General features: G+C 35.9%; 1 long non-coding RNA gene and 3 other non-coding genes across 4 annotated transcripts; all 4 read right to left on the reverse strand.

Annotated features, from left to right (window-relative positions):
- Positions 1-34,915: 34,915 nt before the first annotated feature.
- Positions 34,916-35,022, reverse strand: LOC121210717 (small nucleolar RNA R71). Its single transcript, XR_005905830.1, has one exon. It is a non-coding gene; the product is annotated as a small nucleolar RNA R71 (small nucleolar RNA).
- A 28,696-nt stretch (positions 35,023-63,718) lies between these two features.
- On the reverse strand, positions 63,719-65,773 carry LOC107905959 (uncharacterized). Its single transcript, XR_001686639.2, has 2 exons — positions 65,714-65,773; positions 63,719-63,865 (listed from the first exon to the last, which is right to left on the reverse strand). It is a non-coding gene; the product is annotated as an uncharacterized lncRNA (long non-coding RNA).
- Positions 65,774-92,950: 27,177 nt separating this feature from the next.
- LOC121210607 (small nucleolar RNA R71) lies at positions 92,951-93,057 on the reverse strand. Its single transcript, XR_005905721.1, has one exon. It is a non-coding gene; the product is annotated as a small nucleolar RNA R71 (small nucleolar RNA).
- Positions 93,058-136,203: 43,146 nt separating this feature from the next.
- LOC121210616 (small nucleolar RNA R71) lies at positions 136,204-136,310 on the reverse strand. Its single transcript, XR_005905730.1, has one exon. It is a non-coding gene; the product is annotated as a small nucleolar RNA R71 (small nucleolar RNA).
- Between the last annotated feature and the right edge of the window lie 7,869 nt (positions 136,311-144,179).

The raw sequence follows: 144,179 nt of genomic DNA on the forward strand, positions 1-144,179 counted from the left end.
TTGTTTTCTTTCCTTCAATCGATTAGAAAATATGAACTAATGGCCACATAACTTTTGCATTTTTTGCAATTAGGTCTTTTTTTATCAAATTGAGCGCACAAATGATAAAATTAAATCACGAAATTTTCACCGATATCAATTGACATATTGTAAGCACAGAAAATAATATAAAAATATTTTTTTGACTCAAATTTGTGGTCTCAAAACCACTATTCTGACTAAGGTCTAAATTGGGCCGTTACAACTCTCCCCTCATAGGGATTTTCGTCCCCGAAAATCTTACCATTGAACAGATTCTGATATTACTATCTCATTGTATCTTCGGGCTCCTACATAGCCTCTTCAACACCGTGTCGATGCCACATTACCTTTACAAACAGAATTTCCTTTTTCGCAGTTCTTTAACTTCGCGAGCTAAGATACTGATCAGTTCTTCTTCATAGGTCATATCAGACTGAATTTCTATCTTGGACGGAGAAATCACATGCGAGGGATCTGGTCTGTATTGTCAAAGCATCGATACATGAAACACATTTTGAATCTTTTCTAACTCAGGTGGTAATAACAAGCTATAAGCAACTGGCCTGATACGCTCTATAATTTCATACGGTCTGATGAATCTCAGACTTAACTTGCATTTTCTGTCGAATCAGAGTATTTTCTTCCACGGAGATACTTTAAGAAACCTTTTGTCACCGATCTCAAATTCATTATCTTTTCATTTCAAATCTGCATATGATTTCTGACGATCGAAAGCTACTGTCAGCCTATCTCGGACTGTTTTCACTTTTTGTTCAGTCTTATTTATCAAATCAACCCCATGAATCTTATTCTAGCTGAGCTCAGTCAAATAGAAAGGTGTTTGACATTTCTAACCATACAATTCTTTGAAAGGTTCCATTTTAATACTGGATTGAAAACTATTATTATACGCAAATTCAATCAATGGCAGGTATCGTTCCCACGTACCTTCAAACTCAATAATGCAATATCTCAACATATCCTCGAGTATCTGAATAATTCGCTCAGATTAACCGTCTGTTTACGGGTGAAAAGCAGTACTGAAATACAATTTCATACCTAAAGCCTCTTACAGTTTCTTTCAAAACCGCGAAGTGAATCTTGGATCTCTATCTGACACAATAGTTAATGGCAGCCCGTGCAATCTCACAATATCGAAAATGTATAACTCAGCTAATTTATCAAGCGGTTAGTCAGATCGTACCGGAATAAAATGAGTTGATTTCGTCAATTGATCAGCCACAACCCAAATCACATCTTTCTTTCTCGGAGATAGGGGAAACCCGAAACAAAATCCATCGTTATTCTATCCCATGTCCACTCCAGAATCATAATCGGTTGTAACAAACCAGATGGTACTTGATGTTCAACTTTAACTTTCTAACATATCAAAAATTTGAAAACAAAGTCGGAGATATCTCTTTTCATTCCAGACCACCAGTAATTCTATTTCAAATCATTATACACTTCCGTACTACCCGGATGTACTGATAGATAAATGTGATGCGCTTCTTTCAGAATCATATGTATCAACTCTAGATTTCTAGGAACACAAATCCGGTCTTGGAATCTTAGACAATCATCATTATCAATTCAATATTCAGAATCAGAATCTAAATCACACTAAGCTCGTTTTGCTATAATCTCATTATCAACCTTCTGAGCTTCGAAAATCTGCTGAATAAATAACGGTCTTGCTTTCAATTCAGCTAATATCGAACCATCATCGGACAGAAATAAATGAGTATTCATCGCACGCAATGTAAACAATGATTTCTGGCTCAAAGCATTAGCAATAACATTTGCTTTTCCTGGATGATAATCAATAATAAGCTCGTAGTTTTTTAGCAATTCTATCCATCTTCTCTGTTGCAGATTCAAATCTTTCTGACTCATCAGATATTTTAAACTATTATGATCAGAATATACGTGACATTTCTCACCAAACAGATTAGTGTCACTAGATTTTTAAAGCAAATACAATAACAACTAATTCAAGATCGTGTGTCGAATAATTCTTTTCATGCTGCTTTAACTATCTTGAAGCATAGACTATAACTTTGCCTTCTTGCATCAAAACACAACCTAAACCATTCAACGATGAATCACTATAAATCACAAATTCTTTACTCGATTCTGGTTGTACTAACACTGGAGCTTCAGTCAATAGGGCTTTTAACTGATCAAAGCTTTTCTGACACTTTTCAGACCATTCAAATTTTATATCTTTCTGAAGCAATTTCATCAATGGAGTCGCGATCATAGAAAAGCCTTTTATGAACAATCGATAATATCCAGCAAGTCCCAGAAAACTGCAGACTTTAGAAACATTTCTCAGAGGCTTCCAATCCAAAATAGTTGAAATCTTGTTCAGATCAACTCGGATACCAGATCCTGATACAACATGTCCTAGAAAACCAACTTCTCGTCACCAGAATTCACATTTGCTAAACTTTGCATACAACTACTTATCACGCAAAGTCTGTAGCAGTATTCTCAGATGTTTGGCATGCTTGGATTTATTACTAGAATATATCAAGATGTCATCTATAAACACAACTACAAATCGATCAAAATACTGTCTAAAGATCCAATCCATTAGGTCCATAAAAACAACAGGTGCATTTGTTAGTCCGAAAGGCATAACTAGAAACTCATAATGGCTATACCTTGTTCGAAAAGCAGTTTTCGGAATGTCTGAATCTTTTACTCTCAACTGATAATAGCTCGATCTTATATCTATCTTTGAAAACATGGTAGCTCCTTTCAACTGATCAAAAAAATCGTCAATTCGAGGTAGAGGATATTTGTTCTTAATAGTCACTTTATTTAATCGACGATAATCAATGCACATTCTCATCGTGCCATCTTTCTTTTTCAAAAACAGAACGAGAGCACCCCAAGGTGAGAACCTTAGTCTTGCGAATCCTCTATCAGTCAACTCTTACAATTGAGACCTTAATTCTTTTAACTACGTCGGAGCCATTCTCTATGGAGCTATTGATATTGGAGTAGTTCTTGACACTAATTCAATGCCAAACTCAACCTCTCGGATCAGTGGTAAACCCAGTAACTCATCAAGAAATACATCAGGGAATTCATAGACAACAGACACTGATTCAATTTTCTTTTCTGTCACTTTCGAATCATTCACATTGGAAATGTAACACCCCTAACCCGTTTCCATCGCTGGAATGGGTTACGAGATATTACTGAACCAAATACTTATTCGTAAAATTTTCATGCATCTCTTCTCTCATCTTCATTTCGCTAAGTTCATCTTTAATAATACATAATTCATTATACTACCATACACGATCCTTATTCATACATAGCCGAAACACATAATTAATCATTATCAAGTTCAATCAAAACCATAACATAAGTTTACATCATATAACAACCATATCATACGATTTTATGTTATGTTCAGACATAACCAGACGACCCATTACGCTATCTCAATTTAAATACTAAGATCATATACAATAGCCAAATTGCAATTAATCACTTATATAAATGTGTCATAATCGAACCACCCCAAAAACACATAGTCAAAATTTCTTGGCATTTTCAACCCTCAAACATATGTATATTTATATATATATCATTCATTAATAGCATTAAACATTATAACCAAGACAAATCAAAGTTCAAACAAAATACATATTAGCCTATACATGCCGTAATGTTCACTTAAACCAACTAAGAAGAGGGTACCAAAACATTGCAGGTTGGTGTGATGACTTCGACGATGGTCCCGAACACACAAAATGGATCAAAGAAATCTAAATAGGAGACAAGTAAACACACCAAATGAGTATTCAACTCAGTAAGTCGAAAGCAATATAATACAGACCATTAACATGAGATCATAATAAAAATATTGTAAGATCAACCATTTAACCATACCGAATTATGCCACAATTACTTAAATTATCGATTCAACCACAAACCAAGTCTTGCTATCCAATTAAATATCAAAACAACTAGATAGTTTAGATCCTTTCCTCGAAGTATAAAACAATGATAAACTAGATGGTTCCATCCCTATACATTTTATGTCTCAAATTCGATTTTTCCGTTAATAGCCCTAACACTTTATTCTTTTCTGGCACACATTATATCCTCAACCGATTTCGCACACATAGTGCTAATCAAATTCGCACACATAGTGCCATTCTAAACCGCACACATAGTGCTTTGGAAATTCACTCATTTATTGACATTCAAACCAGCATACATAGTGCCAATCGATTTCGCACACATAGTGCCATTCAAATCCGCACACTTAGTGCCATTGTTGGCTCATTATAATAAGGCAATTTACTTAAATCAAATAGCGCATACAACCACATTTATAAATACGTATATCACTCTAAATAAATACCTACCCCAAGAAATTCTTTTATGATACGTTAGTATTAATTATGTATAAATTAATCAACCTACAAATGCTTATAGACTTACCTTATGTCGGATGATATGATTCCCAATCATCTACTCAATATTCTTTGCTTTGCCCTTGCTTGTTTCCCCTCCTTTGGGTTCTTGAGCTAGAATAAATAAATTTAGTAGTTTAATTACCTTGCAAGATATTCATATATATGAATTTAATGATTCCACTTCTTCTTACAGCCATCCTTGTTCAAGACATCAAACCTCAACTAATGCTTATATTATGTCTCTAAGCCGAATGCATTAACACTTCCAAAATAATATTATGTCAAATATGTTTACATTCAAATATACATAATTATGAATCAAACTCAACTTTGTAAGCCAACCTCCCTCATTGGGTCGATTATATAGAATCAAAAATTATTTCACAAATGTGCATACTATTTAGCCGAATATGCAAAACCAAATTTAACTTTACCTATGTACTTAATTATAAGGCCGAATATACAATTTCAAATGTAATATCATTTTTATTTCATTAAAACACTTAGTTCCTCCACATAATAATTTGACCAAATGTTTCTAACTAAAAAATAAATAAAAACTCCACATTTATTCATAAGTTGATACCAATGTTCATATATCTATTAACTAGTTCATTCTTCATCTTTCTAATATTCCATCCAAAGCATCAAACACTATCCTCATAACATCTAAACATCACAACCGAATGCACATTTTGTCACCAAATAGAAAAATCAACCCATGGGTTATAATATAGATTTGTCTACTAACTAAATTTCATAAAATTTAATGAAAAAAGAACATGAAATCTTACCTTGATTAACCCTTAAATTGACCGAATGCTTTTAACAATTTTTCTTTCTTTCTTCACTTAGGTTCGGCTTCGCAAGAAGAAGATGAACACTTCTCTCTCCTTCCATTTCTTCTTTTATTCATCTTTTTCTTATTAATCTTTTTTTCTATTTAGATTATTTTGTCATTTACCATTATAATATATATTTAATTAGACTTAGTGGAGGAACATCATCACATGGCCGGCCACTTCATGCATTAAGGGCATTTTGACATGCAAATCCATGCTTTCTCACCTTGTTGTTATTTGATCCTTACAATTTACCTATCATCTTTTCTAAGTTTCTCAACTAAGTCCTTTCAAGAAAATTCACATTCCTAAGACTAATTTTAAACATTTAATTTTTTTTTCACATACACCATCAAATATAAATATATGCAATAAAATAAAAAAATAAATTTTTGTGACTCGATTTTGTTGTCCCAAAACCACATTCTGACTAGGGTCTAATTAGGGCTGTCACAACTCTCCCACACATAAGGAATTTTCGTCCCCGAAAATCTTACCAGCAAATAAGTTAGGATATCGATCCTTCATAGTGTCTTCAAGTTCCCAAGTAGCTTCTTCGACCCCATGTTTAAGCCACAGTACCTTCACTAATGAGATTTTCTTATTTCATAGTTCTTTTACTTCACGAGCCAAAATACAAACCGGTTCTTCTTCGTAACTCAAATTAGATTGAATCTCAGCCTCTGATGGATTAATTACGTGCGATGGATCGGATCTATAACGTCGAAGCATCGAAACATGAAAAATGTTGTGAATCTTTTCAAGTTCAGGGGGTAAAATCAATCCAATTCATTCGGATATTTCATACGGCCCGATGAATCTCGGACTCAATTTGCCCTTACGGCCAAATCTGAGCACCTTTTTCCAAGGTGAGACTTTAAGAAACACTTTGTCTCCAACCTGATATTCAATGTCTTTTCTTTTTAAATCTGCATACGACTTCTGACGATCCAGAGCTGCTTTCAGCCTTTCACGGATCACTTTTACTTTCTGTTCAGCATTTTTAATCAAATCAACCCCGAAGATTTTACTTTCACTAAGTTCGGTCCAAAACAACGGTGTACTGCATTTACGACCGTACAAAGCCTCGTAAGGTGCCATCTTAATGTTTGATTGAAAACTATTGTTGTAAGCGAATTCAATCAAAGGCAAATACCTTTCCTATGAACCACAAAACTCTAGGATACAACATCTCAACATATCCTCGAGTATCTGAATTATCCGCTCAGATTGACCATCAGTCTGGGGATGAAAAGCGGTGCTAAAATACAACTTGGTACCCAATGCTTCTTGCAATTTCTTCCAAAATTACGATGTAAATCTCGGATCTCTATCCGACACAATAGAAATAGGTACTCCATGTAATCGAACAATTTGGGAGACATATAATTCTGCCAATTTATCGAGCAAGAAATCCATACGGGCAGGGATAAAATGAGCAGACTTTGTCAATCTATCAACAATAACCCAAATTGAGTCTTTCTTACTCTGTGTCAAAGGTAAACCAGATACACAGTCCATCGTTACTCGATCCCATTTCTATTCGGATATCATGATCCGCTGAAGTAATCCCGAAGGCACTTGATATTCTGCTTTCACTTGTTGACATATCAAACACCTTGAAACAAAGTCAGAAATGTCTCGTTTCATACCAGGCCACCAAAATTGACGTTTCAGATCGTTGTACATTTTTGTACTACCCGGGTGGACTGACATTCGACTACTATGAGCCTCGCTTAAAATCATCAAAATAAGTTCCAAATTTTTTGGAACACATAATCGACTCTTGAACGTCAAACAATCATTGTCGTCAATCTGAAACTCTGATTCCACATTTGAAACACATTCAACTCGTTTAGCAACCAATTCATCGTCGACTTTCTGGGATTCAAGTATTTGATGAATCAATAATGGTTTGGCCTTTAATTCTGCTACTAACACATTATCGGATGAAACGGACAGGTGAACATTCATCGCTCTCAAAGCAAACAGCGATTTACGACTTAAAGCATCGGCAACCACGTTAGCCTTTCCCGGGTGATAATCAATGACGAGTTCATAATCTTTCAACAACTCAAGCCAACGTCTTTCTCGCAGATTCAAATCTCTTTGGGTCATCAAATATTTGAGGCTTTTGTGGTTCGAATAAATATGACACCTCTCTCCAAACAAGTAGTGTTGCCATATTTTCAAGGTGAATACAATGGCCGCTAATTCAAGATCATGGGTCGGATAGTTTTTCTCATGTGGCTTTAATTACCTCGACGCGTAAGCCACAACTCAACCTTCTTGCATCAACACACAACACAGCCCAAGTAAGGATGCATCACTTTAAATAACAAACTCTTTACCGGATTCTGGCTGTACTAGCACTGGAGCTTCAGTTAAACAGGTTTTCAATCGGTCAAAACTTTTCTGACATTCTTCTGACCATTCAAACTCAACATCTTTTTGAAGTAGTTTTGTCATCAGTGTGGCTATCATCGAAAAACCCTTTACAAATCGTCTGTAGTAACTGGCAAGTCCCAAAAAGCTCCTAACTTCAGTAACATTCCTTGGAGGTTTCCAGTCAAGTATGGCCAAAATTTTGCTTGGATCAACTCGAATACCTGATGCGGATACCACATGTCCCAAAAAGCTAACTTCTCTCAACCAGAACTCACATTTACTGAACTTAGCATATAATTGTTTATCCCGTAAAGTCTGCAACACTAATCTCAAGTGCTCGGCATGTTCAGTTTCGTCTCGCGAATAGACCAAAATGTTGTCAATAAACACAACTACAAATCGGTCCAAACACTGTCTAAAGATTCGATTCATCAAGTCCATAAATACCACAGGAGCATTAGTGAGTCCAAACGGCATCACTAAGAACTCGTAGTGACCGTATCTCGTTCTGAAAGCAGTTTTAGGTATATCTGAGTCTCGAACTCGCAACTGATAATAACCCAATCTCAAATCTATCTTTGAGAACACTGAGGCTCCCTTCAACTGAACAAACAAGTCATCAATACGCGGTAACAGATATTTATTCTTTATTGTCACTTTCTTCTATTGATGATAATCGATACACTACCTCATGGTTCCATCTTTATTTTTCACGAATAATACTGGTGCACCCCAAGGTGAGAAACTCGGTCGAGTAAAACCTCTATCCGTCAGCTCTTGCAACTGAGTTTTCAATTCCTGCAATTCCGTTGGTGCCATACGATACGGAGCTATCGGAATTGGTGTGGTACTAGGTGCAAGTTCGATGCCAAATTCTACCTCTCGAACGGGTGGTAATCCCGATAACTCATCAGGAAAAACATTTGAATACTCACAAACCACTGGTACTGATTCAAGTTTCTTTTCTGACTCTTTGCTATCAAGTACGTATGCAGGATATGCTTCACACCCCTTTCTCACATATTTCTGAGCGATCATCGAGGATATTATTGCTGGTAATCCGTTCAAGTCAGTAGACTCAACTCGGATTATCTCATTATTTGCACACCTCAAATCAATGGTCTTTCTTTTGCAATTCACAACTGCATCATGTACGGTCATCCAATCCATACTGAGAATAACATCAAATTCATCAAACGGTAAAAGCATCAAATCGGCCAAAAAACAGGAATCTCGGATTATCAGGGGGCATTTCTTACACACTTTGTCAACAAGTACATATCCACCCAAGGGATTTGACACTCGAATTATGAACTCAGTAGACTCAACAGGTAGAGTCTTACTGGATGCTAAAGTCTCACATACATATGAATGAGTAGAACCAGGGTCAATCAATGCAATCACGTTATTATCAAAGAGAGTGAAAGTACCAGTGATAACATCAGGGGAAGATGCCTCCTCTCGTGCACGGATGGCATAAGTTCTGGCAGGAGCACGAGTCTTAGATCGAATAGCCGCATCGGGAGTCCCTCTCTGACTACCACCCCTGCCTACTGTATTTCTCGGTGTTCTGCCTTTAGTCATTGTACCACTCGATCTCGTACCTTGTATCTTATTCTTTTCATTAGATTCCGTGCAATCTCGAATAAAATGATCCCGTGATCCACATCTATAACAGGCCCAGTTAATAGACTTACCCCAACATTCACCTACATGTCATCTTCCACATTGTGGACATTCAGGTTTTTCTTGTTGGTTGTTACCAACACTAGCAACTGAAGTAGCTCGAGAGTCCGTTGATGGTCGCTCCCTATTAGAAATTCCTGCAGTCGTCTTTGATCTATTAGTATCGTCTCTGAACTTCTTTGCAGCCGAGAAAGAAGTTTTACTAGTCGATCTTTTACCAAAGTCTCTAGCTTCAAATTCAGCTTTCTTTTTCTCCTTTCCAAGTTCTTCAGCCTTGCAAGCTCGTTCAACTAGGGTGACAAATTCTTTTAGTTCTAAAATACCCACTAGTAGCTTTAAATCTTCATTCAATCCCTCCTCAAATCTTTTACACATGGAAACTTCATCAGCTACAAACTCCCGAGCATAACGGCTGAGTCTTACAAACTCACGCCCGTATTCAGATACCGTTAACGGCCTTGTTTAAGCTCCAAAAATTCCTTGCGCTTTTAATCAATAAATCGTTGACTGATATACATTTTTTCGAAACTCCTTCTGAAAGAAATTCCAAGTAACTCGTTCATTTGGAACAATAGAAATTAAGATTCTCCACCAATAGTAGGCCGAGTCTCGTAATAAAGATATGGCACACTTTAAACACTCATCAGGTGTGCAAGACAGCTCATCAAAAACTCAGATGGTGTTACCAAGCCAAAACTCGGCCCTTTCAGCATCATCAGTAGCTGCGGCTTGAAATTCCTCGGCCCTGCACTTCCTAATCAAATCCACAGGAGGTTTACTCGGCCTCAAAGGATCAGTAGTTAGTGGTATTATAGGCACCTGAGGCGGATTATTTAAATTCGAGAATGGTTGAGTAGCCGGGTTAGTTCAGGCATATTGTGCGACCCACTCGTTCATCATGGTAAAGAAGGCTTGTTTTGTCCAATCATCTTGATTATTCGCAGATGATTGAGTTCAACAGGCGGTGTCCCTTGCGCAGGAGCAGCCGCTACACTCTCAACGTCATCCGCTAAGGCTCTCTCTAAATTGGGTTCCATTTACTAATCAAAACAATAATAACAACCGTCAGAAGTCATCACACTATCATATACTAACATTAAGGCATGCATAGCTAGACTCATACGCGCTACGGTAGTCCTAGAACCGACTAAACCGTAGCTCTGATACCAATAAAATGTAACACCCCTAACCCGTTTCCATCGCTGGAATGGGTTACGAGATATTACCGAACCAAATACTTATTCTTACAATTTTCATGCATCTTCTTCTATCATCTTCATTTCGCTAAGTTCATCTTTAATAATGCATAATTTATTATACTACCATATACCATCCTCATTCATACATAGCCGGAACACATAATTAATCATTATCAAGTTCAATCAAAACCATTACATAAGTTTACATCATATAACAACCATAACATACGATTTTATGTTATGTTCAGACATAACCAGACGACCCATTACGCTATCTCAATTTAAATACTAAGATCATATACAATAGCCAAATTGCAATTAATCAGTTATATAAATATGCCATAATCGAACCACCCCAAAAACACATAGTCAAAATTTCTTAGCATTTTCAACCCTCAAACATATGTATATTTATATATATATCATTCATTAATAGCATTAAACATTATAACCAAGACAAATTATACCATGATTAAACATAACCAAGTTCAAACTTAGTATTTAGGCCATATTCGCATGGCTGGAAGTATACATATCAAAGTTTAAACAAAATACATATTAGCCTATACATGTCATAAAGTTCACTTAGACCAACTAAGAAGAGGGTACCAAACGTTGCAGGCTGGTGTGATGACTTCGACGATGGTCCCGAACACACAAAATGGATCAAAGAAATCTAACTAGGAGACAAGTAAACACACCAAATGAGTATTCAACTCAGTAAGTCGTAAGCAATATAATACAGGCCATTAACATGAGATCATAATAAAAATATTGTAAGATCAACCATTTAACCATACCGAATTATGCCACAATTACTTAAATTATCGATTCAACCACAAACCAAGTCTTGCTATCCAATTAAATATCAAAACAACTAGATAGTTTAGATCCTTTCCTCAAAGTATAAAACAATGATAAACTAGATGGTTCCATGCCTATACGTTTTATGTCTCAACTTCGATTTTTCCGTTAATAGCCCTAGCACTTTATTTTTTTTCTGGCACACATTATATCCTCAACCGATTTCGCACACATAGTGCTAATCAAATTCGCACACATAGTGCCATGCTAAACCGCACACATAGTGCTTTGGAAATTCACTCATTTATTGACATTAAAACCAGCATACATAGTGCAATTTGATTTCGCACACATAGTGTAACACCCCGTACCCGAGTCCGTCGCTGGAGTCGGACACGAGAGGTTTGCAGACTTAAATCACTTCTTTGCACAATCCATTTTAAAATTTTTTCCAGGCAGTTGGCTAACTGCGTTACTGTCACCTTAAAAATTATATCTTGAGTTTCACAACTCGAAAATCAGTTTCGTAATTTTTCCCTGAAACTAGACACAAATGCCCATCTACATATTTTTTCTAGAATTTTTGGTCGGGCCAATTACTACAGTTTATTAGTCAAAGTCTCCCATGTTACAGGGATCGACTACACTGACCTTTGCGCATTACGACTTGGATATCTCCCTACACAGAGCTTCAATACTGATACCGTTTGTTTATATAGAAAATAGACTCAGAGAGGAATCTATACATATATGGCATGACTCTTAATTGTCTCTGGTTAATTTATAATGAATTTCCAAAGTCGGAACAGGAAATCTAGAAACCGTTCTGGCCCTGTCTCACGAGAACCTGAATATCTCTTAACATACTGTCCATATGACCGTTTCGTTACTTTCCTATGAAAATAGATTCATCAAGGTTCGTTTACATAATTTATTCACTATTTAATTCCATTCCTACTATTTTTAGTGATTTTCCAAATCTACATCACTGCTGCTGTCAGCATCTGCCTTTAAGGTAGACTTTACCTATTTCATAGTTTCCATGATTCAACTAGCCCTTTTAGCATAAATAGCACAAATTATGATAGTGATTAACCATTCCCATGGCCAATCCTTATTAAGCATATCCAAACCTCTCAATAACCATATCCATACCAAATGATGATAACATTATGCTCAAACATATATAAGCCATTTTCGCATGGCTATCCAAAATTATACAAATCCAAAGGGTCCATGACCCACAACAAAAAGGGTAGTCCTATACATGCCATTTCGAAGTTCAACCAAAATTGTACCAAAAGGGGGCTTTGATACTGTGGGCGACTTCGACTTCAAAATCCCGAGTCCAATAGCTGAAGAACCAAAATCTATAAAACAGAGAATCAAAGAAACGGAGTAAGCAATTTATGCTTAGTAAGTTTTGAGCAAGGGATTCTAGCACAACAAAAGTATAGCATTCATGTAGCTAAACGGATAATTTCATATGCACAAATTTTCAATATCATACTTAGTTCACATTACCAACCCTTTTATTCATACACAAAGATCAACTTAGCCAAAGGCCGGTAGCTCATTTATCAACTGAGCGGATACTTATTTGTAAGGGCTCAACTAATTCAAAGCACATACGAAACATACCTCAATGTTGGGATGTTTCAAGCGTATTAACTGAAATTTTTATAGCAAGATCATTCATTCCCAAATCACATACCTTCGGAATTTAACCGGATATAGCTACTCGTTCAAATGCCTTCGGGACATAGCCCGGTTATAGTAACTTGCACAAATGCCTTCGGGACTTAACCCAGATTTAGTAACTCGCACAAATGCCTTCGGGACTTAACCCGGATTGAGTAACTCGCACCAATGCCTTCGAATCTTAGTCCGGATATGGTCACTTAGCACAAAGCCTTCGGGACTTAGCCCGGACATCATTCAAATAACCATGCACATTTAACAATAAATCATGGCACATTCGTATTTCGTTTTCGTTAGCAAAACTCAAACACAAGACACTTATCATTCTTGTAATTTCGGCTCAATAGCCACACACAAAGAGCATGATTTTGATTTGCTTAAAACATGATCTAATCAAATCATAATTTAAGCTCTTTTACTCAAGAACTTACCTCGGATGTTGTCGAACGATTCCGATAGCTATTCGACCACTTTTTCCTTCCCTTTATCGGATTTAGTTCCCCTTTGCTCTTGAGCTTAATTAAACAAATAAATTGATTTAATCATTTGAGCATCGAAAAGAGGAACACAAGGCACTTAGCCCATATTTATACATTAGACATTAAAGTCACATATGTACGGAATCATGAATCAAACTCAACTTTTTAGCTAATTTTCCCCCTTGGCCGAATTTTCTAAGCCAAGACAGAAGCATCAATATGCTTGCCTCTAACCGAATACATGCAACACCAATCTTCTTCCTATGGCCGAATATGCATGTCTATGTTGAGGCCGATTATATACTTAATACCACACATAAATGGCATACATTTTACTAACTAATGCATTACATATTATAACTCAATACGCATCCATCATTTACTCCATAACTAAACCACCACCATATATAAACATATACCTTGGGATGATATATATATATGTACCATACCAATACATCATGTGCAAATATATATATATGCAAGAGCCGAATCACAAGGCTGATTATAGCCATCTCATATATTTTCATCCCATACCCGAATGCACAAGTACATTATAATAGCTTCCAACTTAATTCATCGTAAATTTCCCTTTATTTTTTTTCATGGCCGAATGCTCCTTCTACACCATTTACCTTCACAAAGCATGAATTTCATCATCCAACTTACAAGCTTACAATCTCATGAAGTTTAACCTCATAGTACCTATCAAACTCTCACTCATTAGCTTCTATCATAAACCTCCAACAACACCAAATAAACATATACTTCATGGGTCTATGGTAGAACCAAGAAAGGAACTCATAGATATCAAGATGTAAGCAACTACCATTATTCATCTAAGTTTAGCATGAAACACAATCATCACCCTTATTAATCTTTTATAGCCGAAAACCATACTCACCCCCAAAATCAAAATTTCAACATGGTTTACAAAAATCACTTGATAACTCACTCAATATCAACTAAAATTTCAAAAGCTAGTACAAACTTCCTTACCTTAATAGTGACCTAAGATGACCGATTGCTTCACTCCCTTCTTCTTCCTTTCAATTCGGCCAAGAAGAACCAAAGAACACAACTTGTTTTTCTTTCTTCCTTAGAACATTCGGCCAAGGGAAATGAAGAAAGATGGACACTTTTTTTTGTTTTTTCTTTCTAGTTTCGGGAAAATGGGGGGGAACAACCACACACTTTTTTTTTTGTTTTCATCATATTCCTTTTCATTATTTTATGCCCATGCTCCTTATTTTATCATACTTCCCATGAAACACTAACTCAACATATTTATGACATGTTCTTGCCCATCACACTTGGTCTACCATGCTTGTCATGGCCGGCCACTACTAATTAGGGGGGGAAAATTGACACGCAAGTCCCCCCTTTTTATTTCATGCACTAATAGATTCTTATGCTTTGACCTATCACATTTCAAAATTTTCTCACATAAGTCCTATTTACTAAAATTCACCTACAATTAAACAAAATTCAAACACGAAATTTTCACACATGCACATGTACATATAATGAGCATCAATTATGACGGTTAATTATTTTTATGACTCGGTTTAGCGGTCCCAAAACCACTTCCCGACTAGGGTCAATTTTGGGCTGTCACAACTCTCCCCCACTTAAGAAATTTTCGTCCCCGAAAATCTTACCGGTAAATAAGTTTGGGTATCGTTCTTTCATCGAGCTCTCGGTTTCCCAAGTAGCTTCCTCGATCCTGTGTTTGAGCCATAACACCTTTACTAGCGGAACCCTTTTGTTTCGCAACTCCTTCACTTCACGAGCTAGGATACGCATCGGTTCTTGTTCATAACTCATATCGGCTTGAATTTCAACCTCTGATGGGCTAATTATGTGCGATGGATCAGATCTATAGCGTCGAAGCATCGAAACATGAAAGACGTCGTGGATCTTTTCAAGTTCAGGGGGCAAAAGCAATCGATACGCAACTGGACCAACTCATTCGGAGATTTCGTACGGCCCAATGAATCTCGGACTCAACTTGCCCTTACGGCCAAATCTGAGTACCTTTTTCCAAGGCGAAACTTTAAGAAACACTTTATCTCCCACCTGATATTCAATGTCTTTTCGTTTCAAATCCGCATACGATTTTTGACGATCTGTGGCTGCTTTCAGACTTTCACGGATTACCTTTACTTTCTGTTCGGCATCTTTAATCAAATCAACTCCGAAAATTTTACTTTCACCGAGCTCGGTCCAAAACAATGGTGTACGGCATTTACGACCGTACAAAGCCTCGTAAGGTGCCATCTTAATACTTGATTGAAAACTATTGTTGTAAGCGAATTCAATCAAAGGTAAATACCGTTCCCATGAACCACTAAACTCGAGGATGCAACATCTCAACATATCCTCAAGTATCTGAATTATCCGCTCAGATTGACCATCGGTTTGTGGATGAAAAGCGGTGCTAAAATGCAGCTTGGTACCCAAAGCTTCTTGCAATTTCTTCCAAAATTGCGAGGTGAATCTCGGATCTCTATCCAACACGATAGAAATAGGTACCCTGTGTAATCTTATAATCTGAGAAACATACAATTCGGCTAGTTTATCCAATGAAAATCCGTATGCACGGGGATAAAGTGAGCCGACTTAGTCAGTCTATCAACAACAACCCAAATCGCATCTTTCTTACTTGCTGACAATGGCAGTCCGGACACAAAGTCCATTGTGACTCGATCCCATTTCCACTCGGGTATCATGATTGGCTGAAGTAATCCTGAAGGCACTTGATGTTCCGCTTTCACTTGTTGACATATTAAACATCTCGAAACTAAGTCGGAGATGTCTCGTTTCATACCATGCCACCAAAATCGACGTTTCAAATCATTGTACATTTTCGTACTCCCCGGGTGAATTGACATTCGGCTACAATGGGCTTCGTTCAGAATCATCGAAATGAGTTCTGAATTTCTTGGAACACACAACCGACTTCTGAACCTCAAACAATCGTCATCATCAATTTGAAATTCGGATTCCATATTCGGAACACATTCAGCCCGTTTTGCAACCAATTCATCGTCGACTTTCTGAGCTTCACGAATTTGACGAATCAATAATGGTTTGGCCTTTAATTCAACTACTAACACATTGTCGGGTAGAACAGACAAGTGCACATTCATCGCTCGTAAAGCAAACAGTGATTTCTGGCTTAAGGCGTCCGCAACCACATTAGCCTTTCCCGGGTGGTAATCAATGACAAGCTCGTAATCTTTCAACAACTCAAGCCAACGTCTTTGTCGCAGATTTAAGTCTCTTTGAGTCATCAAATATTTGAGACTTTTGTGATCCGAAAATACATGGCATTTTTCACCAAATAAGTAATGTCGCCATATTTTTAAAGCAAATACGATGGCAGCTAGTTCGAGATCATGGGTCAGATAATTTTTCTCGTGTGGCTTTAATTGTCTCGACGCATAGGCCACCACTCAACCTTCTTGCATCAATACGCAACCCAACCCAAGTAGGGATGCGTCACTATAAATGACAAACTATTTGCCTGATTCGGGTTGCACTAAAATTAGAGCTTCAGTCAAATAAGTTTTCAGTTGATCGAAACTATTCTGACATTTCTCCGTCCATTCAAACTTAACATCCTTTTGAAGTAGCTTCGTCATTGGTGTGGCTATCATCGAGAAACCTTTTACAAATCGTCAGTAATAACCGGCGAGCTCCAGGAAGCTCCGAACTTCGGTAATATTTCTTGGAGGCTTCCAGTTAAGTATGGCTGAAATTTTGCTCAGGTCAACTCGAATACCCGATGCGGATACCACATGACCCAAGAAGCTAACCTCTCTTAACCAGAACTCACACTTACTGAACTTAGCATATAACTGCTTATCCCGCAAAATTTGCAACACTAATCTCAGGTGCTCAGCATGTTCGGTCTCATCTCTTGAATAGACCAAGATGTCACCAATGAACACAACTACGAACCGGTCCAAATACTGTCTGAAGATCCGATTCATCAAATCCATAAATACCGCAGGGGCATTAATGAGCCCAAACGGCATCACTAAGAACTCGTAGTGACCATATCTTGTTCTGAAGGCAGTTTTGGGTATGTCCGAATCTCGAATTCGCAACTGATAATAGCCCGATCTCAAATCTATTTTTGAGAACACTGAGGCTCCCTTCAGTTGGTCGAACAAATCATCGATACGCGGTAACGGATATTTGTTCTTTATTGTCACTTTATTCAGCTGACGATAGTCAATGCACAACCTCATGGTTCCGTCCTTCTTTTTCACGAACAATACTGGTGCACCCCAAGGTGAGAAACTTGGTCGGGCGAAACCTCTATCCATCAATTCTTGCAACTGAGCTTTCAACTCTTTTAACTCGGTTGGTGCCATACGATACGGAGCTATCGAAATCGGCGTAGTCCCAGGTACAAGCTCAATACCAAACTCTATCTCCCGAACAGGTGGTAAACCCGGTAATTCTTCAGGAAAAACATCCGGGTATTCACAAACCACCGGCACAGATTCGGGTTTCTTTTCTAATTCTTTGTCATCAAGTACATACGCAAGGTATGCTTCGCACCCTTTTCTTACATATTTCTGGGCCAACATTAAGGATATTACAGTTGGCAACCCCTTTAAGTCCGTAGACTCAACTCGGATTATCTCGTTATTTGCGCACCTCAAATCAATAGTCTTGCTTTTGCAATTCACAACTGCATCATGCGCGGTCAGCCAATCCAAACCAAGAATAACATCAAATTCATCAAACGGCAAAAGCATCAAGCCCGCCGGAAAACAGGAACCTCGAATTACTAGGGGACATTTCTTACACACTTTGTCGACAAGCACGTAATGACCCAAGGGATTTGACACCCGAATTACGAACTCAGTAGACTCAATAGGTAAAGTCTTACTGGATGCTAAGGTTTCACATATGTAAGAATGAGTAGAACCGGGGTCAATCAAAGCAATTACATTAGTATCAAAGAGAGTAAAAGTACCGGTAATAACATCAGGCGAAGAAGCATCCTCGCGGGCACGTATAGCATAAGCTCTAGCAGGCGCGCGAGCCTCGGATCTGGTCGTAGCATCTCTAGATCCTCTCTGACCACCGCTAGCATTGCCCGTATTTCTAGATGGTCTACCTCGAGCAGTGGTAGCACCCGGTTTCCCACTCTGATTTACATTCTGTTCAGACAACCTCGGGCAATCTTTAATGAAGTGGTCAATTAATCCGCACTTGTAACAGGAGCGGTCAGGGAATCTACAACTCCCCGAATGCCATTTACCGCAATATCGACATTTCGTTCTGTCTCGACGTTCATTCCCAACACTGTCGACCGAAGTGCCTCGTGTACCCGCAGGGGGTCGATCACGATCTCGTCTAAAAAGGCCCGAAGTGCCTCTAGACCGGCCCACATCATCTCGAAATTTCTTCGATGCCTGTTGAAGAGACTTTCCCGAAGATCTTTTACGAAACTCTCCAATTCCCACATCAACTTTTTGTTTTTCTTTTCTAAGCTCTTCGACTTTACAAGCTCGCTCGACAAGTACTACGAACTCTCGTATTTCAAGAACGCCCACAAACATTTTTATATCTTCATTCAGCCCATCCTCGAAGCGTTTACACATGATAGCCTCGGACGAAACATATTCCCAAGCGTACCTACTAAGTCTAACAAATTTTCGCTCGTAATCAGTAACTGACATAGAACCTTGCTTAAGCTCAAGAAATTCCTTCCGTTTTTGATCAACAAATCTCTGACTGATATACCTTTTCCGAAACTCAGTTTGGAAAAACTCCCAAGTTACTTGCTCTCGGGGCACAACAGAAGTCAGAGTACTCCACCAATAGTAGGCAGAATCGCGTAGCAAGGAGATAGTACACTTTAGGCATTCAATACGCATCCATCATGTACTCCATAACCGAAACACCATCATATGTAAATATATACCTTGAGATATTGTATATGTCATACCAATACGTCATGTGCAAACATATATATATGTGCAAGAGCCGAATCTCAAAGTTGATTATAACTAAACATGAACATAAATCCAAAACACAAATCTTACCTACCATGCAATAAGCATAAATCATACTTATGGATATTGTAACACCCCGAACCCGAGACCGTCACCGGAGTCGAACACGAGGTGTTAACAGACTTTAAACCACTTATAAAAAAATTTCCCAGACACTGCCAATCTGCGTACTAGTCGCTTAAAAAAATCATATCTTGAGTTCAGAAACTCGGAATCCAGTTCCGTAAATTTTCACTGAAACTAGACTCATATGCCCATCTACATATTTTTCCTAGAATTTTTGGTTGGGCCAATTAGTACAGTTTATTAGTCAAAGTCTCCCATGTTACAGGGATCGACTACACTGACCTTTGTGCATTACGACTTGGATATCTCCCTGTACAGGGCTTCAATACTGATGTCGTTTGTTTCTATAGAAACTAGACTCAAAGAGGAATCTATACAAATATGGCATGACTCCTAATTATCTCCGGTTAATTTATAATGAATTTCCAAAGTCGAAACAGGGAATCCAGAAACCGTTCTAGCCCTGTCTTACGAGAACCTGAATATCTCTTAACATACTGTCCATATGATCGTTTCGTTACTTTCCTATGAAAATAGATTCATCAAGGTTCGTTTACATAATTTATTCACTATTTAATTCCCTTCTACTATTTTTAGTGATTTTCCAAATCTACATCACTGCTGCTGTCAGCATCTGCCTTTAAGGTAGACTTTACCTATTTCATAGTTTCCATGATTCAACTAGCCCTTTTAGCATAAATAGCACAAATTATGATAGTGATTAACCATTCCCATGGCCAATCCTTGTTAAGCATATCCACACCTCTCAATAACCATATCCATACCAAATGATTATAACATTATACTCAAACATATATAAGCCATTTTCGCATGGCTATCCAAAATTATACAAGTCCAAAGGGTCCATGACCCCCAACAAAAAGGGTAGTCCTATACATGCCATTTCGAAGTTCAACCAAAATTGTACCAAAAGGGGGGGGGCTTTGATAGTGTGGGCGACTTCGACTTCAAAATCCCGAGTCCGATAGCTGAAGAACCAAAATCTATAAAACAGAGAATCAAAGAAACGGAGTAAGCAATTTATGCTTAGTAAGTTTTGAGCAAGGGATTCCAGCACAACAAAAGTATAGCATTCATGTAGCTAAACGGATAATTTCATATGCACAAATTTTCAATATCATACTTACTTCACATTACCAACCCTTTTATTCATACACAAAGATCAACTTAGCCAAAGGCCAGTAGCTCATTTATCAACTGAGCGAATACTTATTTGTAAGGGCTCAACTAATTCAAAGCACATACGAAACATACCTCAATGTTGGGATGTTTCAAGCGTATTAACTGAAATTTTTACAGCAAGATCATTCATTCCCAAATCACATACCTTCGGAATTTAACCGGATATAGCTACTCGTTCAAATGCCTTCGGGACATAGCCCGGTTATAGTAACTTGCACAAATTCTTTCGGGACTTGACCCGGATTTAGTAACTCGCACAAATGCCTTCGGGACTTAACCCAGATTTAGTAACTCGCACCAATGCCTTCGGATCTTAGTCCGGATATGGTCACTTAGCACAAAGCCTTCGGGACTTAGCCCGGACATCATTCAAATAACCATGCACATTTAACAATAAATCATGGCACATTCGTATTTCGTTTTCGTTAGCAAAACTCAAACACAAGACACTTATCATTCTTGCAATTTCGGCTCAATAGCCACACACAAAGAGCATGATTTTGATTTGCTTAAAACATGATCTAATCAAATCATAATTTAAGCTCTTTTACTCAAGAACTTACCTCGGATGTTGTCGAACGATTCCGATAGCTATTCGACCACTTTTTCCTTCCCTTTATTGGATTTAGTTCCCCTTTGCTCTTGAGCTTAATTAAACAAATAAATTGATTTAATCATTTGAGCATCGAAAAGAGGAACACAAGGCACTTAGCCTATATTTATACATTAGACATTAAAGTCACATATGTACGGAATCATGAATCAAACTCAACATTTTAGCTAATTTTCCCCCTTGGTCGAATTTTCTAAGCCAAGACAAAAGCATCAATATGCTTGCCTCTAACCGAATACATGCAACACCAATCTTCTTCCTATGGCCAAATATGCATGTCTATGTTGAGGCCGATTATATACTTAATACCACACATAAATGGCATACATTTTACTAACTAATGCATTACATATTATAACTCAATACGCATCCATCATTTACTCCATAACTAAACCACCACCATATATAAACATATACCTTGGGATGATATATATATGTACCATACCAATACATCATGTGCAAATATATATATATGCAAGAGCCGAATCACAAGGCTGATTATAGCCATCTCATATATTTTCATCCCATACCCGAATGCACAAGTACATTATAATAGCTTCCAACTTAATTCATCGTAAATTTCCCTTTATTTTTTTTCATGGTCGAATGCTCCTTCTACACCATTTACCTTCACAAAGCATGAATTTCATCATCCAACTTACAAGCTTACAATCTCATGAAGTTTAACCTCATAGTACCTATCAAACTCTCACTCATTAGCTTCTATCATAAACCTCCAACAACACCAAATAAACATATACTTCGTGGGTCTATGGTAGAACCAAGAAAGGAACTCATAGATATCAAGATGTAAGCAACTACCATTATTCATCTAAGTTTAGCATGAAACACAATCATCACCCTTATTAATCTTTTATAGCCGAAAACCATACTCACCCCCAAAATCAAAATTTCAACATGGTTTACAAAAATCACTTGATAACTCACTCAATATCAACTAAAATTTCAAAAGCTAGTACAAACTTCCTTACCTTAATAGTGACCTAAGATGACCGATTGCTTCACTCCCTTCTTCTTCCTTTCAATTCGGCCAAGAAGAACCAAAGAACACAACTTGTTTTTCTTTCTTCCTTAGAACATTCGGCCAAGGGAAATGAAGAAAGATGGACACTTTTTTTTTGTTTTTCTTTCTAGTTTCGGCAAAATGGGGGGAACAACCACACACTTTTTTTTTGTTTTCATCATATTCCCTTTCATTATTTTATGCCCATGCTCCTTATTTTATCATACTTCCCATTAAACACTAACTCAACATGTTTATGACATGTTCTTGCCCATCACACTTGGTCTACCATGCTTGTCATGGCCGGCCACTACTAATTAGGGGGGAAAATTGACATGCAAGTCCCCCCTTTTTAATTCATGCACTAATAGATCCTTATGCTTTGACCTATCACATTTCAAAATTTTCTCACATAAGTCCTATTTACTAAAATTCACCTACAATTAAACAAAATTCAAACACGAAATTTTCACACATGCACATGTACATATAATGAGCATCAATTATGATGGTTAATTATTTTTATGACTCGGTTTAGCGGTCCCGAAACCACTTCCCGACTAGGGTCAATTTTGGGCTGTCACACATAGTGCCATTCAAATCTGCACACTTAGTGGCAATGTTGGCTCATTATAATAAGGCAATTTACTTAAATCAAATAGCACATACAACCAAATTTATAAATACGTATATCACTCCAATAAATACCTACCCCAAGAAATTATTTTATGATACGTTAGTATTAATTATGTATAAATTAATCAACCTACAAATGCTTATAGACTTACCTTATGTCGGATGATATGATTCCCAATCGTCTACTCAATATTCTTTGCTTTGCCTTTGCTTGTTTCCCTTCCTTTGGGTTCTTGAGCTAGAATAAATAAATTTAGTAGTTTAATTACCTTGCAACATATTCATATATATGAATTTAATGATTCCACTTCGTCTTACAACCATCCTTGTTCAAGACGTCAAACCTCAACTAATGCTTATATTATGTCTCTAAGCCGAATGCATTAACACTTCCAAAATAATATTATGTCAAATATGTTTACATTCAAATATACATAATTATGAATCAAACTCAACTTTGTAAGCCAACCTCCCTCATTGGGTCGATTATATAGAATCAAAAATTATTTCACAAATGTGCATACTATTTAGCCGAATATGCAAGACCAAATTTAACTTTACCTATGTACTTAATTATAAGGCCGAATATACAATTTCAAATGTAATATCATTTTTATTTCATTAAAACACTTAGTTCCTCCACATAACAATTTGACCGAATGTTTCTAACTAAAATAAAAAATAAAAACTCCACATCTATTCATAAGTTGATACCAATATTCATATATCTATTAACTAGTTCATTCTTCATCTTTCTAATATTCCATCCAAAGCGTCAAACACTATCCTCATAACATCTAAACATCACAACCGAAAGCACATTTTGTCACCAAATAGAAAAATCAACCTATGGGTTATAATATAGATTTGTCTACTAACTAAATTTCATAAAATTTAATTAAAAAAGAACATGAAATCTTACCTTGATTAACCCTTAAATTGACCGAATGCTTTTAAAAATTTTTCTTTCTTTCTTCACTTAGGTTCGACTTTGCAAGAAGAAGATGAACATTTCTCTCTCCTTCCATTTCTTCTTTTATTCATCTTTTTCTTATTAATCTATTTTTCTATTTAGATTATTTTGTCATTTACCATTATAATATATATTTAATTAGACTTAGTGGAGGAACATCATCACATGGCCGGCCACTTCATGTATTAAGGGCATTTTGACATGCAAATCCATGCTTTCTCACCTTGTTGTTATTTGATCCTTACAATTTACCTATCATCTTTTCTAAGTTTCTCAACTAAGTCCTTTCAAGAAAATTCACACTCCTAAGACTAATTTTAAACATTTAATTTTTTTTCACATACACTATCACACGTAAATATATGCAATTAAAATAAAAAAATAAATTTTTGTGACTCGGTTTTGTGGTCCCGAAACCACATTCCAACTAGGGTCTAATTAGGGCTGTCACAGGCAAAGTAGGCTTCACAACCCTTTTTCACATATTTCAGAGCTTTTGTTGTAGATATCACAGTTGGTAACTTATTCAAATCACTGGACTCAATTCAGATTATTTCATCATTCTTACATCTCAGATCAATCGTCTTTCGTTTGCAATTCAAAATAGCATCATGCAAAGTTAGCCAATCCATATCCAAAATCATCTCAAACTTGTCAAATGGTAACAACATCAAATCAGCTGGAAAGCAATTATCTTGAATCATCAATGGATAGTTCTTGCATACTTCATCAACTAGAACACATCTGCTTAAGGGGTTCGATACTCTAATCACAAATTTAGTACACTCTACAGGCAAAGTCTTGCTATATACTAAAGTCTCACATATATAAAAATGAGTAGATCCAAGATCAATCAATGCAATCACAGAAGTATCATAAAGAATGAAAGTACCAGTTATAAATCTAGAGACAAAGCTTCCTCGCGAGTGCAAATAGCATAAACTCTAGCAAGTGCTCGAGCCTCAGATCTAATAGCGGTGTCTTTAGTCATTCTCTGAGTTTCACTCTCATTACCTGTGTTTCTGGGTGGTCTACCTCAAGCTGTCGTTTTACTCGGTCTCAGATTTTCTACAATCTCTTACTCTACAAACTCAGGACATTAACGGATAAAGTGATCTAAGGATCCACATCTAGAGCCAGCTCAGTCATTCAATCTACAATTTCCTAGATGTTTATTACCACAATGTCTACACTCAGGTCAATTGGATTAGACATTTTTGACACTTGCAACAGAAGTAGTTGAAGCTCTGAAGCTCGAATGTGATCTTGTACGATCTCTACTTGAATGTCCCACATTAGCCTTTGAACGACTATAATCATCTCAGAATTTCTTTGATTCTTACTAAAATGACTTGTTCGATGATCTTTTTCGCACCTGTTTAGATTTTGAAATGGCTTTTCTTTTCTCTTTCCTGAGTTCTTCAGCTTTACTTGCTCGTTCAATAAGCACAACAAACTCTTTTATTTCCAAAATCTCAACTAACAATTTGATGTCTTCATTCAAGCCATCCTCGAATCTCTTGCACATAATTGCTGTAGTCGAGACACATTCTAGTGCATACTAGCTCAATCTCACAAATTCTCGCTCATATTTCATAACAGACATATGGCCTATTTCAACTCAAGAAACTCTTTGCATTTTTGATCGATAAATCTTTGACTGATGTACTTCTTTCTAAACTCAGTCTAAAAGAACTCCCAATTGACTCACTCTTTCGAAACCACTGATATTAATGATTTCTACCAATTGTACGCTGTATCTCTTAGAAGTGACACAACACATTTAAGACATTCATCTTGAGTACATGACAATTCGTCAAACACTCGTATTGTATTATCAAGCCAAAACTCAGCTCTCTCGGCATCATCATCTATAGTTGTAAGAAACTCTTCGGTCCCATATTTTATAATTTTTTTAACCGGAGGCTTATTCAACTGAATCAAATTAGTTTGTGGCATGACAGGGACTTGAGAAGGATTAGGCAGGGGTGAAGGTTTTGGCATAGCCGAATTGGTTCTAATATACTGAGTGAACTAATCATTCATCATTTGGTAAAAGGCTTGCTTAGCCTCTCCCTTGTGACTACTTGAAACAAGTCTAGAGTCAGATTGCACTACCCCTAAAGCGCGAGTGTAACACCCCTCACTCGTATCCAACATCGAGATAGGGTTCAAGGCATTAACGAACTTAAACATTCACAACAACACATAACATATTACCAACCGTGCATAGCAAACAAGCATATGCACATCATCAATATCAAACATAACATAAATAGCTAGATTTATAAGTCAGATTCATTAGCTCACTAAAGACCAATATATTTGGCCAAATTATAATAACACATGTTATAAAACTAGGTCCCTATACATGCCACTCACTTGATAATTCTAGCATATGTGTTTATACTGTCAAGGTGTTGGCTTGATAGTGTGATGTTGCCACAAATGATCTCCAACCCTAAGCTAACCTGACAACACTAAAAGAAATTGAAAGGAGTGGGTAAGCTTTACGCTTAGTAAGCTCACATGAAATAATAATAAGCAATTTACTAACATGCTTTCCATAGTAAAACTAACCCCATTGTACATTTACACATGTTCTGGTTAAGCTGCTTTCTTGAGTCACAATCACTAAATCATTTATATCTGGAGTTACGGAACTCCAAATTAGGATCCATAAATTTTCCCAGAAACCAGACTCATATATATTTCCACTATAAAATTTTCAAAATATTTTGGTCCAGCCAATAACTACAGTTTATTATTCAAAGTCTCCCCTGTTTTGCTATTTGACAGCTTTGACCTTTCTTCACTAAAATTTATTTATCTCATAGTACGAGACTCAGATAATGTTTATGTTTGTTTTTTATTAAAATTATACTCATCAAGTAATCTAATAATATAAATTATAACCCATAATTATTTTTCTACAATTTTTAACAATTTTTCCAAGTCAGAACAGGGGATCTCGAATTCATTCTGACTCTCTCTCACAAAAATTAGAATATCACATAATATACAACTCTTTTACTCCCCCTGTTTCTTTTATGAAAATAGACTCATTAGGCTTTAATTCTATTATTTAATTGAAATTAATTCAACTTACACAATTATTAGTGAATTTTCAAAGTCACACAACTGCTCCTGTCCAACATTGTTTTACTACTAAAATTCATTCTTACATAATTTCACTTAATTCATTTTGTCTTATCGAAGTTCACTCAAATATCGAGCATATTGCTCAAAATTTTCTTAACCATATACCTAAACTTATTCATCATATAATCATGTTCACATGTATTTTTACCTAATCGATTTCCCCGTTGAACTCTTCAGAATAATAACTGATACTCAGTTGCCTGCACATATTTTCAGACTTGTAGCCAAAGCTATTTGGTACGCATAGTAGCTTGCACTTAGTACTACACATGCGACCAATTATCCAGTACATGTAGTAGCTTGCACTTAGTACTACACACGTGACCTAACCATCTGGTACACGTAGTAGCCTGCACATAGTACTACACACGTGATCGAGTTATCGGGTACGCATAGTAGCCTGCACTTAGTACTACACACGTGATCGAGTTATCGGGTACGCATAGTAGCCTGCACTTAGTACTACACATGCGACCAATTATCCGGTACACGTAGTAGCCTGCACTTAGTACTACACACGTGACATCACAACAGATCATTCGTATCGTTTCTATTCCAAAGGCTCAACCGGGAAATTCCTCACTTTCCAAAATGTTACAATTTATTCATAGTCCGTTTTCAATTTGCAATTTACAACAAATAATCATTCTATAGGCAGCCATGTTTCATATGATAACAAAATACAATAAAATAAAAAGAATCGATAAATTATTTATGTACAGACTTACCTCGTATCCAGAAATGGCAATTTACCATTCTAGTCTGTAACGTTGTATTTTCCCGATTTAAGCCTAAATCTCGATTTCCTTAATCTATAATATCACATTTAGCCCACTAATTAGTCACACTATACATATGGGTCTAAAAATCATATTTTTTACAAATTTTCATATTGACCCTAAACTTTTGCATATTTGCACTTTTGTCCCATGGTTCGAAAATTAAACTTCTTCCTATTTTCTTATATTTTATGACATGCTGATCATTTTTCCCTTCTATGGCAACATCAAATTCTCACTCTAACATGTACTTATGAACATTAGGTATTTTTATCGATTACACCATTTTACTCGTTTTCACGTAAAATCGCCTAGCAAAAGTTGTTGATCACAATTTCAAGCTTCATATTCTACCATTAAACATAAAAATACATGCATATCATTCACGGGTAAATTTTTAAACATAAATCCTAGCTCAAAATAATGGTAGAAATGAGCAGATCATGTTACCGAGATTTTAAAAATACATAGAACATTAAAAACGGAGCTCAGAATCACTTACTATTAAGCTTGGAAGCTTGGCCAAACCCTAACCATGGCTGCTCTTGGTACATTCTACTGTAGCAAGAAGAAAGGGACACGTTTGGGGTTTAAAATTTATCTTTTAATTCATTTTACCCTTAAATGACCAAAACACCCTTTTTACAATTCTTTCAAAATTTACCCAACCAAGGCCATTTTTGTCCAACAAGTTATACAATGGTTTAATTATCATTTAAGGACCTCCCATTTATAATTTCATGACAATTAGACACCTCTAACATATAAAACTCAACATTTTTACTTTTTACAATTTAGTCCTTTTTACTAAATTGAGTGCCCAAACGTCTTCGAATGAAATATTCATGAAATCATTCTGTGAAATCGTAGACCATAAAAATATAATAAAAATGAAAATTTTCTCATCAGATTTATGGTCCCGAAACCACTGTTCCGACTAAGCCCAAAATCAGGATGTTATAGGGAGCGGGTGCATTACTTTCAACGTCATCAGCTACGACTCGATCGGGATCCATTTACTATATAAAAACACATTTTAATTGCCAGGAATCATCACACTATTGTAGTTTATAAATATGGCATGTATAGCTAGATTTACATACGCTAAGTTAGTCCTAGAATCGACTAAACCGTAGCTTTGGTACCAACCAAATGTAACACCCCTAACCTGTATCCGTCGCTGGGCTAGGGTTAAGAGGTATTACCGGATGTATCAGAATAGTTTATGATTACTTCACATGCATTATCAACACATCATAGCATCATAGTCAAACATCATCACAAAGTCCCTTTCTTAGGTCAACGAGTCCTTAAACATGCTTTATGAAGGGGTTGGGACTAAACCAAGCACATACAAAATTTCTCAGAAACTTAACAAATTTTCAAAGTTACAGAGGTCACACGCCCGTGTAATCAGCCCCTGTACCTCACAAGGCATTAGCACGCCCCTGTGTTTAAGCCGTGGCAAAACAGGGCATACATACTGACCTGAATCACATGGCCGGAGACATGCCCATGTGCTTTGTTCGTGGTCGAAACTGACTTGAGTCATACGGCTAACCACACACCCGTGTGTCTAGGGCATGCTCGAGACTGACTTTAAATCGTAGGACTACCCTAGGGGACGCACGGCCGTGTAACATAACTGTGTGTCGCATACGGCTGAGACACACCCGTGTGGACAAAAATACACTATTTGTAAAGCCAATTTGCCACCCTTAATAGTCATTGATGTGTGATATTCGTTACAGGTGTAACACCCTAAATTTGGGCCTAGAAGTTTTGGGCCTTAAGCATAGGAGCAGTTGAAGGCAGCTTATAATATTTTGTTGTGCATATAAATTTCATTAATGAAGGCTTGTTTTAGTGGTTAAGTATGCTGAGAAGGGTTGGAGAAGTCCTGGGTTCAAACTTGGACTCTAGGAAAAATTTTGGTTTAAGGTGAATCAAACCCTGGGTGTAGTAGGTAGGCCTTAAGAATATTGTTGGAGAAATTGTGCCACAAAAAACCTTGTGGTTTAGTGGCAAAGTAGCACCACATAAGTGACAGGAAGGTGGCGTCATAGAGTTGGCAAGGAGGTCTAGGGTTCGAAACTCATGGCAATCAAAGAGCATTTATTTTGCTAACAGGGGGCGGCAAGAGTTGGTGTTGAATTTAAACTCTGATGATGGAAGGATCCCACATCGGGAAGCTAACATAAGAGTGGATGGGAAGCTGGCTTTAAATAGAGAGAACCATGAGGAGAGGAAAGGTACCTTTCTTTGTTGATCCCTTTCGCTTTATGGCGTGCTCGTTTGGGTTGGGCGTCGGCTAGGAGTGCTCGGAGCGTGGATTAACTCCAGTCTCCTATCAGGTGTGTATTTCTCATTACTCTAGCTGTAGGATGGTTACTTCGGGCTGCGATGGGCCGAAAGGGGCCATGTGGGACCAATGGGCCTACGGGCCCAATTAGATAAGTTGTTTGATTGTGTAGTAAAAATTGGACTAGGCTAGGTGAATCTCATATCTGTGGCTAGATTTAGGCTAAAAGGGCTACACGAGCGTGTGGGCCCATTTGGGCCGAGAATGGGCTTTAGGCCCATTTCATATTGTTATCCCTGTTTAGAATACTTTAGTTTACCAAATTACTAAAATACCCTCGACTTGTAAAATTACCAAAGTACCCCTGATTTACAGAATTACTATTTTACCCTCGATTTACAGAATTACCATTTTACCCTCGATTTACAAAATTACTGAAATACCCCTGTAGGGTAGAATTACTGAAATATCCCTGTACGGTAAAATTACCGAAATACCCCTGTAAGGTAGAATTACTGAAATACCCCTGTAGGGTAGAATTACTAAAATACCCTTATAGGGTAGAATTACTAAAATACCCCTGTGGGGTAGAATTACCGAAATACCCTTGTAAGGTAGAAATACCGAAATACCCCTGTAGGGTAGAATTACCGAGATACCCTTGTGGGGTAAAATTACCATTTTTCCCCTAGGGTGTTAAATGACTGTTTTGCCTTTGTGGGCAAGTGACTGACTTGGACTGTGTGGTTGACAGATTTGATTGTGAATATATATGTTGGTGATATGAATGACTTGACTGTGATTGTTTGATTCAAATATGGGCATGACATTCTGCATACATGACATGTTGCACGGGTTATATTGATGGAGGAAGCGTTCTGGTGGCTATGCCACAAATATCTGTTTCTGGTGGCTATGCCACAAATATCTGTTCTGGTGGCTCTGCCACAATATCTGTATATGGTGACTCTATCACAATATCTGTTCTGGTAGCCATGCTGCAAATTTTGTGGTGTGTAGCGGATGGGTGGGTTGAGTTGTCTCCCCACATGGTGTAAGGTTGGTACGGGGGTGTATACGGATGGATATGGGTTGGGTTTTTTGCATACATGATATATCTGTTCTGTATCTGTTATGGGCCTATGGGCTTCCTTCTGATTCTGATTCTGATTCTGATTCTGATTCTAATTTTGTCAGCTGATTCTAATTCTGATTCTCATTTTGATTCTAGTTCTGATAATGTTTCTTATTCTGTAATGGGCTAAGGCCCATCTGGTACTGTCTGTTATAATGGGCTAAGGCCCAATTGATACTGAAACTGTAAGTAGGGCTGGGGCCAGACTTTTAATTCCTTTATATGACTAACTGTTCCTTTTATATAGTAAGGGATTTCACACTGAGTTTTCATAAACTCACCCCGTTTATTAACCTTTCAGGTAATTTCCAGCCTTAGACGGATCGGAGCTGCGAGGGGCTCCGAGGAAGCCACACACACTGTTTATGTTACAGTTTTGATTATTACTTTTAAATGTTTTTATGTGGGTTGTAGTAAAGCCGTTGTAATTTTCTGGATTTCAAATTTGGAATTTTATTTATTGTTCTTATAATTGCTAGTATTAGAACATGATTTTCCAAAGCAACTACTGTTGTTAAAAACATCACGTATCCGCAATTGTTTTTAAATTAAGCTTCCGCAACTGCCAAGATTTTTACAAAGTTGTTAAGAATGTTATTCAGCTAAGGTTTTCTAACAAGCTTTAAAAAGGGTATAAGTTTTTAATGGAAACATGGTTTTCAAAAAACACTTCAATGTGACACGCCAGATTCGAGCCAAACTTCCAGGCTGGGTTTGAGTTGGTACCACAGGTTTTAAAAATTTATAAATGAATCGTTCTTGAGTCTAACTTATTATCACAATTAAGGCAAGTGTACCTATCGAACAGTAGTATAGTTCAGCAAGACCGGATTGCCGAACCCAAAGGAACTACGAGTACTAGTATTTACTTCCTTTTTATTATCTAGCCTAAAAATTAAGAGGTTTAGTTGTCAAAACTAATTACTATCTAAGAATGCATAGAAAGAAAACTTGGGAAAATACTTTTGGGAAAATTCAATTGATTGAGACAATACCTAAGGAAAAATCCACCTAGACTTCACTTGTTATTTGACTCTGAATCAGACGATTTATTCATTTGACTTGATCCGTAGAAATGTCTAAGTTATATTATTATCTCTCTCGAGACTAATAACATCTAACCTTAGGTTGAATAATTGAAATCTCTTTCTAATTAACACCCTAGAATTGCATTAACTCGATATATGGATTCCCCTATTAGGTTTCACCCTAAACTGGCAAAATCTTGTCACCCTATCTCTAGGCGTGCAATCAACTCCGCTTAATTATGACAAATTTACTCTTAGATAAGGTCTATTCCTCCTCTGAATAAGAGCGTTAACTTGAATCAATATCCTGAAATATTAAAACAAGAATGAAGAACACATAATTAAGAACAAATCGAATATTTATCATAAAATTAATAAACCGTAATTCATACATATTTTTATCCCATGCTTAGCACATTTTATGGATGAATTTTTCTTAAAATTGGGGAATTCGATGGTCCTAATGCCTTAATTTCATGTTTTATTCTTAGGTGAGCATAAGAGAGTGAAAGGAACGAGAAATAGGCCAAAAATGGAAAAAATGGGCCAGCGTACAAAATCAACACGGCCTGGACCACACGCCTGTACCCATTTAACAGGCTTGACCACGACCTTAAGCAATCGCACATGGCCGTGTCCTGCTGATCCCAAGTTTAGTCCAATTTGGAAATGGAAAATTTTGAGGGTTCTTAGGCATTCCAAAGCCTATAAATACACCCTAGAGGAGGAGGAAAAAAGGGGGAGAGAAGGAGGCAGGGAACTGCTCAAGGAAAACCTATTGATCCATCTCAAAAGCCGGATTCATCATCAAGATTGAAGATCTCCCCTCAATTTCCCTTCAGGAGTTTTGGGTTTTTCTTTATGTTTTGTATTCATTATTCTTCTGAGATTTTTACCTTTTTAGTTATGAACTAAAACCCCTAAATACCTAAGGGGAATAAAACCTAAGATAGATGATGTTATTATTATCCGAATTGTATGATAAATATTTGACTTGTTCTTAATTATGTGTTCTTAATTCTTGTTTTGATATTCCAGGATATTGATTCAAGTTAAGCTCTTATTCAGAGGAGGAATAGACCTTGTCTATTAGTACATTTGTAATAATTAAGCGGAGTTGATTGCGCGCCTAGAGATAGGGTGACAAGATTTTACTGGATTAGGGTGAAACCGAATAAGGGGATCCATAGATCGAGTTAATGCAACCCTAGGGAGTTAATTAGAAAGAGATTTCAATTATTCAACCTAGGGTTAGACGCTGTTAGTCTCGAGAGGGATAATAATATAACTTAGGCATTTCTACGGATCAAGTCAAATGAATAAATTGTCCGATTCAGAGTCAAATAACAAGTGAAGTCTAGGTGGATTTTTCCTTATGTATTGTTTTAATTCAATCATTTTTCCAAAAGTAATTCCCCAATTTCTATTTTCTGTGAATTCTTAGTTTAGTTAATTAGTTAGTTAAAACAAACCCATTATTCTTAGGCTAGATAATAAAAAGACAGTTATTACTAGTACTTTTAGTTCCTTTGGGTTCAAAAATCCGGTCTTGCTAAAGCTATACTACTGTTCGATAGGTACACTTGCCTTCATCGTGATAATAGTTAGTTTTAAGAACGATTCATTATAAATTTATAAAACTTATCATATACAAAATCGCGATCAAGTTTTTGGCGCTGTTGCAGGGTAACTAAGATATTAGGAACACTCAATTTTTATTACTTTAGCCATTTATTTTTCTTGCAAGTTAATTCAATTTTATTTTTATTATTATTTATTAATTTACTTTTTCTTTCTCTTGGCAGGTTTTTATAGTTTATGACTAGAAGAAACCCGTCAGGACCACTACTTTTTGACGAAGAAATCAATCGCACAATTCGCAGAAACCAAAGAGAAATAAAGCGAAGCTTAAGATACACAAAGAACAAGCAAGAGGATGATATTCAAACCCCAACCGAGGAGATGGCTAAAAACCAAGAAAATTCGCTACCTCCTGCAATTGCTGTTAATCAAAATCCTGCTCTGCGCACTATGTATGATTATGCTAAACCTAATTTAACAGAAACTGAGTCAAGTATAGTTAGACCTACTATTGCTACAAATAATTTTGAACTGAAACCTAACACAATTCAAATGATACAACAGTTTGTTCAGTTTGATGGTTTGCAGGACGAGGATCCAAACGCTCACTTGGCAAATTTCCTAGAATTTTATGATGCCTTTAAAATTAATGGCAAATCTGATGACGCCATCTGTCTTCGGTTGTTTCTCTTTTAATTAAGGAATAAGGCTAAATAGTGGTTAAAGTCGTTACCACGAGGGTCAATCACTACTTGGGAACAAATGACCAAAAAATTTTTATTAAAATATTTTCCACCGGCTAAAACAGCCAAATTACGTAATGATATCTCTTCTTTTGAATAGATGGATTTAGAAACACTCTAGGATGCATGGAAGAGATACAAGGACCTTTTGAGAAGGTGTCCTCACCATGGGTTACCGCTTTGGCTATAGGTTCAAACGTTCCATAATGGCCTAAATCCTTTGACTCGGCAGATGATTGATGCAGCCGCTAGAGGAACTATCAATAATAAAACACTTGAGGTGGCTTACGAACTTATTGAGGAGATGTCACTGAATAACTATCAGTGGCAAGTTATCAGAACAAAGCCGACGAAAGAAGCCGGTGTTTTCAACATCGACGCGGTTACTATGCTATCTAACCAAGTAGAACTCTTAAATAAAAAGATTGACGGTTTGTGTGGTTTTACTCAGGTACTTCTAGTGATGAGGTGTGATTCGAATGGAGGAGGAGCATGCACAGAATATCAACCCTCCAACCCTAGCATCGAGGAGGAACAAGTCCAATATATGGGTAACAATAACTCTAGATCCAAAAATAACCCATATAGTAACACTTATAATGCAAGTTGGAGGAACCATCCCAATTTCTCATGGGGCAGTCAAGGAAATCAAAGGCCACAACATCCTCTGGGTTTCCAACAACCACCCTACCAACAGGAAAAGAAGCCAAACCTTGAAGAGATGCTCTCAAAGTTTATCTCGGTGTCAGAAACCCATTTTTAAAATACTGAGACAGCACTTAAGAATCAACAAGCATCGATCCAAGGGCTCGAAACTCAGATTGGACAGCTTGCCAAGTTGATTTCTGAACGACCACAACGTAGCTTGCCAAGCAACACAAAATCTAACCCAAGGGAGCAACTCAATGCGATTACTAGTCAAGATGAGGAAGGGTTAGTCACACCTGAACCCGAACCAAGGTAAGAAACGGAGATAAGAAAAGGAAAGGTGAGGTAGACCATAATGAGCAGAAACCGGTAAGTACAGAAAACAAACCTCGTTTTCCATACCCTAATGCGACAAGGAAAGACCGTTCAGATGAACAATTTGGTAAATTCTTTAAACCCTTAAAAAATTACATATTAACTTACCGTTTATTGAAGCTTTATCGCAGATGCCAAACGGAATGAAATTTTTAAAGGAGCATTTAGCAAATAAGCGGAAGTTGGACGAGTCTTCGCATGTGAAGTTAAACACAGTTTGCTCAGTTATTCTACAAAATAAACTACCCAACAAACTAAAAGATCCAAGGAGTTTTACAATTCCTTGCTTAATTGGTAGTTTAGATGTTAATAATGCATTAGCTGATTTAGGGGTTTAAACAATTAGGTCTTGGGAAACCCAAATAGACTAGGATGAGAATTCAATTAGTAGATAAAACTATATGATTTCCTAGGGGTATTATTGAAGATGTGCTAGTTAAAATCGATAAATTTATATTTCCCATTGACTTCGTTGTTCTAGACATAGAGGAGGATAGCAACACTCCTTTGATTTTAGGAAGGCCCTTTTTAGCAACTTCTAGAATGATTATTGATGTTGGCAGAGGTGAGCTCACAGTTCGTGTGGGAGATGAAACAATCACCCTTCAAGCTCGCAATTCTGGCAACATATCAAAAATTCAAGGTGATTGTCTCAATCACTCTACTAAAACTGACAATATGGTACAACCTACTTTGCAGGAAATGAGTTTGAAGGAAGTACATGAGCCATTTTCAAGCAATAGTAGAGGACCTATTCATGAAGAACGAAGGCTACAAATTGAAGAGCTAGATGAATGGCGGACACATAAACTCAGAACACATGATAAACCAAAACTATGCCAAGATGAGCTCAATACCTTTCTAAATCACCTAAAGGTTGGAGATAAAGTTTTATTAGATGCCGTAGTTCCTCACATTATCACTACGAAATCGAATGAAGAAATCCCTCTTACGGTACTTAGCATTTTCCCATTCAGTACAGTCAAGGTAAATCATCCTAAGTTCGACACTTTTAAGGTAAACAATACCCGTCTAAAACCTTATTTTGATGAGATTCACAGCAGGAATGAGGAGTATAAACTCCTCGAACCACCATGACCATTCAATGGAGAAGTAAGTCAAGCTTAGACTATAAATAAGCACTTCTCGGGAGGTAACTCGAGCACTAACAATATTACTTTCTTTAAATTTTAGTTTTTAAAATCTAACATACTAACCAAATCATTAAACACAGGCTTTTCAGAACCATACGGGTAGGCACACGAGTGTGTCGTAGGCCGTGCACATACCACGGGATGCACCACGGTCATGAGATACGGTCGTGTGAAAACAGGGCAGAAATTTCTTCCACAAACACAGGATAAAATAAATCGCCACGGCCATGCAACGTGGCTGTGGGTGAACCTGCCAAATTAACACGGGCGTTCGACACGCCCGTGCCCAGCAACTGTGGGTAAACCTGCCAAAACAAAATGGGCGTGGACCTTAATACACAGGTGTGGGAGAAGCGAACAAAGATAGACACGGCCGTGCAAAACAGCCGTGCACACTAACACGCCCAAGGTACACGGGTGTGCGTCTGTAGACACGGGCGTAGGAGAAGCGAACGGAGATCGAATCGGCCTTGCAACATGGCCGTGTACACCAATGCCCCTAATTTCAATAATTACAAAATGCACGGGCTGAGCTTAGAGCACCCGGGCGTGCCCCACGGCCGTGTGCCCTAATTTCTCTATAAACACCTATTATTTATTTTATTTTATTTTTATCTCTATATTTTGAAATTATTATTTTTTGTTTCCTTTTAATACTATTTTATCTTAAGTTTTTACAATTTTTATTCTTCGGCTATTTCATTACGAGTAATTGTGTTCCAGGATACCTCTTAAAGAGTTCCTAATTTTATCACAGTTATAAGGAGCTCCTCAGCTCATAATCATATAGGAACTAAAAACTCCAGCGGGAAAGGTTCCCCACAAATGCCATGTCCTGCTCGACCACGACCATAGCCAACTTCAGATATAATATTCTTTTGACGCAGGACTTATGGACTAATGAACGTCTACCGCCGCCGGAGTATCCTCCTCCACCCTCATGCCAATTATTATCCAAAACTCCAGTTCAAGGAAATTCATTCATCACTCAGGAAGTTTCACTTCTCTCCCTATCTTATTTTTATATTCTTTTCTATATATTTATCTTTGTACATTGAGGGCAATGTACATCTTAAGTGTGGGGGGGTATTCATTTCACTATCAGAAAAATCCTTAAATGATTGCCTTGTTCTCTTGAAAAGCTCTCATATCATGTTAGGATAATTTTTGATTGATTTATGACTTTTATTGATATATCTTGAATTAGAAAATAGACATTTATGCATTGATTGTTTAAACTTTAAGACATCAGGGAATTAAGCATGATAAGTTGATTTTTAAGAATTTAAAATTTTAAGTTGTTTCCCCAAGTTATGTATTATCTTGAATTGAAATCCACAAGTTTAAACATAAAAAAGCCATAATTTTTGTGAGATCTTGTGTCTTTGGAGCATCTATTATTTCTTTCATGCTCACTTTCATTATGAGTGCGTCAGTATTGAATTGTTATTCTAGAACTTGCTTGATTATGCATGTTAAGACCACATCATTTGATTTGATATGTCAAAATGATAAAGGCACTTAGGTTTAACCTACTCACTCCATAATTGCCTCCCTTCACAATTAACCCTTAGTGAACCCCCTTGAGCCTAACAACCCATTCATTAATTTACCCTTAATATTAACCCATAACTCATTATTATTGAAATCCCCTAAATTAATTTGATCCCAATTTTTTTCGAGATTTGAGTTGGAATAATTGCTTAGCTATGTTTTATTCTATTTTGTAATTTGACTTGTTCTTCAAAAAAAATGTATACATATTATTAGTAGTGATCTTCTGAGCTAAAGAAGTTAAATTCCATATTCTGAGAAAAAGCTCTATTGTACGCGTTAGGCAATTTTTCAATTCAATCTCGATTCTAACCCTTTCTTTCAGCTTGTGACCACACCCTTTAACCAAAGCCACGTTACAACCCTTTAAAGACCTTTTGATTGATGTTTCATCTCGATTTATAGTGGTGGAGATTTGATTTTCATGCAAGCCTTTGGTAATGACTCTTTATTATTGACTATTGAATGCTTCATTTATTGTCCTTAAACACCTCGAGTGATTTGAGTGAATCTTTAGTGAGGATGTGAAACTATGTGACATTTTGAATCAAAGGTAATTACTTAGACGAGGGGAGACACCTATATTTTCATGATAAAATGCTCAACTTGGAATGTTTGAAACTTTGATGTTGTTTTAGTTGAAATTTCAATGTATGATTACCTATGGATTATTTTGTGATATTATCGATAGAAATTATAAGTTGAGAAGAATTTATTTTGATTATAAGTTGAGGATTTTGCTTGAGGACAAGCAAATGCTTAAGTGTGGGGGTATTTGATAAATCGTAATTCGTACATATTTTTATCCTCTGCTTAGCACATTTTATGGATGAATTTTTCTTAAAATTGGTGAATTCGATGCTCCTAATGCCTTAATTTCATGTTTTATACTTAGGTGACATAGGAGAGTGAAAGGAACGAGAAATGGACCAAAAACAGAGAAAATTGGCCAACATACGAAATCAACACGGTTTGGACCTCCTCACACAGACAGACCACACGGCCGTATCAATTTGGAAAAATCAAAGCACGACTCACACGGGTGGACCACATGCCCGTGCCTATTTAACAGGCATAACCACGGCCTTAAGCAATCGCACACGGGCGTGTCCCTGCCAAGCCCAAGTTTAGTCCAATTTTAAAAAGGCCAATTTTGAGGGTTTTTAGGCATTCCAAAGCCTATAACTACACCCTAGAGGAGGAGGAAAAAAGGGGGAGAGAAGGAGGCAGGGAATTGCTCAAGGAAAGCCGATTGATCCATCTCAAAAGCCAGATTTATCATCAAGACTGAAGATCTCCCCTCAACTTCCCTTCAGGAGTTTTGGGTTTTTCTTTATGTTTTGTATTCATTATTCTTCTGAGATGTTTGCCATTTTAGTTATGAACTAAAACCCCTAAATACCTAAGGGGAATGAAACTTAAGACAGATCTTGTTATTATTATTTGAATTGTATGATAAATATTTGACTTGTTTTTAATTATGTGTTCTTAATTCTTGTTTTGATATTTCAGGATATTGATCCAAGTTAAGCACTTATTCAGAGCAGGAATAGACCCTGTCTAAGAGTACATTTGTCATAATTAAGCGAAGTTGATTGCGCGCCTAGAGATAGGGTGACAAGATTTTGCCGGATTAGGGTGATACCTAATAAGGGGATCCATAGATCGAGTTAATGCAACCTTAGGGAGTTAATTAGAAAGAGATATTAATTATTCAACCTAGGGTTAGACGTTATTAGTCTCAAAAGGGATAATAATATAACTTAGGGATTCCTACGGATCAAGTCAAATGAATAAATCGTCCGATTCAGAGTCAAATAACAAGTGTAGTCTAGGTAGATGTTTCCTTAGTTATTGTCTTAATTCAATCGTTTTTCCAAAATTAATTCCCCACTTTCTATTTTCTGTGAATACTTAGTTTAGTTAATTGGTTAGTTAAAACAAACCCCATTATTATTAGGCTAGATAATAAAAAGATAGTCATTACTAGTACTTTTAGTTCCTTTGGGTTCGACAATCTGGTCTTGCTAAAGCTATACTACTGTTCAATAGGTACACTTGCCTTCATCGTGATAATAGTTAGTTTCAAGAACGATTCATTATAAATTTATAAAACTTATCATACACAAAATCACAATCAACAATTTAGATAATAATAACAAGATTCATCTTAGGTTTCATTCCCCTTAGGTGTTTAGGGGGTTTAGTTCATACTTATGAAAGAAAACATCTCAAAAACATAAAGATAACAAAACATAAGAAAATCCACAAACTCTTGAAGGAACTTGAAGGGAGATCTTTAGTCTTGATGATGAATACAGCTCCTGAGATGGATCAATCAGCTTTCCATGAGTAATTCCTTGCTTCCTACTCTATGTCCCCTTTCCAAGTGCCTTCTAAAGTGTTTAAATAGGCTTTAGAATGCCTAAGAGCCCCTAAAATTGGCTTTTTCTCGAATAGGGTTATACTTGGGCTTAGCACGGGCACGCTCGTGTGACACGCCCGTGTGCGACTACTCCAGCCCCTGGTCAAGGCTGTTGAATAGGCACGGACATGTAGTCTACCCGTGTAAGTCATGCTTCCATCCTGCCAAAGGGACACGGCCATGTGACACGCCCGTGTGAGAAAGTCTAGGTCGTGTTGATTTTCCACGTGGGTCCATTTTCTCCGTTTTTGACCTGTTTCTCGCCCTTTTTACTCTCTTATACTCACTAAGTATAAAAACATAAAATTAAAGGATTAGGAGAATCGAATTCACCAAATCTAAGGAGAAATCATCCATAAATGTGCTAAGCATGTGATAAAAATATGTATAATTTACGGTTTATCAAATACCCCTACACTTAAGAATTTGCTTGTCCTCAAGCAAAATCTTCAACTCAGAATCAAAATAATTTTTTTTGGATTTATAGTCCGTATCAATAATATCTCAAAATAATCCATAAGTATTCATACATTGAAAATTCAACTAAAAGTACATCAGAGTTTCAAACATTCCAAGTTGAACATTTTATCACGAAAACATAGGTGTCTTCCCTTATCTAAGTGATTACCTTTGATCAAAATATCGTAGAGCTTAAAATCCTCACTAAATATTCACTCAAATCACTCAAGGTGTTTAAGGACATCAATAAAGGAACTCAATAGTCAAAATGAAAAGTTATTACCATAGGCTTGCTTGAAAATCAAATCTCTACCACTATACATTGAGTTGATACATCAATCAAAAAGGTCTTTTTAGAGGGTTGTAACGTGGCTTTGGTTAGGGGGTGTGGTCATATGCTGAAAGAAAAGGTATGAATCAAGATTGAATTGAAAAATTACCTAGATAGAAAAATGACTAGTCATCAGTTGAATACAAGTGAGCTTCTTCTGAGAAAATGGAATTGACACTTAAGCTCAAAAATGATGAATTACAACTAATATGTATTGAAGTACACTTTTTTTTTAAAGAACAAATCAGAAACATAGAATAGAAAAACATAGCTAAGCAATTAGTTCAAATCAAATCTCGACAAAAATAGGGATCAAATTAGGGGATTTCAGCCATAATGGGTTATGGGTTAATATGGAGGGTAATTTAATTAATGGCTCGTTAGACTCAAAGGGGTTCACTAAGGGTTAGTTATGCAGGTAGGCTTTTGTGGAGTGAGTAGGTTAAACCTAAGTGCCTTTATCATCTTAACATATCAAATCAAATGGTGTGGTCTTGACATGCATAATCAAGCAAGTTCTAGAATAACAAATAAATACTGACGCACTCATAATAAAAGTGAGCATGAAAGGAGTAAAATATGCTCTAAAGGCTCAAGTTCTCATAAAAATTATGACTTTTTGATGTTCAAACTTGTGAATTTCAACTCAAGATAATACTTAAACTTAGGGAAACAACCTAAAAGTTTTTATTTCTTCAAAAATCGACTTATCATGCTTGATTCCCTAATATCTTAAAGTTTAAAAATCAATGCATAAATGTCTATGTTTTAATTCAAGACATATCAATAAAAATCATAAATTAATCAAAATTCATTCTAATAATGATATGAAAAGATCACATCAGAATAAGACAGAAATCAAGGATTTTTCTGATAAAGAAATAAATAAGCCCCCCACACTTAGGATGTACATTGCCCTCAATGTAAAAAGATAGATATACTAAAAAATGTAAATATAAGATCATAAGATAGGGAGAGAAATGAAACTTCCTTAGTTATGAATGGATTCCTAGAATTGGAGTTATGGAGAATAATCGGCCAAAGTAATAATGACAGTAGAGGAGGATACTCTGGCGGTGGTAGAGGTTCATTAATCCATAGGTCCTTTGCCCTTGGAGTTTTTAGTTCTTTTTTGATGATGAGCTTTGGAGTTCTTTATGACTGTGATAAAATCAAGAAATCTTTATGTAACGCCCTGAATTTTGGGCCTAGGTGAATTAGGCTTTGGGCTAGGGGTTTGATAAAATTTTTAAGTGAGTAAGAAAATGACAAATGACATGTTGGCTTTAAGGGTTTAAGGAATTTGAAGTGTCTAGGTATCTTGGAGAAGTTTTGGGTTTGAGTTTTATGGTGGAGGAATTTTAATTTAATTATTAAAATAATTAGGGTTGGCAAGTAGGTGGGCTTTTAAATAAAAATGGGGGAAAATAGCATAAAAAAAGCCTTGTGGAGGAATGGCTAAGTGATGCCACTTAGGAAGTAGAGAGGTGGCTTTATCAACTAGCAAGGAGATCCAAGGTTCGAATCCTAGCTTAGTATTTTTAGAAGTTTAATTTTGGCCTTCTAGAAGGATGGAAGTGGCGTGAAGATGGACTCCAAGGGGAGTGTTCAGAAGAGAAAATTAAGGAAAAGATCAAGGGGTTATCAGGGAGAAAAATGAGGAGATGTGAAGGGAGAAGTGATGGAGCCAAATTGGGAATTAGGCATGGAAAATTCAGCTATAAGGGCTATAAATAGGGGCCGAATACAGGGTTGTCAGGCTACTGTCGAAATTCTTCTTCACCTTGTTCCCAGAAACCCCTTTCTCCAAAAGCCGAAAACTCTTTCCTTTTCAAGATCCAAAAAGCCGAAAATCATTTTGTTTTTCTTTCTTTTCTTCCTGCCGATTTATGTTCTTCTCTACACAATTTTCTTTGTTTCAGTTAACCAATTTCGTCTTCTGCTCTTCTTCTTTAATCTGTAACAAATAAACCTTATTCACGATACTATGTTTGAAAAGCTGAAAAGCTGAATCTCCCAAGGGCTGAATACTCTTTGACCGAATCTAGTGTAAGTGTTGCTCTTCCAGTTGGTTTTCTTTGCTAGGTATCGATTATTGTCCCTCACTCTTTCTAATCAATTTTGGTAGGGAATTAGTATCGAATCTCGGATTTTAGCTCTCTGTCGAATTATTCTTTAGGTGTTTGTGGTTTTGGTAAGTATTCCACTCCCATTGGCTAAGGTGGTCGAATGTTCATAGTTAAGGTAAGGGAAGTTGTGTTGGATACGAGTCACCTATTATTCTAGTTTTAATAGTTAAGATTGGTGCAGATTTAGGAGTTGATCGTAGTTAGTGATTTAAGAAAGGGCTGATCGCTTTAGGTAAGGTTAATGTGAGGTTTCGATTTTAGTAAGGATATGTATTAAGCATGCGATTAATGGAAGGGTGATATCGTTTGTAGGTTGGTGAATAAAGGAATCGTAGCACACTTGCTTACCAGGTGTGTACATACACTGCACACACATTATGTATCGGAAAAAGCCAAAATGCCGAAATACCGAAAAGCCGAAATACCGAAAAGCTGAAAGTTTGGCTACGGTAGTCATGTGAGTGCGCGAACACTCGTAAGTGGGAGATTGATAGGTTGCCTGAGGCCCACGGGCGATTTTGTGGACTTGGGTTGTGATTTGGCCATATGTATCGGAATGGGCTAAATGGGCCCGATGGGCTGTTGGGCCCATAATAGGCAAAAACTGAATGTTAATGCTATGTGATAGGAACTTGTATGTGAGCATGAATATGAATTTGACTAGGCCTAACGGGCCATATAAATGTGAGTTGGGCCTAATGGGCCATATACAGGTGATTTGGGTCTAATGGGCCATATGAATATGATTGGGCTTAATGGGCCAGATACAGGTATGTAAAATTGTTTGGGCTTTGTAAGGGGTTTTGGGCCTAATATATGATATCCACATAAGACTTAATTAATATATTACGACCGTGGACAAGTCAAAGGGTTAAGGTGTGGCAACGGGTATATGCATGTCTAGGATTGGATCAAGGGAGAGCTTGGTACTTAAGCGGTCTTAATGACTTACCTCCTCTTCTCTAGAATCCTACCTGGTGCATAGTATTCATTCATCTTAGCTCGCGGGACTTGTTAACTGACCAAGGTAGGTGAAAACCGTAATTAAAGGAAAATTACCGAAATGCCCCTAAGGGCAAAAATGACCAAAATACCCCTAGATGTTGAATGTAAGTTTTATGGATGTGACATGCATACATATGATATTTTGCTTAGGTTACATATGGGTTTGGAATTATGGAATGGAGGAAGTATATGAGGATCGCATGGTTGCTTGACAATCGTGGATCCACTGATGGCTTTTAAAGCCCAATATGTAAATGAAGGTAGTTCCGCAACCAGGCTACCATGGTATGTGGGTTGGGTGGGTCGATATTTATATCCCCACATGGTGTGACAGGTGACAGAGCTTGTGTGTAGTAGATGGATAATTTGGATGGGATTGCATTGCATGATTGAAGAATGATGTTTTTTTTGAATGCTTGCTTTTGTCGAGGGTTGTAGACACTGAGTTTACGAAAACTCACCCCCTCTTTTATTTTATTTTCAGGTGATGCTCAGTAGAAGGTTCGATGTTTGGAGGGACTTTGGGTGGCCAGCTAGCAAGATGATTTGGACTTGGGTTTTTTTTAAAGCATTTAAGTTTTTATTTCTTTCTAATTATGTTTCAGACCATATTGTAATAAGGTTTTCATTGTGTCATTATTACTTGAATTATTATTATTTTCTTTGTAATCACGGGAAGTTAAACATGGTCTTCTTAAATTATAGTATATTTTCTATGTTTCTGCAACTAAATTTTTAAATGATGAGTTTTCTTAAATAAAATGTTTTAAACAAGGCTTTCGTAACTGAAAGGTGTTTTTTTAGTTATTTAGGGTTTCTTTTATTTTAAGAAGGTTTTCAACGAAAACACGGTTTTCGCTACAACACTTCAATGTGACACGCCAGATTCAGGCATAGCATCAGGGTCAGGTTTAGGGTGTTACACTTTAGGAGATATACTGAAGCATAATTACTCGTAATAAAATACCCGAAAAATAAAAATTGTAAAAACTCAGGATAAAATAGTATTAAAAGGAAATAAAAAATAATTTCAAAATATAGAGATAAAAATAAAATAAAATAAATAATAGGTGCTTATAGAGAAATTGGGGCACACGGCTGTAGGGCACGCCCATATGCTCTCATATCAGACCGTGCATTTTGTGGTTTTCGAAATTGGGCGCATTGGTTTACACGACCATGTTGCACAGCCGTGTCGATCTCTGTTCGCTTCTCCCACGCTCGTGTATGCAGGCGCATGCCTGTGTTATTTTGACAGGCTCAACCACGGTCGATGGGTACAGTCGTGTCGATCGTCCGTGTTACATTGACAGGATTGCCCACGGCCACGTCGCATGGCCGTGGAAACTTTATCAGATCCCATGTTGGGGAAACAATTTTGCTCTGTTTTCACACGGCCATATTGCACAGCCGTGTTGCATCTTGTGGTATGTGCACGGCCTATGGCACGCCCTTATTCCTGGCCGTGTGGTTCTGGAAATCCTGTGTTCAGTGACTTAGTTAGTGATTTAAATGTTAGAGACTAAAATTTAAAGAAGCTAACACCGTTAGTGCTCGGGGTGCCTCCCGAGAAGTGCTTATTTATAGCCTAAGCTCGACTTACCACTCTTCTGCAAGGTCAAGGTGGTGCAAGGAGTTTACACTCCTCATCCCTGCTATCAACTTTATCAACATAAGGTCCTTTACCGTTGGAGTTTTTAGTTCCTTTTTGATGATGAGCTTTGGAGCTCTTTATGACTGTGATAAAATCAGGAACTCTTTAGAAGGTATACTGAAGCATAATTACTCGTAATGAAATAGTTGAAAAATAAAAATTGTAAAAACTCAGGATAAAATAGTATTAAAAGAAAATAAAAATGTTAAATTCAAAATATAGAGATAAAAATAAAATAAAATAAATAATAGGTGCTTATAGAGAAATTGGGGTACACGACCGTGGGGCACGCCCGTGTGCTCTCATCTCAGCCCATGCATTTCGTTGTTTTCGAAATTGGGCATATTGGTGTACACGGCCATGTTGCACGGCCGTTTCGATCTCTGTTCGCTTCTCCCACGCCCATGTATGTAGGTGCACGCCTGTGTTACTTTGACAGGTTTAACCACAGTCGGTGGGCACGATCGTGTTGATCGCCCATGTTACTTTGGCAAGATTGCCCACTGCCTCGTCGCACGGCCATGGAAACTTTATCGGATCCCGTGTTAGGGAAACATTTCTGCTCTGTTTTCACACGGCCATATCATACGGCCGTGTTGCATCCCGTGGTATGTGCACCGCCTATGGCATGCTCGTGTTCCTGGCCGTGTAGTTCTAGAAATCTTGTGCTCAGTGACTCAGTTAGTGATTTAAATGTTAGAGACTAAAATTTAAAGAAGCTAACACCGTTAGTGCTCGGGGTGCCTCCAGAGAAGTGCTTATTTATAGTCTAACCTCGACTTTCCTCTCTTCTGCATGGTCAAGGTGGTGCAAGAAGTATACTCTCCTCATCCCTGCTGTCAACTTTATCAACATAAGGTTTAAGATGAGTATTGTTTACCTTAAATGTGCCGAATTTGGGATGAATTACCTCGATTATACCATATGGGAAAATACTGAGTACTGTAAGAGGAAGTTCTTCATTAGGTTCAGAAGTGGCAATGCGAGGATTTGCTGCATCTAGTAGTACTTTGTCTCCAATTTTATGTTGATTTGGTGAGGTATTGAGCTCGTCCTGGCTCAGTTTTGGTTTATTGGGTATTCTCAGCTTCTGTGTCCGCCATTCATCTAGCACCTCGATTTGTAGCCTTTGTTCTTCATAGATAGGTCATTTGTTGTTGTTTGAACACGGCTCATATGTGTTCTTCGTAACTGTTTCCTGCACAAAGGGTTTCCCCACATGATCAGTACTAGTAGAATGATTTATACAACCACTTTCAATTTTCGATGTGTTATTCGAATTATGAGCTTGAAGGGTGATTGTTTCATCTCCCACACGAACTGTGAGTTCACCTATACCAACATCAATAATCATTCTAGCAGTCGCTAAAAAGGGTCGTCCTAAAATTAAAGGTGCGTTACTATCCTCTTCCATGTCTAGAACAACAAAGTCTACTAGGTATATAAATTTATCGATCTTAACAAGAACATCTTTAATGATTTCCCTAGGAAATCTAATGGTTTTATCAGCCAATTGAATTCTTATCCTAGTTTTTTTGGGTTTCCCAAGACCTAGCTATTTAAACATTTTATAAGGCATAACATTAATGCTTGCCCTATGTCAGCCAATGCATTATGAACATCTAAACTACCAATTAAACAAGGAATCGTAAAACTCCCTGGATCTTTCAATTTGTTGGGTAGCTTATTCTGTAGAATGGCTGAGCAAATTGCATTCAACTCCACATGCAACACCTCATCCAACTTTCATTTATTTGTTAACAGCTCCTTTTAGAATTTGACTATGTTTGGCATCTGCGAAAGAGCTTCAATAAACGGTAAGTTAATATGTAATTTTTAATAATTTAAGGAATTTACCGAATTGTTCTTCTGTGCGATCTTTCTTTGTCACGTTTGGGTATGGCACACAAGGTTCGTATTCTTTACTTACTGATTTCTGGTCATTGTGGTCCACCTCACCCTTACCTTTGCTTACCACAGTTTCTTGCTTCAGTTCTGGTTCAGGTGCAACTAACCCTTCCGTATCTTGAATGGTAATTACATTGATTTCTCCCTTAGGTTAGATTCAGTGTTACTCGGCAAACTACCTTATGGTATTTCAAAAATCAGTTTGGTGAGTTGGCCTATCCGATTTTCGTGCCCTTGATTAATGCTTGTTGATTCTTAAGGGCTGTCTCGGTATTCTAGAAGTGAGTTTTTGACACCAAGATGAATTTTGTTAACATCTCCTCAAGGTTCGGCTTCTTTTCTTACTGGTAAGGTGGCTGTTCAAAACCCAGAGGATGTTGTGGCCTTTGATTTCCTTGACTTGTTCCTCCTCGATGCTAGGGTTGAAGAGTTGATATTTTGTGCATGCTCCTCCTCCATTCGAATGGCACCTCATCACTGGATGTACCTGAGTAGAACCACACAAACCGTCAATCTTTTTATTTAAGAGTTCTACTTGGTTAGATAGCATAGTAACCGTGTTGTGGTTGAAAACACCGGCTGCTTTCGTCGGCTTTGTCCTCATAACTTGCCACTGATAGTTATTCAGTGACATCTCCTCAATAAATTCGTAAGCCACCTCAGGTGTCTTATTATTGATAGTTCCAGCAGTGGCTGCATCAATCATCTGCCGAGTCGAAGGGTTGAGGCCCTTGTGAAACGTTTGGACCTGTAGCCAGAATGGTAACCCATGATGAGGGCTTGCAAAAGGTCCTTGTATCTCTCCCATGCATCGTAGAGTGTTTCTAAATCCATCTACTCAAAAGAGGAGATATCATTACGTAATTTCATTATTTTAGTCGACGAAAAATATTTTAATAAAAACTTTTCGGTCATTTGTCCCCAAGTAGTGATTGATCCTCGTGGCAACGAGTTCAACCACTGTTTAGCCTTATTTCTCGACGAAAAGGGAAACAACCGAAGGTGAATGGCGCCATCAGAAACGCCATTAATTTTAAAAGTGTTACAAAATTCTAAGAAATTCGCCAAGTGAACGTTGGGATCCTCGTCCTGCAAACCATCAAACTGAACAAACTTTTGGATCACTTGAATGGTGTTAGGTTTCAGTTCAAAATTATTTGCAGCAACAGCAGGCCTAACTATGCTTGATTCAGCTCCTATTAAAGAGGGTTTAGCATAATCATACATAGTACGTGGAGCAGGATTCTGATTAGCAGCAATCGTAGGAGGTAGCAGATTTTCTTGGTTTTCAGCCATATCCTTGGTTGTGTTTGAAGTATCGTCCTCTTGCTCTTCCTTTGTGTATCATAAGCTTCGCCTTATTTCTCTTTGATTTTTGCGAACTATGCAGTCGATCTCACCGTCAAAAAGTAGTGGTCCTGACATGTTTCTTCTAGTCGTTGTAGTATAGTGGTGAGTATTCCCGCTTTTCACGCGGGCGACCCGGGTTTTATCCCCAGCAACGGTGCCAAAAACTTGATGCGTGATATTCGTGACAGGTTTTAAATATTTATAAATGAATCATTCCTAAGTCTAACTTATTATCAAGATTAAGGCAAGTGTACCTATCAAACAGTAGTATAGTTCAGCAAGACCGGATTGTCAAACCCAAAGGAACTACGAGTACTAGTATTTAATTCATTTTTATTATCTAGCCTAAAAATTAAGAGGTTTGGTTATCTAAACTAATTACAAACTAAGAATGCATAGAAAAAAACTTGGGAAAATACTTTTGGGAAAATTCGATTGATTGAGACAATACCTAAGGAAAAATCCACCTAGACTTCACTTGTTATTTGACTTTGAATCAGACGATTTATTCATTTGACTTGATCCGTAGAAATCCCTATGTTATATTATTATCTCTCTCAAGACTATTAACGTCTAACCCTAGGTTGAATAATTGAAATCTATTTTTAATTAACACCCTAGAATTGCATTAACTCGATCTGTGGATTCCCCTATTAGGTTTCACCCTAATCTTGCAAAATCTTGTCACCTTATCTCTAGGCATGCAATCAACTCCACTTAATTATGACAAATTTACTTTTAGACAGGGTCTATTCCTCCTCTGAATAAGAGCGTTAACTTGAATCAATATCCTAGAAAATTAAAACAAGAATTAAGAACACATAATTAAGAACAAATCAAATATTGATCATACAATTCATATAATAATAACAAGATCCATCTTAGGTTTCATTCCCCTTAGGTATTTAGGGGGTTTAGTTCATACTTATGAAAGAAAACATCTCAAAAGCATAAAGATAACAAAACATAAAACAGCCCAAAAACTCCTGAAGGAACTTGAAGGGAGATCTTCAGTCTTGATGATGAATTCGGCTTCTAAGATGGATCAATCGGCTTTCCTTGAGTAATTCCTTGCTTCCTACTCTACGTCCCTTTCTAAGTGCCTCATCAAGTGCTTAAATAGGCTTTAGAATGCCTAAGAGCCCCCAAAATTAGCCTTTTTCAAATAGGGTTATACTTGGTCTCGGTAGGAACATGCCCGTGTGATAGGCCCATGTGCGATTACTCCAGCCCGTGGTTAAGGCTGTTGAATAGGCACGGGCGTGTAGTCTACCAGTGTAAGTCGTGCTTCGATCCTGCCAAAGGGACACGGCCGCGTGACACACCCGTGTGGGAAATTCCAGGCCGCGTTGATTTCTCACGTGGATCCATTTTCTCTGTTTTCGGCCTGTTTCTCTCTCTTTTTACTCTCCTATACTCACATAAGCATAAAACATGAAATTAAAGGACTAAGAGCGTTGAAGTCACCAAATCTAAGGAGAAATCATTGATAAATGTGCTAAGCATGCGATAAAAATATGTATAATTTATGGTTTATCAGTCATCCCTACAAATCCATAATCAAAGTACAATTCATGACCAAACAGCAACCAAAACCATACTCAAACATGTATAATTCAATCCACAATATCACCAATTAATTTCATCCTTATTATCCAAACCAAAACATACCAAAATCACATACCAAACTCATTCATTCATACATGTCATTATCCCAATTTTTCACATCCATTCTCATATCAAAATAATACATTTCCATAACTAATTCACATAACTAACTTACAAAATTGAGCATTTCTCTCTAGGCCATTTATGCACATCAACACATGCCATTTCTTAACACAACTTATATACTCAAAAACCACACCAAATAGCAACTTTAATCAAGCCATATCACATGGCATGATATACTCTTCACAAATCATATTCAAATACTTCTAGCTTATACATGCCATACTTCAATATTCACATTTTCAAAAGGTACCAAAATAGAGTTCGATAGTGTGGTGATGATCCTCGACAATCCCCGAGCTCCCAGTAGCTTTGATATCTACAAAACAATTATAAACACAGAAAAAGTAAGCTTTCAAAAGCTTAGTAAACCATATACAAATAAACTTATCACATAACATAATTCTAAACAAATTCATTCTCATAGCTCATGGAAAAATATAATCACTTATCCATATGTCTCATATAGCTCATTTGATCACAATTCACTAACATATAACAAAGTTCATTCTCATAATAATTCATATATATAACATATGTCCAAAAATACATATATACTTACCTTTCATTCCCAAACATGATATACGTTTCAAACGAACCTGAATTGGATACACATTTACATAATCATTTGTTTCTCGAAATGCCCGTTGAACCATATGGAATCAAATAGGATACGCGAATAGCTCTGAAAGCTCGTACAACGGCAACGTCCCAGACGTTGTCTTACATGTAATCAAATATCAATGCCACTGTCACAGACAGGGTCTTACACAAAATCAAATAAGATGTCAATGTCCAGACATGGCCTTACACGTAAATCTCAAATGGATGCCAACGTCTCAGATATGGTCTTACACAAAATCACATATTGGAATCCTATGTCATGACATATGTATCCTAACTATTCCTATGGTTCTTATGGGGCTTTCAGACGTCATCACATTATCAAAACTTTCTCAATTTTAGATATTTAGCTTCTATAACCATTCATTACAATTCGATATCATATAAGCATGAATAAATCAATTCAAACACATTTATTTGTATATAGACTTACCTCGTACAAGAATGAACGGAAACGAATGGCTATTCAACTACTTTTGACTTTCCTCGATCTAATTTCGTTTTCTTTGTTTCTTAATCTATACACATTTAAATTTAACTCTTTTATTCAAAAATCATTCATTTCAATCCATATGAACATTTTAGGGCATTTTACAAATTAGCCCTTTCATTTTCATATTTTAACGTTTTAGCCCTTAATCACAAAAATCACAAAATATACAAAATTTCTATATACACATGCTTAGCCAAATTTTCTCTTAGCTCATATAAGCCCATATATTTCATTTATTTCATATTTTAACCCCTCAATTTCTTATTTTCACAATTTAGCCCAAAATACTCAAATTCATCAAAAATTCCAATACAAAACATAGTAATCAAACACATATCTTTCATTTTCTATCATCAAACTTCATAAAACTCACATTATCAACAATGGCACATCTTAAAATCATAATCAAATTAAGAAATTGAGACATGGGTTTGATAGATTACTAAGCAACCATCTCAAAAATGTAAAAATCATCAAAAATCAATCAAAAGTTATACCTCAATTAACCAAAATGAAAGTCGAATATAAAGAAGATTAAAAACCTTGTTTTATTTCTTTCAATCGATTAGAAAATATGAGCTAATGGCCACATTTTGTTTTGTTTTAATTAATACATTAACTTAATAATCAAATACCATTTTTAACCTTACTAATGTCATTTAAAATCCACTAACTCATGACCAAATATGTCCATGCATTAATTCAATGGTATAATTGCATCATAAGGACCCCACATATATAAAGATATAGCAATTTGGCACTTATTCATGTAGCACATAGCTTTTGCATTTTCTTCGATTAGGTCTTCTATCAAATCGAGCACACAAACGATAAAATTAAATCAAAAAATTTTCACAGATATCAATTCAAATATTATAAGCACGGAATATAATATAAAAATATTTTTTAACTCGAATTTGTGGTCCCGAAACCACTATTTTGACTAGGGTCTAAACTGGACTATTACATGCGATTCCTGCATAAGCACGTATTTACACGGTTTGGGACTCCCAGAGCCATAATTAGCAATGAAGGATCTCACTTTGTAACTAGGTGGCTTAAGTAGTTGCTTGGCAAGTATGATGTGAAGAATAATATTGCTACTGGCTATCACCCATAGTCAAATAGGCTAGTTAAAAGGGTGAATCATGAAATCAAAGGTATTCTTGAAAAAGTAGTGCGCTCTAATAGAATATATTGGTCTCTAAGGCTCAATGATGCACTATGGGCCTATCGAACTGATTTTAAGATGCTGTTAGGAAAGACTCCCTATTGGTTAATTTTTGGAAAGGTATGTCATTTGCCGCTTAAATTGGAGAATAAAGCTCACTGCATCTTGAAACAATTGAATTTTGATCTTAAGCAAGATGGTGAGAGAAGGATGTTACAACTTAATAATTTGAAAAAGCTGAGGTTATTTTCATACAAGAATGCCAAGATGTGTAAAGAAAAATATAAAATGTGGCATGATAATCATATACAACCTTGTGAATTCAAAGATGGTCAGAAAGTGTTGTTGTTTAATTCGAGGCTAAGGTTATTTCCTGGAAAACTCAAATCTCAATGGAAATGACCTTATACCATCTACAAAGTTTATCCCTATGGTGCTGTAGAATTGTATGACAACCATAGAGGTACTATTAAATTTAATGGTCTACGTCTCAACCACTATTGGGATGGTGAAGTTGAGCGAATTAAAACCTCGTTCAAATTATTAAACCCTTAAATTTTCATGATTTTACCTTTTAATAAAAAGTTGGATTTTTTTTAAATTAATACATTTAATTAATTTTGTCTAAGGAGACTGGGACTTAAGTGGGAACGTTGTGACCCTTCCAACCATTCCTGGGAATTAGTTTAATGTAATTTTTTGAGCAGAAAAATTCTAATTAATTTTCAAAATTTTTATTTTTAGTTTTATTTTTAGTTTTCATTTTTTTTGGCCCAAGTACTAATCAGTTTATTTATTTTTAAGTAGTCTAGTTTGTAAATACAGTTTAAGCTTAAGGTCTCAACAACAAAGAGGAGAAATTTACCCATTCTTGCTGTCCATAAGGGCTCCTTAAAACCCTAATTTTTCCATCACTTTTCCCCTCCATCCATACTTGCCACCCAAGCCACTTAGAGTAGCTAAAATTTTGATACAAAATTTCCCTAATTCACCACTATATAAATCCCCTCTCTACCACTATGATTTTCACAACCTTTCAAGCAACTAGCTTAAACCCTAGCCACTCATTCTTTTTTCTCTTAGCCGTCGGCTTAAATCCCAAAAATTTTCCCTAAAATCCTTTCTTTGTTGCAAAACACTAGCTTATTTCTTCCATAAGTCTTTTGCCAGAACAACCATATCGCCATCACATTCCTATTGAAACTGCACACTTATCGTCGTTACACACTTATCACCATTGCAAACACATTGCTGATCGCCACCACAAATCCCTTGCTTCATCCATTATTGAAATTTTACCTGTTTTTCAGGAAAAATCACCATGTTTTGCAAAAGAACTAGATCTTCCAAGACCTCTGTCGAAAATCCCATTGTGATTCAAGATGAGGAGGTGAAAGAAAGGTTTGATTCAATATTTAAGAATCAACCTATGATGCTGGAAAAAAAAGGTTTCAACTTGGAAAGCAATGATAAGATGGTTGTGCCTTTACTGACTAGAAAGATGATTGATGCCATCAATTGAAATTATTTTTGCGATGCAGGATCATTGCTTGATGAGGAGTTAGTTCGAGAGTTCTACACCAAATTGACTAAGCTGGATGCTACCGAAGTTATTGTTCGCAAGAAGAAGGCATCCCTAACTTCTAAGTCCATTAATGATTTGTTTAACCTACCTGATGTTGAAGAAGATGAATATTTTTCCATGATGATCGACTGTTTAACATCACAAAAATAATGTACAAGTGGACACTATTGATGCAAGTATAGGAGAAAGATATGAGTCTGTCTGATACCGATCCCACGAGGATGGTTGTCTTTTGTCTATCAATGTCAGTGCAAGAAATTGATAGAAATGAGATAAATTGTGAGAGTATTTTTCGTAGCAATAACTTGAAAACAATAAGATAAAATATGATAATGATAAACTAGGATCCCCAACATGAATATTCAACAGAATACTAAGTGCTCACAAGGTATAGAAGGATAGGTGATTGTCGTTGCATTAAATTGCAATAAATATCTTACCAAGCTTAACTTTTATATTTAATCAAAGACTTAAACATGGACATTAGCCACACCAAGCTCTTTTTCCTTGCATAGTTTTTAGGTTTATATAGTTAAACTTTTGCAAACATAAATGTCCCTGTGACCTTACATAAGTACTAAGAAACCCTTAGTTAATATGATTAGTAAAATGAATATTTAACTAAGTAAAAGACTCCAAAAGGACTTAATTTGCTTTCCAAACTCATGAAAGATCGAGTTGTCGTGGAAGTATTTTAGAACATTATTAAGCATGATAAAGTAAATTGAGTTGATTAATATAATTATCCTAGCCCATTTAATGTTGATTGTTTTCGTTGCTAGAGCCATTAATTCATACATTTAGGTAAATTGCATCTAGATTAGAATTGCATAGGGATCAATCTTTGCATCTAATTAATTTTACTTAGTTTAATAATCACCATCCAAATTATTGAGTTTTTACATCAAATTGTTAATTATAATTTTGCAATTAATTGGTTAAGTTTATACAGTCCCTGTGGAGACGATAACTCATTTTTACTTACTTATTACTTGAACAACTATGTACACTTGCACAAACCCCATTACAACTCCGTATACACTTTAGCATTTTTTTGTAAATCCAATGGTCGATACAAATTTGGTCCCAATGTAAAATAGAATAAAGCATAACCACTCGATATGCGGTAACGTCAAAAGAATTATGGGTAGGTGCTAAATGGGTGCAAATGAATTGCATCCACATCTTAGCCATTAAAAAGATGATGGTTTTGTTGAATTTGAGGGGAACCTCAGTATTAGCATAGAGAGTCCAATTGCCACACCTTTTTGTAAAATAATCTATTATACCCTCCACAACAAAATCCTTGAATATGAATAAATATAGAGTCTCTAAATGGTCATAGGTATAATACAAGGCATTGTAATATGAAAAAAATTTGCTAGGTGTAATCAAAACTTCTTTGCCCAAAACTGTAACATGAGTGATCATCTCACCCTATTGCTTTCGATTCTCCCTACCTTTCAGAGAGGCATAAAACTCATAACCAATTGCTTCGACCGTCAGTTTGGTTGGGGTAGCGCAAAATTTGTTCCAACGATGGGATTGTACCAAATCCTAGATATCATCACAAGTATACATGGTGGGATCGAACCTATGTTCCTAAATAAAAGTACACCCACTCATTTTGAGATAGAACCTCTCAATTTTCGGCTTATGGAAGCAATTGGAATCAATATTGCTCGGTCCCTAAGTGGTGCGTTGTTGTTTTCGTGGTGCAAAATCTTTTAAAAATACAGCAAAATGACAACAAACCCAAATAATGATATGAAGGAAATCAAAGTTAGAACACAATACCTCGGTGGTTGCCGATAAAATTCATTTTTCAATCAATGTGGACTATAATCTAAAATAGAAGATGAACTAGAAAACTATGATAAGAAAAGCAGAAGTGAAGTCATCGATTACTTTGACTGGTAGCTCCTTGGTTATGGCCATAAAGTGTATCAGCTTATTACACTTTCATTCAAAATTGGTTGTAGCTCTAAGTTAGTTGTTAATTCTATTTTTATTTCTACATCTACATCTATGTTAATTGGATCAGAAACATTTTCGGTTGTATTCATTTTGTTCCCTTCTCTAGATCCAAACTCTTGTTGCCTTTCAAAATTTAATCTCTAATGGTTGTCAGTGGTATTTTAGTCCTTCAAATTGGAATTGGTGACATCATGTACGACCTCTTCCAAAGGAATACTTGCTTGGGATTTTTGTCAGAACAATTCCTTTAATTGATCTAATTGTTGTTGAATTCTCTTTGATTTAGCTTTAGAATTCTCTCTCACGACTTTCCTACTCAAATGTATAGTCATACGAATCACAAGGAGTTTCGGCAAGATACTCGAATGTCCCTAATTGTTGCTCATCTATTTCTTCCAACAAAGTAATTGTTTTGTTTCTTCATTTGTAAAGCTCTAGCATAGGCGATCTTTGCTTCTTCATAATCTCCTGTTGTTCATATATTCCCTCCTTGTATAATTCGTCTTCATCCCATAGGTTCGTTGAATCCCCATCCTGTTCAGATGTATATGTAACAGCCCGGTTTAGACCCTAGTCAAAATAGTGGTTTCGGGACCAAAAATCTGAGTCAGAATAATATTTTAATATTATTTTTCGTGCTTATGATATGTGAATTAATATGTTTGAAAGTTTCGTATGAAAATTTGATCATTAGTGTGCTTAATTTAGAAAAATGACCTAATCGCAAAAAAATGTAGAAGTTATGTGCTACATGAATAAGTGCTGAATTGCTATGTCTTTATATATGTAGGGTCCTTATGATGCAACTATAGCACGGAGTTAATGCATGGACATATATGGCAAGGGTTAGTGGATTTTAAATGATAATAATAAGGCTATTTTAGTAAAATGTATATTAATGTTATTAAATTAATAAAACAAAGCATGAAATTAGTTCATTATTTTCTTCAACTTCACCGAAATAAAGAAGAAAGAAAAAAATTCATGGCCATTTAGGGTTTTGACACTTTGGAAGCTTAATTCGGGTATGTGTTTTACTAAGTTTTTTATAATTTCTATGTTTTTGTGATTGTTGCTTCGTAATCTATCCAACCCATGCATCAAATTTTGAATTTGATTATGATTTTAAGATGTGCCACTATTGATAATTTGAGTTTTATGAAGTTAGATGATAGAAAATGAAAGATATGTGTTAGATTACTATGTTTTGTATTGGGATTTTTGATGAATTTGAGTATTTTGGACTAAATTGTGAAAATGAGAAATTGAGGGGCTAAAATGTGAAATAAATGAAATATGTGGGCTTGTATAAGATTAGAGAAAATTCGGCTAGGCATTTGTGAAAGGAAATTTTGTGTATTTTGTGATTTTATCAATTAGAGACTAAATTGTTAAAATGTAAAAATATGAGGGCTAATTTGTAAAATGCTCTAAATATGTATATATGGATTGATTTGAATGATTTTTTTGAATAAAAGGGTTAAATTTGAAATTGTATGGATCAAAAACCAAAGAAAATGGAATTAGATCGGGGAAGTCGAAAATAATTGAATAGTCGTTCGTTTCCGTTCATTTTTGTATGAGGTAAGTCGATATACAAATAAATGTGTTTGAATTGATTTATTCAAGTTTATATGACATTTAATTGTGATGAATGGTTATAGAAGCTGAATATGTGAAATTAAGAAAGTTTCGATAATATAACAATGTCTGAAAGCCCCGTACGAACCATTGGAATAGTTAGGATACATATGCCATGACATAGGATTCTGATGTTTGATTTTGTGTAAGACCATATCTGGGACGTTGGCATCAATTTGAGATTTACGTGTAAGAGCACGTCTAGGACATCAGCATCGTATTTGATTTCGTGTGAGACCCTGTCTGGGACAGTAGCATTGATATTTGATTACATGTAAGACCACGTCTGGGACATTAGCACTGTACGAGCTTTTTGAGATATTCAAGTATCCTTAATAATTCTGAACGGTTCAACAGGCATTCCGAGAAATGAATAACTATGTGGATGTGTATTCAATTCAGGTACGTTTAATATGTTTATCAATAATGAGACTGAAAAGTAGGTATATGTGCAAGTGACGATGTGTCATATAAGTATGAGAAATTATGCCATATGTGCAATGAATTGGAATATGTATAATGAATATGAACTATGTGGTTTGTAATTAGTATTTGGCTATGAAATATATGTATTTTATGATGCTTATATGCTTAAAATGATAAGTTTATTTGTATATGGCTTACTAAGCTTTCGAAAGCTTACTTTGTGTGTGTTTGCATTATATTTTAGATATCGAAGCTATTGAAGGCTCGGGGATTGTCGAGGGTCATCACCACACTATCAAATTTATCTTTAGTACCTTTTTAAAGTGTAAATATTTAAGTATGACATGTATAGTCTAGTTAAATTGAGATTCTTTTATGAGTTATGAATATTTAGCCATGTGATATGGCTTGGTTTTGGTTGTGTTTATGAATAAATTTTGAGTATAAATTATGTGATGAAATATAGCCAATATGATGCGTTCATGAATGGTCAAGAGAAATGGTCAAATTGGTATGACTTTGGCATATGATTTAGCATGATTTTGGTATGGATATGAGCATGAAATTGGTTGTTAATGATATGGCATGAATCGTGCATATTCTGGTTATGTATTGGTTGGAATTTTGTATAAAATGATTTGGTTTTGGTGCTTGTAGGGAGGACCCAAAATTAGGGTGGCAAGTTGGCTTTGTAAATGGCCTATTTTTGTCCGCATGGGCAGGGACACAGGCACGTGTCACTACTGTGTTGCTCGAGGGCCATTTCGAAATGAGCCTGGGTAGACCACATAGTCGCACAAACAGGCGTGTACCAAGTCGTGCGGCCAAGTTAGTTTAGAGCACGAGCTAGACACAAGGGCGTGTGACTGGCCGTGTGTGTAACGCCCCAAATTTGGGTCTAGAAGTATTGGGTCTTGTGCATGGGAGTAGGTAAGAGGCGGCAAATAAATAGTTAGTTGTGCAAGAAAGTGACGCAAAATCATGCTTGTCTCAGTGGTTAAGTGTTTTGGGAAGAGTCTAAGAAGTCTTGGGTTCAAGCTTGAGCAAGAGCAAAAAGTTTTGATTTTAAAGGAATAAGTATTGTATCTAGACAGTAGGCTTGTATTTAAATGTGGGTAAAACATGTCATAAAAAGCCTGCTAGCCTAGTGATAAGTGGCATGTGGAGTGTGCTAGTGGTCTGAGGTTTGAATCCCTACTTGTGCAAATGGAGATTATTTTTCCTGTTGGCTATGGGAGGTAGTAAAGTTTGGCTGAAACACTCCAGAGTGGAGTGGAGTTTGAATTGGTCATTGAGGAATTGTAGGAGGGATTTAAGGAGAGATATGAGGAGAGATTTTATGAGAAAATTGTAGGGAGATGAAGGGAAGAGATTGGTATGCCGAATGGGGACTCTAGGCACTCTTTGTTTTCGATTTGTTTGGGTTTTTTCACTTCATTCGGTTGCTTTTCTTTGGAAAACTGATTAGTGTCTAGAGATTGTTTGTCATGCTTTCCTTTTGGGTACTTTCGAGTTTGCATTTTGGAGTCTTCTTTATTGCCGATTTCTCTCTTCTTTCCTCTGAAGGCATTCAGTTTTTGCTCCTAGGTTTAATCAATTCTCCTCCCTCCTCTACTTCTCTAAACCTTAGTCGTATAACCCTTTCTCTTCTCATCTCCACTCCTTCAACTTTTTCCAAGCATTTTCTCTCTATTTGTTTAAATCGAATAGTTCTACCCCCTGCTTCTACTTTTCGGTACTCTTCTCCTTCCACGATTTTCTATTAGTCGAATACTTCCCCCTTTTATGCTTCTATTTTATTTTAGTTAGTAAGGGTTCTCTGACGAATTGGTAAGTGCTCATGTTTCCTCTTATTTTTTCTCTGCCTATGTGATCTCTCTTCTAACAACTTATGATCTGCCAAATCAGTCAAGGAAGTATGGATTCTATTGTGGAGGCTTTGGACGATTACATTCTCTTTGCAAGTGGTCTATCCACTTTTGGGGTAAGTGCTTTAAGTGCGATGTATTTCATATTGGATTTTAAATACTTATCAATCGATCTAACGTTTCTTATGAAGGTCAGAGTTTTGGAGCAGTATGTGGGTGTTATGTCAGTGGGGTTCTGCGATAAGTGTCAGTGAATCGATCGAATCCTTTTCAATATTGTGGTTTGGAATAACGATGAATATAGGCTAATGAGGGGATGTGGTTGACCATAGGTTCTCGATCTCAGAAGTGGTTCGGCTATGACATCACAACAGGTGTGTAACCACACCACCCCTAATCGTAAATTGACGAAAGCCGAAATAGGTGACCGTCGACACTACACGAGCCACGCTCGCTTGTGTGGTAGTCCAAACGCCTAAACGTGGGCGTAAGATCGTTAAGGCCAACCATAAGCGATTTAATGGGCTAAGGCCGATTTGGGCCATGTTAGGCTGAAATGGGTCGTGTGGGCCCCATGGACTTGTGGGCCCCACACGGGTAAACCACACGAAAGTGTGGAGAATATTGGGCCATGTTGTGTAGTACACACGACAAAGGCTATTTTTGGACTTCGTGGCCTACACGGGCGTGTGAGCCTACATGGGTCGGTATTATGGGCCTTGGGCCATTTTCACTGTTTGATTGTTAAGGTTGCACGGGTCGCCCGAGACGATTGTAACCTTCTGTTGGGTTGATAAGCATACCTAAACCCTTATGTGATAAAATCACCATTTTGCCCTTATGTGATAAAATGATCGAAATACCCCCATAGGGTAAAATGATCGAAATACCCCCATAGGGTAGAATGATCGAAATACCCCTGTAGGATAAAATAACTGTAATACCCTGGTAAGGTAAAATAACAAATTTGTTCTACGATGTGTATCACTGTATTTCAGCAAGCCATGTTATATGTATGTTGCATCCATATATAATATTATGTTGCATTGCGTAGGGCGGGATATATGATTTTGGAGGAAGTTTACTATACTGATATGGTCGCACAGGTCATGCAAGATGATTATGGACCTACTGATCGCTTTAAGCCTACTGTACTGGTCACTTTGTTGCAATACTGTTTTAGTGCAGCAACCGGTGCTACTTGGTGTGTAAGGTTGGGTATGTCATGAAGTGCCATTGATGATAGCTTGATTGTTTTGAATGTTGATGATCAAAAATGAATAATTATTGATAGATTTTCATGTTTTGTAAAGTGATTTTTGATGAAAATGCTTAAATGGGATTAAATTGTGAAATTTGTAAATTGAGGGGTTGAAATGTGAAATAAATGTGAAATATGGGTTGCTAGGGGAACTATGGTAATTCGACTAGGCATGAGTCTTATTGAATTTTTTGAATTTAGCGTATTTGTGAAATAGGGACTAAATTGAATAAATGTGAAACTTTAAGGGTGAAAGTGAAAAAATGCCCAAATAGGTATTTTAGATGAAATTGAATGAATAGGTGATTAAATGAGCTAAATTTGAATTTATATAGATTAAGAAAGAAAGAAATCAGATTTAGATCGGGGGAAATCGAAAGTTGTCGAGTAGTCGATCCTATCCATTTATTGTATATACGAGGTAAGTTCATATGCAAATGAATATCTTTAAGTTGATTTATAAATGTTTATTTGTCATTGAATTGCTATGAATGCTGAAAGTGCAAATACGAGCAAGTATCGACTAAGTAATGTTAACCGAAAGTCCCGTACGAACTTTAGGAATAGTATAGGATATGATTGTCATGACATTAGGGTTACCGAGATGTAATTACATGTAAGACTGTAACACCCCAAACCCGGCCCAGACGTTATGGCCGGATCCGACATGCCACATCGAAGCGTTCAAAACATTTTATATTGTTGATCCAGAAAAACCTACTTAGTGTTTTAAAAGATAATTTCATTATAGGTTAAAGTGAATGGAAGCTGTGCACCAGGTAGGAAACCGGAAAAGAGGAGGTGAGTCTATCGGACTACTTAAGTACCAAGCTCCCTTCGGATCCAATCCTAGACATGCACACCGCCATTGCCACACCTTAACGTCATGTATATTTCTAGGAAACCGATTTGATTAAGTAATTTTTAGGAAAAGTGATTAATTTTGGAAAATACTTTCATTGCGGAAGCTTTGCCTGTTGTCGTGTTATTTTGAAATTAATTGTTGTTTTTTTTTTTGAAAACGCGCCCTAAAGCCATCCAATTTCAACAGTTAAAATAAGTAATACCTATCTTAGTAATACATATTAAAACCATCAAAAATAATTAAGCGGCCTTATTACATTTACAAACCCAAACCTCAACGTAAATAATAGGATGTCCAGTTCACCATAAGAAAACCAAACTTTTAGAACGGGTGGCCGCTCCGAATTCCCTCACAGCTCCAAGCCCACTATGGTTGGGGATTTCCTGCGTGGATGAAAATAAAAGGGGTGAGTTTGGGGAAACTCAGTGTGTAAGGAAAACCCATTCAAAGCCCAAGTCAGCTCAAGCCTATTGGGCCTAAGCCCATTCAGGTAATAGTGGTACTGGACCAGAGCCCTTTTCAGATTACAATAAACTAGGCCTTAGCCCCTTATTCAGATAACAGTATGGCCCATAGGCCCATTTCAAAATACATGCAACATCAATAACATATGTAAGCCCATTTGGGGAGACTACTCAACCCACCAACCACTACACTCCACCCGTACCAGCCCTACACTCCATGTGGAGAATAGCTCAACCCACCCAGCCTAACACTCCACAGTTGTAGCCTTGCTGCTCAGTTAACAGTAAATTGAGGCAAAGCCTCCAGTACGTGGACAAGCCACTTTCAGTACTTCCTCCGTCAATATCCCAATCCCATGCATCAGATAATAACAACATGGCATGCAGTAAATAACAACAGTCAAACATGCATTTAGGTCAATTTAACCCTAGAGATATTTCGGTAATTTATCTACTAGGGGTAAAACTGTAAATTTTCCACTTTTAAAGGTATTTTAGTAATTTATCTATTTTGGGGTTTTTCATGCATATTCCTACTTTTCACGGACTAACAGAATCACGTACCGAGGGTTCTTACTGAATTGGGCCCGTTGGCCCATCATTCCAATTTTGGCCCATTAAGCACAAAAATATCAAGGGCACAGAAATCATGCACTTTGCAGTCCAAATTTTGCATCTTACCAAAAACATTAATCGATTTACCTCACGAGCATTCGCACACTCGTAAATCTACAAAATACCGGTTTTCAGCATTTTGGCTTTTCAACTTTTACCGATCCAGACTAAGAAAGAGGGTGTTAGTTACACACCTGTTTGCGACGCTACGCTGACGAGATCCACACACGAACTGCCTACAATTAGATTACTAACACATTAATCTAACTATTCAAATACGAACTACGTATTAACCCCTTACAATATTCGGCCAACCACACCTGCAGATCATAGTAACTTATAAGAAATCAATAAGCAACTCATTAACAATTTTTTGTCAATGTTTACCACATAATCATAATCTCACTGCAAGCTGTATTCCTGAACAACAGTCACTAAATCATTTATAACTGGAGCTACGAAACTCCAAATCAAGTGCCATTAAGTTTACCTGTAAATTGACTCATATATCTTCTATCCATAAAATTTTCAGAATTTTTGGTTTAGCCAATCAATACCAGATTTTTCTTAAAGTTTCCCATGTTTCACTGTTTGACTAATCTGACCACTCTTCATTACGAATCAAATTTCTCATTGTATAGAATTCAAAATATGTTCTCGTTTATTTCATTTGAAATAGACTCATTAAGCTTTAATTACATAATTTATTAAGCTTCTAACTCATCTCCCACAATTTATGGTGATTTTCCAAATTCACGTTACTGCTACTGTCCCAAGCAGATTTATTACCAAATCACTCTTTCACACATAACTTGCATGCATGTTTTTTTTTAAACATGTATATCACCAATCAATCATCACATATCTATGATTTTACTTAAGTATAATCTCCATTTCATCATTTTAAAGCACAACATATTAGCCGATTTTTCCCCTTAGCATCTAAGCACATGCATGCCCATTTGTTTGGCTCAACTTCACATATCTTCCATTTTTCATCAAAAGAACATGAAACAACAACCATTTCCTTCATTTTAATTCATGACCAAATGCTCACAATACAACCAAAAACCAAAATATGCTTCAACAGTTAAGGTAGAATCAAGAAGAACTCATGAACATCAAGATAGAAGCAAACAACCATGAACTTACCTTCAATTTTCTTCCCCAAGTGACCGAACATTCAAGAGCTTTCTCCTCTCCTTTCTCTTCTCTAACTTTAGGCTATGATGAACAAAGATGGACAAAACTTTGTTCTTTTCACCCTTTTTTTAATAAAATTTCATATTTTATCCATTTAATTCTTTAATACAAAAGACATGAAATTCCCATCATGGAACATTTACCTAACCCATTATCATGGAACATTTACCTAACCCATTATCATGAAACATTTACCTAACCATTATCATGGAACATTTACCTAACCTATTATCAATTTGTATCAATTTGTACCATAAATTATGGATATCAAGTGCACATTTTGTCTACAACAACATGATGGCTGGCCACTTCATGTAAAATGGGAGGTTTGTCATGCAAATCCTCCTATTTTGCACTCCTATTTATTTGGCCACTTCAATTTAGCCTATAGCATTTTCAAACATTTTCACATAGGTTCTATTTCATAATTTCACCCCCTTTTTCTTATGGAACAAAAATTAACTAAAATTGACGGGTTCTATCTTAAGCTTGGGCCTTCTAGAGGCCCACTAACATAATTAAACCTATGCCAACATTCGCAGAATTCCCGAAATTGGGGTGTTACAAAGACCATGTTTGGGACATTCGCATTGTATTGTGATTACGTGTAAGACCACGTCTGGGAAATTGGCATCGTTATATGATTTCGTGTAAGACCATGTCTGGGACATTGGCATCAATATGTGATAACATGTAAGACCATATCTGGGATATGGCATTGTAGGAGCTATGCGTGATTTTCGAGTATCCTTAACGATTTTGGAAGGTTCAATGAGGAAAGTCAAGTCAAGAAAGAATGTGTAAATGAGTTAAGCGACTTAGATACGTATGAGATTCATACAAATATTGAATAGGGAAGTATCTAATCAATTCAGTTATGAAACTGAATATGTATACATTTGGAAAGGTCTGTAAACTTATATGTGCTTATTCATAGTTTGTCTGTTTGATGGAAATGGTGTTGAATCATTTGGTAATTTTATTTGTATATGGCTTACTAAGATTTTAAAGCTTACTTTGTGTGTTTTTTTCCTGTTTTATAGATTATCGAAGCTAGCTCGGACTCAAGGATCGTCAGGAAAATGTCAACACACTATTGATCATCTTGTTGGTACTTTAGAAGCTTTGTATATAAGGTATATGAAATGTATAGGCTAGTGTTAAGACAATAAGTTTTGAGTTATGATTTTAGCCATGAGATTTGGCTTGTAAATGATGTAAATATTGGTGTGAATTTGGCCATTTAATTTGGCTTGAATTATGTGTTTGATAATTATTATGTGATGTATAAGTTTTCTTATGTATTGGGCATGTTTGGTATGGGTTCATGATTGCTCTACTAGCTAGATGTTAATTGGTATATTATTGCTTGGAAGATGATATGTTATGGCTTGATTTTGAGATGATGAAATTGTATGTTTTGAGGCATGAAATAGATGATAAGATGGTGAGAAAATGCATATAGAAATTAAGGTTATGGCACATTTTTTTGGCATGATTTTGGTTATGGATTCGAGTAGTGAAATGAATGGAAATTAAATGGCATGAAATGTTCATGAAATGGTCATTTTTGGTTGCCTATTGTATGTGAAAATGATTCCAAATGAATGCTTTTAGGTATGCTCGAGGAGGATGAGAAATGTGGCTTAAACCAAGCCTAGTTTTGCCTCACACGGTTGAGCACACGGGCTTGTGTCTCGACCGTGTTCCTACTGTAAATTAGTTAAAATTAGTCAGAGAGTTACACGACTGTCTACTGGCCGTGTGTGGCACACGAGCTGGCACATGGGCATGTGGCCGGGCTTGTGGCCAAGTTAGTATACCCTTCATATGTCACACGATCATGGCACATGGGCGTGTCTCTGACCTAGTGATGCAAGTCAATATGTATGCCCTGTTTCCACAAGCTGTGATGGCCTATTCACATGGGCGTGTGAACCCTGTATGCATGAAAATTTTCTAAGTGTCCTATGATTTTTAAATGTTATTGGTTTAGTCCCGAACTTTTTCAAGCATGTTTTAAGGTCTCGTAAAGCCTTATAAGGGACAATATGTTTATGTTTGATTAATGTTTATGTGTTAATGGATTCATGTATGAGAAATGTATTTTGTATGCTATATTTGATCGGTAATGCCTCGTAGCCCTATTTCGGCGAGGGATATGAGTTAGGGGTGTTACACTAGCTCTATTTCTTACCCAAATATAACCTTCAAGCTACAACAACATTTGCATATATTTTCCAACTAATTCAGGTCATATAAATCAAGGAAACATCATTAATATATATGAAATAGTATCAGATATTCATATGATGAAACTTACCTTCTTGTGATGATTTATATTTTACTCTAATTCAATTTAACCAAACTACATACATATAAGCTAAACATGATATATGACCTTATAATAACATACCAAAACAATCCATTTTAGCCATTCCAACGGCTAAGTTACAAACTACTATTTAGATGTCAACATAGGCCAAGTTAACCTATACATGCCATTATATCAAAATAAGATTACTTTTTATACTAAAACAAGCTAGAGGTTAGTGTGATGATACTCCGACCAATCTCCAACCTTTACGAGCTTTCGAGCACTATAAAAATAGAGAAAAGAAAACCTAGTAAGCATTTAATGCTTATTAGGTTCGTATAACAAAAATTTAACTTACCATATATTTACATTTAACATAAGCGTACAATAACGCATCCAAACAATTTGGCTTATAGCCTAAAACACAACTTCACCAAATCCTGTTTGTCAAGTATTTCACATAATACCAAGAACATGAATGAGCTCATCAGTTAATGTCTTTATATTCATATGCTTTCCATAATATTATTCCATATTACATGTACACTTTGATGACAAATCATTTCAAATTTAGTTTAGCCATGTCAAAACTTTACTCGTTGAATTTATTAGAAATATCGATGGATACGCTTATATAGTACATTTTAGTGTACACTACTATAATTCATCAATTCATTTCCAAGGGCACCCAATTAGGGCACATAATCTGTAACACCTCTAACCCGTATCCATCGCCAGATTAGGGTTACGAGGCATTACTAATCAAATGCAACTCCAAACAGACAATTAAACAATTTATACTTCGTAAATCAATCACATGAACACTCTCATCTTATTTAAAATTTCAAATTATTAATATGAAATACATATCACATACCGATCATATATCAACTAACTCACTTATTATCTGAGTATCAAAACAATTTTATAGCTAATGCTTATGTATACTTTAACAACAATTTGTGCATGCTCCATAGATTACCAACAATCAACTCATATCGTTATTTAATAACTATGGTATTCGAAATTATAACTATGAATCAAACAAGTTACCTTATTTAATTAATCAGTATCATTACACTCAAACAATTCATGTCATATCTGTGCAAATTAATAACCCAAATTCATAAGCAAAACCAACATTACTGGAGGTTGTATATAAAACCTATTTGTAATAGCTCGAGTTTAGGGCTAGTCGGAATAGTGGTCTCGGGACCACAAATTTGAAATTGAGTAAATTATTATATTATTATTATGAAGTCATTGCATGTTTATATTAGTGTATGGAAAATTTGGTGAGTTAATTTTGACGTTCACGTGCTCAATTGTGAAAAAAGGACTAAATTGCATAAAGTGCAAAAGTCCTAAATTGATAGCTAAAGGTATCAAATAGCTAGAGAATAAATTTTGGGGGTCATTAAAGGGCAATTAGACACTTTTTAACAGCTTGGCCGGCCATGAGATAAGGAAGGATGAATGGTCAAAATGTTAGGTAAGTGATGTCATGTTATGTGATAAAATAATACCTAAGCCAAGCTACCATCTTTTTCTTTCATTCTCTCTTCATTCCCACTGATTTTTAGCCATTTTTAAGGGTTTGAAAGCTTACAAATTTCATCAAACTTTAAGCCTTCACAAATCGAGAAATACCGAATCTGAACCTAGAACGGAGGAAAGCCAAGCAAATCGATTAAATCGACTAGTTGCCACATTTTGTAATCCGAGGTAAGTTGTATGTAAGTAGTACAACTACAATATTAATATATGTGTTGAATTGTACTTGAACTTAATATATCATGAATTACTTATTTGTGGAATTGAGAAAGCAAGACGATAATAGAGATCGTGGAGTTCCCATTTGAACCTACAAAATAAATCGGATATTCATGCCATAGCATATAGGCTACTGTGAGCTAGTGTAAGACATGTCTGGGACATGCATCGGCCTCGAGACGTAAGTCAGTGTAAGACATGCTGGGACATGCACCAGCTACGAGACGTGTCAGTGTAAGACCATGTCTGGGACATGGCATCAGCACAGATATGCTGGAGAATGTGTAAAACCATGTCTGGGACATGGCATTAGCATCTTACCCCATGTCTGAGGCTTAATGAATATCTGATAGTGTTCTAAAGGATTCAACGGTGAAAGTTACGATTTCAATTTAACTAAGAAAGTATAACCGTGTTGTGAGTGGCACACCTATATGGTATGTATGAAATGTGAGCTCAATATAGGCTATATGAGGTGTAATGAATATTGATGAGTAAGTTTTGCTTATGCCACTTGTGTATTATAATACTTGTTATTGAATGGTAAAGATATGAGGTATATTTATTTATGTGCAACTTATTAAGCTTTATGTTTACTCCCTCTCCTTTTCAATTTTCTTGTAGTGCCGCCTATCTAGCTCAAGGACCAACGGAAGTTAGAGATATCGATCACACTATCAATCGAAGCTTTCGATATAGTTTGATTTATATTTTTGAATATGGCATGTATAGGGCTTAGACTTTACTATTTTTGTGTCACTAAGAACTGGCCAATTGTGTTGGCTTGGGTTGGAAACCTTTCATTTTGTATTAAGCCTCGAATGGTGGCAAATATTCATTTTGATTTATATGCAAATATGTATTTTCATAGATGAATAAAATGCATTATTGGAATGTTGTCTATTATGGCTGATTGGTCTAAATAAGTTATCCTTGTATTGGTTTAGTTGTCTTTGTGTAGGTTGTGTAAGTAAGGGTGGCAAATAAGCTTGGTAAATAGCCTTATATTGTTCACATGGGTAGAAACACGGCCAGCCCCCTGGGCATGTTGTCTGGTCGTGTGTCCCCTACATGTAAATTTTGCAAGTCAGTATGCATGATAGTAAACACACAGGCAGAGACACAGCCGTGTGTCTCAGCCGTGTGAAAGGCACGACTTAGCGCACGGACGTGTGCCTTAGCTGTGTGACCTTTAAGAAATGCTGACGCCAGAAATAGAATGTCTAGGTTTTTACACACGGGCTAGGACACGGGCGTGTCATGGTCGTTTGGAGGACATGGTCCAGGGACAAGGGCATGTGCCAATTCATTTGAAAACCACTGTAGGTGTGTATTTGGAATTAATTCCACACTAGTGTCGGATAGAGGCGTGTCACTATATTGCCTTGGCCGTGTGAGCCACACGGGCCAACAGCACGGCCATGTCGAATTGGTCACAAGAGCGTGTTGCCCCTTCCACACGGGCGTGTGCCCCTGTGTCAAGTGTCATTTTTCTAAAGTTGACTAAAGAACTCGAGCTATTTTCGAATGATTCCCAATGTGTATTTTGGGCCTCGTAGGCCCATATTAAGGACATGTTGATAAGCTTGAGAAAGTTTTAAATTTGTCCAAGTCTTGGAGACTCAAAATTGGTTGTAAGCACGAGTTTAAGTTAGATAACGCCTTGTACTCCGTCCCAGCAAGTATGGGGTGTTATATTTTGGTGGTATCAGAGTATGGTTTAGTTAATTCTAGGACTAACCTAGCGAGAGTATGAGTCTAGCTATACATTCCATAATTGTATACTAATAGTGTGACAACTTCTGATGATTATAAATTGTATTTTTATATAGTAAATGGATCCTGATTGAGCCACAGCGGATGACGTGGAGTATAACGCACCGGCTCCCGCCGAAGGGACCGCCCTAGTTGAGAGTGAGCCCGTGAATATGGGCTAAGACTACGGGGCTAGAGAAGCCTATCTCCGAATGATGGGTGCTTGGTACACGAAGTTTGTTCGTGTGAATCCTAACACTCCACCTCCCACACTTCCTCTGATTCCTCAGTATGCCCCGGTAGCTCTACAAGGCACAGACATGTTTAGGAGGGAGAAACCTCTGGTGGATAAGATTCGGAAGCAAGGGGCTGAGGAATTTTGGGATAGTATAGATGATGACCTAGAGAGGGAAGAGTTTTGGTTGGAGAATACCATTAGGGTGTTCGATGAACTATCGTGCACACCTGAAAAATGCGTGAAGTGTGCAGTGTCACTCCTACAGGATTCAACTTATCAATGGTGGAATACTTTCGTGTCTGTTGTATCAAGAGGGAGAGGATCACTTGGGAATTCTTTCAAGAAGAATTCTAGAAAAAGTATATTAACCAAAGGTTGTAGATCAAAAGAGGAAGGAATTTCTAGAGCTAAAGCAAGGCCAAATGTCGGTGACAAAATATGAACGTGAATTTGTGAGGCTCAGTAAGTATGCACTAGAGTGCGTGTCTATAGAAGCCACCATGTGTAAAAGGTTTGAAGATGGTCTAAATGAGGATATCCGAGTATTTGTTGGTATTTTAGAGCTAAGGGAATTTGTGGTGCTCGTTGAGAGAGCATGCAAGGTAGAGGAGCTAGTAAAAAAAAGGAGGAAAGGGGCTTTTAAGTCGCGAGATTCAAGGAAAATACAGATGGGGAAGTCACATCAGTCCTCATCTAAGAGATCGAAGGAATTCATTACCCGATCGAATGCTTCAGTGGGGTTTTTGAATAGAAACAAGAAACTGCAGAACACAACTTCTAGAGCCCAGACCACTTCTATCATGAGCGTCGGTAGTGCTCGACCAAATAGGCCAGAATGTTCACAATGTGGTAAGCGTCACTTCGGCCAGTGCCGGGGAAATGAAAGGGGTTGTTTTTAGTGTGGATCATTAGAACATTTAATCTGAGACTGTCCTGAAATGGAAGAGAGAGAGAAAAAGCAAGAAGAGAAAGCAAGTAGTTCTCCTTTAAGGGGTAGACCAAAAAATAACCCCAGAAGCGAGGCTGCTAGTAGAGGTGTGCCAAGAGATGCTGCAGTGAGGTCTAAGGGTAGACCGCCTGCAAGGAATTAAACTATTCATACACGTGAAGAGGCAGAGTCTCCCAATGTGATCACGAGTGCCTTTTCTATCCATGAAATATCTGTTGTTACTTTAATTGACCCGGGGTCTACTCACTCTTATATTTGTATGGAATTAGTATCTTGTATGAGCATGATAGTAGAGTGGACTGAGTTTGTAGTAAAAGTATCCAACCCTTTAGGCAGACATGTGCTAGTAAACCAAGTGTGTATAGGGGTCATTGTTTTCTGGCTAACTTGATGTTATTCCCGTTTAATGAATTGGATGTAATCCTTGAGATGGATTGGATGACTTTTCATAGTGTTGAAGTGGACTGTGGGAGAAAAGTTATTGAGTTGAAATGTGAAGATCGGAATATTCTTTGGGTTGAACCAGATGAATTGGATAATTTACCCTTGATAATATCATCCTTGACTGCTGAGAAATATTTGAGGAAAGGACATAAGGCTTATCTCGCTTTTGTGCTTAATACTCAAGTGTATGAGTTGAAGATAGATTCGATAACAGTGGTTTGTGAGTTTACAAATGTGTTTTTGGAGGAATTACCCGGATTACCTCCAGTGAGGGACGTAGAGTTTGCAACTTGATACCGGGCACGACACCCATCTCGATTGCTCCGTATAGGATGGCTCCTATGGAGTTAAAGGAGCTGAAAGTTAAACTACAAGAGTTAACTGACAAGGGCTTTGCGAGATCGAGATTTTCCCCATGGGGTGCTCTGGTGCTTTTTGTGAAAAAGAAAGATGGGTCGATGAGGTTATGCATCGAATATAGACAGCTTAATAAGGTAACAGTGAAGAACAAGTATCCTTTTCCAAGGATTGATGACCTGTTTGATCAGGTAAAGGGAGCCACTGTAATTTCCAATATTGACCTGAGGTCAGGATACTACCAGTTAAGAGTGAAAGAGCAAGATGTACCGAAGACTACGTTTTGGACAAGATACGGGCATTATGAGTTCTTCGTCATGTGCTTTGGTTTGACTAATGCCCCACCGGTGTTTATGGATTTGATGAACAACATCTTTCGGCCCTATTTGGATAAGTTTATAGTGGTCTTTATCGACGATATACTGATTTACTCGCGTGATGAGAGTGAACATGCGAAGCATTTGTGGAATGTATTACAGGCCCTGAGAGACAAACAATTGTATGCCAAGTTTAGTAAGAGTGAATTCTGGCTCAGGGAGGTTGGATTTTTAGGACACATTGTGTCGGGTGACGGGACTAGAGTTGGCCCAAGCAAAATCTTAACGATTGTTGAATGGAAACCGCCGAAGACTGTGATGAAAGTCCCTTAGCTTTTTGGGTTCCGCCAGATATTATAGATGGTTTGTTCAAGGGTTCTCTATGATTGCTACCCCGATTAAAAGACTGCTGCAAAAAGATGTCAAGTTCGAATGGACAGAAAAGTGCCAACAAAGTTTCGAGCAATTAAAGGCTTTGTTGACCGAAGCCCCAGTGCTAGTGCAACAGGAGTCAAGTAAGGAATTTGTGATTTATAGCAAGGCCTCCTTGAATGGTTTGGGGTGTGTGCTCATACAAGAAGACAAGGTTATAGCCTATACCTCAAGATAGCTAAAGCCATATGAGAAAAATTACCCGATGCACGATCTAGAGTTGGCCGCCATCGTGTTCACATTAACGATTTGGAGAGACCATTTGTATGGCGAGAAATGTCGAATATTTACCAATCACAAAAGTCTCAAATATTTGATAACTTAAAAGGAGTTGAATCTGCGGCAACGAAGGTGGCTGGAGCTGATAAAGGATTACGAGTTGGTGATTAACTATCACTTGGGCAAAGTGAACGTTGTCGCCGATGCCCTGAGTAGAAAATCGTTATTTGCATTGAGAGCAATGGATGCCCAACTGGCTTTATTAGATGATGGTTTGGTCCTAGTAGAGTTGAGAGCTAGACCAACATTTCTATAAGAGATCCGTGAGGCTCAGAAAGATGATAAGGAGTTGCAAGCTAAGAAGACCCAGTGTGAGATGGAAAATGAATATGAGTTTCGTATTGGTGTTGATGGATGTTTAATGTTCAAAAATAAAATTTGTGTACCAAAAGGCGATGAGCTTATTCAAAAGATTCTGCGAGAGGCACATAATGGTTGTTTTTCCATTCACCCAGACAATGTAAGAATGTATAACGACCTGAAGAAAATGTATTGGTGGTCAGGGATGAAAAGAGATATTTCAGCGTTTGTTCCCAAGTGACTTGTGTGGCAACAACTGAAGGCTGAACACCAAGTAGCTTAGGATCTACTTTAGCCTATAACGATTCTAGAGTGGAAGTGGGATCAGATTACCATGGACTTTGTGATAGGTTTTCCGGTAACCTCGAAGAAAAAGGATACTGTTTGGGTGGTTGTGGATAGGCTAACAAAATCAGTACATTTTATACCAGTACGTACGGACTACTCCCTTGAGAGATTGGCTGAAATGTACGTTTCAGAGATTGTAAGAATACACAGGGTGCACTTGTTGATTGTTTCAGATAGGGACCTGAGATTTACCTTGAGGTTTTGGAAAAAGTTACAAGAGGCTTTGGGAACAAGGTTGACTTTTAGCATAGCTTTTCACCCTTAAACAGACGGCCAGTTGGAAAGAGTGATTTAGATTTTAGAAGACATGTTACGATGTTGTGTTCTTGAGTTTCAAGGCAATTGGGAAAGGTATTTGCCATTGGTTGAATTCACCTATAACAACAGTTATCAGAAAAGTTTGAAGATGGCGCCTTATGAGGCTTTGTATGGACGAAAGTGTTGAACACCCTTATATTGGATGGAACTCAGAGAGAGTCAGATTCATGGAGTCAATTTAATCAAAGAGACTGAAGAGAAAGTTAAAGTGATTCATGACTACTTAAAACCCGCTTCGGATAGATAGAAATCCTATACGAATTCAAAGCGTAAAGAGATCAAATTTTCAAGTGGATGATCGAGTGTTTTTGAAAGTATCCCCATGGAGGAAAGTCCTCAGATTTGGTAGAAGAGGCAAGTTGAGTCCTCGCTTTATAGGACCTTATGAGGTTATCGAGAGAGTAGGACCGGTTGCCTATCGTTTGGCTTGGCCACCAGAATTGGAAAAGATTCATGACGTGTTTCATGTATCCATGCTACATCGGTATAGATCAGACCATTCGCATGTGATTGCGCCAACCGAGGTTGAAATTTATCCAGACATGACTTATCGTGAAGAGCCAGTCAAGATTTTAGCTCGTGAAGTCAAATAGTTGAGGAATAAGAGCATTGCACTCGTGAAAGTTTTGTGGCACAGACATCGAGTCGAGGAAGCCACATGGGAACCCAAGGAGACCATGAGAGATCAGTACCCAAATTTGTTCGCCGGTAAGATTTTCGGGGATAAAAATCCCTAAGGGAGAGAAATGTAACAACCCGAGTTTGGGGCTAGTCAGAATAGTGGTCTCGGGACCACAAATCTAAAATTGAGTAAATTATTTTATTATTATTTTGGAGTCATTGCATGTTTATATTAGTGTATGGAAAATTTGGTGAGTTAATTTTGACGTTCGTGTGCTCAATTGTGAAAAAGGACTAAAACGAAAGTGCAAAAGTCCTAAATTGATAGCTAAAGGTGTCAAATAGCTAGAGAATAAATTTTGGGGGTCTTTAAAGGGCAATTAGACCCTTTTTTAAGAGCTTGGACGGACATGAGACAAGGAAGGATGAATGGTCAAAATGTTAGGTAAGTGATGTCATGTTATGTGATAAAATAATACCTAAGCGTAGCTACCATCTTTCTTTCATTCTTTCTTCATTCCCACTAAATTTTCAGCCATTGTTAAGGGTTTGAAAGCTTAAAAATTTCAGAAAAAATTAAGCCTTCACAAATCAAGAAATACTGAATCCGAACCTAGACCGGGATAAAGCCAAGCAAATCGATTAAATCGACTAGTCGCCACATTTTGTAATCCGAGGTAAGTTGTGTGTAAATAGTACAACTACAATATTAATATATGTGTTGAATTGTACTTGAACTTAATATAGCATGAATTGCTTGGTTGTGGAATTGAAAAAGCAAGACGATAATAGAGATAGTAGAGTTCTCGTTTGAACCTAGGAAATAAATCGGATATTCATGCCATAGCATATGGGCTATTGTGAGCTAGTGTAAGACATGTCTGGGACATGCATCGGCCTCATTGTGAGAGCCAGTGTAAGACCATGTCTGGGACATGGCATCAGCATTAAGACGAGTGCTAGTGTAAGGCATGTCTCGGACATGCATCGGCCTCGAGATGTAAGTCAGTGTAAGACAAGTCTGGGACATGCATTGGCTACGAGACGTGTCAGTATAAGACCATGTCTGGGACATGGTATCGGCACAGATATGCTAGAGCCTGTGTAAGACCATGCCTGGGACATGGCATCAGCATCTTACCCCATGTTTGAGGCTTAATGAATATCTGATAGTGTTTCAAATGGTTTAACGGTGAAAGTTACGATTTCAATTTAACTAAGAAAGTATAACCGTGTTGTGAATGACACAAGTACCTATATGGTATGTATGAAATGTGAGCTCAATATAAGCTATATGAGGTGTAATAAGTATTGATGAGTAAGTTTTGCTTATGCCACTTGTGTATTATGATACTTGTTGATAAATGGTAAAGATATGTGGTATATTTATTTATGTGCAACTTACTAAGCTTTATCCTTACTCCCTCTCCTTTTCCATTTTCTTATAGTGCCACCTATCTAGCCCAAGGACCAACGGAAGTCAGAGATATCGATCACACTATCAATCGAAGCTTTCGGTATAGTTTGATTTATATTTTTGAATATGGCATGTATAGGGGTTAGATTTACTATTTTTGTGTCACTAAGAACTGGCCAAATGTGTTGGCTTGGGTTGGAAACCCTTCATTTTGTATTAAGCCTCGAATGGTGGAAAATATTCATTTTGATTTATATGCAAAGATGTATTTTCATAGATGAATAAAATGCATTATTGGAATATTGTCTATTATGGCTGATTGGTTTAAATAAGTTATCCTTGTATTGGTTTCGTTGTCTTTGTGTAGGTTGTGTAAGTAAGGGTGACAAATAGGCTTGGTAAATAGCCTTATATTGTCTACATGGGTAGACACACGAGCGTGTGTCTAGGCCGTGTGTGACACACAACCAACCCCATGGGCGTGTTGTCCGGCCGTGTGTCCCCTACACGTAAATTTTGCAAGTCAGTATGCATGATACTAAACACACGGGCAGAGACACGGTCGTGTGTCTCAGCCGTGTGAAGGACATGGTCTAGCACACGGGAATGTGCCTTAGCCGTGTGACACTTAAGAAATGTTGACATCAGAAATAAAATGTCCAGGTATTTGCACACGAGCTAGGGCACAAGCGTGTCATAGCCGTGTGAAGGACACTGGCGTCTACTGAGCCGAGTGAAAACCCATGTAGGTGTGCATTTGGAATTAATTCCACACAGGTGTCGGATACAGGCGTGTCCCTGTATTGCCTAGGCCGTGTGAGCCATATGGGCCAACAACACGGCCATGTCAAATTGGTCACACGGGTGTGTTGCCCCTTACACACGGGCGTGTGCCCTTGTGTCTAGTGTCATTTTTCTATAGTTGACTAAAGAACCGGAGTTGTTTTCAAATGATTTCTGATGTGTATTTTGGGCCTCGTAGGCCCATATTAAGGACATGTTGATAAGCTTGAGAAAGTTTTAAATTTGTCTAAGTCTTAGACACTCGAAATTGGTCATAAGCACGAGTTTAAGTGAGGTAGAGCACCCAGAAATATGGGTAATGTTGATAAGCCTCCTCGCATGAGCGAATAGCATAGGCTCTGGCAGGTGCACGAACCTTGGATCTAACTACTGTATCTTTGGTCTCTCTCTAACTTCTACTCACATTACCCATATTTCTGGGTGCTCTACCTCAAGCTGTAGTGTTACCCGATCTCGTATCTGTACTGGATTTTCTTCAGCTAACTCTAGGCATACACGAATATAGTGATCCATCAATTAACATTTACAACAGGCTCGATCATGCAATCTACAACTGTCAGGATGTCGTTTACTGTAATGTTTACACTCGGTTTGATTTGATCTTACATTACCCACACTAGCTACTGATGTAGCTCTCGAGCTCACAGGTGGTCTATCTGATCCCGTCGAGAATAACCCACAGTTGCCTTAGAATGGCTAAAATCATCTCGGAACTTCTTTGGTGCCGTCTGAAATGACTTACTGAATAATCTCTTACGTGAATCTCTAGCTTCAAAATCAGCTTTTCTTTTCTATTTTCTAAGCTCTTCAGCTTTGCAGGCTCGCTCAACTAGTACTACGAACTCTTTTATCTCAAGTAAGGCAACTAGCAGTTTAATATCTTTGTTCAAACCATCTTCGAATCTTTTACACATGATAGCTTCAGTCGAAACACACTCACGGGCATATCGACTGAGTCTCACAAATTTTCGCTCAAGTTCTGTCACGGTCATCCAACCCTGTTTCAACTCCAAATATTCTTTGCGTTTCTAGTCGATAAATCTCTGGCTAATGTATTTCTTACGAAACTCAGTCTGAAAGAATTCCCAGGTCACTCGCTCTTTCGGAACCACCGATACTAGTGTATTCTACACGCTACGTTAGCCCTAGAATCAACTAAATCGTAGCTCTGATACCTATCGAATGTAACACCCATAATCCGTATGCGTCGCCAGATTAGGGTTACGAGGCCTTACTGATCAAACGCAACTCCAAACTGACAATTAAACAAATTATACTTCGTAAATCAATCACATGAAAACTCTCATCTTATTTAATATTTCAAATTATTAATCTGAAATACATATCATATACCGAGCATATATCAACCAACTCACTTATTATCGGAGTATCAAAATAATTTTATAGCTAATGCTTATGTATGCTTTAACAACAATTTCTGCACGCTCCATAGATTACCAACAATCAACTCATATAGTTATTTAATAACTATGGTATTCAAAATTATAACTATGAATCAAACAAGTTACCTTATTTAATTAATTAGTATCATTACACTCAAACAATTCATGTCATATCTATACAAATTAATAACCCAAATTCATAAGCAAAACCAACATTACCAAAGGTTATATATAAAACCTATTTCATTTCCTTATCTATATAGCTAACATAATTCATTTGTACATATTCGTAAGCTTACAAATAACTACTAATTTATATAGACATACACATATACATATCAACCATAATAAAAGCGCATATATATACATGTAAAAATATATAAGAACTCAACTAACATATCATGATCAAATACCAAAGCATACATATCCTTTAGTCATTAATCCAATCTCTTTATATAAATCTAGGTCCCAATATGCCCGACTTACCATAACAACATATCAGGTATCATTAATATAGTCCATAAGTGAACACCGAATTTACCCCATACATTTATCTTGATTTATATCTAGCTAATATATGATATATCTCAGCTCGATTAACAACCATTATAAACCATATGATCGAATACATAAAAAACTTCACAAACATCATATATCTTGGATACGCTCTCAATATAAGCTCAAACCAAGAGAAAATATACATCATAACCAATTCATTCTTACCACATCCGAAATCATCAACCAACCTCAATACATAAACACATATCACAAATCCTAATCATCCATGGCACATAGCATAATACCCAAAATGAACTTAAACCATAATTAAACCAAAACTGAACTCAAGCATAGAAGTTAAGCCATTTTCGCATGGCTCAAATTATACATAGACCAAAATACAACATTTCAAAACATAATCCAGCCTATACATACCATAGATTCGAAAGTTCACATATAAAGATACCGAAGACAATCGATAGTGTGATAGACATTGCTGACGATCCCCGAGCTCGTAACTCGACTCCAAAATCTATAAAATAGAGGCAAACACAAACACATACAATAATATTACATAGCTTAGAAAGTCATAAGTATATAAACAACCCAATGATATAATCAACTCAATTAAACTAAACCAAATTATATTATCATTACCACAATTAGTCTCAAACTTACAAATTTCATAAATAATACATTTTCACACACAAATGCTACCTTGGCCGAATGTTCATATAAATAAAATAACAAATTATCATTCAACTTTCAAAACCTAAATGTCATTATATAACCAAATATACATACACCTATATGCACAAGCTCAATAATCATAATATAACATCATGTACATATATTACTTATGAGGTCGAATATACATGGTCATATATATACATATTCAAGAATCAATTCCATAATTTTCATATCATTTTTCACAAAGCTGAATACACTTACCATGTTCACATACATTCTTCCTTTACTTCATACAAGACTTACAACAAATATCAAGTAACTTACTTACCTTATTTCAATTAGGAAATAAACTAATTCAACCTGATTATTTTAGCTCAATTTACACATTCGATCACACTTATCGTTGCCCGATGAACCATTCGGAATTGGATAGGACACTCGGATAATCACATATCGTAAATGCCAACGTCCCAGACGTGGTCTTACATGTAATCACATATCGATGCCACTGTCCCAGACAGGGTCTTACTCGCACACATATATTGATGCCATGGTCTTACTCGCACATCACATATCGAAATCCTATGACATGATAGATTATCCTAGCTATTCCTAAGGTTCATATGAGACTTTTGGACGTCGTATCTCAGTCAAATCGAGCTCACAAATATAGTTTCCAATCTTCTATACATTCGGCTATTATAAATATATGTTTACACATTTCATTCCAGCATATATACTTTGCATTTAATTAAAATTAACAACGTCTATTTGCTTATAAACTTACATTAGACGATGAAAAAAGAACGGGACAGCTAGTCGACAACTTTAGTTTCCCCCCGATCCAAATCTGATTTTCTATTTTCTTGATCTAAATTAATATAAACTAAACTTATTTAATCAAATGTTCAATCAAATTCATCCAAAAACACATAAATGGGTAAATTACTGCTTTACCCTGCCATTTTGCACCTTTTACAATTTAGTCTAAATTGCAAAAAACACAAAACATGCAAAATTTGCACACACCATGCTTAGGCCGAATACTTCTAGTGTTCATACAAGTCCACACATTTCATTTATTTTAGATTTTAGTCCCTCAATTTATTATTTTTTCAATTTAGTCCTAATTACTCAAAATCATCAAAAATTGCATTATAAAACATGTTAATCTATTACATATCTTTTATTTTCTACCATCAAACAACAAAAAATCATAAGCTCTCAAAAATGGCATAACTCAAAATATTCACCAAAATCAAAAATTCAAGTATGGGTCTTGTAGATAACTTAGCAATGATCCAAAAAACGTAAAAATTATAAAAAACCAAGCTAGAACTCCCCTTGAATCAAGCTATCAATAATGGCCGAATCTATGGAAGCTTTCTTTCTTTTTCTTTTATTTTTATTCGGTCATGAAAAAGTATGGACACTTATGGCTTTATTTTTTTATGTTTTATGATATATTATAACTTATATTAACTTAATGTTTAATTTACATGTTTAAGCGTAATAAATTTATTAGAAAACCATATAATATATGCCTAATACCGTCCATTCATTTAATCAATGGGTTAATTGCAACGTAAATCCTCCACATGAAAAGGACAACCACTATTCGACCCTTTTAAAACTAACCACCAAATTTTCATTTTACGCGATTAAATCCTTTTGTTTAATCGGAACTCAAACAATAAAATTAAAGCACGAAAATTTCACACAAAAAAAATTACAAATAATAAACACAGAAAATAATTTTAAAATATTTTTTTGACTCGAATTCCTGGTCCTGAGACCACCGTTCTGATTAGGGTCTAAATCGAGTTGTTACACATAATCAGGAAACACACTTTCGAGCTTTGTAATGGGAAGCTCACACAGAGTCATTTCGGGAAACTCATAAAGAGCCTATCGAGAAGCTTATCCGGACTATATATAACGGGTAGCTCATAAGAGCCATAATCAGAAAGTTCACAAATAATAATATTGGGAAGTTCTGGATAGCAAATATCGGGAAGTTCAAGCGACCACTATCGGGAAGCTCACAAAGAGCCAATTCAAGAGAAGCTCACGAAGAGCCTTTAATCGGGATGCTCATAACAGCTAAGGTGTGTCCACAACAAATGTAGAATCACAACCTATTGGGAAACTCTGAAGAGCTATAACGAGAAGCTCGCTGAACCATATAACAAGAAGCTCGAGAGGGCTAATAACAGGATGCTCTTTTGATCCATGGTGTGTCTGCAACGTATTCAAGACCACAACCAATTTGGGAAAACTTGTATCTATCGAATTTCACTTATTCAAACAGGAATTAAAAATCTCGGGTATATCAGATATATAATTATTTTCATTTATATAACAAATTCATAATGCACATATACAACATTCAATTCAAACAGAAGAATGTACACAATTTAGTTACACGAACTTGCCTCAATACTTGTTTGTATACAAAATCTACTAATCCAAAACTTTTTGTTTTCCTCGATCCAACTCGATATTAGGTCTTTCAAGATCTATATAAATAAATTTAACATCAATTTAATCCATTTCATACTCAATTTAATTCAATTTACATCCTAGGTAAAATTACTATTTTGCCCCTATACTTTTAACAAATGACTGTCTCATCCCTAGGCTCGAAAATTGAAATTCATGCAATTTAATCCTTATTCCGAGCCTAACTGAAATTTTCATATAACTTTTACAGCACATGTATTTCACAAAAATTTAGAATTTTTTTCATAACTTTTACATCTTTACAATTTAGTCCCTAAATCATATTTTCATCAAAATTCTCTTTGTAAAAGTTGTTTATCTAACAACAACCTTTCATTTTCTACCATAAATTTAAAATTTTCATCATATTCATCCGTGGAAAAATGTTTATACTTTGATAACTTTTCAAATTAATCCCCAAAATAGATAGATTAAACTATCTTGATCTCAAAAATATAAAAATTACAAAAAAAGGGACAAGAAAACATACCTAATTAAGCTTGATTAGATTCTTTTCTCTCTCCTAGGGTTTCCATGGAATTTTTTGGGGATGAAGATGATATAAAATGATACTATTTCTATTTAATTATTTATCATCCATTAAATTTTCCACTTTCTATTTTAGTCCTTGCCTTTTTCTAATTTTTCATGGATGATTCATCAAAAATATCTACTAAATTTTCTTTAATGGTCTAATTGCCATATAAGGACCTCAAGTTTTGAATTTCATAGTTATTTGATACTTATAGCTACTAGAATTAAAGTTTTGCATTTTATACAATTTGGTCCTTTCCCTAATTAAACACATAATCGATAAAATTTTCTTATCAGAATTTTCATATGACTTTCCTATCATAATGCAGACCATGAAATAATATTAAAATAAATTTTCTTTTTGGCTCAGATTTATGGTCTCAAAACCATTGTTCCAATTTCACTGAAAATGGGATGTTACAAAAATACTGAGGCAAAAGTTGCTGACAAAGAATCTATTGAGAACATTGTCAATGCTTCCGAGTATATGGATGCAACTAATGATAATCTGGAGCGAGATGGAGCTAGACAGGTGAGAGATACAGAGGAAACAAGTGAGGAGCACCACAATTCATTGGCTATAGCAGTTTATACCGGACCACTCAAGGTGGCCCCTCCTACACAAGAAGCAGTTGATGATGCTGAGGTAGCGTCAAAAATTTAAGAGCGATCCAAGGACTGTGCTAAGCCCAAAGAAAATAAGAGAAAGGACTCTAAAGATAAAAAGGTTAAGAAGGAGGGGAAAAAGAAAAGGAAGAAACATCATGCAGCTACATTGATGGCTGAGGAAAACTGAGTTCGTTTATTTTAAGTTTTAGTTACAGGATCCATGCATTGCATGTAGCTGTAATTTTCATTTTGTTAGTGCACATTGTCGTTGCATTTTTGTTGTCATCGCATTTTAATGTTCGTGTATTAGGGACATTGTAAAGTTTAAGTTTGGGGGAATTCATATGGGGTTTGGAAATTCACCCACATTTCATATTATTTTTTTAATATTAATGAAGCATTTAAGGTTTATTTTTGGTTTATGCACATGTGTTTGAAAATTTTTGTTACATTTGATGCTTAATTCTTGAATCATGTGAACTATCAATGAATAAGTCGGATAAATTTGACTAAATGTTGTATCTTCAATTCTTTGATGAATGATTTAGGTTGCATTAGTAATGGATGACTAGTAGCATTTCTTAAATCTTGAATGAATCTTCCTTTTACAGCTGCTTATATATATATAGTTATGAATAAGAGACACTTCAAAGTAGGTGTATTATGAAATGTTAAAGAGGGAACACTTCAATGCAAGCTTTAGAAAAATGAATCTGGCCAAAGGCTATCTCTGCACGAGTGTATGCCGGTGCAATTACGTACTCCTTGGGGGTTTGTTACACTCCATCATTGCTTCTCAGGAACAAGGGTACAACAATTCAATGATATCCCTTATTCACAAAAAAAAGACATATATTGTACAATAAATGTTGTATTGGTAGATAGAATTTAGGATTTGAAGCATGATGTTGGTTTTGTTGAAGATGTAATCTTATTCATTCATAGTTATGTATTCTTGATGCAATATTCTATCATTTGAATGTGAATCATTCATTGGGATTTTAGGTGATTCAAGTTGCTAGAATGATCATTTGCCTTAGTGAATTCTTGTGTAGCCTTGCTAGTTTCTGTTTTACTTAAGGACAAGTGAGAACTCAAGTTTTGGAGTGTGAGAGTACTAGAAAGAACATATGTTTTCTCCCTATTTATTGGTTAATTTGTTCCTATTTACTTATCTTTAGCACATATTTTAGTATTTTCAGTTTAGGAATTTGCATTTTATAACTAAGTGGATTTTAGTTTTTTTATCCTTAATTTTGTCATGTTTTGGTACTAATGACACTACATGAGTATTTTCAGATTGCGCCCAGAATTGTCGCCACACCTGCCAACTGTTCAGATAGGAAAAGAGATACGTGAGCTATCCAGTCTGATACAACTAACTTGTACATACAGAGTCAACATGATTCTGATGAAACGACACCTAGCCTATTTGGGGAAAAATATAAATATTCACAAGAGAAGAAGAAAGAGAGAGCTTTTTGGGTATATCATCTTCTTCAACCTATCCTTTGAAGCTTTCGAATATGGAGACTTAAACTCCGACGGGTGAACTGACATAAAAAGAATGCAGCTTACTCCTGACGAGGAGCCCTCAGAGTAACACAAGAGAGAATAGAGAGATTCAGGTCGAGTTGTCTAGGAATGGTGTTCCCCACTTTTTTCTTTTATTTTTCTTTTCTAAATGCTGGTGGTTACTTTCTATATCATGTTAGTATGGAAGTACACATGATTTTTAGGTTAAATTTTATTTTATTCAAGCTTGATTTTAATGTTTAATCTTTGGGTTCAAATGTTTTTAGCACGGAAGTGTTATTGCGGTCAGTGACACTGGAAGGTGTAGCGAAAGTTCAAGCTAACAAGCATGACAATGGAAGTTGCTTGAGGATTAGAGGAATTTAATCCACTTGTTCTTAATGGTGTTCCATAGCCATCATCGGATGCTATGGCTAATGTGCATGTTTAAGTCTTTGATTAAATAGAAAGTTAAGTTTGGTAAGATATTCATTGCAATTTATTGCATTGACAATCCCCTAACTTTTTATACCTTGTAAGCACTTAGCATTTTGTTGAATATTCACATTGGGGATCCCAGTTTACCATTATCATATTTTATCTTATTGTTTTCAAGTTATTACTTCGACAACTACTCTCACAATTTATCTCGTTTCCATCTATTTATTGCACTAACATTAATAAACAAAAGACAACCATCCTCGTAGGATCGATATCTGACAAACTCATATCTGTAAACTATACTTGCATCGATAGTGTATGCTTGCACATTATTGTTGTGATGTTAAACAGCTGACCACTCATGAATATATTGAAGGGTGGTGCCGGAGCAATCTCTGCCCGCTATTGTCTTTACATTGAAATATTTTTTTTTTACTAAACAAACATGAAAAGAAAAGAAAACTAAAAACTTTGTTTGAGGAATGGGATGATGGACTACTGCCCTAATTTGTGTATAGAAGCCTCTTATTTATAGGCTAAAAGATGTACACTTTATGCTCAATTTTTCCATGATACTTTGGGTGAAAGTAAGAAATAAAATAAATGAAAAACTGTCAAAATACGATTGTTGACATCATTGTGACCCACGTTTAGGCTATGGCTCAACATAGGGCTGTTGTTGCTTAACACAAGGTGCGTGTCATGCCACAGACATTTCGTGTCACGCCATGACAATTTTTTATGGCTTTGGACGCTTTCTTTTCTTTTCTTTTCTTTCATGGTGACTGCCCATAAACGTGTTATCATCTGTAGTTAAATATCACACCCAAAAATCTATTAAATTAATTTGGCAATGTCCACAAGCGTATGGGTCAATTTGTAATATAGTTCAATTACAACGAAACACTTGGAAGTATTCGAGGATCGTACCCAAGGGATTACAGGTTGGAGAAACTAAATTAAATTAATTATAGAAAATAATTACTAATCTAATCAACTCATAAATTAATAGTGTTAATCCAAATAAAAATTATTTTAACTAAACAAATTAAATTAACTAACCTAAAATTAACCTAATGGACTTTCCTATTCCTACTGTCAACAATGCGTGCCTTTATCCTATGATTGATTAAATCCCTAATTAATAAACATAAGATTAACTAATTTTTGAAATTGGGTTTTACTACGAATTAGCAATTAATTAACTAGTATTACCTCTCGACCTCTACTAATTAATTAATCAACGAATACTCGCTTATCTCCTGACCACACTTTCTCCACTAGGATAACTACGATTTACTCAGTTCAACTTATCTTCCGATCTCGTCTCCCTTATGATAACTTCCTAGGATTGTCAAGCTTAGGATTTAGGAATGTGTAATCTATACCAACTAACCCTATTATGAACCCTTATTCTTTTGTTAATTAATTGAATTGACTAATTACTCAATTAGTTCAATAAATAGATCATGCAAGATATGAATAAAGCACAAGATTTATTCTAATATTTATACAAACATTAGTTTATCAGGCTAATGACATATAAATAAAAGAACAAAATAGAATAGTAGAGAGAATGCTCATGAATATATATATTGAAGCACGAATTTGGAGCAATCTCCATTCGATATTGTCTTTACATCAAAATAGAAAATTTTTGACTAAAACATAGAAGAAAAGAAAACTAAAAATTGTGTTTGATGAATGGGTTGATGGATTCCTCCTTATTTGTGTACAAAAGCCTCTGATTTATAAGCTAAAACACGTGCACTTTATGCCCGATATGCCCCCAATACTTTGGGTGCAAGAATGAAATCTTTGAGAATCTTACACAATATGGTTTCTGACGTCATCTTTTCTATTAGCTGAAGTTCAAACTTATGGCTCAAAAAAGGTTGATCTGGCTCAACACAGGGCTATTGTGGCTCAAGACAAGGCTGCGTGTTGCAACATAGACATTGCGTGTCACACCACGCAAGGCATTCTGTAGCTTTGGACATTTTTCTCATGTTTTCACGACTTAGGAAGCTTGTGCATCACTCATCCTAAGTTCCTACGTCAATTGGGCTTAAAATTAAGCCTCTTGTACACTTAAATACATAAATTCACCTTATCTAGGGCCCATGTCAGCCTAAGAGGTATCAACATTCAAAAATGTGTTAAAAACACTTGTTTTTATTAACTTTTAATCCTAAGTACTAAATACTGAAAACATAATATAACATATTAAATTGCCTAGAAAACAAGCTCTTTAAGTGTTGAAATAGACCAAAATTACTACATTTGATTGCAAGTTAATATTCTAGAAAACATGAAAGATTTTTAATGTCCAATGTCAATCTTAAATGATTAAAATGTCATGAAAAATACATGTGACATTCATTTCCTAAACTATATGGCATGCTTATCATACATATGTATGAACATACTTTTCATTCTATTTAAATATCTCACGCTGTCATATAAAAGTATAAAATTAAATGACTTTGACCAGCCAAAGTTTTCATGATTTCATCCTAGAAAAATAGATAATAAAATAATTACATTATTTAACCCAATGCATTCTTTTGGTCTTCTGGGTGAAAACCAAATATCTTGGTTTAGGGTTTTCCAAAAACTTGAAACTTTGAAAAAACACCAAAGAGGTCTACTGTCAAACTGCCATCACCATCACGTGTTACTATTTCCATCACCATCACCATCAACCACTGCCATCAGTCGTGCAACCACCGACAGTCAGCCCACTATTACTTTTTTGTTGGTTGGCTAGATAGTTTTGCATCGCTTTGATCAGTTTTGGATATGTCTCAGTTATTCGAGATTCACCTTTAAAATTTGGGTACAAAAAATTTTAAGTTCATTTTCAATTCACAAGAATTATTCTAAATAAAAAAATATTTAAAGCTTATGAGGAGATGATAGTCTAGAATCTAATTGCATATCCCAAAAAATTAATAAAACCTAAATTTACACTCAACCAAATTTTTAGGAATCACAACTTTGGAAAAATTACTTCATCATATATATAATAAAATAATTAAAATATATGTATTCACATAAATAACATAAAACATACATATAATTACAAGAATGTCACATCTTGTCAAAACTAACCAAACATGAAGAAGAGAGAAAAATCGGTATCAATTTATGCTATAACCATAACACAATCTGGCTTTGATACCAATTGTTGGAAAATTTGGTTAGAAAAAGGTTTTTAGTTACAGCGAAAGTTTACAATTTTTAAAATTCAAGTTGATTTATGATTTTTATACCAACAAACCTTTTCTCAAAAAGTATATGTGCTTTGAATAAGAAAAATTTAAATCATTCTTGACTTTCAACCAAGCAACCTTGTCCGCTATACTTATACCCTAAATTGCGTCGAGTGTGGCATTGAGCAGCATGAACCAAACACAAAACATGAAACGATTTAATTACTTTTAGTAGGAAAACAATTCTCTTAATAGAAATCAATATAAATTGTAATTCCCAAAAAATAGAATTTATTCTTACAAAATAAAATCTCACTACTGTTAGCTCAATTAATCAATCTGAATCACCAAAATAGGGTGAACTGGCTTTTAAAATTTTGTGGAAGCTTGAAGAAAAGATAAATCAAATGAATACAATGATTTAGAGTGGTTCGGCCCCAATTGCCTACTCCACTACTAACGATTTCCCAAATTCACTAATTTGATTAACCTTTGATGACAACATTTAACCTTACAACTCCCTTAAGGTTTCTACCCAAACCTTAAGATGTAACCTTCTCAAAGAGTGAAACAAATAAGTAAACTAAGAGTTAATCCTTACAAGATTGGATTCTTTACCAATTGAGAACAAATGAAACAAAAAAAAACACTTGATTTGAATGAATAATGATTAAAACTCAAAAGTGTGAACAACAAAAGTATGAAAATTTAAGCACAAAGGTTGTTTGATTGAAATTTAAGTTTGGATAATCTCTCTTGTTGTTATAGAACCTTTTGAAAATGGTATTAATACTCCCAAATTGATTTCCAGCTGTTGTTGTTGTTGGAGTATTGAATAGAGTCATTGGGGATGAAAATACCAATGCATTAATGTCACTTGTAACAACAGGTATTGATACTTTTTCTATAGGCATCGATACTATTAGCATTTAATGCATAATTTAGTAATCATTGGATCCATCAATATCGATACCAAGGGTATTTTATCAATACCAAATAGAAGGTATCGATGTTGGATCAATACTTGATAAATACTTTAAAGGTATGTAGTACTCCTTACTCTGTTAGGAAGACATGGTGTATATCAATCAACTAAACGAACCACTGATAAACCGTAATTTATACATATTTCTATCCCATGCTTAGCACATTTTATGGATGATTTTTCCTTAAAATTGGTGAATTCGATGCTCCTAATGCCTTAATTCCATGTTTTATACTTAGGTGAGCATAGGAGAGTGAAAGGAACGAGAACCGTTCCAAAAATGGAGAAAATGGGCCAACGAACGAAATCAACACGACCTGGACTTCCTCACACGGGCAGACCACACGGCCATGTCAATTTGGAAGAATCAAAGCATGACTCATACGGGGGGACCACACGCCCGTACCTATTTAACAGGCTTGACCACGGCCTGAAGTAATCGTACACGAGTGTGTCCCTATCGAGCCCAAGTTGAGTCGAATTTAGAAAAGGCTAATTTTGAGGTTTATTAGGCATTCTAAAGCCTATAAATACACCCTACATGAAGAGGAAAAGGGGGACACAGTGGAGGAAGCAGGGAACTACTCAAGGAAAGCCGATTAATCCATCTTTGAAGCCAGATTATCATCAAGACTGAAGATCTCGCCTCAATTCCCCTTCAGGAGTTTTGGGATTTTCTTTATGTTTTGTATTCATTATTCGTATCAGATGTTTACCCTTTTAGTTATGAACTAAAACCCCTAAATACCTAAGGGGAATGAAACCTAAGACAGATCTTGTTATTATTATCTAAATTGTATGATAAATATTTGACTTGTTCTTAATAATGTGTTCTTAATTCTTGTTTTGATATTCCAAGATATTGATTCAAGTTAAGCTCTTATTCAGAGGAGGAATAGACCTTGTCTAAGAGTACATTTGACATAATTTAGCAGATTTGATTGTGCGCCTAGAGATAGGGTGACAAGATTTTGTCAAATTAGGGTGAAACCTAATAAGGGGATCCATAGATCGAGTTAATGCAACCCTAAGGAGTTAATTAGAAAGAGATTTCAATTATTCAACCTAGGGTTAGACGTTTTTAGTCTCGAGAGAGATAATAATATAACTTAGGGATTTCTACGGATCAAGTCAAATGAATAAATCATCCGATTCAGTGTCAAATAACAAGTGAAGTCTAGGTGGATTTTTCCTTAGGTATTGTCTTAATTCAATCGTTTTTTCCAAAAGTAATTCCCCAATTATATTTTTTATGAATTCTTAGTTTAGTTAATTAGTTAGTTAAAACAAACCTTATTATTCTTAGGCTAGATAATAAAAAGACAGTCATTACTAGTAGTTTTAGTTCCTTTGGGTTCGATAATCTGGTCTTTCTAAAGCTATACTACTGTTCGATAGGTACACTTTTTGGCACCGTTGTCAGGGAACTAAGATATTAGGAACACACACTTTTTTTTACTTTAGCCATTTACTTTTACTGCAATTTAAATTTTATTCTAATTTTTATTACTAATTCTTCTTTTTCCCTTTTTCTGGCAGGTTCTTAAAGTTTATGACTTGAAGAAACCCGTCAGGACCATTACTTTTTGACAATGAGATCGATCGCATAGCTCACAAAAACCAAAGAGAAATAAAGCGAAGCTTAAGATACACAACGGACGGGCAAGATGACGATACTTCAACCACAACCGAGGAGATGGCTAAAAATCAAGAAAATCCGCTACCTCTTATGATTGCTGTTAATCAGAGTCCTGCTCCATGCACTATGTATGATTATGCTAAACCTTCTTTAACAGGAACTGAATCCAGCATAGTTAGACCGGCTGTTGCTTCAAATAATTTTGAACTAAAACCTAACACAATTCAAATGATACAGCAATTTGTTTAGTTTGATGGTTTGCAGGACGTAGATCCCAATGCTTACTTAGCAAACTTTTTAGAACTATGTGATACATTTAAAATTAATGGCATTTTTGATGATGCCATTCGCCTTCGGCTATTTCCCTTTTCATTGAGAAACAAAGCTAAACAGTGGTTGAACTCGTTACCACAAGGGTCAATCACTACTTGGGAACAAATGACTGAAAAGTTTCTATTAAAATACTTTTCCCCGGCTAAAACGGCTAAATTATGTAATGATATCTCTTCTTTTGTGCAGATGGATTTAGAGACACTCTACGATGCATGGGAGAGATACAAAGACCTTTTGTGAAGATGCCCTCATCATGGGTTACCACTCTAGCTACAGGTTCAAACCTTTCATAATGGCCTGAATCCTTCAACTCGAAAAATGGTTGACGTAGCTGCTGGTGGAACCATCAATAATAAAACACTTGAAGATGATTATGAGTTTATAGAGGAGATGTCACTGAATAACTATCAATGGCAAGTCATGAGGACAAAGCCAACGAAAATAGCCGGTGTTTATAACGTCGATTCGGTCACCATGCTCTCTAATCAGGTAGAACTCTTAAATAAAAAAATTGATGATTTTCTTAGTTCTTCACAGGTTCACCCAGTAATGCAGTGCGAAGCAAGTAGGGGTGGATCAAGCAGTTCAGAATACCAACCTTATGGCCACAACATGGACAATGAGCAGTTAAATTACATGGCTAATAATCTTCGATCTCAAAATAATCCTTATAGTAACACTTACAATGCAGGTTGGAAGAACCACCCAAATTTCTCATGGGGAGGCCAAGGAAATTAGTGACCACCTCTAGGCTACCAACAACCACCCTACCAGCAAGAAAAAAAGCCGAACCTTGAGGACATGCTAACCAAATTCATCTCGGTGTCAGAGACTCATTTTCAGAATAACGAGACGGCACTCAAAAATTGAAAAGCATCAATCCAAGGGCTCGAAACTCAGATTGGACAGCTCGCCAAGTTGATTTCTGAATGACCACAAGGTAGCTTGCCAAGCAACATAGAATCTAACCTAATGGAGCAACTCAACGCGATTACTAGTCAAGATGAGGAAGGGTTAGTCACAACTGAACCAGAACCAAGGCAAGAAACTGAGATAAACAAAGGTAAAGGTGAGGTAAATCACAACGAACAAAAATCGGTAAGTCCAGAATATAAACCTCGTGTGCCATACCCCAATGTGACAAGGAAAGACCGCTCAAATGAACAATTTGGTAAATTCCTTAAACTTTAAAAGAAACTACATATTAACTTACCGTTTATTGAAGCACTTTCACAGATGTCAAACGCAGTCAAATTTTTAAAGGAGCTTCCAGCAAATAAACGAAATTTAGATGAAAGGTTACATGTGGAGCTAAACACAGTTTGCTCAGCTATTCTACAGAATAAGCTACCCAAAAAATTGGCAAATCCAGGGAGTTTTACAATTCCTTGCTTAATTGGTAGTTTAGATGTTAATAATGCATAAGCTAATTTAGGGGCTAGTATTAACGTCATGCCTTACAAAATGTTTAAACAACTAGGTCTTGGGAAACCCAAACAGACTAGGATGAGCATTCAATTAGCAGATAAAACTATAAGATTTCCTAGGGGTATTATTGAAGATGTGCAAGTTAAAATCGATAAATTTATATTTCTCGTTGACTTCATTGTTCTAAACATAGTGGAGGATAGCAACACTCCTTTGATTTTAGGAAGACCCTTTTTAGCAACTGCTAGAACGATTATTGATGTGGGCATAGGTGAGCTGACACTTTATGTGGGAGAGGAAACAATCACCCTTCAAGCTCGCAATTCCGGCAACACATCAAAAATTGAAGATGATTGTCTAAACCATTCTACTAAAACTGACAATATGGTGCACCCTACTTTGCAGGAAATGAGTTTGAAAGAAGTACATGAGCCATTTTTAAGCAATAGTAGAGGACCTATTCATGAAGAATGAAGGCTACAAATCAAGGAGCTAGATGACTGGTGGACACATAAACCGAGAACACACGATAAACCAAAACTACGCTAGAACAACCTTAATACCTTTCCAAATCAACTTACGGTTGGAGATAAAGTTTTATTAGATGCCTCAGATCCTCACATTGTCACTACCAAACTAAATGAAGAAATCCCTCTTACGGTACTTAGCATTTTCCCATTCGGTACAGCCGAGGTAAGTCATCCCAAGTTTGGCACTTTTAAGGTAAACAATACCTGCCTAAAACCTTATTTTGATGAGATTCATAGAAGGAATAAGGAGTATAAACTCCTCAAACCACCATGACCGTTCAATGGAGAGGAAAGTCTAGCTTAGACTTTAAATAAGTGCTTCTCAGGAGGCAACCCGAGCACTAACAATATTACTTTCTTTAAATTTTAGTTTTTAAAATCTAACATACTAACCAAATCATTGAACATAGGCTTTCCAAAACCACACGGCTTGGCACACGGGGGTGCCTTATGCCGTGTCTACACCACGGGTAATGACACGGCTGTGCGATACGGCCGTGTGCAAATAGGGCAAAAGTTTTTTTTCCAACCAAGGGCTGCGATAAGTTGCCACGACCGTGTGACATGACCGTGGGCAAAACTGTAAAAAAAACAAGGGCGTGTGACACGCCCGTGCCCCACACCCATGGTCGACACTGTCAAAATAACACAGGCGTGCGCATGGGTACACGAGCATGGGAGAAGTGAGCCACATTGCACACGGTCGTGCAACACAATCAGGCTACCACACAGCCTAAACACACAGCCGTGTCCTCCGGCCGTGTGACGATCTCTCAATTCTCGACAAACATGGGCTGGACACATACCACACGGGAGAGGGACATGGCCATGCCACTTTTAAAATTAGATTATCTCTTTTATTTTATTTTCTTTTACCTTTGTTTTTACTCTAATTTATTTGAAGTCTCATTTGTTTTTAAACACGACTTATCTTTATGATTACTATTAAATTATTCCCTCAATTCTCCTTTTATCCTTTAGAATCATGCTTGCCCTCCAGCTTTATTTCCAAACCTCGCTCTCGCTAATCCAGGAATGTCATCCATTTTTAACTCAGGAAGTGTCACTTCTCTCCCTATCTTATGAACTTATATTTATATTGGTCAATATATCTATATTTGTCCATTCAGGACAATGTACATCTTAAGTGTGGGAGGGTAATGAATTCCAATTAGTCTATAATGTTTATTGATATATCTTGAATAAAAACATAGGCAATTCTGCATTGATTGTTTAAACTTCAAGACATTAGGGAATCAAGCATGACAAGTTGATTTTTGAAGAATTAAAAACTTTTAGGTTATTTTCCCCAAGTTTAGGTATTATTTTGAGTTAGAATTCACAAGTTTAAATTGAGTTAGAATTCACAAGTTTAAACATAAAAAAGCCATAATTTTTGTGAGATCTTGAGCCTTTAGAGCATCTATTATTTCTTTCATGCTCACTTTCATTATGAGTGCGTCAGTATTGAATTGTTATTCTAGAACTTGCTTGATTATGCATGTCAAGACCACACTATTTGATTTGATATGTCAAAATGATAAAGGCACTTAGGTTTAACCCACTCACACCATAAAAGCCTACCTTTACAATTAACCCTTAGTGAACACCCTTGAGTCTAACAACTCATTCATTAATTTACCCTCAATATTAACCCATAACTCATTATTGTCGAAATCCCCTAAATTAATTTGATCCCTATTTTTGTCGAGATTTGAGTTGGAATAGTTGCTTAGCTATGTTTTATTCTATTTTGTAATTTAACTTGTTCTTAAAAAAAACATGTGTACTTATTAGTAGTAGTAATGTGTACTTATTAGTAGTAGTAATCTTCTAAGCTAAAGTAGTTAAATTTCATATTCTGAGAAAAAGCTCTGTTGTACGCAATTGATGACTAGTCATTTTTCTAGTTAGACAATTTTTCAATTCAATCTCGATTCTAACCCTTTCTTTCAGTTTGTGACCACACCCTCTAACCAAAGCCAAGTTACAACCCTCTAAAGACCTTTTGATTGATGTTTCATCTCAATTTATAGTGGTGGAGATTTGATTTTCATGCAAGTCTATGGTAATGACTTTTCATTATTGACTATTGAATGCTTCATTTATTGTCTTTAAACACCTTGAGTGATTTGAGTGAATCTTTAGTAAGAATGTGAAACTCTGTGATATTTTGAATCAAAGGTAATTACTTAGATGAGGGGAGACACGTATGTTTTCATGATAAAATGCTCAACTTGGAACGTTTGAAACCTTGATCTTCTTTCAGTTGAATTTTCAATGAATGATTACCTATGGATTATTTTAAGATATTATCGATAGAAATTATAAGTTGAGAAGAATTTATTTTGATTATAAGCTGAGGATTTTGCTTGAAGACAAGAAAATGCTTAAGTGTAGGGGTATTTAGTAAACCGTAATTTATACATATTTCTATCCCATGCTTAGCACATTTTACGGATGATTTTTCCTTAAATTTGGTGAATTCGATGCTCCAATGCCTTAATTTCATGTTTTATACTTAGGTGAGTATAGGAGAGTGAAAAGAACGAGAAATGGGCCAAAAATGGAGAAAATGGGCCAACGTACGAAATCAACACGGCCTAGACTTCTTCACACGGGCAGACCACACGGCCGTGTCAATTTGGCAGAATCGAAGCACGACACACAAGGGTGGACCACACGCCCGTGCCTATTTAATAGGCTTGACCACGGCCTGAAGTAATCGCACACGGGCGTGTCACACGGGCATGTCCCTGTCGAGCCCAAGTTGAACCCAATTCGGAAAAGGCTAATTTTGAAGGTTCTTAGACATTCTAAAGCCTATAAATACACCCTAGAGGAGGAGGAAAGGGTGGACATAGAGGATGAAGCAGGGAATTGCTCAAGGAAAGTCGATTGATCCATCTTAGAAGTCAGATTCATCATCAAGACTGAAGATCTACCCTCAATTTCCCTTCAGGAGTTTTGGGTTTTTCTTTATGTTTTGTACTTATTATTCTTCTGAGATTTTTTCCTTTTTAGTTATGAACTAAAACCCCTAAATACCTAAGGGGATTGAAACCTAAGACAGATCTTGTTATTATTATCTGAATTGTATGATAAATATTTGACTTGTTCTTAATTATGTGTTCTTAATTCTTGTTTTGATATTCCAGGATATTGATTCAAGTTAAGCTCTTATTCAGAGAAGGAATAGACCCTGTCTAAGAGTACATTTTTCATAATTAAGCGGATTTGATTGCGCGCCTAGATATAGGGTGACAAGATTTTGCCGAATTAGGGTGAAACCTAATAAGGGGATCCATAAATCGAGTTAATGCAACCCTAGAGAGTTAATTAGAAAGAGATTTCAATTATTCAACCTAGGGTTAGACGTTGTTAGTCTCGAGAGAGATAATAATATAACTTAGGGATTTCTACGGATCAAGTCAAATGAATAAATCGTCCGATTCAGAGTCAAATAACAAGTGAAGTCTAGGTGGATTTTTCCTTAGGTATTGTCTTAATTCAATCGTTTTCCAAAAGTAATTCCCCAATTGTATTTTCTGTGAATTCTTAGTTTAGTTAATTAGTTAGTTAAAACAAACCTCATTATTCTTAGGCTAGATAATAAAAAGACAGTCATTACTAGTAGTTTTAGTTCCTTTGGGTTCGATAATCCGGTCTTGCTAAAGCTATACTACTTTTCGATAGGTACACTTGCCTTCATCGTGATAATAGTTAGTTTCAAGAATGATTCATTATAAATATTTAAAACATGTCACAAATATCACGTATCAACCGCCCAACAGATCGAGGCGTTACTAATAGACTCAAATCCTTTCGCTTAATTTAAATATTTGAGAAACCAGTTGTAAGGGTCCATCTTTGAGTTAAAGGTCATTATTTTTGGTTCATTTAATAACGTATCCTTAAAGAAAAAAATACGCACTAATAAAGACAATCTTTAAAACATGTGCTACCATGTATAGTGAATACACTTAATAAAAAGGCAAGTTTGTAAATTGTGAATCAATTGAGTTTGGTGTACACGAGAATAATAAGAGGAAAATCCACTTTAAGAAGAATACTATACGGCTATGAGGTAAAAGCAAAAGCTAAGAACAAACACATATAAATACGCCATCTGCAAACTAGCCATACATGATAAAAGAAATAGGTAAGTGGCTCACTCGTAGGCGTAGCTCTGGCATAGTCCTCTTCTATTGATGTTTTTCTACTACTCAAAATCCTAAGAAATAATAGTAATAGAGTAACTTCAATTGAACTTTGTAGGTTCTAAATGGACACAAAATGGTTATCAAGTTACTGATGGTAACCCAAAAATGAAGACAACATTGAGACTCAATCATATAGACATATTATACCAAGTTTCCATTACAGTACCCCTGGCGAGTACATACCGCCAACTTATACATACTTTCCTCAATCACATATGTTTACCTATGACCCAGCCTTGTGCCAGACTTGGACCCATATTTCAAAAACCAGAATTGCGTATAAGTTATAATCATTTCAGTCTTCATATTCCATGTTAAATTGAATACGTGTTCTCCCGTAAGGTCGAGCCGTGATCTGCCAATTTGGTTCTTAATAAAGCTGCACTATCGGAGGCATCACAAATAATGATTCTTTCCAGATTTTCACATGTCACTGATAATCTGGTACTAGGCTCACACACAAGATAGGTATTTTTACCTCAACCATGGCCATGCTCACACATACATCACTGACTTACTACACACTTGTTAATACAAGACACATTGACCCATCTTAAGTAGGGAAAACTTAAATTTCACACCCCACATATCATAGAAATTTCATAACTCAAAGGAAACAAGAAGGAACTCAATAAGAACTTTAGGATAGTATCTACTCTATTGGTTATTTACATCGATTGTTCAGACCTACCCTAGCTCCTTGAGCTAAATAAGAAACAATCATAATTGTCATACCATTTATCTACTGAAATTTTGATTATGCATGCACTAATGCAAAGACATAAATTCCCACAAAATCATCCTAAGGGTTTTCCAAAAATTACCAATCAGCCAGTACTTATCAATGGTGTTTGACAAACTTCTAGAAACTTTCCTCATCAATTCTAGTAAAGATAACTAAAAATTTTAATGATGTATAGAAGAAATCAAGAAACAAAGGTGAAGCATGCTAGCTATAGACATCCTTATATAGCATAGACAACGAAAAATAAGCTTAGTGGGAAGGTCAGACATCCCACTTTCACCCTTGAAAACTGAGGCTAAACTTGCCTAACAAGATTCCAAGTCTAATCTTTTTACCAAACGTAACTACTACCACTAATTAGAGTGGTAAAACATTGCTTGTACATGAACGATCAATCACAATCTAGTAACATCTGTGACTGTATCTACTTTCCCAGAGATTAATCAATAACTACTCGCGATCTTTCAATAGCTCAAGTCTTTAACACTCTCTTAACTTCAGATCTTTCTATGACATTAGATACTTTAATTCTTGAAATCAGGGAACATGTGACATTAACCGTATGAAAACATGAACCATCACTTACATTCTAGTAATAAAACACATTCCAATACGTTCAATAGTACACGACTAAAAAATCATGAATTCATTACTCAATTCAAACTGAACTCAGAACCAGAGCTTCGGTTAATAGTATCTTCAACTGTTTTCAACTTTGCTAACATGCACAGACCATCCAAATTTTCATAAATGTGATAACTATATCATTCAAAACAGCTTTAACTCATAATAAAATCATCAGATTCGAACAAATCTAATAGGTATATTTCGAGATCATACTTTTTAGAATATCAATCCTTCATTCAAACTGTCCATTGATATACTCATGAATGCACAAAATTTATTACCATAACTGAGGATGCTTTAACTACATGTAACTTAAATCACATTTCAACTGACTTTGATAAAAACAACCAAGTCGATTTCGATTATCAAATAATAACATAACAAAATGTTCCTTTCTTCATGTTGTTAGGACAATTCAAACATGCAATCTTTCATAGTTCTTTCAACATGCCAGTCATAGATATTTACTAACTATATTAACTCAGATGAAACATAACATCCTGCTTGAACTCACTGATAATAATCAAAATTACCCAAGGAAAGAAAATCAGTATATAATTTGATCTTGACTGTCATAACCCACACTTTTGCCGATATCGACTTCAAAGATAAGCCATAATTGATAAATTAAACAATAAGGATGATAAGAAAACCAAGATAATGAAATCTGAGATACAAGACCATACTGACTGTCCAAGAATACTACTCATATGAAATAATAGAGATCCTGACGATTCCTCAAAGAAAACCAAAAGGAAAAGAAACATTTTTCATAAATTCGTCAACTCTTTATCTCTGACATAACGGAATAGGATACCAAAAGAAGATAGAAGAATACCAATCATAAGTTAATCGGACCAACAATGCTTTCATTAGAAAAGAAGAAACCACAGATACCTCTAAGAATGTAAGAATACATAGAATACCCAAAAGAGATAGTCATAAATTACTCAATTGTAGCTGTCATACTCAAATATCTTTACAATTCAAACATCATTCCTCAGACTAATTCTGTCATTATTAATCCCATAATATTTCATTCATTAACATAAATCAATTCAGAAGAATTCCCAGTAAGTACAGTCTTTAGACATCATACCTGAATGAGTTGATTAGCCGAGATTAATTTCTTCTCTAATCGTGGCATTGTGCATTCCAAATAATCTTTAGAATAATCTGCTATCTCTCTCATAAGCATTTTTACTCCCTAAGTCATTCCCATCTCTGATCACATTATTAAGTATTCCACCACTGAACTCTTTAGCTCCCTACTTATGAGCTATGAGCTTGTTCAATGTAAATCTCGTGAACTTCGTTATATGACACTATACCGATAAGGGGTGAAGATTGTAAAGCCTTTAAAGTTTTGACTCTCATACATATACATATACAATATAGCATTTAACATCAACATAATATCATATACTCTGATTCATACATCTCTAGGTTTCTACTAATCATGAACACATTTTCAAATATCTTAGTAACACACTTAGCATTATCACATATAAATATCAACCAATTGTAATAAGCTCATCTCAAAATAAATTTTCATGTTATTCACTACAAATAGTCACTCAAATTTATCGAAATGCAATGTTCAATCAGAACGATACTTTTTTATTCATATTCCTCAACTTTTGGTTAATCCATTGTATTGTATCCGTTAACACATACATATCATCACAAATCACAAAGATCAATTCAAGCAGATCAATATATTCACTAAGTTATACGAACTTACTTATCCCCTTTCAGCATTATCGATGGTAAATCGGTTGGAAAGCATCCCTGCTTTAACCAAAACAAATCTCATCGGAGTTGGGAGATATCACACTATCACAATTCACTTATGGCATGAATAGCTAGACTCGCATACGTTATGTTAGTGTAAGAAACAACTAAACCATAGCTCTGATACCACTAAATGTAACACCCCTTACGCGTATTCGACGTCGAAATAGGGTTTGAGGCATTACCGAAACACATACGCTTGTAAACGTATTAAACCGAGTTATAAAATTTCATTCAATTTAAAATAATTCATATACATGCATATCGTCCCTTATACGGGCCTACGACACCCAATACATACTTTGTAAGTGCTTTGGGACTAAACCGTGAACTTTGGAAAACATTAGAAAATATCTTGAAAATAGGGGTATACGCCCGTGTCCAAGGCCGTGTTCTTCACACAACTATTCACATGCTTCACTTTCCATAATTAATCATCACACACTCATTCAACCAAGTCATGCAAGCTTGCACATCCGTAAAATACAACATCATAAACATATAACTTAACTAATATTAGTTATCCTCAATGGCCTTATACAAAATGAACTATCAAATATAATAGGCCAACATTTTAGGCCAACTTATAATAACATATACACATAATCAAGTCCTTATACATGCCATAGACTTAAAAGTACTTGAATATCATTAATACTATACCAATCAATAACTTTTTAGTGTGATAGAATCTCCGACGACCTCCAACTCGAGCTAGCATCTGTGACACTATAGGAAAAAGGAAAGGAAGGGGGTAAGCATTATCGCTTAGTAAGTAGGTATGTATATGATAAGTAATCTATTAACATGCTTTTATAAATATTCACGATATGTTCTCAAGATAATACAATCATAATTGCACATAGTTCCACTATTTATTCATGTTCATCTCAAGTTGTCTACTCGAGTCACAGTCACTAAATTATTTATATCTTGAGCTACAGAACTCCAAATTAAGATCCGCTAATTTTCCCTGAAACTAGGCTCATATATCTTCTTACCATAAAATTTACAGAATTTTTGGTTCATTCAATAAGTAAGTCACCCATGTTTCGCTGTCTGACAGTTCTGACCCCTCTACACTAAAAATTAATTATCTCTTCGTATAAGATTTGGATAATGTTCCTGTTTTTTTCTTTCAAAAATAGACTCATTAAGTACTTTAATCATATAAATTATAACCCATAATTATTGTTTTACAATATTTAATGATTTTCCCAAATCAAAACAGGGGATTCCGAAATCATTCTAACTCTGTCTCACAAAAATCAAATATCTCATAATATAAAATTTTTTTCTTACACTGTTTCATTTATATGAAAATAGACTCAATAAGCTTTCGTTTCATATCTTATTCAACTTCTAATTCGGTTTCCACCATTTTTGGTGATTTTTTCAAAGTCACACAACTGCTGTTGTCCAAAACTATTTTATTACTAAATTTCACTCTTGCATGTTTTCCTTGTAGTAACTTTCATTGTAATACTTACTCCATATCAATCTTACCAAAGTTCGATCACATATCGAGCATATTTCTTATAAGTTTACACACATGAACCTTCACTTAATCATCACATAGTCATATTCAATTACACCTAGTCATTTCCCGTTGAGCACATCAGAATAATAACGGATGCCCGGTGGCCTGCACATAGTACCACCCTCATAGTCAAAGCTACCTTCTTCACAAAGTGGCCTTCACATAGTACCACACTTGTGACCAAATGTAACACTCGAATTTTGGGCCAAGAAGTATTATGCCTTGACTATGGGAACAGTTAGGAAGCTGCTCATAAATATTTAGTTGTGTAAGAAAGTGATATAAATGCATGTCTGCTTCAGTGATTAAGTGTCCTGGGAAATGTCTGAGAAGTCTTGGTTCAAGCCTAGGTAGGTGCAAAAAGTTTTAATTTCAAAGGAATAAGCACTGTCTCTAGGCAGTAGGCTTTTAGTTAAATGTGGGTAAAACATGACAAAAAGGGTCTGCTGGTCTAAGGGATAAGTGGCATGATATCTATGCTTGAGGACTAAGGTTCGAATCCTGGTGGGTGAAATGGGGTGCTCTATTTTGTTGCTATGCCTTGGGAGTGTTGTTGTTTGATCGAAATACTGAAGTGGTTGAAGGGAATTTGAATTGAGGAGGTGAAGGTTCAGTTTGAATGATTTGAGGAAAATTTGGGATGATTGAGATGGTGGAAGAGTTATGTCGAATTGGTACTCTAATCAAGGGGAATTTGGCTTTGGTATGTTGGCTACTCAAAAATTTCGACCGAGGTAGGTTATCCCTCTAGTTTTAGGTGTTGTTTCATTTTTGGAGGTCGAGTTGAGCTAGGGGCTTTCGGTGCCTTCTTTGGTTTTCCAATTCTATTCCTCTTCTACTTTTCTTTTCAAATGTACCTCCCTTGTTACCTTAGGCCGAATGTTGCAAAGGTCATTTGGGTCTCTTGGGTTTTTGTTTCTTTGTTGGCCAAATAGCATCCTTCCCTTTTTCCCCAATCAATTTTCCTCTTGATCATTGCTTCTTCTTCTTCTCTCTCTACTTCTTTCTCTTTTCTTTGGAGTCCATTATTTTCCTCTTTGGCATACTGTTGCTTTGGCCAATTCTTATTATTTTCCCATTACTCTCACTTGGTTTTGTGTAGCCAAATACCTCCTCCGTTGTAGCTAAATATAATTTTTATTCCATCAATCTTTCCCTTGTTCTCCATTGTCGATTCTCATCTCCTCCTTCTTTCTTCTTGTGCTGTCGATCTCTGTTAAGGGGTAATTGTTCCATTGTTGCCTCAGTCAAAGCAAGTGCTTTTGGCTTTCGTGTAGAGTGCAGGCCAATTACTTTTTTCTCTGAATCTAGGTTTTTCGCTTTCGCATCTAATCATGTTAGATTTGGTTTACCTACGAAGTTGTAAGGCTACCTCGGTTGAAGCAGTGAAAGTACGGTTCATCTCAGGAGAGGTTGCAAACCTAGAATCCTTTCAGGTGTGTAAACATTGCCCAAACTGTTAATCGACAAAAGCCAAAAAATACGACTATTGGCTACACGAACGTGCGCTTGCTCATGTGGTAGATCAAACACATAAAACGTGGGTGTTTGGTCGTAGAGGCCACCATAAGCAATTTCATTGGCTTAGGCCGTTTTGGGCCACGTTGGGCCTGAATGGACCGTGTACCCACCATAGACTCGTGGGCCCCACACGGGTAAACCACACAGGCGTATGAAGATTATTGGGCCAGGCTGTGTAGTTCACACGACCAGGGATATTTTTGGGCTTTGTTGGCCACACGGGCGTGTTAGCCCACATGGGCCCACATATGGGCCTTGGGCCCATTTTCACTGTTTGACAGTTAAGGTTGCACGGGTCGCCCAAGATGACTGTGGACCTTCTGTTGGGTCATAAGCGTACCTAGACCCTTAATTGATAAAATGACAGTTTTGCCCCTATGTGCTAAAATGATTGTTTTGCCCTTACGTGGTAAAATGTTTGTTCTACCCTTATATGGTAAAATGACTGAAATGCCCCTACATGGTAAATTGACTGTTTTGCCCCTATGTGAGGTATTTATATATATGTACAAGTATGACTATATTTTAGCTTGCTATTTAAACTGTAATGGATACATGTATGATTCCATGACATAACTGTATGATGCATTGCATGGGGATAGGTTCAATATGATTGGAGGAAGTGTACTGTACTAGCAGCTCTGCTGCAAATCATTGATGGCTTTAAGCCTATTTTATTGGCAGCTTTGCTGCAAATACTGTTTAGTGCTGCAACTGGTGCTATTTTGGAGTGTAAGGATGGGTGGGTTCATTTTATCCCCACATGGAGTGTAGAGTAGGACAGAGTGGAGTGTAGAGGCTGGTTGGGTAAGACTTGCATACTATTTAAACTGTTACTGCACTGATTACTGTTACTACTCTGTTTACTGTTAATGCAATGGGCCAAGGTCCAAACACATGATTGTTTCTGTATTGAGATGGGCTAAAGCCCAAACTAATATTGTCATTGTTACCGATATGGGCTTAGGCCCAGACTGTATTTGCTCACTGTATGTTTGATTGATTGTTTATAAAGGGATTACATACTGAGTTTTCGTAAACTCACCCTTCCGCTTATCTGCGCAGGAAATCCTTAGGTGGATCGATGCTCCAAGGGACTCGAAGGTGGCCACACAATTGTTTTTGCTTCCTTTAATCTTTTAATTGATAAGTAATTTAAATTGGGTATTTTTATGTAATAAGGCCTCTCTGGATTTTATTTTTAATTTGGGGATTTATATTTCTTTTGCTTTAATACTGCTAGCAGTAGGGAAAAGACACGAGTTTTTAAAAGGATAAATGTTTTTCCAAAATACCATGGATACGTAACCAATTTAAGAGCTTCCGCAAGAAACAACGTTTTAAACAAACGACCTACATTTTGAAAATAAACGACAAGTCTTGAAATCATCTTCAAGGTCATTCAAAAAGGTTTAATAGAGAATGGGTTTTTAACAATTTTGCACTTTACGAAAAACGCTTCAATGTAACATCGCCAGAGTTGGCCATAACATCTAGGCCAGGTTTGGGGTGTTACACTAAAGCAATCTTTTACATTTAGTGGCCAGCACTTAGTACCACAGGTGATCGAAGCTATGGGATATGCATAGTAGCCTGCACTTAGTACTACACATGCGACCTAACCATCTGTTACACGTAGTAGCCTGCAGTTAGTACTACACACGTGACCTAAAACCATTTTAAACACATAGTAGCCTTATATAGTACTACACATGTGTTCTCACTATGGATCATTCGTATCTTTTCTATTCCTAAGGTCCAATAGGGAAATTCCTCACTTTTCAACATTTTACCAATTCATCTATAATCAATTTCAATTCATAATGTACATCAAGTGATCATTCAATATGAAACCACCTTTCATATAATAACAAAATATTATAACATAAGTAAAAACGATATATATATTATTTACATACAAACGTACCTCGGTAGCACAATCGGTAAAAAGGACTTATTCGTCATATTCTTTGTTTTCCTCACGTTCTAAGTCCGCATCTCATTTTCCTTAATCTATAACAATATATTTAACTCATTTTTTCATCCTGCTACTCAAATTAGCCTAAATTCACATTTTGGAAAAATTTACATTTTTACCTTTAAACTTTATCATATTTACACTTTTGCCCCTAGGCTCGTAAAATGATTTTTATTCAAATTCCTTGTATCTTAAGCCTATCGAAATCATTTTCATAACTATACCAGTGCATGATTTTCATTTATTCACTCACTTACACACTTTTTACAACTTTTTACAAACTAGTCTTTTTTGACAATTTCACTGAAAATCACTTAGTAAAAGTCATTTATTACACACCGAACATTCATATTCTACAATTAAACATCAAAACACATGCATGTTATCCATGGGTAAATTTTTAAACACAAACCCTAGCTCAAAATAATGGTGGAAATAGCTAAATCGAGCTACGAGGTTCTCAAAAATGTAAAGAACATTAAAAATAGGGCTAGAACAGACTTACAATCGAGCTTGGAAGCTTGAAAAACCCTAACCATGGTTTCCCCTTGTGAAATTCGGCCATAGCTTGAAGATGGACACAATTTTGCTTTGATTTTGGCTTTTTAATTCTTTTAATTACTAAATGACCAAAATGCCCCTAACTTAAAAATATTCTATTTGACCTATTTCATGCCCATTTTTGTCCAGCAAATTATCAAATGGTCTAATTACCATTTAAGGACCTCCAATTTAAAATTTCATAACAATTGGACACCTCTAGCATGTGGAAATCAACTTTTGTACTTTTTACAATTTTGTCCTTTTGACTAAATTGAGTGGCCAAACATTAAAATTTTCGAACAAAATTTTCACGAAATCATTTTTTGAAATCGTAGACCATAAAAATATAATAAAAATAAATTTTCTTACGTTGAATTTGTGATCTCGAAACTACTATTTCAACTAGGCCTAAAATCGGGCTGTTACATATCAGGATAATCCATTATACTAATAAACTAAACTCATCCATTTCACAACAAGTCATTAAGCCATAATCAACATTTAGAAAATCTATATAAACCACATCACCAAGGGGCATTGGCACACACATGCATATATATATGAGCTTACAATCAATTTAACCAAAATGAGCCCATTTACATGGCCGAATACCAAATCAAGCCTTTGACAATTACAAGCCAATACATTTGGCCAAAATCATGATGACACATATAACAAAATGACCAAGTCCCTATACATGCCATATACTCAAAATGCTAAATTTCATCAATACCCAAAATGGTAGTTTTGATAGTGTGAGGCGAATCTCCAACGATCCCCAATCTGAGCTAGCTTGGTGGCACTATAAGACATGGAAAATAAACAGAGTAATCTATATAGCTCATTAAGCCCGTATGTAAGAAATAAGCTAACCTTACCATACATTAACATGCAGTAATATAGCATAATATAATATGAATTTACCATAATTCCATGATCATAATTCATTCCATCACAACTTACCTCGGAATCATCATTCCAAAATTTTCTAAACATAAGCTATACGTATATACATGAACCATCTCATAATAGCATCACATTTATTCTCATTGTTGACATACCCGTGAACCACTCGGAATAATAATGTCGGATACTTTGGAATTTTGCACACTAAGTGTCACATATGCAGCCAATGCTACCTAAGTCTCATATCTCATAATTGCTCGCTCTCGAGCTATAGATGGGACTACTCACACAAGCTGTCAGTCCAGATGTAACTATACGGTGCTGTTCACACAAGCTGTCAAGTAACCGCAACATATGCCGGTATACTCAGCCACCGGTAGGACGTACAAGACTAGCACCCGAATCATATAATCACATAACACATGGTAACCCTAGTGACATGTCACTTGTATACTAATCTATTCCTAAGGTTCAAATAGGATTTCTTACTTATCGAATCATTGTCGAACTCGTTCATAAAATTAAACTCGTCCACATAGTCAATCATATAGTACATGCACTATTAAAGCATTTAAATACAATTATATTAAAGCTTAGTTAACATACGAACTTACCTCAGTTACAAAAATGGCTATTAGTTCAATTTAGTCCACAACATTGTTTTTTCCCCGGTCTAAACTCAAAATTTGTTTTTCTTAATCTATATTATCAAAGTTAACTTATTTAATCATCACATTATTCAATTCAACCCAAAAACACATTGTGGCAAAAAATTACATTTTTTCCCCTAAACTTTTAACATTTTACATTATAGTCCCTAGACTCGTAAAATGATTTTCATTCAATTTATTAATTACCCAAGCCTAGTCGAACCTTTTTCATACTCATGACAGCCTATATTTTTCATTTATTTGCATTTTACCACACATTTTACAATATTTTACAAATAGGTCCCTTTTTTATATTTTCACCAAAAATCACCTTGTAAATATTGTTTAACTAACAACAAATATGCATTTTCTACCATTAAACATCAAAATACAAACTTACTCAACATGGGTAAAATTCTAGACTTTGATTTTCTTTCAAATTAGTCCTTAGAATAGTTAGATTAGGTTGAGACAACTTCAAAAACATAAATATCATGAAAATGGGGCAAGAACGGACTTACAATCGAGCTTAAAGTGGCCAAAACCCTAGCTATGGACTCCCTTGAAATTTCAACATAGGAAGTTGAAGATGAATAAATATTTTGACTTATTTTTAGCTTATTAAATCATTTAATTACTAGTTTACCAAAATGCCCTTAATGCAAAACTTTGGAATTTTATCTAACCGTGTTTAGTTTTGTCCACTATGAAGTATAATGGTCTAATTACCATTTAAGGACATCTAATTTAGAATTTAATAACAATTAGACACCTTTAACTTATAGAATTCAAGTTTTGCACCTATTGCAATTTAGTCATTCTAGACAAATTGAGCACTCAATCGATAAAATTTCTTAATGAAAATTTCAGACAATTATTCTATCATGCTATATACCTTAAAGAAATAATAAATTCAATATTTTTACTTTAGATTTGTGGTCTCGAAGCCACTATTCTGATTTAACCTAAAAACAGGCTATTACAAATCCCATCGCTCCGTAAACTAACAAGTTTGCCTAGAATATCTAAGGTTGGCAGCTCGTCTCATAAAAGAGTCTGCCAAACCCTAGAGTTTGCCAATCTTTGAGTTTTTTCCAACTTTTCTTTAAAATGGTTTTTATTCAAAAAAATCATATTTGTTATATCAAAATAATTTGACAAATAAAGCTTGGTTCAACAACTACTTTCCGGCATAATAACAATATATGAAACTTATGTGTCAAAACTTATGTAAATAGTTCTACCAATGTCATCTATTTATGGGGAGGGATAGGAAAATTCTGGTTGAATAAGAATAACACAAATAATACTTATTTAATAGAAAACACTCCTCTAGTCTAACAAGGAGAGAGGGGGCGGCACACCTTAATAATAACACTAGGGTTGTCGCCCCTCAAATGTAATATGAAGGGTTTTGGGCCTCTCCTATATTAGGTCAAATTATATATCCTTCTTGAACTTTTTACCCGACACTTTATAATAAAATCCAATTGAATACTTGTTTTCTATTTCCCAAAATAAATATTATTTATGTTATTAATTTAATTAATTAAATTAACTAAATTAATATTAAAGTCATAACAACTTTACCATAAAAAAATTTTGAGAAAAATATTTAAGTTACTTGGATCCATAATAACTAATTAATTTAATTCCATTTTCAAACTTCAATTTTTTAATTATAATTAATTAAATAATAATTTAAAAACCTTAAATCAATTTTCAAGTCATTTTATATTTACTGAGAAAATGCACTCATTTGGGAATGCGACCCATTTCTCTAACTTCATCATTTTCATTCATTTTTGTTCATTTGGTTTAACATGCATATCATTTTTTTTCAACAAACTAATTATAAACTGATTTATCCACAAAGTCATTCCACCATTGTATCGTGACTAAGCTCTTCTTAATTACATACAATTACAAAAGCTACTCAATAAGTGCACATCTAATGACCTTGTCATAAGTGTGTTACTCTCATAGGATCTTTTTTGTGACACCCTCAATCAACTCGAATTATTGAGTCCAAATTTCCGGTGTTACTACACATATTACTTAACAAAATATCAAACAATTGACAAACACTCCATACTTAAAACATTTTATATATTATTTTAACTGGAAAACTTAATATCTAAGAACAAGGGATAATATTTACAATAAATTATTACATCAGACTTGTTACAACCCATTACAATATAAAAATTTATTAAAGATAGACTCTTAGGGTGTAACCTTAAACTACGTTGCATTTCCACTAAATGCATAATAACCCATTTCGTCGCTACTTTGGCGTACTCTTAGCGTCATCTTGGTGCATTCTCTTACTGTACACCTGAAACAACAAATATTGTAAGTTCAAAAGAACTTAGTGAGCTTTTTCCCAAAAATACATTGGCTGATACTTTATATTATTTGAAGAACATCTATGTGCCAACTATCATACTCTTAACGTACCCATTTCTTTCTTAACGAACTAATTGAAGGTTCTTCTAGACATTTCATAATATCCTCTTCCTTTTAGCTACAAAAGTACTACACAAAATACTATACCTTCAAAGTCCACTCCTTACAACCATCTTTTCATGCATACTCTTATTCCAGAACCATTGTTCACAAATACTACTTTCTGGTAGATACATACACGTTTGGCGGATACTCAAATAGATTTAAATTTCATCACTTTATAATGAAGTCATACTCTTCTTTGATACCCTACAAACTCACAATCATTATGAATTATACATGTCGTTCAAATGAATCCCATACAACTTTATTACAGAACCTCGAATACCCAAAATATCAATAACTCAGATTACACATGATTTTAGAAAAATATATAGTATAACTCAGAAATGACAGATTCTAGATACTTTGATTCAACTTTACATGATACAGACAAACTTACACTAATAGATACTCATCTTAATCATAACTACGAACATACCCAAATTAAAGTGTGAATAGTTAATAGATGAGATCAATCAGTTAAACAGTAAAGAATCTACTTTAGGGTAGAAGCTCAAAGCTCAAGAGGAACATCACAAAGAAGAGTTAGAAGGTCTACACCTTTCTAGCAAAGAAACTTTTAGAAAATTCCAAGAGGACATCACAAAGAACCTTAATGAAGCTTTGCCAAAATGGATGACCAATCTGATTCTACATGCCCAAGTGGTTGCATGTCCTCTTGGTCTTAGCCGAGTAGTTTTTAATTGTTTTACCAACATCTATTTAGTCATTGAACTTTAAACTTTAATGTTTACCATCCTGAGGGTGAAGACTGGGAAACCTTTTAGAGGGAGTGGAAACAGTCAGCTGACTATTTCATTCCTACCACGCCTGAAGTTAAAGATATTGAAGAGGACTCGACAAATGTAGAATAAAATCCTGAAGACCATCCTCCAAAAAAATAATCCCTACTGAGCCTATAGACTAGCACGTCGAATGAGAGAATTAGAAATTTCTCTTGTTTGACCTTCCATTTCTCTTTTTATAATTCTTATAATATCATCTCTAAATTATTAATGAAACTAATATTTTGTTCTTTCATTATCTTTTTGGTCACAATGTTTTAAATATAACAAAACATGCTTTACACAAACAAGGTTTAACATATCTGAGAGACTAAGTCAAGCTCAGCATATTATGCATAGGGGTTGACTCACTTATTTGCCAGAAGATCGACTAAACCAATAAATCTGATACCAACTTGTAATGCCCTCAACCTGACCCGATTCGTTGGGTCTAAATTTTGGGTGTTACTACACATATTACTTAACAAAATATCAAACAATTGACAAATATTGCATACTTAAAACATTTCACTTATTATTTTAACTGAAAAACTTAATATCTAAAAACAAGGAATAGTATTTACAATAAATTAGTACATCAGACTTGTTACAACTCATTATAATATAAAAGTTTATTATAGATAGACTCTTAGCGCGTAACCCTACTGTATGCATAATAATCCACTTCGTCGCTACTTTGGCGTACTCTTGGCGTCGCGCCTCCTAGTGCATTCTCTTACTATAGACCTAAAACAACAACAAGCATTGTAAGTTCAAAAGAACTTAGTCAGCTTTATCCCAAAAATACATTGGTTGATACTTTATATTATTTGAAGAACATCTGCACGCCAACTATCATACTTTTAACGTACCCATTTCTTTCTTAACTGACTAATTGAAGGTCTTTATAGACATTTCATAATACCTTCTTCCAATTAGCTAAAAAGTACTACTCAAAAGACAATACCTTCAAAGTCAACTCCTTACAACCATCTCTTCACCATACTCTTATTCTAGAACCATTGTTCAAAAATACTAGTTTTTGGTAAATACATACACATTTGGCGAATATTCACATAGATTTAAATATCATTAGTTTATAATGAAGTCATACACTTGTTCGATACCCTACAAACTCACAATGATGATGAATTATACATATCATTTAGATGAATCCCATACAAATTTATTATAGAACCCCGGATACTCAGAATATCAATAACTCAAATTTCACATGATTTCTAAAGAAGAAATAGTATACCTCAGAAATGACAGATTCTATGTAACAGCCCAATTTTAAGCCTAGTCAGAACAATGGTTTTGGGACCACCAATCTAAGGTTAGAGAAAGTATTTTATTATTATTTTAGAGTTATAACATGTTTATTATAGTACATGAAAATTTTGGTGAATTAATTTTAGCATTTGAGAGCTTAATTGCGAAAAATGACTAAATTGCATATAGTTCAAAAGTCTTGAATTGATAGCTAAGGGTTTCAAATTGCCATGAAATTTAAATTAGAGGTCTTTAAAGGGAAAACAGACCCTTGGATTTTAGCTTGGCCGGCCATGAGACGAAGAAATTAAATGGTCAAGGTGTTAGGTATTTGATGACCTAATATGTGATAAAATAATACTAAAAAGTTTAGCCTTCATCTTTTTCCTCCACCCTTTCTTCTTGACCAAAAATATCAGCCATTAGAGGAGTTTTTGAAGCTTGAAATTTAAGCCACTTAGTCTCTCTACAAAGAAGTGGTTTTGAGGACTTTTCTTGAATATTTTTGTACTTTTGAGATCCTTGTATCTTGAGCTTTCTATCAAGGGGACTATTTTGCAAAATGGTTGAAGGTCTAGGGTTTTGCCATGATAGTATACATGTTTTTTTCTAAAATTCTATGGAATAAAATGAATCATGGTTGTGAAATAAATAACTTTTGCGAAGAATTTCTCATAAAAACCCTAAAAATGACCATTTTGCATAAGTTGTAAAATAGGTGATAAATGTGTGAAATATTGATAATTTTGGACTGCTTCTAGTATAAAAAGTAATCAGCTAGGCTTGGTTAGTGAGAAAATGTGATAAAAATCAATTTTCAAACCTAGGGGTAAAATTGTCATTTTGTGAAAATTTAAGGGCAAAATGGTCATTTTACCCAATTATGAATTTTTGAGTGTCTAGAGTAATATGCTGATAAGATGAATGAATTTCTGTCATTTTAGATCAAGAATTACAAAATTCGAGCCTAGACCGGGAAAAAGCGAAGCAAGTTGACTAAGCAGAGCTAGTCGACTATATTTTGTAATCCGAGGTAAGTTGTGTGTAAATAATACAACTACATTGTTATTATATATGTTTGAATTGATATAGCATAAATTGCTCAATTGTGGTAATGAAAATACATTATGATAATTGAGATAATAGAACTCTCAAGTGAACCTTAGGAACAAATCGGATATTCGTGCCATGACATTTGGGTCATTTGTGCGCTAGTGTAAGACATGTCTGGGATATGCATCGACCACATTATGACAGCCAGTGTAAGACCATGTCTGGGACATGCTACAAGATGTGTCAGTGTAAGACCATGTCAAGGACATGGCATCGGCATGGTTAAGTGAGAGCTAGTGTAAGACCATGCTTGGGACATGGCATCGGCCTCAATTTTGATATTCAGTGTAAGACCATGTCTGGGACATGGCATCGAATTAATGGATGAGCCAGTGTAAGACCATGTCTGGGACATGGCATCAGCATTACACCCTATGTTTGAGGCTTAATGAATATCCGATAACATTCCAAAGGGTTCAATGATGAGAGTCATAGTTTAAGTTAAACAAGGAAAGTATAACCATGTTGCGAGTGGTACAAGTACCTATTTGAAATGTATGAGATGTGAGCTCAATATATGTTATGTGAATTGTATTGGATAGTGATGAGTAAGTTGTGCTTATGCCTACTTTTGTATTACGAACTTGATGGTAAAGTTGTTGTTATGTTTATTTGCATGCAACTCACTAAGCCTTGGTACAATTTCTTATAGTGCCACATAAGTAGCTCGAGAATCATTAGACGTCAGAGGCATCGATCACACTATCACCCGTAGCACTTGGTACAATTGGGTCTTTTATTTTGATTATGGTATGTATAGGACCTTGACTTTTGAGTTTTGTGTCATTGTTAATTGGCCAAATGTGTTGGCTTACTTTAGCATTTGATTCATTTTTTATAAGGCCATAGAAGATGGCTAATATTGGAAGTTATTATGTGAATGCAAGCTAGTCTTTCATGAATGTGAAATTGTTAACAAGGTTGAATATATGTAATGTATATAGGTTTTAACTATGGTTGCTTGGTTGAGAAACCATATTAAGTTAAACTTTTTTATGTTGTCTGATGTTAGATTGTGTTTTAGGGTGGCAAAGGCTTGGTAGATAGCCTTATATTGTCCACACGGGTAGATACACGGGTGTGTGTCTAGGCCGTGTGTGACACACTGTCAGCCCTGTGGGCGTGTTGTTCAGCTGTGTGTCCCCTACACATAAAAATTTGCAAGTCAGAATGCATGGTAGTAAACACACGGGCAGAGACACGGCTATGTGTCTCAACCGTGTGAAGGGCACGGCCTAGCACACGGGCTTGTGCCTTGGCCGTGTGCCCTAAATTGGATGCTGACATTAGAAAAAAAATGTCAAGGTTTTTAGACATGGGCTAGGATATGGGCATGTCATGGCTATGTGAAAACCCCTATAGGTTCGAATTTATAATTTAATTTACACGGGTATGGGACACGGGCGTGTCCCTGATGCTTAGGCCGTGTGTGTCACATAGGCCATCAGCACGACCATGTTATAATGACACATGGGCGTGTTGCCCTTCCACAAGGGCATGTGTCCTGTTTCAAAATCCATTTTTATTTAGTCAGTTTAAGGACCCGAGTTGGTTCCAAATGGTTTCCAAGGAAAGTTTGAGGCTTCGTAGGCCCATCCGAAAGAGTTTTAAATTTGACCAAGTCTTGGTGACTCGGAAATGATTGTATGCATGTGGTTAAGTATGGTAATGCCTCGTGCCAAGTCCCGACCTCAGACTTAGGTAAGGGGTGTTACATTCTACATACTTTTATTCAACCGTACATGATACAGACAAACTTACACTAACAGATACTCATCTTAATCATACCTATGAACACACTAAAATTAGAGCGTGAATAGTTAAATGTAGAGATCAATCAGTTGAAGAGTAAAGAATCTACTTTAGGGGAGAAGCTCAAAGCTCAAAAGGAATGTCACAAAGAAGAGTTGCAAGGTCTACACCTTCTAGCAAAGAAACTTTTAGAAAACTCCAAGAGGACACTACAAAGAACCTTAATGAAGCTTTGCCAAAATTGAGGTCCAATCTGATTCTACTTGCCCAAATAGCTACATGTCCTCTTGATCTTAGTCGAGTAGTTTTGTGAAATCTCTACTTAGTCACTGAACTTTAATGTTTGCCATCCTGAGGGTGAAGACTGGGAAACCTTTTAGAGGGAGTGGAAACAGTCTGCTGACTTTTTCGTTCCTACCACGCCTAAAGCTAAATATAATAAAGAGGAATCAGCAAATGTAGAACAAAATCCTGAAGATCATCCTCCAACAAAAAACGTCCCTACTGATCCCATAAACCAGCTCGTGAATGGAAAGCATTAGAAATTTATCTTGTTTCAGCTTGCATTTCTCTTTCTATCATTCTTGTACTACCTTCTCTAAATTATTAATGAAACTAACATTTCTTGTATTACCTTCTCTAAATTATTAATGAAACTAACATTTTGTTCCCTTATTATCTTTCATGTCATAACGTTTTAAATATAACAAAACATGCTTCATAAAAACAAATGTTTAACATACCTAATAGACTGAGCCAAGCTCGACATATTATGTATACAAGGTTTACTCACTTATTTGCCAAAAGATCAACTAAACCAATAGCTCTCATACCAACTTGTAACACCTTCAACCTGACTCGATTCATCGAGTCCAAATTTCGGGTGTTACTGCACTTATTACTTAACAAAATATCAAACAATTGACAAATACTCCATACTTAAAACTGCAACACCCATAACCTATATCCGTCGCCAGAATAGGGTTACAGAGCATTACTAGAGTTTACAGAACAATTTCATGTAATTCATGTAATTTATTATTCATATCTGAAATTAATCATATTGTCCCCTGAATGGACCTTCGAGGCCCAATTTAAACATTAGAATCAAATCAGGACTAAATCGGGATCTCAGAAAATTTTTCATAAAATTTCAAAACTTTTCTTATATACAAGGGTCACACTCTTGTTTGAGTAGCCTGTGTGGCTCACACGGCCAAGCGACATGCCCATGTTTCAGGCCATGTGGGCATTCGATGTAAGGCACACGGCCTTCTCTCGAATCGTGTCCTTACCCATGTAACTCTCTGACTTGTGTCACACAGCCAGCCACACACCCGTGTGCTAGGCTGTGTGGTCAATTTAATTTTCAGAAATTAGGTGCAGGTTTCACACAACCAAGATACACACCCGTGTTCTAGGCCATGTGTCACACATAGCTAAGACACACGCCCGCGTCTCTGCTCGTGTGCCCAATTATGGGCATTCTGTTTCTCAATTTTTAAGATGCAGGGGACACACGGACAAACCACATGCGCATGTTCCAGCCGTGTGTCACACACGGTGAAGATACACGCCCGTGTGTCTACTTGTAGGGAAAAAATAAGGATATTTCCTAGCCTTATTTCTCACCCAAATTTAATCTTCAACCTACAACAACATTTGCATATATTTTCCAACCAATTCAAGTCATATAAATCAAGCGAACATCAATAACATGTATGAAATAGTATCACATTTTCATACGATCAAACTTACCTTCTTGTAACGATTTATATTTTACCCTAATTTAATTTAACCAAACCACGTACATATAAGCTAAACATGATATATATATAACCTTATAATAACATACCAAAACAATCCATTTTTAGCCATTCCACTGGCTAAGTTACAAATAACTATTTACATGCCAACATAGGCCAAGTTAACCTATACATGCCATTATATCAAAATAAGATTACTTTTTATACCTAAACAAGTTGGAGAATAATGTGATGATACTCCGACTGATATCCAACCTTTACGAGCTTCCGACCACTATAAAACAGAGAAAAGAAAACCTAGTAAGAATTTAATGCTTAGTAAGTTTGTATAATAGGAATTTAGCTTACCATATATTTACATATAAGATAAGCATACAATAATGCATCCAAGCAATTTGGTTTATAGCCTAAAACACCATTTCACCAATCATGTTAGTCAAGTATTTCACATAATACCAAGAACATGGATAAGCTTATCATTTAATGTCTTTCATATACATATGCTTTCCATAACATTTTTCCATATTACATGTACACTTTAATGACAGATACTTTCAAATTCAGTTTAGCCATGTCAGAACTTTACCTGTTGAATTTATTTGAAATATCGATGGATACATTCATATAGTACACTTTAGTGTACACTATTATAATTTTTCAATTCATTTCCAGGGGTACCCAATTAGGGCATATAATCGGGAAGCACATTCTCGAGCCCTGTAACGGAAAGCTCACACTGAGCCATTTTGGGAAACACATAAAAAGTCTATAAAGAAGCTTATCCGAACTATATAATGAGAAGCTCATAAGAGCCATAATCGAGAAGTTCACAAAGAACCATATCCGAAAGCTCACAAAGAGCAATGTAACGAGAAGCTTCGGATAACCAATATTGGGAAGTTCAAGCAAGCACTATCGGGAAGCTCACAAAGAGACAATTTAAAGGGAAGCTCATAAAAAGCCTATAATCAGGATGTTCATAAGAGCTAAGGTGTGTCCAAAAAAAATGTAAGATCATAACCTATCGGGACGCTCCGAAGAGCTATAAGGGGAAGCTCGAGAGGGCTAATACGATATGCTTTTTTGAGCTATGGTGTGTCTGCAACATATGCAAGACCACAACCAATACAGGAAACTTGTATCCATCGATTTTCATTTGATCAAACAAAGCTTAACATTTATTATGAATTATCAGATATTCAATCAATTTCATATACATGACAATTATACAATTCACATATACAACATTTAATTCAAACATATAAATTGTACACAATTTAGTTACACGAACTTACCTCGATTCTTGTTCATATTTAAAAGTCTACTAGTTCAAAACTTTTTTGTTTTCCTCGATCCAATTCCGTATTTGGTCTTTCTGGATCTATATAAATTATAACAGCCTAATTTTGGGGCTAGTCGAAACAGTGGTTTCGAGACTACGAATCCGACACAGTAAAATTTTTTTAATTATATTTTTATGGTCTACAGTTTCATAGGATGATTTTGTTAAAAAAATTTCAAAAATTTTAACGTTTGGGCACTCAATTTAGTAAAAAGGACTAAATTGTAAAAAGTGCAAAAGTTGAGTTCTACATGCTAGAGGTGTCCAATTGCTATTAGATTTTAAATTAGAGGTCCTTATATGATAAATTAGACCATTTGTTAAGTTAGTGGACAAAAATGGACATGGTGAGATAAAATTTTAAAGTTTGACAAAAAGGGCATTTTGGTCATTTGGTAAGTAAAAGAATAAAAAGGGAAAATAAAGCCAAAATTGTGTCCATCTTCTCCTACCTTGGCTGAAATTAACAAGACACCGTAGCTAGGGTTTTCTTTAACTTTCAAGCTTGATAGTAAGTGAATTCTAGCCCCGTTTTTAATGTTCTTTACATTTTTGAAGTCCTCGTAACCCGATTTACCTATTTCTACCATTATTTTGAATAGGGTTCATGTTTAAAAATTTATCCATGTGTGACATGCATGTATTTTGATGTTTGATGGAAGATATTGTATGTTCAAGGTGTGATAAACAAATTTTGCTAAGTGATTTTTCATGAAAATAACTAAAAAGGACCTATTTGTAAAAAGTTGTAAAATGAGTAGTATAAATCTGATTTGATGAAAAATGTGGGCTGATATGAGCATGTTTATGGTTCGACTAGGCTTGGGTAATAAAGAAATTGAGCACATTTCATTTTACGAACCTAAGGACTAATTTGTAAAAATGTGAAAATTTAAAGGAAAAAAGGTAATTTTTCCATAATGTGATGTTTGGAATAATTTGAGTAATGTGAATATTAAATAAGTTAAATTTGCTATTATAGATCAAGAAAAACGAAGTTTAGACCTTGATCGGGGAAAGAATAATGTGTTTGATGATAAAATCCATTTTTCCTATTTTTGTACCGAGGTAAGTTCGTATATAAATAATGTATTATTATTCATGCTTTAATTCTATTTATTGTATGAATTGAGATTTACACTTTGAATGAATTCGAAAAAGTTTGACAATCGAGAAAATCCTGGTTGAACCTTAGGAATAGTTAGGATACAAATGTCATGACATTAGGGTTATTTGAGTTTACGTGTAAGACCATATCTGGGATATGGCATCGATATGAGATTTCGTGTAAGACTATAGCTGGGCTATTGGCATCGAATTGAGATCCCATGTAAGACCATATCTGGGATATGGCATTGGTATGGTACTATGTGTGTGAGATTTCCCGAGTATCCTTTGGTATTCCAAATGGTTCAACGGGTAACTTAACGGCCATGTTAAAGTTATGAACGATTATGGTATGTTGTGGAAGACAATGGTATGTTGCAAGTTGGTACAGGTATGTACACCAAAACTCATGCTTAATGAGCTTGATATGTGATGAACCCACGGTAAGGTTTGATTGAGTAAGTTACGATGTTAAGGGTTTAATATCATCTATGCCAAGTTTGATTATGAGATTTACAATGATACCTATGTTAATTTATTTCGTGTTAAAAATATGTTAAAATGTGTTTATGATGCCTATTATTTATATAGGAACTTACTAAGCTTTAAAGCTTACCCCCTTTCTTTTCCCTTGTCTTATAATGTCACCAAGCCGACTCAGGGATCGAAAACGATCAGAGATCCATTCACACTATCAAATTACTATTTTGGGTACTTATGATTCCATTATTTTGAGTATGGCATATATAGGGACTTGGTCATTTTGTTATGTGTCATATTTGATTTGGCCAAATGTGTTGGCTTATAATGATTGATAATTCATTTTCTAAATGGACATTGAAATTGGCTAATATTGGTTACGTATATATATATGCATATGATGATGTTTCCATGGATGTGAGAATTTGCATGGATTGAGTTCATAAGTAGGTGATGGTTGTATGTGGTAGATGGTTGCATGTAAATGATACATTGATATCTTGGTTGTGGTTGAATTATTTGTATGTATATGCTTGAATTGGTGTTGGTTATTGTTGTGTAGGTTGGTGCAAGTAAGCGTGGTAGAATGGCTTGGTAAATAGCCTTATTTTTGTCCACACGGGCGTGTGTCTAGGTCGTGTGTGACACACGGCTTGCCCTATGGGTGTGTGATCCGGCCGAGTGTCCTCTGCATTTTTGAATTTTAGCTTCAAATTGGCCACATGGGCAAAGACACGGCCATGTGTATCAGCCGTGTGAAGGAAAAGGCCCAGGGACATGGTCGTGTGCCCAGGGCGTGTGAAGTGTACACCTATTTTATGAAAAATTATTCAAATTAAATCGCCCACACGGCCTAACTACACGGGCGTGTGACTTGACCGTGTGACTTCAAATTGTTGATGGTGTCATAAACAGAGAGTTACACGGGTTAGGGACACGGGGGTGCGTGACCACACAGCCTACCCACACGGGCATATCCCAAGCCACATAGGCTTGTGACCCCTATTTTAGTGAAAAAATTTCTAAGTGTTTGGAAACATTTCTAAAGTTTTCAGGTTAGTCCCAAACTATTCCTAATGCATGTTTTGGGCCTCGTAGGCTCGTTTAAGGGACGATATGAATGTTTTTGAAAAATTTTAAATTTGAGTAGAAATTCTTGTCTCGGTTTTGAATGTTTGTTTGAGTTTAAGTCTGGTAATGCCTCGTTCCCTATTCTGGTGTCAAATACGGGTAAGGGATGTTACATAAATTAATTTAATCTTCAATTTAATACAATTCATATTCAATTGGATTCAATTTACACTCTAGGCAAAATTACTATTTTGCCCCTATACTTTTCATAAATTCTAATTTCGTCCCTAGCCTCGGAAAATGAAATTCATGCAATTTAATCCTTATTCCAAGCCTAACCAAAATTTTCATATAGCATTTACAGCACTTGTATTTCACAAAATTCAGAATATTTCCATGGTTTTACCACTTTTCAATTTAGTCCTTAAATCATAATTTCATCAAAATTCTCTTTGTAAAAGTTGTTTATCTATCAAAAATATTTCATTTTTTACCACAAATTTTAAATTTTCACATATTCATCCATGGAAAAATTTCTATACTTTGATATCTTTTCAAATTAATCCCCAAAATAAATAGATTAAGCTATCCCGATCTCAAAATTATAAAAATTACTAAAAACGGGACAAGAAACCATACCTAATTAAGCTTGTTTAGTTTCCTTTCTCTCCTTTAAGGTTTCCATGTAAATTTTGGGGAAGATGATGAAAATAAGATGATATTTTCTATTTAATTTGATTAGCAACTTTTAATTTTTCCACTTTTCAGTTTAGTCCTCAGTCGTTTCTAATTTTTCTATGGATGAATCACAAAAAATATCTACTAAATTTTCTTTAATGGTCTAATTACCATATAAGGACCTCTTATTTTGAATTTCATAGCTATTTGATCCTTCTAGCTACTAGAATTCAACTTTTGCAATTTATGCAATTTGGTCCTTTCCATAATTAAACACATAATCGATAAAATTTTCTTATTAGAATTTTCATATGACATTCTTATCATAATGCAGACCATGTAATAACATTAAAATAAATTTTCTCTCTGACTCAGATTTGTGGTCTCAAAACCACTATTCTAATTTCACTGAAAATGGTATGTTACAAAAACATTTCACTTATTAATTTAAATGAAAAATTAATATCTGAAAACAAGGGATAGTAATTACAATAAATTAGTACATCAGACTTGTTACAGCTCATTACAATATAAAAGTTTATTATAGACAGACTTTTGAGACGTAACCCTAAACTACGCCACATTTCCACTAAATGCATAATAACCCACTTCGCTAATATTTTGGCGTACTTTTGGCTTGTCCCTCCTGGTGCATTCTATTACCATACACCTGAAACAACAACAAACATTGTAAATTCAAAAGAACTTAGTGAGCTTTATCCCAAAAATACATTGGCTGATACTTTATATTATTAGAAGAACATATGTGCGCCAACTATCATACTCTTAACGTACCCATTTCTTTCTTAACTGATTAACTGAAGGTCCTTTCAGACATTTCATAATCTCTTCTTCCTCTTAGCCACAGAAGTACTACTCAAAAGACAATACCTTCAAAGTCCATCCTTACAACCATCTTTTCATGCATACTCTTATTCTAGAACTATTGTTCATAAATACTACTTTCTAGAAGACATATACATGCTTGGATGATACTCACATAGATTTAAATATCACTAGTTTATAATAAAGTCATACTCTTGTACAATACCCTACATATTCACAATGATGATGAATTATACATATCGTTTAGAAGAATCCCATACAACTTTATTACAGAACCCCAGATACTCAGAATATCAATAACCCATATTTCACATGAGTTCAGAGGAAGACATAGTATTACTCAGAAATGGCAAATTCTAGATACTTTGATTTAACCTTACATGATACATAAAAAAGTACACTAATATATACTTATCTTAATCATATCTACAAACACACTAAAATTCCAATCTAACTGATTATCATGGCGAACTCTCTCTAGTCATACATATACACATTCATTTTCAACATATCTTTTTAAGACTTATTCAATTACATCACATGTCTTACTCAACCATATTAACTTGAGACTTATCATAACCTTATCTTAGCAATACCTATTATAGAACAAGCATAATTTATCTAGAACTTACCATAAGGGCGGGTAAGCACATCTTACCGTACATACTTATTAGAGTATGCCACAGAGGCCAAATAGAATACGCTATAAAGGCATCATATGTAATCATGTGTTTTCTATTCCGATGGACTCTTACAGAACACGTTATGTGTTTCTCCCTCGTGGACTTATACATAAATTTCATGTATCGTGATCTGCCAATTCGATCTATACAATATCGAAGGCTACACCATGAACATACATACAGACATTTCTTCCCATGGGTCTTATCCACATGGTCTTACACACATTCATGTATCATGTTCTATCAGTCCAATTTTCATCTTACTGGAGGCTACACCATGAGTGTTTCCAAATCATATTAAGATGTCACGGGTCTCTACCTCATGGTTTTACACTTGTTTTCATATCGTGATCTGCCAGTCTGGTTATCAATATAAGTACCCTACGAGAGGCTTCACAGAGGGACATTGTTCAGCACTTACTTACCCAGATTTGTTCATCCTTTTTACTGATGCATACCTCTCATATATTAGACCTTACTTACATGCTTTCCAAATGTCATTTTTTTAACAGAACTTTATACATATCATTATAGCACATTATTATCTTTATTATACTCATATACTTATCAATTTCTATAGGTGTCATCATACCATATATATGGGATTTTATTTGAATAGTTCATATAAAATAGTCAAGATAGAGACTCACCTGATACCCACATACTGTAGTTTGAAGCTCGAAACTCAACTATCCTTCTAAAACCAACAACAACAACCACTTAAAGAAAGTAAGTTCACTACTACAATTCTTATACATACAATTTACTTACTATTCCAATCTCTGACAACCTCATACAAAGTCTTTTACTTATAGCCTTACTGTTCATATACCTCTTACAGATTTACTCTTTCACAACATCTAACATGCAGAGTTCTAATACTTACCCGAAGATGGATTAAAGAAAAAGAATCAAAGAGTAGCATTTTCCAGAACCATAACTTCTAGATTAATAAGGAAGACATACCATTGGATTAAAGAAAAAGAATCAAAGAGTAGTATAACACCCCTAACCCGTATCTATCACCAGAATAGGGTTACAGAGTGTTACTAGAGTTTAAAGTTCAATTATAGTTAATTCATGTCATTTGCTATTCATTTCCAAAAATCAATCACAATTAATCATAATGTCCTTGATATGGGTCTTCGAGGCCCAAAATACACGTTAGAATCAAATCGGGACTAAACCAAATTCTCAAAAAAATTTTGAAAATTTTAAAGTTTTTCTTAAATACAGAGGACACACACCCATGTGGGTAGGCCGTATGGTTCACACGGCTAGATGACACTCCCGTGTCTCAGGCTGTATGGGCATTTAATGTGAGGCACACGGTTGTGTCCTAACCCGTGTCCATACCCATGTAACTCTCTAACTTGAGTCAAATGACCAGCCATACGCCCGTGTGCCATGTTGTGTGGACAACTTAATTTTTAAAAATTAGGTGCAGGATTCACACGGCTGAGACACACGCCCGTGTGCTAGGCTGTGTGTCACACACGACTGACACACATCCGTGTCTCTGCCCGTGTGACCAATTATGAGCATTCTGTTTCTAAATTTTAAAGATACAGGGGACACACGGCCAAACCACACACCTGTGCGCATGCTCGTGTGTCACACACGGTTGAGACACATGCTCGTTTGTCTGCCCATGTGGACGACAATAGGCCATTTTCATGACCATTTTTCTCACCCAAATTATCCTCAACCTACATCAATACATATATTTATAGAGCAACCAATTCAAGACTTTAAAACCAAGCCAATATTAATATTATATAACATTGGGCAAGGTATCCTAGACATGCCATTATACAAAAATAAGTTTGCTATTATACCAAAACGAGCTCAAGGATTATGTGATGATACTCCGACCGGTTCCAACCTTTACAAGCTTTCAAGTACTATAAAAAAAGAAAAGAAAACTGAGTAAACATTTCAAATGCTTAGTAAGTTCGTATAATAGAAAATTAACATACCAATCATATTCATTTAAAGTAAGCATACAAACATGCATCCAAAACTATGAGGCCAATTGCCTAGACACATGCTTTCACCAAACAAGTTAGTCATAAAATTTTATATGATTACTAAGAAAACAGAGATGAGCTCATCACGCAGCCATTTCCAAGTATATCAGGGATATTCAAGATATAATTCATTTAATTCTCATATTTTCTCATAGATGGATACTCAGGTAGTACACACAATGTAACACCCCTTACCCGTATCGAGACCGAGACGAGGTACGGGGTATTATCGAAAAATACAGGCTATAAAATTTCATTTCAATTTAAAATCGATCAAACATAATCGTATTGTCCCAATTATGGACCTACGAGGTCCAAAACATGCATTAAAAGTGATCTGGGACTAAACCGAGGACTTTAGAAAACTTTAAGGAGTTTTTAGGTTTAAGCCTCATATGCCCGTGTGGAGGCAAAACACATGCCCGTGTGTATTGGGACATGCCTGTGTCCCTTACCCATTTTGAATTATTGGAATTTATTTTTCATTTCGAATCTACCAGGGTTTTCACACGGCTGAACACACGCCTGTGTCCTAGCCCGTGTCCTCACATGGCCTAGACACACTCGTGTCATTGCCTGTGCCCAAAATCATGGACATTTTGTTCATGATTTCATCCATCTAGGGGCACACGGGAAAGACACACACCCGTGTGCAAGGCCATGTCCTCCACACGATTGAGACACACGGCCGTGTCTCTGCCCATATGTTTACTACCATGCATGCAGACCTAGAAATTAAATATGCAGGGGACACACGACTGAGCAACACGCCTAAGGCATAGGTTGTGTGTCACACATAGCTTAGACACATGCCCGTGTGTCTACCCGTGTGTACCTTCCTGGAGGCTATTTTCCAAGCCAATGGTCACCCTCAACATCCATACTATAACAGCCCGATTTTGGGCCTAGTCGGAACAGTGGTTTCAGAACCACAAATTCAAGGTCAATAAATTATTTTAATATTATTTTATGTGTTATAGCATGATTATATGGATGCATGAAGATTTTGGTGAATTAATTTTAGTGTTTGTGGGCTTAATTGCGAAAAAGACTAAATCGCATAAAAAGAAAAAGTTTTGTTTTACTACCCAAATATGTTAAATAGCTAGAGAAACAAAATTGGAGGTCTTTAAAGTGCAAATAGGCCATTTGGGGAGTGATGGCCGGCCATAGGGGACAAGAAAGTTGAAAAGTCAAATTTGGTGGACATTAGGTGACTTTTTTGGTCATAAAATAAAATAAAGAAAAGTTGTCATCTTTTTTCATTTCTTCTTCTTCCACCGAAAATGGCAAAAAACATGGGGGTTTTTGAAGCTCAAATTTTCAGCCACTTAGTTCCCTTGCAAGTAAGTGATTTTGATGGTCATTTTTTATGATTTTTGTATTTTTGGAACCCTTGTAGTTCAATCTAGCTAATCGGGGGATTATTTTGCAAAATGGTTGAAAGTCTAGGGTTTTTCCATGTGAGTATTTATGTTGTTTGCTGAATTTTTATGGAAGAAAATATTTCATGGTTGTGTAATAAACAACTTTTGTGAAAGGATTTTCATGAAAACACCTAATGTGGACCATTTTGTAAAGTTTGTTAAATGGATAGGAATTGTGTGAAATAATTGGAATTTTGAGTTACTACAAGAGTAATAAAGGTTGGGTTAGGCTTGGGTAATAAAAATTTTGATTAAAATCGATTTACTAGCCTAAGGGTAAAATCGTATTTTTTGTGAAAGTCTAGCGGCAAAATGGTCATTTTGCCAATCTAACACCCCTCACCCGTAACCAGTGCTGGAATAGGGTTTGAGGCGCTACCAAACTTAAACTCAACCCACCTCAGGAAATTAGGCCATAAAACTTTGATCAATCTAAAACGTTTCGTTTTATAAGTAACATGTCCTTTACTTGGGCATAAGTGGCCCAAAACATACATCCGAGGTGGTTTGGGGTCAAACCGAGGGCTCAAGAAAAACTTGGAAAATTCATGCTTTAAGGCTCCACACGCCCATCTGGGTATAGACCGTGTGGCCTGGGACACGCCCGTGCCCTTATCCCATGTGCAACACTGACTTTAAAACACGCCATGGTACACGCCCGTGTGGCCTGCCCGTGTACAATACTGACTTAAAATTTTAAGTGCAGGGGACGTACGGCCATAACACACCTATGGGAGTGAGCTGTGTGTCACACACAGCCTAGACACATGCCCGTGTGTCTTGCCCATGTGGACAAAAGGAGGCCATTTCCAAGCCATTTTATCACCCCTTTTACATAACCTACACAAGATCATTTCAATATACTAATTTCAGCACAATGGACACCAATTCATCCATAGAAAGAACATTATAAACATTTTCCAAAATGAATAATAGCCATTATTCTAGGCTTGATACAAAATAAAGGGCTTTTGACTTAAGCCAAAATACATAATCAATTTCTCAAAAAATCAAACATCCTAGTCTAGCCCTATACATGCCATACACAAAAGAAGATTTGTACTATACCAAGTGCTTCAATTGATAGTGTGATCGATATCTCCGACTTCAAAGATTCCTTGAGCTAATTAAACGGAACTGAAAGAAAAGGGGAAAGGAAGAATAGTAAGCATAAAGCTTAGAAAGTTGCATATAAATAAATATACAACAACAATCTCACCATTAGTCATCATACTCATAGCGCCAAGGTAAACATAAACTTGACTTACTCATTACCGTCCACTCAAATCACATTTTCTAATTTTGAGCTCATTACTTATGCATACCAAATAGGTACTGTACCACTCACAACATTATTATACTTTCCTTATTAAATCACTTTTGTAATCTTTAAAGTCGAACCTTTCGGAATACTATTGGATATTCTATAAGCCTCAAACATGGGATAAGTTGTCGATGCCATGTCCCATACATGGTCTTACACTAGCTATCCTCATCGAGGCCGATGCCATGTCCCAGAGGTCTCATATATACGTGCTGATACATGTCCCGAACATGTCTTACACTAGCACAACTCTTAGTCGATGCATGTCCTAGACACGTCTTACACTGGCTATCATCGTCGAGGCTGATGCAAGTCCCAGACATGTCTTACACTGGCACACATCTCTACGCTGATGCCATGTCCCAGACTTGGTCTTACATTGGCACTCATAATGTGGCCAATGCATGTCCCAAACATGTCTTACACTGGCACACAAGAAGTCTAAAAGTTATGGCATGAATATCTGGTTTGTTTCCTAGGGTCCCAACTAGATCTTTCTACTATCTCAATCATTAATATGAAATCTCAGTTCACAATCTAGAAATTCATACTATATCAATTCAATGACAATTTGAATACATACATTAACATTGTAGTTGTATCATTTACATACAACTTACCTCGATTTAGAAAATGTACTCGACTAGTCGGTTTAGTCGGATTGCTTGGCTTTACCCCGGTCTAGGTTTGATTTTGGAAAACCTTGATCTATAATAAAAAAATGAACTCATTTAATCACTAATTACAATTAGGCAATCATAAATTCACATATTTGGCAAAATGACCATTTTACCCCCAGACTTTGGCAAAATGACCATTTTACCCCTATGCTTGAAAATCGATTTTTATCGAATTTCTTCGTATTTCAAGCCTATCCAAACTCTTTTTACTCTTATAGCAAACTCAAAAATTTCACTATTTCACACACTTATTGCTTATTTTGCAACTTACGCAAAATAGTCCCTTTAGGTGTTTTCATGCTAACACCTTTCATAAAAGTTGTTTATGACACAACTAGGACTCCTATTCTTCCATAAAAACTCAACAACTATCACAAATAAATTCATGGAAAAACCCTAAACTCTTAACCATTTTGCAAAATAGACCCCTCATTTGAAAGCTTATGCTTCAAGGGTCTCAAAAGTGCAAAACTTATTAACTAGGGACATGGGAATCACTTACTTGTTGAGGTAATAAGTTGCTAAAATTTCAAAATTTCAAAAACCCCTCTTTTTCTGATATTTTCGGTGGGGAGAAGACATGGAGAAGAAGAAAAATAATAGCTAGGCTTTTAGGCATTATTTTATCACCAATTCATGACATCATTCACCTAAACTTTGACTATTTGACCAACTTTGCTTCCTATGGCCGGCCACCTTGCTTCTAGGGGTCAAATTACTCTTTAAAATCCCCTAATTTTATTTCTCTAGCTATTTAACATATTTGGGTACTAAAAAGCAACTTTTACCTTTTATGCAATTTAGTCCTTTTTCGCAATCGGGCTCACAAACGTTAAAATTGACTCACCAAATTTTTCATACACTAATATAATCATGTTATAACCTCATAATTATAATAAAATAAATTTTCAAACTTTATATTTGTGGTCCCAAGACCACTGTTTTGACTAGGCCCTAAATCGGGCTATTATAGCTAAAGTATAAATTATGGAATGTATTGGTTAATATGATGATTAAAGTAGTGAATTTTATCATTATAGATCAATAAAACTGAGATTTGGGCTTAAATCAGAAAGTACGAAGTTATGGACTAAAATGGAGTAATTAGCCGAAATTGCATTCGAGGTAGGTCCGTGTGATTAAATAAGCATGATATCCATGTTATTGTTAATATGCTTGAAATCTATCTTGCTATCATTGTATTGAATTATATGTTGATGATATTGTACATGAGAAAGTGATGCCAAATGTTAATAACATTTGGGTGATGATTGGATACATTGGAAATTTGATGGAATATGATATTTCATTGAAACGAGTAAGTTGGGTGTAAATAAGGCAACTACATTGTTATCATATGTGATTGAATTATTATAGCATAAATTTTTTATTGTAAATATGAGTATGTATGAATAGAATTGATGTAGTAGAAACTCCCGGTTGAACCTTAGGAATAAATCGAATATTCATGCCATGACATTTGGGTCATTTGTGTGCTAGTGTAAGACATGTCTAGGACATGCATCAGCAACATTATGAGAGCCAGTGTAAGACCATGTCTGGGACATCGCATCGGTATTGAGATGAGAGCTAGTATAAGACCATGTCTGGGACATGGTGTCGGCCTTAATCGCGATAGTCAGTGTAAGACCATGTCTGGGACATGGCATCGACTTGATGTATGAGCCAGTGTAAGATCATGTCTGGGACATGGCATCGTCATCCTACCCTATGTTTGGGGCTTATCAAATATCCTTTAGTATTCTGAATGGTTCAACGGAGATATTTACGGTTTAAGCTAAATGAGAAAGGTTATGACCATGTTGTGAGTGGTACAGGTACCTATTTGAAACGTATGAGATGTGAGCTCGATATATGATTTATGAATTGTATTTGATAGTGTTGTGTAAGTTGTGCTTATGTCCATTTATGTATTATGAACAAACTATGAAATGTTGTGAGCATGTCGAGAAGGTACAGGTATGTACTCGAAGCTCAAATGCTGTTACGATCATGAAATGATGCAACTTTGGTAAGGATACAAATAAGTAAGATATGCCTACGAGAATGAAATATTGATGACCTTATGATTATGGTTCTCTGCTTATGATGTACTAATATGTATTTTCACCATGATGTTTAAAATGGTTTGTAAAGCTGTTATAAGCTTAGTTACCATTATTTTACACTAAACAGATTTAGGACAGCTGCAGTAGTCCAACTTGGAAAATACACAAAAAATAGTAGAAAGAGGGTTAGAGATTGAATAAAATATGGAAATTAAATCTAATCGAGTCTAGTATCTCATAAAGGAAATGGGGTAAGAAAAAGAATTTCATATTCTAAGATATTTGAATTTGTGTGAAACAGAGTCAGAACAATTTTGAAATCCCCTGTTCTAATTTGATAAAATCATTAAAAATTTTAAAAAAATAATTATGGGTTATAATTTATATTATTATATTCTTAAATGAGTATATTGTCAAAAGAAACAAATGGAAACATCATTCGAATCTCGTATGAGAAGATAATTAATTTTTAGTGAAGAGGGGTTAGAACTGTCAAATAGCAAAAAAAAGGGTAACCTTAAAGAATAAACTGTACTAATTGGCTAAACAAAAAATTCTAAAAATTTTATGGTAATAATATATGTGAGTCTAGTTTCAGGGAAAATTAGCGGATCTTAATTTTTAGTTTGGTAGCTCCAAATATAAATAATTTAGTGACTGTCACTCAAGAAAACAGCTTGACCTGAGCATAAGTAAAAGTGCAAATATGGTTGTATTACCTTGAGGAGCAAGTTGATAATTGCTTATTATTTTTCATGCGGTCTTACTAAGCTATGAAGCTTACTCCCTTCCTTTCCTTTTATTTAGTGTAGTCAGGTTAGCTCGGGATTGGAGATCGTCGAAGGCAGCATCACACTATCAAGCTATCATCTTTGTAATATTGATATATGTTAAACATTTTTAAGTGAGTGGCATGTATAGGGAATTATCTTTATGTTATGTGTTATTATGATTAGACAAATATGTTGGCTTATATTGAGTTATTTGTATATAGCCAAGAGGAGTGTCTTATTTTGATTATGGTTTGTGAACATATCTATCTATGCTATGTTCTAATGCTCATGATAAGGTGGTGTGATTATGCTTGTTGGCCATATATGGTTGGTATTAATGCTATGAATGTATCTTAATATGAGATGTTAAATCATTAAAATGATGTCACGATATGTGTCCTTAGTGTGTATAAAGATTTGAAGGATTAAGGGTAACATAAAGGCTTGGAAAATAGCCTAAGTGTTAACCACACGAGTAGAGACACGGCCGTGTGTCTCAACTGTGTGGGGGATACGGCCTTAGCACACGGGTGTGTGACTTGGCCGTATGACTCTAAATGTTTACTGACATCATAAAGAAAAAGTTACACAGTCTAAAGACACGAGCGTGTCCAAGCCACAGGGCGTGTGAAACCCACACAGACCTGTGACTCTCTAAAGTGTGAAAATTTTCTAAGTGTTGCAAAAGTTTTATATGTTTACGGTTTGGTCACGAACCACCCTGAATGTATGTTTTGGGCCCTGTAGGCCCATATCATATGTATGAAAGTTTTTTAAATAGAACGAAATTTTATAGTTGTTTTTTACATGATTGACTGTATTTAAGTCTGGTAATACCTCGTACCCTGTGTCAACATAGGATATGGGTAAGGGGTGTTACACATACACATTTATAAACTTCAATGGTATTTAACATGGCTTAAATATTTCCATAATCCACCTTGGAAAAGTCTATTGCATGTTAACCTCATCTCATTAGTTTAGCACATGTTAGGTTATCCTTTTTGTATTAAGGATTACCACTTCAATAATCACATTTTATACTTGGCTCATTTTATAACTCATTGCCAATTATGACCTAACCATCTCCAAATAATTTGGCCACATTTTACATGTCCATTCATTATATACCACATCTAACCATCACATGAAACATTTGAGCATAACTAATAAACCATAATTTATACATATTTTATCCCATGCTAAGCACATTTATGAATGATTTATCCTTAGATTTGGTGAATTCGATGCTCCTAATCCTTTAATTTCTTGTTTTATACTTAGGTGAGCATAGGAGAGTAAAAAGATCAAGAAACAGGCCAAAAACGGAGAAAATGGGTCAACGTGGGAAATAAACACGGCCTAGACTTCCACACATGGGTAGTTCACACGCCCATGTCTATTTAACAGATTAAAACATGGCCTAAGCCATCTCACACGGGTGTGTCACACAGGGGTGTCCCTGTTGAGCCCAAGTCTAGTCCTATTCGGAAAAAGGCCACTCTTGAGGGTTTCGAAGCATTCTAAAGCCTATATAAACACCCCAGAAGGTACCTAGAAGGGACATAGAGAGTAAGAAGGAAAGAATTACTCAAAGGAAGCCGATTAATCCATCTTAGAAGTCGAATTCACCTTCAAAATTGAAGATCTCCCTTCAATTCCCTTCAAGAGTTCTTGGGTTTTCTTTATGTTTTGTTATCATTATTCTTTTAAGATGTTTTCTTTCATAAATATGAACTAAACCCCCTAAATACCTAAGGGGAATGAAACCTAAGACAGATCTTGTTATTATTATCTGAATTATATGATAAATATTTGATTTGTTCTTAATTATGTGTTCTTAATTCTTGCTTTGATATTCCAGGATATTAATTCAAGTTTTGATGTGCTTATTCAGAGGAGCAAAAGTCCCTGTCTAAGAGTAGATCTAACATAATTAAGCGGAGTTGATTGCACGCCTAGGATAGGGTGACATAATTTTGCTGAATTAGGGTGAAACCTAATAAGAGAATCCATAAATCGAGTTAATGCAACACTAGGGGTTTTAATTAGAATGAGATTTCAATAAATCAACCTAGGGTTAGACGTTGTTAGTCTCGAGAGAGATAATAATATAAATTAAGAATTTCTACGGATTAAGTCAGATGAATAAATTGTCTAATTCAGAGTCAATAACAAGTGAAGTCTAGGTGGATTTTTCCTTAGGTATTGTCCAAATCATTTAGTTTTCCCAAAAGTTATTTCCCCCATTCACTTTCTGTGCATTCTAAGTTTAGTAATTAGTTTAGATAAAATGAATCTCTTTATTTTTAGGCTAGATAATAAAAAGAAAGTTAATACTAATACTTTTAGTTCCTTTGGGTTCGACATTCCACTCTTGCCATAAGCTATACTACTGTTTGATAGGTGCGCTTGCCTTTGTCATGATAATGTTAGTTTTCAAGAATGGTCATTCATAAATTATAAAACTTATCACGATTTGTTCACATCAAGTTTTTGGCACCATTTTCGGGGAACTAAGATATTAGGAACACTTAATTTTTATTATTTTAGCCATTTATTTTATTGTAATTTAAATTTTATTTTAGTTTTGTTAATTTTACTAAAATTTCTTTTTCCTTCTGGCAGGTTTTTATAGTTTATGACTAGACGAAACCCGTCGGGACCATTGCTTTTTGACAGTGAGATCGATCGAACAGCTCACAGAAACCAAAGAGAAATAAGGCGGAGCCTAATATACACAGAGCAAGAGATATTTCCACCACAACCGAGGAGATGGCTAAAAATCAATAAATTTCGCTACCTCCTGCGATTGTTTCTGATCCAGTAAATCAGAATCCTACGCCTCGTACTATGTATGATTATGCTAAACCTACTTTAATAGGAGCCGAATCAAGTATAGTTAGACCCGCTATTGCTACAATAATTTTGAACTGAAACCTAACACGGTTCAAATGATACAACAGTTTGTTCAGTTTGATGGTTTGCAGGATGAGGATCCAAATACTCATTGAATTTTCTAGAGTTTTGCGACACATTTAAGATCAATGGCGTTTCTGACGATGCCATTCGCCTTCGGTTTTTTTCCCTTTTCGTTGAGAAACAAAGCTAAAAAGTGGTTGAACTCGTTACCACGAGGGTCAATTACTACTTTGGAACAAATGACTGAAAAATTCTTACTTAAATATTTTTCGCCGACTAAAACGGCTAAGTTGAGGAGTGATATCTCTTCTTTTTTGTAGATGGATCTAGAAACACTCTATGATGCATAGGAGAGATACAAGGATCTATTGAGAAGGTGTCCTAACCATGGGTTGCCTTTATGGTTGTAGGTTCAAACGTTTTATAATGGTGTGAACCCCTCAACAAGGTAACTTATCGATGCAGCTACTGGTGGGACTATCAATAACAAAACACCTGAAGTGGCTTATGAATTTATAGAAGAGATGTCACTGAAAAACTATCAATGGCAAGTCATAAGAACAAAGCCAACAAAAGCAGCCGGTGTTTTCAACCTCGATGCGATTACTATGCTATCTAACCTGGTAGAACTTTTAAATAAAAAGATTGACAGTTTATATGGTTCTATTCAGGTACATCCAGTAATGAGATGCGATTCAAATGGAGGAGGAGTACACATAGTATATCAATCCTTCAACCCCAGCACCGAGGAGGAACAAGTTCAATACATGGGTAACAATAATTCTAGATCTCAAAATAACCCATACAGTAATACTTATAATGTAGGTTGGAGGAACCATCCCAATTTCTGGTGGGGTGGTCAAGTAAATCAAAGGCCACAACATCCCCCAGGTTTTCAACCACCACCTTACCAGCAGGAAAGGAAGCCGCACCTTGAGGAGATGCCAAGAAAATTTATCTCGGTGTCAGAGACTCATTTTTAGAATACCGAAACAACACTTAAGAATCAACAAGTGTCAATTCAAGGGCTCGAAACTCAGATAGGCCAACTTGCCAAATTAATTTCTGAATGACCACAAGGTAGCTTGCCAAGTAACACTGAATCTAACCCAAGGGAACAACTCAATGCGATTACCGCTCGAGAAAAAGAAGGGTGAGCTGAACTTGAACCAGAATCGAGGTAAAAAATTATGGTAAGTAAAGGTAAGGATGAGGTGGATCACAGTGAGCGGAAACCGGTAAGTAAAGAGTACAAACCTCGTGTGCCATACCCCAATGTGACAAGGAAAGACCGCACAGATGAACAATTTGGTAAATTTCTTAAACTATTAAAGAAATTGCATATTAACTTACCATTTATTGAAGCTCTTTCGCAGATGCCAAACGCAGTTAAATTTTTAAAGGAGCTTTTAGCAAATAAGCGGAAGTTGGATGAGGCATCACATGTGGAGATGAATGCAGTTTGCTCAGCCATTCTGCAGAAGAAGCTGGCCAACAAATTGAAAGATCCAGGGAGTTTTATGATTCCTTGTTTAATTGGTAGCCTAGATGTTAATAATGCATTGGCTGATTTAGGGGCTAGTATTAATGTCATGCCCTATAAAATGTTTAAACAACTAGGTCTTGGGAAACCCAAACAAACTAGGATGAGCATTCAATTGGTAGATAAAACAATTAGATTTCCTAGGGGCATTATTGAAGATGTACTCGTTAAAATTGACAAATTTATATTCCCAATCGGTTTTGTTGTTCTAGACATAGAAGAGGATAGTGGCGTGCCTTTAATTTTAGGAAGGCCCTTTTTAGCAACTGCTAGAACTATAATTAATGTTGGTACAAGTAAACTCACACTTCGTGTAGGTGATGAAACAATCACTCTTCAAGCTCAAAATTCTACTAATATTGATCATGTGGTGCAACATTCTTTGTAGGAAATACATTCAAAAAGCATACATGAGCCTTGCTCAAGTAACAACAAAGGACCCACCTATAAAGAACGAAGGCTACAAATCGAGGAACTAGATGAATGGCGGACACAGAAACCAAGAGCACACAATAGACCAAAACCACACCATGACGAGCTCAATGTTTCACCAGATCAACTTAAGGTTGGAGACAAAGTACTATTAGATACAGCAGACCCTCGTATTGCCACTTCTAAACCTAATGGAGCAAACCCTCTTACAGTACTTAGCATTTTTCCATATGGTACAGTCGAGGTAATTCATCCTAAATTTGGCACCTTTAAGGTAAATTGTACCTGTCTAAAACCTTATTTTGAGTTTGATAGCAGGAATGAGGAGTGTAAACTCCTCACACTTCCATGACCACACAATAGAGAGGTAAGTCGAGCTTAGACTATAAATAAGCGTTTCTCGAGAGGCAACTCGAGCACTAACAGTGTTGATTTCTTTAAGTTTTAGTTTTTAACATCTAAATCACTAACTGAGTCCTTGAACACAGGTTTTCCACATCCACACGGCCAGGCACACAGGCGTGCCTTAGGCAGTGCCCATACCACGGGGGGCAACACGGCCGTGCAATACAGCCATGTGAAAACAGAGCAAAATTTTTTCCAAAACACGGGATTCAATACATTACCACGGTCTTGTGACATGGTCGTAGGCAATCCTGTCAAAATAACACGGGCGTGTGCCACACCCGTGGAAGAAACTGAGAAATTGACACGGGCGTGCAACACGTTCGTGTCACCATCTGTGGCCGAGACTGTCAAAAAAACACGGGCATGCGCATATATACACGGGCGTTGGAGAAGCGAATCACATCGCGCACGGTCGTGCGATACGACCATGTGACCACACAGCATAGACACACGGGTGTGTCCTCAGGCCGTGTAGTGATTTCTCATTTCGCGATAAACACGAGCTAGACGTGAGCCACACGGTCGTGTGACATGGCCGTGTGAGACTATTTTGGGTGACACGGTCGTGCCTCTTTTCAAACTCTTTTTATTTTTATTTTTTTACTTTTAATTCTATTTATTTTTGAAAACTCATGTTTTTAATTTTTAAACTCTACCTATCTTTATGGTAATCATTGAACTATTCCCTTAACTCTCCTTCACAGTAGTGTCTTCTGATTTATCCCTCAGAATCATGCCTTTCCTTCAACTTTATCTTCAATTCTCGCTCTAGCGAATCCAAGGATTTCATCCACAATCTCAAGGCAGTTTCACTTCTCTCCCTCTCTTTCAATATCATATTTATATCACTATTATATATCTTTGTACATTGAGGACAATGTACATCTTAGGTATGGGGGGATATTTATATCATTATTAGAAAAATCCCTGAATTTTGTCTTGTTCTCAAATAATCTTCTCATATCATTATTAGAATGAATTTTGATTAATTTATGATTTTTATGTCTTGAATTAAAACATAGGCATTTATGCATTGATTGTTAGACTTTAAGGAATTAGAGAATCAAGCATGATAAAGTTGATTTTTGAGAATTAAAAATTTTTTTGGTTGTTTCCCCAAGTTTAGGTATTATCTTGAGTTGAAATTCACAGGTTTAACATCAAAAAGCCATAATTTTTGTGAGATCTTGAGCCTTTAGAGCATCTATTATTTCTTTCATGCTCACTTTTATTATTGCTATGAGTGCGTCAATATTGAATTGTTATTCTAGAACTTGCTTGATTATGCATGTCAAGACCACACCATCGATTTAATATGTTGAGATGATAAAGGCACTTAGGTTTAACCCACTCACTCCATAAAAACCTACCTTCATAATTAACCCTTAGTGAACCCCCTTGAGCCTAACAAGCCATTCATTAATTTACCCTCAATATTAACCCGTAACCCATTATTGTTGAAATCCCTTCAATTAATTTGATCCCTATATTTGTCGAGTTTGATTTGAATAAATTGCTTAGCTATGTTTTATTTTTAGCAAAGTTCTTAAATATTTGATTTGTTCTTAAAAAACAAAAAAAAATATGAAATTATGTAATGCTTAGATTAAAACGATGTTATCCATGAAGAAAAGCTCAATTAGGAATGTAAATTGTCAAATGTAGTATTTTTCTAGTTAGGTAATTTTTCAATTCAATATCGATTCTAGCCTTTCCTTTCAGCTCATGATTACACCCCCTAACCAAAGCCACGTTACAACCCTCTAAAAACCTTTTGATTGATGTTTCATATCAATATATAGTGGTGGAGATTTGAATTTCACGCAAGCTTATGGTACTAACTTTTCATATTGACTATTGAGTGCTAAATTTCTTGTCCTTAAACACCTCGAGTGATTTGAGTGAATCTTTAGAGAGGATGTTGAATTATGTGATATTTTGAATCAAAGGTGATTACTTTGATGAAGGGAGACACCTATGTTTTCGTGATAAAATGCTCAACTTGGAATTTTTAAAACTTTGATGTCCTTCGAGTTGAATTTTCAATGTATGATTACTTATGGATTATTTTGAGATACTACTGATGAGAATTATAAGTTGAGAAAATTTTATTTTGATTTTGAGTTGAGGATTTTTCTTAAGGACAAGCAAACTCTTAAGTATGGGGGTATTTGATAAACCGTAATTTATACATATTTTTTGTAACACCCCTCACCCGTATCCAACGCCGGAATAGGGTTTGAGGCGCTACCTAACTTAAACTCAATCAATCTTAGGAAATCAAGTCATAAAATCTTTATCAAATTAAAACTTTTTGTTTCATAAGCAATCTGTCCCTTCAATGACTTACGAGGCCCAAAACATACATTCAAGATGGTTCGGGACCAAACCGAAAACTTAAGATAAACTTGGAAAAACTTTATACTTTAGGCTCCACACGCCGTGTGGCTTGGGGACGCCCATGTGCTTAGCCCGTGTGCAACACTGATTTCAACACATGGCCATGGCACCCGCCCGTGTGACCTGCCCGTGTACGATACTAACTTTAAGACACGTCCATGGCACACTCCCGTGTGGCCTGCCGGTGAACAAGAATGAGTTAAAATTTTAAGTGCAGGGGACGCACGGCCATAACACACACCCATTGGAGTGAGCCGTGTGTTACACACGGCATAGACACACACCCGTGTGTCCTGCCCGTGTTGACAAAAGAGGCCATTTCCAAGCCATTTTGTCACCCATTTTACTCAACCTACACAAGATCATTTCAATATACTAATTTCACCACAATGAATGCCAACTTATCTATAGAAAGAACATTATATGCATTTACCAAAATGAATAACAACCACTATTTTAGGCTTGATACAAAATGAAAGGCTTTTCACTTTGCCAAAATACATAACCAATTTCTCATTAAATCAAATATCCTAGTCTAGCCCTACACATGCCATTATAACAAAATAAAATCTTTCACATATACCCAGAACAAGATTAGATCGATAGTATGTCCAACACTCCAACCGTCTTCCAATACTCAAGAGTCCACAAGTACTGTAAAACAGAGGAAAATAAAAAGAGGGTAAGCATTAACATACTTAGTAAGTCTGGATAACGGGAAAGTAAACTTACTGATTATTTAACATGTAACCATAATAAATACTCCATCCAAACAAGTATAGAATAGATTTCCTATCACATGCACTCAACCACTAAGTTAGTCTTATGGCATGACAAGATAATAGTAATTTAGATGAGCTCATCACATCATTATTCTCAATTTACATCTAATGTTAGTCCTATTGAATTTCTTGGTTCTCCGATGGATATCTCATTTCCTGTCAATTCATACAAGTGATCATTTCGAGTATGCACTCCTGCAAACCTCGCATCTTACGGAGGAATTGCCAAATCAGGCTAAATTCCCCGTAACACAAATTCATTGAGTAAATGCCGAGATTACCAGTCCAGACTAAATTCAAATCCTAATTCAGATTACCCATTCGGGCTAAATCCTTAAGGCACACATATTCTTCGGGAGGCTAAATCACTTTAGGATCACCCGTCCGGGCTAGTTCCTTTTCACCGTCAATTCATTTTCGAGATGTTCCATCGAATAACCCTATTCATTCAACCGGGATATTCTTATATGTATTCTACTTGCTTTATCAAATCTCATAAATTATCATGCAATAGGCAATTACCACATTTATACAATCAAGAATATACATTTTAAGTACATTAAAGTCTACTTTGAGTTATTCGAACTTACCTAGTGATCGTTTCGGATTTGGGCTTTGATCACTCTGAAACCTTTCGTTTCCCTCGATCAACTTTTGAATTTGGTTTATCGGGGTCAAAATCAGCAAAATAACTATATCAATACATCATTTAATTCCTTTGCAATCCCTATCTCATCCTAGGGTAAAATGATCAATTTGCCCCTAAACCTTGCTAAAATTATGATTTTTCCCTCGGGCTCGTAATTCAATTTTCATTGCATTTTCTAATCATTCAAGCCTAGCCTAATAATATTTATGCTTATGGCATCTTACAAATCTATCTATATCATACATTTCTTACCCATTTCACAAACTTTGCAAAATGGTTCAATTAGGCGTTTTCATGCTAACACCTTTCATAAAAGTTGTTTTTCTAACAAGTAAAACTCATATTCTTCCACCAAAACTCAGAAAACCTCATGAACCCTTTCATAGCAACTTCCTAGAACATTTACTGTAACACCCCAAACCTCGCCCAGACGTTATGGCTGAATCTGACGTGCCACATTGAAGTTAAAAATCCATGTTTCATTTTAGTGTTTCAAAAACCGATTTTTGTTGAGCTAACAAAGTGAATGGAAGCTGGGCACCAGGTAGGGATCCATAACAGAGGAGGTGAGCCATGAAGGCTGCTTAAGTACCAAGCTCTTCGATTGGATCCAATCCTAGACATGCCCACAACCATTGCCACACTTGGTTACAACGAGTTGAAATTTCTTTGAAATCGATTAATTGTGACGTCGTGTTATTTTGAAACCAAGTATCATTTTAAAAATGTGTCCTAAGTCTAGCCCATTTGAATTATTATCAACCAGTTTAAAGTTATAAAAAGAAAAATAAATAAATTAAACCTAGAAAAATAAAGTTAAAATGGCCTTATTACAATCCAAAAATAAATAACAAATGAAGTAACCTAAAGAAACCAGTCCTTTATTTTAAAAGCCCAAAAGCGATCACCGTGGCCACTCTGAATCCCCTCCAGCTCCAAGTCCCCATATCAAGGCCCACCTGCAGGGTTAAGGAAAGGGGGTGAGTTTGGAAACTCAGTGTGCAACAAGCCCCTTTCAGAGCCCAAAACAATATCAGCCTGCTGGGCCTAAGCCCAAATTCCATCTCAGCATATACTGGGCCGAAGCCTTTTCATATTTCATATTTCATATTTCATAACACTGGGCCGAAGCCTTTACTGTAAACGGTATGGCCCATAGGCCCATTTCAATATCACATGTAATGTCAATGAAAGAATGCAAGCCTATTTGGGGAGACTACTCGACCCACCATCCGCTACTCTCCACTCGTACCAACCAAGATCTCAATGTGGGGAATAACTCAACCCACCCAACCAAAACTCTCCACTGGCAGCATAGCTGCTTTATCATATAACTAGAGGCCTAGCCTCTTTTAATAACTGGGTCAAAGCCCTTTTGATAAACTGGGGCAAAAGCCCTTTTAATAAACTGGGGCAAAAGCCCTTTTCGGTAAACTGGGGCATAGCCCTTTTTGCACTTCCTCCATCCATATAATCCCAACCTAATGCATTATGAATACATCATGTGCATATCATACATATCATATGCATATCATACATATCATGTGCATATCATATCAATCATGTATATCAAATCCCATGTACCAAATTCATAATTAAACCCTAGGGGTATAATGGTCATTTTTACCTAGGGGCAAAACAGTCATTTTCATAATATAAGGGTAATTTCATAATTTTACCAAATATTAGGGATTTTCCATGTTCATTATTAGTTTCTAACAATTCATGTGCTTAAACAGCGATTCTGGCCCATTTTTAGCGAAACTGAGTTATTGGGCCAAAAACCCCTAATGGGCCCTACATAGCCGAATTAGTCATCTAGGCCCATTTAGCCTATATTCCTCAATGGTAATAGCAGTCTTAGCGCACAATTTAACAAAATTCCTTTTCCTCCCAAATTTACCCAAATGGGCCCGGAAGCCCATTGGGCCCGATTTCAGCCCCTCGAGGCCCAACTTACCGTGATGCCAAAAATCGTGCTCTTACCTGTTCCAATGATCTCGATCATTAACTTAGCGAATCTAAATAACCAATGAGCGTTCGCTTGCT

The sequence above is a fragment of the Gossypium hirsutum genome, chromosome A11 (genome assembly GCF_007990345.1).
Source record: "Gossypium hirsutum isolate 1008001.06 chromosome A11, Gossypium_hirsutum_v2.1, whole genome shotgun sequence".
In the NCBI taxonomy this organism is placed as follows: Eukaryota; Viridiplantae; Streptophyta; class Magnoliopsida; order Malvales; family Malvaceae; genus Gossypium; species Gossypium hirsutum.